Source organism: Acanthopagrus latus, chromosome 1, assembly GCF_904848185.1.
Source record: "Acanthopagrus latus isolate v.2019 chromosome 1, fAcaLat1.1, whole genome shotgun sequence".
Classification (NCBI taxonomy): domain Eukaryota; kingdom Metazoa; phylum Chordata; class Actinopteri; order Spariformes; family Sparidae; genus Acanthopagrus; species Acanthopagrus latus.
The window spans coordinates 17,823,085-17,964,956 of record NC_051039.1 but is presented as its reverse complement, the minus strand read 5'-3'; the positions used below and the strand labels follow the sequence as shown (position 1 = coordinate 17,964,956).

Below are 141,872 nucleotides of genomic sequence, written 5' to 3'. Positions count from 1 at the left end.
TGGACGTTTCACTGCCTTCCTCATTGAAATTGAAGAAAAACATGCTGACAACTGACAGCAACATATTATGAAACCAGTGTGGTTTTGTGGTGAGCTGCAGAGGAACCGTATGGCATGCTCTCAGCAGGCAGGTGCAGCACGCGCGGCAATAGTTGTATTTTTCACTCTGCGTTTCTTGTGTGGTGACAGTGCGGCACTTCGGGTCCACTCACTTTATATATCACCACGAAGGCGAGGAGGAGGAAGAGGAGGAGGATGGCCACGGCCGAGGACAAGGCGTACAGCAGAGAGGAGTAGCTGGAGCAGCTGCACTGACCTCCTGTCGAGAAACAGAGAGAGAACATTAGAGATAAGAAAAACAGCAGCCCCTGAGTAAACAACACTGACACCATTCAGCTTCCTCGCCGCACAGGGTTCCTGCCTCTGACTGATACATATGCATTCATAAAGTGCACAGCGAGAAATCGACACCGGAAAATAAAGGCAGTCCATGTTCGATGGCTGTTTTGAAGGCAGTTCAAGTATGACATTCAATGGGATTGCAAAAAAAAAAAAACAAAAACCACTGAGCTGAGCTGAACTTCCTTCCCATTTCTCGGATGCAGTTACAAAATACATTGATAGTATTTTGAGTGTTTTTATGATCATTCACTGTGGGATGAAAATGAGGATGAATGCTGATCACATATAGGCAGATCAACAGATCTACTAGACAACAGATTTCCATCTGGTCTGAGCCCAGAATAGATCCAATGAGCTGTTGGTGTGGTTCTTGATAAAGGGACAGGTCTGGTGATCTTTTCTCACCCTCTTTAATATAGTGAAAACTTTTTTGGTTGTTTTTTGTTTACATTTTTGTTGATTCCTCTTCTGTGTTTTGGTAGCTGGTATCTATGAGTGAGTACAATGTGATGCACATAAAGGGGATTGTTGGGCCTTTGTGGAGGTATGCACTCTACTGAGTGCCTGTTAATTTGTCTTGTACAACACTGGAGCTCTGTGACACAGAAATAAATCAGGCTTTAGCTAATAAATTTGCGACTGATCTTTTTTGTGTTGCCCTTATTAAAATTAATGTTAACAATATTTTGTTCTTTTGCAATTTCTTGCTTTCATTGCCATTTGGAGCACTTTTGAAAAAACACCTGTTTTTAAAAGTGCTTTTGCTATAAATAGATTATTATTAGCTTCACAGTTTAAACTTATTAGTGGGATAAATTCATTGTCAGCAGGACAGCAGCTTTCAGTATTTCTCTTTGTTCATATTATAGAATCACACATGTATTAGTCCAACTAAAATAGTCTTATAATAGCTTAACACATGACACCACAACAACCAAGCTGGTAAATTATGAGCCACTTTATGGCCAATACTAATTACTACATGCCGTTTAAATATGGAAAAAAACAGACATCCACATCTCATGTGGATGTCTAATTTTGTCTTGTGTTATAAGTTGTGCAACAAACACAAGAAAAAAGCAACAAGTGTGTTGCTGTTGTGACACTGATGGTGCTGACAGGAAGCTGATTCAGAGTAGGTGAGAACTGAAACACAGACCTACTTAGTTTAAATGATTAATTGCAAGGACCTAAAGAAAGAAAGAATTGTTACTGATATCATCAGCTGTGGTTGTCTTATTAGAAGGCCAACATCCTGAAGTGGCCTGATGTCAGGAAGAGGAAACACATGGCAGAGCAACAGTTAGCGTGACATAATAGCGGGTTAGTTGAAGGAACCTGGCCATCAGGTCCTGCCGTGACCCACCTTGCACAGAAACAAGGACCGCTTGTCTCCCTAGACGGGTGCTGCTGTCGGGCCGGCCCCGCAGGAGCAGCTGGCAGCTGTACAGGCCGCTGTCGTCCGGCTGCAGCTGCTGCAGGGTCAGGTTGTAGGTGATGCCACCGGGGCCGGGCGCAGAGGAGAGATGGACCTTCTCGACAGGAAACTGGGAGGAGGAGTGGGAGGGATGGCTGCTGCTGTGGTGACGCTTTGAGTGGTACAACACCTCCACAGCTGCCTGGCCCCTCTGCCGCTTCAGGCTCACCCCCTCCACAGCCAAGCCCTCCCCACCCGGGGGGAGACAGGGGAGCACGGCCGAGCCCCCAGCACACGTCTCTACCAGCCCCGGCAACCCAGGGGCATCTCCAGAGGGGAGAGGGGAGGAAACTTAGAATATGACCTGCGACATGCTTGTGCTGATGGATACAGTGAGATCATTCTGACCTCTATGACACTTATGAGGACACTTTTTTTTTTCCTCCATAAAAAGATGTAATATTACTTAACTTGTGTTTGTTTGTGGTGGCGGCAGTGTTGTATTCTTAGATCTAAAACCAGCTCAGTGTAACAAGGTGAGGTAATTCATGGCCAGGCTTTTTTTTTTTTTTTTTTTTTTTTTATCCCATGATCTCAATGCCGAAACAGAAAATCGCTGACCAGAATGAGTCACCCAGAACAAAATGATGATCAGTGTTTGAAATTATGGAAGACGAGCGGCTCCATATGTCAAGATCAGATGATCAGAGCAGCATTGTGTGTTGAATGTTGAGGTTTGGGGAACTGCTGAGAGACCATGACAACAGTCTCACCACAAAGAAAATTAGACTTTCATGCAAACGTTTTTTTTTTTGTTTTGTTTTTTTTTTTTTTTTTGATAAGACATCATTTATATATAGTATGTAGTTATTTATTTATTAGTTAGACTATTAGTAAGAGGAACTTCGGGGTGGCAGGGTTGTGAAATATCCTTCTTGCTGGTATATTTCCATCCTCCAGCATTATCTTTACTCTCACTTCTTGGCAGTCATTATTATTTACAACACCTATAAATATGCTGTATAAGACAGTGTTGCTTCGCGTGAGCACCAAACCCACTCTTTAAATGTCAACCCCCCTGCTGCGGTAACGCACGCGGATGTTTCAGCCCTCCCTTTCACCGTTACTGTGGGTGGGAGTTTTGGAAACTTCCTGTGAGTAACAAAAGAGATGAAACGTCTTTGGGATGAAATTAAAAAAAAAACACACAAAAACAAACAACTCACCAGCAGTCACGAGGAGGAAGAACTCAGTCTTTCCAGGCAGTCGTAAATCTTCGTGGCTCGGGTTGTCCACCACGAACTCGCAGTAGTAGCGGTCTGTGTCGCTGGCCCTCAGATCAGAGATGGTCACGTTCAGAGAGTGGCTGCTCGGGTCCCCGCTGACCCTGGTGCGGTTTTTGTCGTCGGCATTGAATACGTGGGCTTCGGTCTTGGTGTGCATGTACATCACCTTACCGTGATGCAACCAGCTGCGCATCAGGGACCAGCCGAAGGGCGGAGGCGCTCTCGGTTCGACCGCACAGGGCAGAACCACAGATTGGCCCTCCTGCCTCTCAAGGAACTGAATGTCACTGTAAACTGGATCAAAATAATAAAGACGCGTGTCAGAATACATCCAGTTTCAGTCCGGAGAGAGAAGTGAGTATGTGCTTTAGGATTTGTGCACATCAGTGGTGGAGAGTGCCGGAGAACATCTACACGAGTACTGTGGTCAGGCAGAACTTTTACGTACTTGAAGTTGTACTTCTCACAGTGATACTTCTACTACAATTCAGAGACAAAAATTGTACGGTACTTTTTACCCCACAATTGTCGGGCAACTTTTAGTTACTTGCAGGTTTAGTTTAATAATACAAAATGTAATAACCAAGACATTATTATGTAATACTACAATTAACATTGAATATTTAATTGATCCCTGAGGAAGCTACCCAGCACATAAATTATATGAAGTAGTTAAACTACCTTTAATGGCTTCAACATTAAAGCGATGAGCACAATCCTTCAGTAATCAAATAAAATAAATAGGAAATATGCGTTTCTGCATAGTGAGCACTTCACTTTGCTAGTGAGCAGTCTCTTATTTTGATGCCAGTGCTTATTATACTTTTACTTGAATACATATTTTAATGTCTGGCTTTTACTTGTAAGCGAGGATTTCTACACCGCAGTAATACTTCTTTGAGTACATGAATTCCCCCCCCCAAAAAAAAACCCAATTCCACAAACAAAACTGACAATTTTACAAATAGATTATAATCCAGAATGCAAACTATCATGTTAGATTCAACCTATGTGCAAAATATTACAACACAAAAGTAAAACAAATAAAACAAAAGCAAATTGTGAGATGTGCAGCCCGTATTTTCAGTCTCTGAGGAATTACCTTAAATATGTATGAGATTGATTGAACACCACCAAAACCTCTGCAAACGCTACAAACTGCAGCCTGAAACATGACCAGAGTTGAATTATTCTTACGGCCAGAAATGTCAAAATTCCGCGCACCCTTCAGCAGCAAATCAAACAGAGACAAAGGAACCAAATGATCAGAACTGAACTCACCACATCCATTGTGTGTGGCGAACAGAATCCACAGACAGGTCAGGTGCCGCATCCAAGTCATCTCTGTAGTACCGTCAGAAGACACACTAATTAAGATCCTGAGGGAAGTCAGTGGTGTCAATCATGACAGCACAGATGCAAGCTCTCAGGACCGGGTGTCAGATGTTTGGTTGCCTGTAAATGAAACCAAGAGGAACTCCGCGAAGCTCCACCCTTCAGACCTCAAGACGAACAGAAGAGGAAGCGCATGCCGAGGCAGCAACACGTATGATGGGCCAAGTTCATCCCACAGAAATGTATAATTAACAGAATTATGATGTGATTGCACAGATGAGACTGAACGTTCAGGATGGATCAGAATGAGGAAGCATCAACACTGGAGGAGGGAGAATGTGCATGGAGGGCCCCAGAGGTCCACACTTCAATGGGCTCCTCTCACGTTTCTTTAAACAATTCTATTTGCATCAATTGTCTTTTACATGGCGGAAAGAGAAACTTTCCACAGACAAAACTATATTAACATGTCCCAGAGGAAATGGCTCCCTCGACAGGATGTGTCTGCTTGTGATAATAATTTGCTCCAGTGGACAGACAACTCTGAGAGAGGCCTGCTGACTGAACCACAAGAGACAGTGTTATAGGCTTTACACTTACTTCACTGACTCAAATGTGAATCAACGCTTGACTGGTCTAACATGAGAACAACCTGATACAATAATAAAGTAAAAATTGAAAGAAAAAATACAATGAAATGTTATTAAACCTTTCACAGACTGCACGGACGAGAGGAATTATTGCGGCGTCTAATCTCTTTTTTTGAGTCATGTTTTGAGATGGACTAGAAAAAAAGTTCACCTATCCTCTTACACAGTCCTCTAATTTCAATGTTTTGTGATAAGGCATTTAAAAACTCCCCACGTCTTATTCGAGTATTGCAACTCGACCTAGAATAGAAACCTGTCTTGGGGAACGTGACACTTCACTTCTATAAGACAAAACTGTGGTTGCTGGACATCTGATAGTGTTGGATAAATCGGCAGGATGTCGCGGTTTTAATTCTTGACATTTTTGCCTCGCAGCCGAGAGGCTTCCTCATTTTCTGAGGTTTCCGAGGGCACCGGGCATTTTCATCTCATTCATTCGTTGGACTGCAGTGAAATGAGCAGTGGAAAGAAGTGATAAAAACAAATGAACAAACGGTGCAGAGAGCCACTGACCATGGCGGGGCTAATGATAGAGACACATCATGCTCATGTTCAGGTTCATACATTTATTTTGCATCATTACTACAAGACGTTTACATGCTTTAATGCTCATGAACCACGTGTTTTGTCATAGTACTGTCCGGGGCTGCTGCTGCACTGTACTCCCCCTCTGACTTCAAGCCTCTGTTGGGACCCGCAGAAGTCATTAACTGCGATTGGTCAGGTGACAGACCCCCCCTGACCAGATAGTCAAAACTCTTGTGCCTTCCTTGTTCTTCCTCTCTTCCTCTACGCCCTCTACTTCTTATCCCCAAGGGCTCCTCTCCATCTCCCCCCACGGGGCTGCCCGCCCTCAAGATCTCTTCTTCTGGGCCTAACAGCTGCAGAGAGCTGCAAGCTGCATGTGCAGCAGGCCCAAAGCACTCCTCCTCACTGCAGGGGCACCAGGTCCTGTTAGTATTCCAGATCAGTCAGCACCAGCAGCTGTGATGCAAAGCTTGCCAGCTAACTTCACAATATGAGGTACACCAAGCAAGTTAACACCAGGCTGCTATCTTCACAAAGGAAAGGAGAGGCCAGTTTCCTCCTCTGCCAACTTTCTGCCTTGGTGTCATTCTGGTGTTATTTTGATCTCAGGTCAGGTTATTGGTAGTTTGCTTTCCTAGACGACTAGTTTGACGTTAGTTGAATGCTGCTTCACACAGACTCAGGGTCTCTGCATGCAATTAACCATCCGCTCTAACCTGGTATCACGTCTCTCTCTTTCTCACACATACACACACACACACACACACACGCATAGAAAATGTTAGTCTGTTTTAATTCAATCTAATGTAAATTGAATCACATTATTCATCATAATAATTATCCATGATAATCAAAAAACTCCCTTTCATTGTTGCATAAACACTTCTTAACTGTGCCTCGTGTAATGTAAGGCCCGACACCTGTTTCAGCTCCGGTCTCTTTAAGAGAGGAGCTTTTATTTATTTACATATTTTCCAGACATAGTTTTAAAGAGCTAATCTGCACGATGAAGACTTTCACTTTTGATCAAAGTGCGTGCTCTATTGTCTCGCTCCTCTTCGGTGGAGTCAAGCCATGCTGATGATTTTGGTTTTATGTGTGCAGGTCTTTGAGGGATCCGTTTTCTGCCTCCATACTTCGACACCATTTCACACAATTAAGGTAAATTTGTAGGTTTGTCTGGGGTGTGACCAAGAGACGCTCCAGGGACTTAAATCTTAATACTGGTCCCACACTGGACTATGGTTTAGACAATACGGAAAAAGTTCAATGAAAAATCAAAATAAGTTAAAAAAATAAAATAAAATAAAATAAAATAAAATAAAATAAAATAAAAAAATAAAAATAGCCATTGCAGAGCTGTGACACAATTTCAACGCAGAAAAAGAAATGAATACAAGAGTGCAAATTGGCTTAAATTTACTGGATACACATGGTCCATCATTCTTCTACAAAAACCAAAGAGCCGAGGCTCAATTCTCGCCTTCGAGAAGTTCATTTTTATCAGTGACCAGCGGTTTGCACTGTGGTCCAAGTAACTCGTATCAACGTAAAAGATCAGTCTCAGTGTGACGCATGTCGTGCTATGAAAAGCTATTATTGTGTTGTGCTCCTCCAGCAACAAACCACAAGTAAAAAGTGTACAAGTGTTGTTGTTGATGTTTGCTGCCGCAGTTTGAGAGGCTGCAGCTCAAAGGGTCTCTTCTCCTGCAGCCACTTTATCACCCCCACCGATCAGCTCATCTTTAACTTGCCATTGTCTGCGAGTGCATTCAAAAGCCTTGATAACGCTCGTTGGTGGATTTAAACGCTGTGACACAAAGTGTTTAGGGGGGCTTCACACTACTTACGTAGTTTTTGGCCTAGTATTTCTCCCCTCACTGTTGCTTCAAAACCACGAAATCAGGTTGGTCTGACTAATTCTTGGAAGTGTTGACTAACAGTCCACCAGAAGTTTCCACTGCACTACTTTTTACACGAGAACAAGCATCGAATGGCTATGAACTTCTCGTCTGTGGTGAAGGTAATTATTACAACTTAAAACGTGTGTGCGATGTATTGAAAAATCTGTAGCTTATTAATTAAAAACAACACTAAATCAACTTTAGCGAATATTACAATAATCACATTGCAATTAAACACATTGTTTAAATATTTATGAAATGCTACTTAATTTCCAAGACAACCTAAATCTATATATTTATTTTTCGAGTCACTTATGAGTGAACACCGAGGGAAGCTGCAGCTGTCAATCATTTCATATTTCAGCCAGATGACTAAAGTTTCTCCACTGCTTTTTATTTGAATGTTGCCGTTTCTTAGAGAACAGGTTTTGAATAAAAGATGCTGCATTAAAAAAGCCATTGAATTTCTCCATTATTTACTCGAAGTCATTGTACAATTCAGGGCCAGGCCTCAGTGATTTAGAGTTTTACATCACCATTTTCTCCCTTCAGCACTCTATACAGGGCGCACAAAGACACTAGAATGAATAGTTGTGGATATGGGAAGTTTTTGCTACAGCCCTGAAACCATCACTGCTTTAATCAGCCTTCATTATCACATACTATAGTAAACTAGAATCACTCATTTTAAAACCGTGTATCCAACTCCACAGGGTTTGTCTGGCATTATTTCATTGGGAGCAGTGGGTCTGATGTTGATCAATGCGGTCTGTAATAACCGCATTGCGTCACTAGGTGGTGCGATACTTCCTGATTGCCCCCAACACATGGGAGGATCTTTGTGTGTACGAGCTTCAGAACGGGAGATTTCACGGTAAGTCTGAATCCAAAGAATGAAGAAAAACAAAAGGACAGGAAAATTATGCGATACATTTATTGGAAAAAAAAAACAAAAAAACAAAAACAAATTACAAATTGTGATGAGTCACATTTTCATTAAAACATCAAGTTACTTTGTAGATAACTGTTCTTCAATACCTATTCATGCAGAAATACACCTGGTCCAAAAACAAGAGTTTCATAATGACTTCAAAGGTGCCAGGGACAGAAATTTCCATAAATTCGACTGGAACATAGCTTTGCAAAAACAATATCTCTTTTCAGTGAAAGTAGATTAAATGATTATGATTAATGATTTAAAATCATTAATCATGATTAAAATGATTAGTCCATTTATAAAGTCTGACATATGTCGTGGACAAACAAGAAAATAGTTTCTGGAAATAGCTGGTTATTTTTTAGAAGTTCTGTGATAACCACAAATTAAATTATGTTTACCCCAGTCCTAACTGGGGTGCAGACAAAATCTTAAAACCTTGGCTTGTAAAACTAAACCACCTGCTAGATCAGTGGTTCCCAATCTGGACTGAGGATCCCAAAAAACATCTGAAGAGTCAAATAATGACTGCAAGTTAATAAAGAAAAACATATACTATAAGAGGACTGTTTAAATGTTTTGTTTAAATCCATTTTAATTTCAGCCCTACATGTAGACAAGCATCCAAAAACCATGTTTCATGTTCACACTGGGGCCGATGTATTTCTGTGAAAATGCTGCCACAGATATTAGTTGCTTCATTTTAAAAGGGGGGCACTGCGGAGATGTTAAAGGTGAGGACCAGTTACTCATGAGGACTACTGATGTGACTTTGAAAACAGTTGTGTAATATCTTCTCTTTATGGCTGTTTATATGAGATAAATTGATTGTCAGTTAGGCTTCAGACTTGACAATTTTGACAGGAAGTCTGAGTTATAGACTTGGGGTGGTAAGTTTGAAAGATTTCCTGAAGGCCCCCCCGAGACAAAAAGGTTGGGAACCACTGTGCTAGACACCACCAGAGAAAAGAGAACATTTTCTTTTCTCATTGGAGTGAACTGACCCTTTAACATAAGACTCTCAAACACACACCACCTTTAAGGCTGACTACTTACCATGTTAGTCCAATTCATACCAGACAGGACAATACTGTCAAAACATGTCACTTTAAGCATACACTTGTATAGTTTTTACACAACAGGTATGCAAGAGTTTTCCACCGTCTTTGTACATTTAATTAGTAATGAACTTTAACAAAAACAAAAACATCATGTAATACAAGGCCCAGCTTCCAGTTGTACAGGACAGACCCACACTATAATGAAGATCAGGTACTTACTGGGTTTAACTGACCTGTCATGCCAGCTGAGTGGGTTTTAAGGCTGATATGGATGGGCTACAGACAAAAACAAATACAAAGCAGTAAGTGATATGGGCAGAGGAAACACTTTAAGTATTTTCTTGCACCACCATGTTTTTGATCATCTTTGCATGAACAATCAGGTTTACTTTGACAGATCGCTTGCTGTACAGTGATCTCCAGCATAGTATTCAGTGGCCAATGATTACATAAAAAATTTGGAATAGGAAAGTGGGATAAAACACAAAACCACCCAGCAATACACACTAGCACTGCATTAAACATGAATTCATTCTTTAGCTGTAAATTTAAGTATCATTAAGCGATGTATCCTTGTGACCACTGTTCATTCCTGCTAAAGGAGATTTTCTTGTGTTTGCATTAGGTCATTAACATTTTGAAACTTTTTACTTTCTACATACTTATACAGGAATGGATGCACTAGCAACCCTGCTTTCTGTAAATCACGACAGTCATTTGCCACAAAACTGTTGGTGTCAGAATCCCATATTTTAAGATTTGACAGGGATAAATCGAAAATGAAAATGAACCACTAACCTTGTGGTCAAAAGAATTCAGCTAGTCAATCTTGAACAGCAACATTTAATGCAAAGCTACTGCACTGCTGGGTTTGTTGTCTTCTTTGTCCCCACTGTAGTGTATTATGGGGATATGACTATTAGAAATGACAAACACTAAAATTATAGCATTCATGCATGTTTCAGTATTGGTATGCATGTAGGGACAATAAAGTTAATGAATCCAGAGTGACGTTTAAATTCTCTTCCACTGCTCTGTAAGTGTATGGCAGTCTAACAACAAGTATCATAATTTATTCTGCAGTTATTTCCATCACTATCATGAAGTCACATGCAGTATTTTTAAACCAGAAGTTGGCCAAAATCATATTTCGGGCTGGTGGTACATAAGAACACAAAACTTTGTCATTTTACACTTTAATGTCCAGTCTATTATGAAGATAATGTAAGGTGAACTCTACAATAAATGGATGATGGCCAACTTGGTTTTTAAATACCTGATGAAGTTCTGTAGTTAAAAAGAGCCATAAGATGTCTAGAAATACAACACCAGTACAAACCTTCATGACTCACCTCCACGCACGTCAGGACAAACCAGCATTGGATTTCAAGATGAATTTTATTACAACAGATTCATAAAACATTACAAAGGATGCATACAGGTACCCTTCTGACCAGGAAATATTAAAAACAAACCTGAAATAAGAGTAAAGCTAGCGACTGACGAGTCATGAATTTGTAACACTACTTAGTTGGAATCATTTTCATCACTGAGACCCTCACCAACCAAGGTTGGGGACGCAAGTCCAACAGCACCTAAGCGTGCTGTGAGGGCCTCAATCAAACTATCAAAACAAAAAAAAATTACAAAATAAAATTAAACAAATGTTTACAAGAGAAACTTGCCTTTGTAAGGGGTTGGTACGTTCATGTAACTCCAGCAGCTTCAAAAGAAATATGAATCATTTTAACACACTTCACTTCTATTAACCTGAGTGAAACCTATGGGGAAAAAAATATGTCCTCACATGTAATCAAATAACAACAAAATAGCATTCAGGAACTTGTGTGGTGTTTGGCTGTTTTCCAATAAAGATGTTACATATAATGTCCACATGTTCTAACAAATAAAGTTGGTCTTCACCACCACTGGTCTGACTGCTCTTTGCTTGCAGCTAGGTTTGAATAAGCACAAGGATGAGAGAAAGGTGTTAACCCCAAACCTAATGTGGTGGCTGCTTTGCTGCTTCAGTAGCGTCCAGCTGGAGACATGACAGGCGGTCTCATGCCCATGGGAGGGCCTCCCTGGTAAGGGGGCACCATAGGAGGACCCTGCCCATATGGAGGCATCCCTCCAGGCATGTAGCCGGGCATGGCCTGAGGAGGAGCACCATACTGACCTGCAGAGAGAGCAGAATGTGTTGGTACTGTAATTCGAACAGATTTAACAGCTTATGTCACTTAAACTTTAATTAATTAACTTCAATGTGTAATTAAAATTCTATTGTGAAAAGACCAAAAAAGATTTTCAGTCTAGTGCAGTTTTTCCTAAAGTTTTTTTAGGGGTAGCTCAATGAGGGGCCAGGTGTTCAGGAAATTAATGATTCACATCTTTCATTCTGCAACACTGAGACAACCATCACATTAACTACACATAATGTCACATTCTCAAACATAAAGTTGAATAACTTAACAGTAAATATCAAAATAATGATATTACTTCTGTTCAATACGCTGAAATAATGTTTACTAATCCTAATCTTTACTAATCCTAATTCTATGAAAGGGTTCCATGTTTTTAAAACAATCTAGAGGCAAGACATACTGTTTATTTTTTACTCCTGACTGGGTCAGCATTACATGAGTTGATGATAAGTTAATGGTATAAAGATTCTGAAGCAGAGACAGGGGCAGTGATGCAATCATCCGTGTTTCTGAGTCACTTTCTTCCAAAACTGTTACATGTCTACCAACCTGCTGCCACCACTATTCCAAAACTTCACCTCTTTTACTTTCAGTTTTGGCCTGACACACTCAAGTGTCTTGTGTTCCTGCAGCCTGCAGTAAGCAGCTGCCCCTGTTGACTAACTCCTTGCTCCCTACATGGTGCATTCAGGGGCTGCGAGGAAATTACAACATTATAAGTTGATTCACATCCAACTCTAAAAATATTTTTTGCTGCACCTCTGTCATGTACTGATCTTAAGAGAATAGGTTTTTACTTTTTATTTACATAAATAGACAAAGAACCCAAGGTTTTAAAATAACCGTGAATTTGAAGAATCGTTACAAACCTACTGTAAATATATTGATTTCCAAACAAACACTTCCTTACCATGCATGGGATGCCTCATGCCAGGCTGCTGTGGTGGCATGCCTTGTTGTGGGGGCATTATGCTGCCCACGGCTGCGACCTGGGGAGCAGCCACATGGGCCTGACCCGGCCTGGGTAAGAGACGCTGGTAACGAGGCAACTGGGCCTTCATCTCCTCCTGTTGATGGGGACAACACACAAAGCAAAAACTCAGACTAAGGAAACACTGTTATGCCCCTTACAGCACAAAGATAAACACAAAAATATTAGGAACTGGGTTCCAATGTTGGCCTGCCCTGATTTCACACTGAGGATATTCAAGATCAGAATCATCCTTCAATATAACCTCAAAAGAGTAAGAATATACAATCTTCAATGCTCCATTTGACACTGTAAATATCTTATTTCATGATACCAATACCCAAAACCAGACTGGTGGTTATATATAGCACCAACTTATCCATTACTATATATGTACTATTATATGTATCAATCATTACTTACTGTGAAAAGGTCAAAATAGAAAGCTCAAGCAACTTACCAGTGAGATATCCTCATCAGGGTGGATCAACTTACTAGTTGCACTCGTGGTGGTGAGGGTGGCAGGCTTATTGGTCACTGTGGCTGGGGGTTTGGCCACAGTGCTGCTAGAGGGATTAGAAGAAGAAGTGGAAGAGGAAGAAGAGACAGAGGGCTGGGTGTAGGCTGGGAATGTTGGTTTGGGAGGGTCAGAGGAGGTGGCTATGCTGTTTGAAGCGGCAGCTCCTGAAGTGCTCTGCTGGGCCTGTGTAAAGACACAATACAGGTAAATACAGATATCCAAAAAGGTAAAAAAGTCAAGTCCAAACTGCTGCTGCTTATTTACCTTTCCAAGATACAAAAAAAAAAGAAAAAAAAAAAAAAAAAAGACACAGAAGCATCGATAGATAATACCTTTGTGAGAACCCGTATTTTAAGACTGTAAACCCACCCAACATTCAATTTAAATCATATAAAAATTACGTTTTATCTGGTCACTTGGAATATCACTCACTCTAAATGTGGAAACTTTATATAAATTTGACTTGTGAAGAATATTATGCCAGCAGATCAATGAAATCTTTAATTGGAGAACTAAATTACAAATTACAAAATTACAACACTATTCACAACTAGACCATTCAGGCATAAATTGTGCATGACACAATATAAACTAATTATCAGATAACAGGGCTCCAGACCAACACTGACCAATGTATGTATAACTTCACATGACCGACTGAGCTGGGGGTTTTCAGATGATGGTGTTCACTCTAGAGCCGTTACTTCACTGACACAGCCATACCGACGCTTTACCGTGAAGGTAGGTAAGCAGCCATGTTTTAATATGAGAGCTGATACATAAAGTGTTGAAACGCAAGCTGCATTGATTATTGCATTAAAAGCTTTTTTTATTTTTATATAGGCTACAGTATACTATTTTTCTCTCAAGGATATGCACATTGCCTGTAACAGGAGGATTCTGTGTTCATAGAAAGCCATATTTATTTGTGACAAAGTAAAGCCTTTTTTTTAATAAAATATTGGAGAAGGTAATTAATCTGTTGATTTTTTTATGATCATCACAAAAGTAGGAGGTAATTAGCAAACTGAGCAGCAAACTCAGATTTAGTTATCAGTATCATTTTTTTTTTAAATCATGCATCGAAATGTACACACAAAAAATGGTTGCATCGAGGTGCATCGATAATCGGTTTAGAATCAAATCTATGACTTTAGAATAGGAATTGAATCGTGAGGTGCCAAGAGATTCCCACCCCTACAAGAGATACAAGTATAACTAATCATCTGATTAGAATGAATTCATATTGTGGGATAAAAAAAACAATGTGTTTCACTCATTTCAAAGCATGATGAGTTGTCATTGCAGAATGCATGCGTCAGGAGGTTAGGAGGGGTGGATGATACAAAATAAGATGTAGATCCACTACTATGCCTCATTCTGTGTTAATTAAAGCACATGCACAGAAATAAAGCTCACAGACAAAAAAGTGTCAGTTATCGTCAGGGATAATTATCCTCTGACACCAACATCACAGCCAACGTGCTCTGAATCTTGAATTTAGATGCACAAGTAGGCCACCATGGCAAATATTGTATAAATCAGCCCAGTTTAAAACTTAATAATTTACAGGCAGATTAATAAGTGAAGCGACATGCAGCTGCCACAGTCCAAGTCAAAGTCCTGTCTGTGAGCATACTTGTGGCGTGTTAGGAAAGGGAGGCTGGGAGGAGACAGACTGAAGGTCTGCAGGTGGAGAGGAAACGGCTGTTGTGCTGCTATGAACACCAGAGCCCATCTGCAGCATGGTGGAGAGGAGATCACAGCGTTGTACAGCATGTAACATGTCCACATAATCTAGCCAAATTCAATCATGAGAACAGAACATACTACAGCAACAGCAACACTGATTAGAAAAACAGAATGGGGAGTTGAGGAAGAGGAACAACTGACTACAGAAAATGAGGAAATAGAAAATAAAAAGTGCTGTGTTCATGATAATGTACAATCTACCTTGAAAATGAGGGCAATGCCTCAGAAACATCTCTCTGAAATGTCTGTGTGTGTCTTGTTAGAGGGGTTACACTGTGCCCACCTGTGCTGCACTGGGGAAGAGAGGTTTAGTGATGGCAGGCTGGGCCGCTGGTGCGACCGGTCGACTCTGCATTGCTCCTGCTGCAGAGGCTGGGGCCATGTGGGGCATCCCTGGCCTTGGAGCCATGTGAGGTGGCATTCCTAAACAATCAACCAAACAGGTCATTAACCATTCTTACAGCATATTACGTTGAAAACATATATAGAATAAAATACAGTGAGAAATCTTGCATTTAACATACAAAAGATGACACATATTCAGCTACAATTTACAAATGTAAGTAGCGGGAGTTTTTTTTTTTTTTTTCATAATTTGTTAGGATACATACATTTCCAAGACAATGCTGTCAACCTGAGTGTAATAAATTTTAAATGTCTCCTGTGATATATACAACCAAAACTCACCTGGGGGTATACCAGGCATCCCTGGCATCATGGGAGGCATCATCCCACCCATTGGCATCATGCTGCAGAAGACAATAAGATCATTATGATTTACTGTCACTATAACTACAGTAAAATTATATCTAGTGTGTACCTCAAAATAAAGAAGATATATTGTGAACATATGAATAAAGAATCAAAAATTAACTTGAATCGAAAAGTATATCATTCAACAGTCAATGAGAGAGCGCTTACCCTGGTGGCATTCCATGCATGGCAGGAGGCATGCCATGCATCATGGGAGGGACCCCCGGCATCATAGGAGGCATTCCTGTAACAGAGATACAAAGGACATGTTCTGTTTACTTGAAGCTTAAATTGTATCAGTATCAACTGTCCTAAATGAAAATGATCAAATATCATTCAGCCCAGAGAGAACGATTCATTACCAGGCAACTGACCACACAGCAGAATACATGTGCACTAATCCCACAGCCTCTCCAGTGTTGTAGTGCTGTATGGAGGCAGTGTGTGCAGTGTTTTTATCAACAAGAAAAAAAAAAGAAGCAAAGGGTTTCTACCCATTTCCTGATACCAAAAGCAAGACATTGTCAGGGCCCCAACAAAAATGCCATGATCCATTTCATGACCTTTCATGGTTACAAACACTCGACAGCCAATAATGAACTCTGCACTTAAGCCGTATAATTAGGATGGAAGAGGGCAGAATTCAAAGTACAATGACCTTTCAAGTCCAAATATTTAATATTTAATCCTTTAAAATAATTGTTTAAAAAGGGCCTGAGCTTTTTCGCTAGATCTATATTTCAGCTTTGTCAACTTCAATAACTTGACTCCAGAGATCCTGATATTTGAAACACACAATTTAGGTCTGAAATAGATAAATTACAGATCAAAGGATCCGAGTATGCTTGCTGGTAATATGAAAATAGTGGGAGAGGTTTAAATTTGGCATTGTTATGAAGAAATTTAAGGATCAAAAAAGAAAAACTGACAAAATGCATCCAAAAATTAGACTACCTGGTTATCAGATGTGGGCCAGGTAATAGTTTTTTGGGTCACATTCAAGTCTCAAGCCCTGAAGCTTGAGTTCAGAATATGAAATTAGGTCTCAGGGCATCATAAATTATGCATGCCTTTCTCAACAATATATCCCTTGTTGAACCATTAACAGCCTTGCCACAGATATCCATGCCTCATTATTTCCAACATAAAAGGGTATCTGTGCAACACCCATTCCACGATAACCAGTCCACCTGTATCCTCCAACACTTACCTCCTACCTCTAGATGGAAATGATCAAAACACCCCAATAAAGTCCTGCCATAATGTTAAGTTCTTTCTGAGTGGCTGTTCTAACCAACCATAATTCCTCACCTTAAATATAAATTCTTTTAGGTCTGAGAGAATTCACCAGAGTCTGAATCATGGTGAACATATGAGTGTGATTTTTTTTTTTATTATCATTATTATTTTTTAATCAAGCTGAGTCACTAAAGCTGATTCCCAATTTCTGCCATTAATTCAGAGGTCCTTGCCTTGATATCCTCCAGGGTGCATCCCAGGAGCACCAGTCACAGGAGGCATCCCAAGCTGGGCCATTGGAGCAGCGTAGCCTGCCTGGGGCTGGACAACAGCAGCCTGCTGTGCTGATGGTCCTGCTTCATCATCGTCATCATCGTCTTCATCAGAATCGTCCTGATTGTTCTTTTTCTTTTGACTCTCTGTAAACAAGATGATAACGCTCATACCACAGGCTAATTGATGCGCTTAAACAAAATGTGAATTAAGAACAAGCGTCCACAAGAAAATACACCATACATATCAGTGTATACTATTATTCAATTAAATACCCTGTGATTTACTTTGCTCAACAACTCAATTTTAAGCACACAAAGATACAATCTTTGTCCTTTTTACCAACAGCTGTAAGAAAAAAGGCATTTCAGTGTACAAACCTTGTGATTTCTGTTCTAATGTTCGTCTCCTTTCCTGCATGTCTTTCTCTGGAATCCCCTCCATACCATAGATCTCCAACTCAATGTCTGTTCTTCCCGGAATGGCATTTGGTACACTGTCAATCGTCTCTTTGTGCACCTGAAACACATGCAAAGTGAGCTAGTGCCTATGGTCATAACACGGAGAGCACACGCATTTCCCTCCTTATAAAAAAGGACTAGTAATTGAACCTTCAGTGCCATAATGTTCCTGGACCAAAGGCACTTAAATGAAATGAAGCACAATAAAGGAAAATGTACCCACCTGCATGCAATGAATAGCCAAGCCTGGGCCAGTGTACAGTTTCTTGTGGCAAATATGACATTTAAAATGCTTTGCCTTCTGATGCTGAATCAGGATCTTTTCATCATCGAAGTCTCGATTACAGTACCTTGTGTAAGGAGTAAAGGAGCAAAGCACCAACAATGTACCATGCAACAACCAGTTCATCAAGGTAGAGCATCGCTTTAAAAACAAAAGGTGATCATTATTGCCTCAAAGGTAAAAACCTGCGTCTTTATTCACATCACGCATTTAAGGTCCGGCATTGCAAGTTGTTATGTAAGAACTCGAAAAACAAGGTATCAGAGTTACTGTCAGTGACGCTAAGATCGTAATTGTTTTCCTGTATCGTCAATGCATGGCTATCGGGTTAGCTAGCCATCACCGGAACGGAGCTTACATTAGCTTGACTTGTTTCCTTTTACCAATCCTGTGAACTAAACGAAATCAACTGCAGCATAAATGTACTCGACACACATGTTTCACATATATCAAATATAAACTGATTAAAATCCACCCGCAAAGTAGTGATATTAGCTTAAAATTACCAAATATTTAAGCTACCGTTAGCGACTAACGCTAGCTTACAATAAGATAACAGTACGGAGAGGCTAGCTGAGGCCCTCCTTTTGTCGCGCTAACGTTAGCCTCTAGCATTTCTACGTTGGTTGTTTTGTCATCCAGACAAAAGGATACCAGCACCATGGCTTCATCTGCTTCTTCTTTTTTCGTCCCATTTTTGAGGAATACTGAAAAAACAGGCGTTACAACGCAAAACACTATTCTTATTATCTGTTTGACAACAGCATGCTGTAGTCCAGTGACAACGCCGAAAATGGCGCTTAGCTGGAGGAAGTTGTGGTGGACACGGAAGTCTCGCGAGAACAGAAAATAAACGTCAACTCACGTCGCAGACACGCCCCTAGACTTAGAGCCAGGTGGATAAGTAGGATCTCAGTAGGTTGAGTTTCTAAGATATTGTATTTGATTTTAAAGGGCTTCTTACAGACTGCAAATGTTGTTGTTATGTGAGAGCCTGCCTTGTTTTACATCATATATTTAACATCATATGAGCACACACATGAATGGCAAAAAGTAACAATGAAATGTGTAATTGGATGAAGTTATAATGTGTGTTCATGGTAACCACAGTCAGGTTTGTGTTTGGTGCTTAATGCCTGCAATGTGGCTAGAGGCTCGATAGTCATGCCTGATTTTACTACAGACCTACCAAATGGCATGGCGTCAGGCATCTCAAACATGTCTTATGTTCAAGTCTAGTCTGCAGGTTGTTGTATCATCAGTCTCCTCTTGATGGAGACAATGTTGCAGAAATAAAACTGGGTCTCACGTGTTGGCGAAATAGAGACGTTTAGCATCCAATCTGTGATTTGACTAAGCATATGTATAAAATGGCACGTGTCATTGTCCTAAACAACTGAAGTAAATGTAGAATTGTTTTAGAATGTAAATACGCCCCCCCCCCAAAAAAAAAAAAACTGCACCCACGTCAAGGGTAACATTTCAATTTGAGACAGTACTGTGAAGATTTTGGCTTTAAAAAGGTGAAAATAATTTCTACTAATAGTTATAGTTTCTAGAGACTTGGAGCCATTTTATGGTTTCTTTTCAGTTATGTTTTTAAGTTTTGAAAACAAGTCTCCATTTACCTCTGCTGCAAAATAAAAAGGGCACTAGCTGCAGGCGGTGGAGCACCAGAACGTTGTCATACAGTTACAGTGCAACATTTCCAGTCCTTATCTAGCAAGTGGACCCTCTATAGCTCTGCATCACATGTTCTTGACGAGAAGGACACCATAGAGGGGGCACCAGTGGGATTAATTGTGACAACAACCTCCCCAATGTGGCAGAACTGAAGCATGTCATGTCAAGAGACTTTATATTTATTCATACTTTTAGAAAAACACGTTCAAAGTCACATATGTCATAACATGATAATGTTTGGTTGTCAGAATACTTTGGCCACATGGTATCATAATTGCCTATGCCGTATAAATACTGGAGACCACAGTACCAATTCCACTGTCACAGCAACATCTAGCTTGAAACATTAGTAATAATTATTCATCAGAGTATAACCTGTCAACTTGAGTCCCGCTCCTTGCTTCTACCTGAAAAGATGTGAAATGCATATTAAAACGGGGCCAAATTGTAACAAGTGCTGCTCTCAGCAGGCAGCTTAAATGCAGAGACACTACAAATGCATTCAGACAGACTTTCCTTCCCTGCAGCTCCACTTGTCTTCTCTCTCTCACCAAGGTGAATGATTACCTTTGAAATTGGAGATTTATGAAGGGGAAACACAACTGAGGCGACTTTCCTTGGCTGCCTAATGAATTTTTCATTGTACGCCTTCAAAATCGCTACTCTCCATATGGTTGTGTTGGCTAGACGGAGAAGACGTTCAGTGACAGCTTAAAGGGTCCCTCCTCTAAATGAATTATGGTTGACTCTTGTATGCTCGCACATTTCATTGATCACTTTGACGTCTGCTTTGGGTTTGGGGTTCGAAGCTAATCTGGTTTCAAGGCTTTGGACTGGTTTGGTTTGAGCACTCTACTTTGCACAATAGGGGTGATTCCTGGTCCTGAATCTGGAATAAAACTGTTTGTGTGTGTGTGTGCGTGCCTGTGAGCACATGTGACCTTGAAGTTTTGCAGGGCAACTACATTTAATTGCAGAGTTTGGGGGTTTTGAGCTGTTGGTAGGACAAAAGAAGCAGACGTCACTTTGGGCTCTGGGAAATCACGATGGGCTACATTTAACAATTACTTGAGAGACTTGCTGACAATGAAAATAATCAGTAGTTACAGCCTTAATTGTGATGTTAATGACACACTGCTATACTGTAAAAAAAACAAAAAACATTCTGTATAATTTACTGTAAAGTACCGGCAGCTATGGTTGCCAGAATTTTACTATAAAAAAGAAAGTTGAGAAATGTTTCATTTACACTCAATTACCATGGAAATATATATATATATATATATATATATATATATATATATATATATATATATATATATATATATATATATATATATATATATATATATATATATTGTAAACCTTTTTTTTCAGAAATTTGCTTTAAAAATTTGCAATATATATTCTGTAAATCTAATTGCAGTCTAATTCAGTGACAAACACAATACAACAAAGCTTATGTACATTTAGAGTCAAATTGTGTGTATTCTACTTATGAATGCAATAACAATTAAAATGAAGTACTGTTTCCTCATTAACGGTACTTCAGTGTATCCACAACAGTGACATAATTTGGTTTTGATGGTCTGTCAGCATTATTTTCTTAAAGTAATTCTTGAAAGTGTTCATGAGGACAAAAATCCAAAGATAGATCCAAAGAGAGCACGTTGTTTCTGTATAAAAACGGTTTAATGTACTCCAGTATGTACATATCAAATCTACAAAATATGCACAATGTTAAAATATTATCAGCGATTTACCCCTTACTCCTTTTGTGTCGTAGCCCTTATTATGTACAATCCCAGACCATTATTTAACTAATTTTTAAATAGGATACATACAGAATATAGCTAACATGTCACAATGCAGACCGACCAAACAATTTACACAACATACCAGTATCACCAAGTTAAAAAAAAAAGATAAATCAACAGCAAATGCATGTTAAAATATTAATCTGTATATAATTACATTATAATAATATTTGTGCGAAGCAGTTACCACTGTAACATGAGGTTAAAGTACAGTACAGTTTGAGACCTACAGCTCAGGGCTGGGGTCGTTCTCTGTCCGCTTCAATCAATTAACATTTTCATGTGTGACAAAAAACTAATGAGAGAGCATTGATTTTCTTCTCTGCCCCATTGCCTCCCGATGTGAGAGTGAAACGACCCCAGCCTGGATGTAGTCGAGGTCAGGCATGTGTGCTCTTCTACGTTTGGTAATGAGAAAAACGACTAGATCTTTTTACTGAGTGGCCCAGCTGTCTGCGTCTGTGAATGTTTTCACTCTCCTAAAACCAACTCTCCTTAATTCACCAATCAATAAATAAACTCCTTTTGCAATTTCTCATCCATTGCAAAAACTCTCTGAAAATGCCAAGAGGTGTCACAAAAAAATGACAGGATTTTGGCTGCATTTCTGGGGTTGTCCCGAAGGTGTCAGTGAGAGACTCTTTAGAGATCATGAAAACATCATGGTACATTCAGCCGACGCCTCACAGACAAAATTAGATTCATTTTTCCTACACAAAAAGCAATTCCTGTCAGGGGACGTGCTCTTTCCCTGGAGCGTGTCGCAATGTTTTGGCATCATTTCTGAAAGCTTAAAGTCTGAATGGCACTTCTGCTTCTTTTTTTTTTTATCTGTACACACAATGGTACAGTTGTCAAGTCAAAGACAAGACTTAGAGGTTCAAATAGAGCTGAACACAAATTAATCCTTCTCTGGGGAGGTGCCAAATGCTGAAGGCAACACTGAAAGGTAACCCACACTCTCCTTCAAAGGTAAATTCACAATAACTATTGAAGGTGGCTCCATGCTCTCTCTACATCCTGCTGTCTGCTCAGTCGAAACCTCTCAGGCGTTTGAGAACGATGGAAAAACACCAACTAAACCTAAATTCTCACATGACCTTACTCTTTATTTACTGCTTTTGAGGGTGCAGACAGATTACAGGATTTTCAGGAACCTTTCTCCGTCTGAAACAGAGTTTAAGTTTCTGTTCGTACTTCAGGGTTTCACTGCTGTCACCCTGCACAACAGGCAACTGTGCAGAAATAATACTTTCATCAGGCCGACGTCTCCGCGAGAAGGCACCGTTGGATTGAGGCGGCAGAGGCAGAGTAGGTTAAGCCATGTGGTTGTGTCAGATCCGAGGCTTCTCATTTGTCAACACAGTGTTGTCACAACAAATGTCCCACTGGCTGATACTCTTGAGACAAACGTCCAGCAGATATGTAGACAAAGAGCGGTTGGAGGTTGGCTCGCACGGTTAGCGGGAACAATCGTAAGGCTTAACCTGAAAAGGTAGCAGGCGGGCTGAGAAAGTTAAGATGAGAGCGACAGCGGGCGCTGCTGCATGTCAGTTTCCATCCTAGAAGGAAGAGGATGGTGACTGACAGTTCAGATCCCATCCAGCCAGGAGGTTAAGCATCTACCAATGGAGTAGTAGTCTATAGGGGATGCAGTGTCTTGACATGCGCCTCCGTAAGTCACGGCGGTGGTGGCAGTCGCACGTCCAGCAAGCTGTAGGCGAAGATGTTCCAAAAGACAGCGCAGAGCACAAACAAGGTGTAGACGCAGAAGAAGATCCAGAACAGCGACTGCTCCTGGAGCCGCTGCTCGTAGTTCTGCAGGACCACCACTCCCAGCGTCAGGCCGACCAGCACCCCTCCCAGGTGAGCTACAAAGCTGGGATTGGGGCACGGAGGGAAGGCCGGAGGGTAGAAGCGCAGCCACACCGCCCGACCAAACTCTACACTCACTGCGAGCAGACACAGAGAGGGAAAAACACAATATTAGCTATACATAAGTGTGTACTGACAATTACACAGTGGTTAACTAAAAAACGAGTGGTAATCTATTAACAATATAGACAACACAAAGTGTGAAAAGTGAAGAAGCAGAGAAAACTACAGACGTATACTATAGAGTTAGCCCCGGAAGCAAAAGGGCATGCTCATAAAGCAGATATACATCACACTACATTATGCAAGTGGAGAATGTATCACTTTCACGTAGACAGTAGAAGAGTTGCTTTTATTATGGTATCATCTTCAGGAAAAAGACTCCTGCACACTGTCCACTTCACTTGCCATTAAGTTTATTGACAACAATGTTTCGTTGCTTAGACCTTCATCAGGTTAGATAAGTCTTTTTCCTGATTTTGTCGGCCTTCTCCTACGCACCTGGTATTAAAACAGAGATGCCATCAAAAACATTTCTAAATAAAAGATTGAGGAGGACAATGTTTGAGTTCCTAAAAGTTTTTTTATGTTCTTCAGTTCTTTGTTTATTTGAGATCTGGAATTCCCAACTCAAAGCCATGTCTCTTCTGAACAATGGGGGTCAAGTGCAAACAAATCTTGTGGTCGAGATGCACCAGAGGACTGACCCACTCACCAGCAGAAAATAAAACAAAACATGGGAGGTTCCCACTAGGCCCTATGGTTGTGCTCAGTCTCATTACAGTATATGTAAGGAGCATATCACATTTTCCAACAAGTAACTTGACTTTGAGCCAAAAATAACTTCGTTTTTGTTTCAATCTTTAATCTTCCTTCCTCTGGAGGGAAGGGACATACAAAAAAGTCATCCTAGAGACAGCAATGATGATCTTCTTCTCCCCAAATATGTATCTACATAATCCCCTTCCCCTTTCTGTGCTGTTGGCCAGTCCTGCATTCCCTGGACTCCCACATTGGCTGCAAAGAGATTTGGTGATGTCACAAAGAAATTAGTAGGGGTGGACTTTGCCTCGTCACACTCTGCAGGTCTTCATGGTTAAAACTGTCTCTATATGCTGAAGCTGCACTGCCAGAGGGTTTAATAATGTTGCCTTTGGAGGAAAATCAGATCTCTCTAATGAGGGACCATATGAGATTAAACTCTGGTGACATGAACAACTCTTCTTAAGATGAGGTCAAAAATGAGTGTGGCATCTTTAGTGAGACTTACTGCAAACCAGAGCCATGGCCATCCGGAATAACTTAAACTGACACTTCATTCCCGACCAATTCTATAGAAAGAGAGAGGGAGAGGGAGAAGACATGAGGACATTTTCAAGTTCTGAAGACAGAGCACACAGTGCTAGAAGGTCACGTCCTCCTCAGACACACACACACACACACAAGTGCACACACGCTGACATAAAATGACATGAGATCTCACCCTCTGTCTCAATTCACGTCAATTTTGAAAAGCCCCCGGAGACACTCTGACCCGCAATCTGTTCTTGCTGTGTTAGATAATAAGATTTCAGCTGAGGAGGAGGAGGACAAACTCCTCAACTCTGACCCCGAGAATGTTGTGGAGGATCTGGCCGGGTGCACGATGAGTACCCTATTGCACGTAACAGAGGTTCACCTGAGTGCCTTCTGCCTCATATGTCTGTGGACGGGGCGTTCAGACCCAACAGAGCAGACGCAGATGTCAGAGTGCAGCGGGATGAGATTTCTTCACATGCTGTCACATAAACATGCGCACACACTTTCTGATCTTTGGGAGAAGGGAAAAACTGATGGTGATGGTGAGGAATGTGTGGCATCTGCAGATAGAGCAGCACCTGCTGGGCCCCCCAAAACAGGCTGCTTTGATGATGTGGCAGCGTCCTGCAGTGACAGGACGGCTGAGTGATGTGATAATCATCTGCACGCACATGCGCACACACAGACAAACTTACCATTACTACATTGGCCAGATGCGCTGAGACCAGAGCGTACACGCCACCAGATGACCCAACCACCGGTGCCGTCATATCAGTGACGGACACCGCCAGAGACCCTGTAGCGATGACAGAGAAACTTGTTATTGGTAAATAAACAAGTGCGGTATGCTTGTAGTATCAGATTAAGGCTTTCTGGCACAAATTCACCTACATCCAAGAGTGCATGGAGAAGTGAGTTCAGTCTTAGCAATAATGCTCTGTGGGTTCATCACTATGAGCACATTATACATACATGTCCTCACATGATATGTTTTTACTATCAAATGACAGATTATAGCTGCTTTACAGTGTTTGTAAAAAAAACAAAAAACAAAAAAAAAAACAGATTACATTTGTTTAGCCTGGCATTTGACCATTTTGGGGATAAATGGATAAATATACTTTATGCAAAGGTTCTCAAATGTGGTACAATTCTAAACAGTACAGTTCTTTGTTTATTTCAAATGTGTCTCGAGCTACAATCTTCGGTGTGAACTTCCACTATTCAGGAGAGAAATTTGAATATTTTTCCCTCAGAGGATCACGCTGGCAGACACTCTGTGACTAACTGGCTAATTTAAACTGTTTTTGTACAAACTGTGACCCCTTGTGCTCTGAAAACATCTATTCTGAATGGCATAAAGGCTGCTTCGCCTCTCGCTTTTTACTGCGAGTGTGTCATAAATACGCCTTCATGAATAGAGGCGTGTTTATACTGTACCAGTGCACACTGAGATTTGTACGTAAAACAAATGCATTCATACAAATCGGGGTGCCGCAAACAGCAAATTATTCTCTTTAGCACCTCGGCACCGATTCATCACGTGCACAATAGATTCAATCAAGCACTTCTATTTATTTCTATTCAAGCATTCAGAAGTTGAAACACGGGGTCATTCAGAGACCGAGCCCACCGAGGAAATGTGGTCAGACTGGGTGCCAGGGACAGGGTGGAAAAAAAGAAAAAAGGAGAAAGAGATATGCTCAGTTGAACTATTAAATCAAGCAAAGAAACTCTCTCCTTTTATTTTTCTCTCTCTCTCTCTCTCTCTCTCTCTCTCTCACACACACACACACACTCTATCCACTCTGTGTTTCTCAGTATATCTTTTCCTTCCCTTGTCTCCATGGCACTGACCTGTGTACATTATTGATGCTAAGTATATGAGACACAACTGCCCACGCTGCATACAGAAGGAGAGAGCATGAAGCTGCTGATGAATGGTCCATACTTCCCTCTTCCCTCAAAGTTCACACACCTTCCCTCCATCTCTCTCTCTCTCTCTCTAAAACACAAAGGCGCCGAATTTGCATATAAATGCATAAATGCATGCATACCTATACACTGTGCACATATTCATACACAGAATGCCTATGTTTCCTGATAATCCTACTTCTTGCAGTACTTTTGGAGCGAGGACCAACAATGGTTACTCAAGAAAATGAACTAAACAAGCAGGCCCATGAGCAGTCGATGCCATTCAGATATTTAAGCCTTTGTGAGATTTCTGCTTTAAAAAATGCTGCAGGCTAAGCTCGGCCCTCAAATAGCTGTAAAATCAACCGTCTAAGCTTAGGGCACATTTAGCCGACCTCGTAACTGTGCACATTAATGCCGCCGTGTGGTTTGGACGCTGCTCAGGAAACCATTCCACCCAGCAACATAAAGTCTCTCTCTCTCACAGCAGAGTATATCACACTAAAGGCACACGGTTTATAATTACAGGAGACAGAAAGCGCTCTGGATTTCACAGATATCAAATCACCATAAGGAGGGATGATAGGATAAGCCACGGCATCTCAATCACAGTGCTGTTTATGGCAGCGGGTACTGCATGAAGTGAAAGAAAGCATGCACAGACACAGTTTGAGACAATACATAGCCCCACATACAGTAAAATACACCATATAGATATGCAAACATGATACAATCACAATTGAATTCCCTTGAAGTCTGCGTCCTCACATTGCTTCATTGTTGTCAGCATGTTTAATAAGTTTTGCTTTTGTAAATGCATTTTTGTGCTGATATTTTGGGGGATTTGGGGATTTTTTGGGTTTGAAGAGTCAAGCTACACACTTCTTTGTAATAGGAAAATAGTCCAAAACCGAAACCAAACCAAACAGTTTGATTAAACCATTGAAAGAACTGCAGAAACTGACAACACTGAATATATAACAGGGGATAGTTTTTTGTGAAAACACACTATGCATCGTCCCGTTCATGAGCGAACTTCAGGGAATTCAGTTCCTGGGGTGCATAATAACACCAAGGCTCTTGTTTGCATTTTCACATTGACTGTATCTATATTTTATAAACCGTGGTGGTTTCAACACTATACCTATCAACCCAGGAATGAGTTTTTAAGGGTAACCTAAACAATTTTACACATTCAAGTGTGTTTAGAGGTCTTGTTGAGTACCAGAGAAGGCGGCATGTAATCTAATAATTTGACTCCAGAGAGTGATGTCACTCAGTTGCTAAATGACGCTGCGGGTCACCAGTTTTGGAAAGCAGTCCCCTGGTCTAGCATTGCACTCCTTAAACAAATCATCAAATTTGATACAACATAAACCAGAGATAACAATTTTTCAATTCCACACATTCCTTTTTCCAAAACCTGGTGCCTACCCAAAATGCAACAGATTTATCCGATTACATGAAGCTCCTTCTGGACCCACAAAAGGCTTTATACTACTTCTTTCACATTTGCAGTAGCACTCGTGTCAATATGTAAAACCGGTGGAGTTACCCTTTAAGAATGATGAAAATATTATGTCAGTGCAAAATGGTTTTAGTAAAAAAAAAAAATCTGATCTGACATTATTTGTGAATCAAATACACTAAATTGTTCACAGTGCATAGAACAGCTTGTGATGGATTTTGCTGTTCATCAAGAGTGGGGAATAATAACTCCAGTAATTTCTTTACAGAATTATAAAATCTATAAACTGCTGTGTGGTGTCTTTGTGTTTGGTAAGCCTTGACAACTGCACTGAAATTATCCCAATTCTCACGGATAACCCCAAGTGAGTCAGTGTGCCAGCTTCCAACCCCGCGTTTTCAAAGGAATATGTGACAGAAAGTGAAATGAAAGGACCTTTCAAAAGCCCAGCTCCAAATACGACTTTCCTTTTTGCCTAATGTGGGGCCTTCACAGGTGTGTGAACCCTTATGGCAGCACAGCGAGGTGGTGTAAGAGCAGCGTCTGACTCACCAGGTCATTAAACACTGCAGAGTAATCTAAGCAGCTTGTTGATTACACACACAACAAACACACAACCACACACTGGAATTAGCATACACGCCGTTTTTCCTCTCTATAACAGGCAAACAGTGGGGGGAGTTCCATTCAAAGATAATATTTTCTATCAAGCCTCTCAATTGATTATCATGTTTTAAAAAAGGAAAATGCACATAAACCTTAAAAATAATGAAAAAATTGTAGCAGCTTTTGTTCACTTGAATACATTTGAAATCATTTTGAATCTAACTGTGACCCTCAAAAATAAAATTAAGCTTTTCACTCCCGAGGTTACACGGCATCCTGCACTACTTCCTTCCTCTTCACACACAAGAGACCCTGGAACACCTGGTTCAGGACACTTCCACCTTTTGTAGTTCCTGTGTTTAGGCAGTGTGTCTGGGCAGGGTGACCTTCATCCCTTTAATTAACTTGCTTTAATAACATTATTGTGGTGGTTAGGGTTTGCATACTCAAAAACACAAATGCACACACAACACACACACACGCACACACATAGACACACACACATAGACACACACACATAGGCAAGGACACAGTCTCTTACAGTTCCTCGGCAGCAGGCCTCAGGAGGCCTGTAGTTTTTACAGTCCAAAGTGGCATCTCATTTATCTTGACTGTTCTCCCAAACTGGAGAGAACGAACAGGGGACATGACGGGGAATTATAATGCACATCAGCACCCATAATGAGACTGACTCTGTGGTATATGTGACTTTTTTTTTTTTTTTAACTTTCTCTCTGTTGTTTATTTTCTTGTCAGTTTTTTCTGTTGTCACACACATGTACCTTGCCTGTTGCCGCACCTGCATCATGCAGACCCCGTGCGTTATTGTGTCCATGAGTGAGTATTTGTGTGTTTACTTGCGAGTCCATTGTTACCATCAAAGTGTCAGCGTGTGTGTCGGCCCTAGAGGGTCATCGACCCCTCTCTGAGTCATTACTTGACCTCTGAACTCTGGCCTGACTCATGTAAAGTGCCAGCTGAGCCCCTCTCTGTTCACGATTGCATGAAGGGAAATGAGGCGGAAGGAGAAAGGAGAAAAAGAAGAAAAAATGAAAGGGGTTACAAAAAGAAAATAAAAGAAATAAGAAATAAACATTTAAGAAGGAGACCTTTGAAATGTCTGAGGGGTCTATCTTTTTTCCGAATGGCGTAAATGGCCTCTTGTGACATAACGAGGTTTGGTGCATCTAAAACCATATTCCATGTAAAAGATGTCCATTTAGTTTTCAGTTCAAAACAGTCTAAGTCTAAGTCTAAGTCTCAAAGTCTAATCTCCAAGTTAAATTCTGCTCCTTTTCTCAAATCAGGCCTACAGTACACATGTTTTCATAACGTAGCTTTTTATAGAAATAATCATTCATAAACCTGCTGCTTATGAAACACTGATACACAGTGAGAAGCAAATATCTGTTTTATCACATCCACCCACGTGTTGCTAAATATTGTGCGAATCGTGACTTTGGCTACAGTCCTTCTACTGCCAAAACATTTTTTAAAAAGGCCCGGTCAGACACAACAAACCCAAACATTACAACCAATTCAACAAGAACATGCCTCCTCTCTTCCGCCGGTGGTCGATATCTAATTAAAACAGCAGACGCGCTAGTGTGTGTGTGTGTGTACATAAGTGTGTGTGATTTATGGTGTGTTTCCTCCTCATTTCACTGTGAGGTTAACGCTACAGGCCACTGCAGCTGGTATCCCAAGGGTGTTTGTCACTGACCCCTATATGCACACACACACACACACACACACACACACACACACACACACACACACACACACACACACACACACACACACACACACCACACACACGGAGACTCAGAGATAGAAAGAGAATAAAGAGACATCATTTTCATGAATATTAAACAAAAATCGCACTGGCTGAAATTGAAACCCTGTGATCCTCTTGGCTTTTTCCTGACATTAGTAACCCACACATACACACGCTGACAAATAAACCGGATTACCATCATCATCATCACAAAAAACATTGCAAAAAGGTTGCAAGAGACGTGATGAATGCAAAAAAATATAATTTTAAGTACACGCCACATGCAATCACATTTGACATGCAAATGTTTGACCAATCACATGAAGCCCTAGCTATCCGTCAATTCAGGGGCAGCTATGAGGTTAGCTTTCATGATGGCTGAGGAAGAAGAGAAGAGCTAATATAGGCACTTTTTTATCCATTGCAACTTATATTTTAGACTTTTCTGTAGTATCTGTAGTACTTCTTACTTTTACTAGATAATAACACACATTTCTGTATACTTCCAGGCTTGTTATCATAGTTTTAATGCATTTGAGGGGAATTACTGATACATTTATGATGCTTTCAAAAATCAACCTTCTTTCTGGTGTAATTATGAACAGCTCGGAGAAATATCTCCAATTATCATCTCAAAAAGTAGCCCAATAATTCCACTCCAGTTATCTCGTAGCTAAAAAAAAAGAAAAAAAAAAGTCACTTCTGGGCACAAAAAACAGTGATTGGTTTGGGAAATCAACAGTGGGAGTGGAAGGCTTTGTTAGTAAGAACTGATTCAGTGAACAGAAACAGAGGTCATGATCATGCACGCACACACACAAACACACACACACACACACAAACACACACACACACACCCCGACAGAAATGCAGACTTACTGTCTCAGCTAAACAGGGCTGAACACTGAAACTGCACCAGTGCCCGAGGTTGATAGGGAAGCAGGAAGGGAGCGGTGACATTTTGTTCAAAGCTGCGTGTCTGCTTTTTCTTTCTCATTTGTAGCTCACGCTCTCCCACAACTCCACTCCTCTCCTCTCCACTCCTCTGCTCTGCTCTCCTCTCCCATCTCCATGTTTCTCATATCCTGCCCCCTCCTCTCCAAACCCTCTCAGACTTATTAACACTTATGAATTCATCTCCCCTCCTCTGTCTCTTCTTGCTCTTCATCCCTTCCTCACACATTTATTAGTGTGTGTGTGTGTGTGTGTGTGTGTGTGTGTGTGTGTGTGTGTGTGTGTGTGTGTGTGTGTGTGTGTGTGTGTGTGTGTGTGTGAGCTCCATTTGAGATAACTCTCTCTGCTCTGGCCTATTGTACATGACCGCAGGGGGATGCACAGGGGCTTTGATGGGGCACTGACAACCCCCTACATCCCACCACGTCTGGTAGGAAACAAAAACACAAGGCCATCTGTCCTCGACAGCCCACACACACAGACGTACGCTACAGTTCCTCATTGACCAGTATCCTCCAACACACAGGCTGTAACCTGATAGGCTGTTGAACGAACGAAAAACACGCAACAAGCAGTTTGGAACAATGATGGAGTTTGTGTGTAGATGGGACGGAGGGAAATGTACGCAGTGAATGGAGAACGATTAAGATTGTAATTGTTGTGTGTGTGTGTGTGTGTGTGTGTGTGTGTGTGTGTGTGTGTGTGTGTGTGTGTGTGTGTGTGTGTGTTTGTGTGCCCCACCTGCCAGCACACCACACACATAGACCAGTCCGATCCGCAGGGCTCCGTGGACCATTTCTAGAGGGACCCCCACCAGCAGCTGCATGGCCATGTTCAGGCTCAGGTGTTCAATCCTGTAAAAAAAAATAAACACACACACACACACACACACACACAGTCAGAATGAGTCTAATGAATCATAGAGGTGCAGCTGAGGTAACTGAATGCTGATTGTTATTCTTTTCTTGTACACTCCTGAAATATAGTGACGTAAATTCAATCTAGCAAACAAGTGCACTCAGTTTTTAATGTCTTTGAAATGCACTGTTAATTTATTTGTCTTATTTGTTTGTATTTCTTTGCTCCTGTACAGTTTGATTTCCTTGTCTGTATGGTGCTTTGTAAATAAACTTGCCTTGCCTTACAAATGTACCTCGCTGAAGTGAAAAGTACACAGAGAGTATATTCATCACTGTGCTTCAAAAAAATTAGCTATGTGTCCGTCCAGCAGCGTTGTCCCAGTTAATTTCTGAATAGACCACAAAACATGCAGTGAATTTTTTACATTGGAACAACTTTTTACTACAGAAAGAGTCCTTATGAAAACTCTTGACATGTTCAATGGATTATTCAGAGAAAGTTCAGGTAAGACATGCTGCTTTTGAAATCTTTAAATGCCATTTTTCTAAGGTTGGAATCCCTACCACTGTAGGAGGTGGCAGAAAACTGACATTTCAAAACCTGGAAAAGTGTCATGGTCTGTGATTAATAATTATCTTCATGATTGATAAATTTATTGATGTCCACAAAAATAGTAAAAATCAAGCAGTTTTTTAAAGCCCAATGTGACATCTTTAAATGACAATCCCAAAGATCTTAAAGGTCCAGTGTGCAGGATTCAGTGGTACCCCTCTCCTGTGGTGTTCTGGGAATAGATTTATAAAGCACTGCATAGTGAACACAAAGATGGCGCCTACTCAGCCCGATGAGAGTTGCTCGCCTGGCACACAGATTCAGATAAATCAATTTACAGAGCCTCAAGGAACATTTTACAAATGTAAACCTCCATGGATAAAAAAAATCACAATAGAAAGAGTCTATTGTGTCTAATGGAACTTATCTGCCATCTGCAGTGTCCTGCCAACAGTTTTACAGACTTAATTTTCCCCATAGAGCACCTGAAAATAAATTCTGAGCCGCAGGGGATATCTTTGGCTGAAAGTACCACGAGTGGCCACTGGGCAAACTTGGAAGCAAGGCATTTAATTTAATCAAAGCACATTTAATTAAAATGTTCTTGTAATCTCAGCTTGTCATGCTTTAAAAAAAAAACATTTCCATGCATATTCTGTGAAACCTCTGACCAGACAAACACAGACACAGAGAAGTCTGCACAGTTCCCCACTGAGGTTTGATTTCTGAGCGAATATTCACTCTAGTTTGGGTTTTTGAGATTTGGAAAGGATCAGAGTTACTGAGCTGTTGGCGGGATTACATGGTTCATTTATGTGTTTGCGTGCGAGGCGACACAATTCCAAACACTGAAGAAAAAAAAAAAACCTAGACACACCTTTGAATCTAGACTTTGAATCTGAACCTTTGAATCTGAATTGAGACCTTTGAATGCTGAACATGATATTTAGATTTTTATGCAAACTTGCAATCACAAGCAGCTTGAAAATAATTCATTTCCATGCCAATATTTCACACGACATGCTTCCTTTCACCCCCGTGGGTGTGGTGTCAGATGATTGACAGGTAACAAGCTCAATTCTGGCACCGTACAATGATGAAACAAAAACTGTGACAAAATCAAACCATGCTGTGCAAAAACAGCCACAAGCTATACTGACTGTGCACAACCATGACTGAAGAAAAAACAAAAAAGACACCAAGGTGATCGGCACAATTTAACAAATAGTCAGATAATTTGACATGTTCCTGTCCATGATGGTCATGTGTTGCTGTTTTAAAAGTCATAATACTGAGATCAGTCACTGAATGGGCAGTGTGTGTTTTTTAAAATAGCACATCATCACCTAAGACCATATTAGTATGCCTGCTCACACACAAACACACACACACACAAACTGGAACATCTGCTCCTTCATCAAACCACACTGTTGTGGCCATCAACAGATAATCATCAACACACTCCAGTGCACTTAAACATTACATGTGAACACTAATAGAGGCACACACACACACACAGAAATGTAATCACACAAGCACACAAAGAGACATACTGCACGCTAAAAGAACTGCAAATGGACCCAAATCCACTCACAGCATGTGTTTCACTGTGATGGCTACAAGCAAGGGATAGCTGGGTCACACATATGCACAACCAAACACACACACACACACACAAACACACCCTGACTGTGCCCTTCACGGCTAGAAAGTCCTTCCAGCCAAACCTCAGTCAGCAGCAGCACAGACACATTCAGATGTCACAGCAGAATCCAAAAGGACAGCGAGCTGCTATGATCCGGCCCCTCAGCCTCCTCTCTCCCTCTCTCTCATAATCTTGATCATTGACTCTCCATCACTCTCCCCTTCTGTTTTCACTCCCTGTCCTAATTACACTGTCATTACTGTTTCACATTAGCTGAAAGGGAGTCGACAGTACGAAGAAAAGAGACAAAGAGATGACTCTCCCTTTTTTTTCTCCCTATCGACAGTTTGGCAGACTGCACGGTTGAATTGCTGTGTGTGTTTCCTGTCTGCGCATTCTAGGGAAAAAGAAAAAAGAAAAAAAGAAAAACTCAACATCAAACAGATTCTTCATCCTAGAAATGAATGTAAACAATCCCCGAACAAGCAAGCACTCACACACACACACACACACACACACCCAACACAGACATGAAAACAAACAAGACAAGGCCGATAATCTATTTAGTTTGAAACAACACAGCCGCCTCAACCACAATGCCGACACAGAGGATCGTTCCAGTGATCACAGAGACAATGGGGGATATTGATTGGCTGGGAGAGGCCCGTCCAAACGCAGAAGGACAACTCCACTCCAAATAACAGCCGCTATCTATCCCTATACTGCTAATAGGGCTATGAGTGATGGGCTGCACCGTCAGGCAGACCTGTGGAAACCCATGAGAGGTCCTTTTGTGTCCAGATGACCCTGGTTCTTTTTTTTTTTTTTTATCACTCCTTCAACTACAACAGCTTCACAATTAATTCATTTTTTTTTTTTGCGCAATTCAATCTCAGAACTCTGTGAAACCTCTTCACCCCTTTTAGCTGCAACAAAGTGAGGAACAGATTGTGTGATGCTTTCGTGAGAAGAAAGAAAACGAGTCACAAATCGAATAGAGTTTCATAAAAGACACAAGAGAGGAAAAGGGCTCAGTGCGCTGACACTTGCACGGCACAGACTCGGTACTCTGACATTATCGTTTATTACTGGACGACAAACCTCTGCATGATGATGAGGAGTGGACAAAAGCAGCACAAACACAACCGGAAATAAAGCTCTCTTTTTTGGCTGCAAAATGTTTTAAGTCATGGTTTAATCTTGCAGGAAGCTAATCTTACTAAAGTTGTCACAGCTACTACAGATACACTGCACATAAGGAGAAAGGGGGAGGGAGGGAGGGAGGGAGGGAAAGAAGGAAGGAGGGAGGCAGGGAGGGAGGGAGGGAGGGAGGGAGGGAGAGACGAGTGAGTCTGCAATGCCCTGTGCTGAGGGATGTTTTGGGGCCAATATTTACACTCTGTTTTGGTGTTGAGAATTGGGAAGGATCAGTCCTACTGAGCTGCTGATGGGATTACATGGTTTGTAGCTGCTGGTGTGTGAGAGAGAGGGAGCAAGGGGGGAGCGAAAGGGGGAGAGTGTGCGAAGGAGAAGTGAAACATGGAATCAGTGGTATCAGTCAGTCACAAGAGCGTTGCAGAAGACAGCGTCACTGTAAATGATTAGAAGCTGTATTGTCTGCACTGGTGGATCAGTGGCTCAACGTGCCCACAGTGTCATACTTTTAATTCCTGTCCCTGACTTTTGTTAAAGGTCATTCCATCCTAGCGTTAGTAAGTTTCGGCATTGATCTGGAAAGACAAGAATTTGTCCTCCAAAACCAAGAAAAAATGACTTTAATTAGGTCAAATGTGTGACCAAACAGCTTTATAATGAAGCAGTGTTGTGCTGCAGAGATGCCCTGGCCAATGAATCTTATTCTCCAGATGTAAGATCACAGGTTTATTTGGTACAGGCCACAATAAATGTCACATCATGAGGATTATAATAGCTTTTTTAGAGAAAATAACATGGACAAGACACATTTCGGCCTTGGACAAAGTATTTTCTATTCTGATCTCTTCTATTCTGTTACAAGATACCTGTTGGACTTTTTCATGGCTCTACAGAACTTGTAGAAAGGTGCAGATTGAAAGTATCTCTTTTCCTTAAAAGTGTTACCATGATTGTGAATGTAGCATTTGACAAAGTCTGTCGGGTCATAATGTGTAACAATCCTGATGGTTGGTTCCAGCCACTAAACAAGGTTGGTCGTCTTTGGTATCAAATGGGTTTTTATCCCGTGTTTTGTCAGCAACAAGATTAGTTGTCAGTTTGTGGACGAAAAAACATAAAAATGGATTAGTTCTACAGTATGCTCCCAGAATACCGTACTGCCCTGAGGACCTCCCAACACTTAACGTTGCTCTTGCTACCTAGCGTTAGTCACGTTAACGATAGCTAGCTAGCATTAGTTAGTGACATTAATGCTTGCTGGCTGATTCTAGTGACGTTAACTAAGGCGACAAACTAGCAACTACTTGAGGGGCAGACAATTTGAACAACAGCGATGTTGTATAATGAATGCAATGGTAGGGGGAGCTATCACATTTTGTTGCTGAATGTTATCAACACTACCTTTGCATAAAAAAAAACAATAACATCATGAAACATTGTTAAGCATTTCACTTCGGATGTTAGAAGAAGGGGGCGCTTTAATAGTTGTACGAGCCACTTTGCGGTGTCACAGGTATGAAGTTCCGTGCTCGCCACTTCGATGATTTACATAAACATCATCTTCTTGTATGATTTCGAGTACAGAGACGTTGAGAAATGCGTCTCCATGTGCCTTCGAATGACGTCTCTCCCAGTGGCTCTGGTATCAGCATGAGCAAATGGGCTGAGGCGGTTAAGCCAGCCAGCACATAACGACCGCCGTTCTTCTGTGCCATGAAGCAGTAATCACATATTTATACTCCCTGAATTATTGAAAGTCGTTTTTGATCAGCGATGCAAATTTCTGAAAAGTTGCAGTCTGTGTGCCGAGATCACAAGAAACCCTTCACAAAATATACAAAATCTGCTGGACTTAGATCACCAAGTGCACTTATCTTAAAACGTGTAGCCGGTACTGAATGTGAGGCTGCTCCCAGAAACAGCAGCGACCAGTCAAAGTTAATGAGATTCCCTCCTCGTGACTGAGTCTATTCTAGTTTGACTGGGACCATCAGATTCAGGCTCAGGACTGACGGGGCCTACTGGGACTCAGGAGCATTAACAGGTATATGCACTTATAGAATCACACTAATTAAAACATTTCCACGTAAAATCAGATGCACTGGCAGCTCGGATTCATTCCCACAGCCTCTTCCCCTGATGGTCCAGCATAATCAGTGCATGTTAAACATCTCACCTCTCTCGTTTTATCACTCCGTTCGTCCCTTCGAGTTCATCTTTTAACCACACACTGCCATCACCACCGGCACCTCCAGGTCCTCCTAATTAAATCATCATTTTATTAGTTCTCACTATCGCCTGAGACTACATTTACCCACAAGGGTAATTATACCTGGATGACCTGGCCTGAACCGATCATAAGATAGGAGGAGAGGAGAGGAGAGGAGAGGAGAGGAGAGGAGGATAAAGATCTATAATGCTTAGTTTTATCAAATTATCTGTCAATATTTCGTGGCTTCTTCGAGCAGAGGAGCGTTATGATAGAGACAAACGTTCCCCACGCTCAGCTAGGACAGCAGCAGTGCAGTAAATGCACATTACGTCAATAATTTAATAATAGTAATTGCTTTTTCACGATCTAACTTTAGGTGTCCCACACAATTATTTGTCACTTGTTTGTTTTGTCGATTCATGAACTGCATCCAAGACTCATTATTAGCGACTCACGATGCCTCATTTGCCCATCACCTCTTGCTTATCTGCGTTTGTCCTTCACGACTGAGGAGGATTTAATTGCCCTCAGTTGTTGTGTTTCAGTGAAAGTTAATTTGACGGTGAGTTTTAGTTAATGAAATCGTTATGTAACAAGCTCTGACTAAGACGATTTTTTAAAAATGTCAAACCACCCAAACCACCCAAGGCATCACAGCTATGTAGCGCCTCTGGCTCACAAGACCGATGTGAGCAAAATGTGGAGGAGGAGTTCAGGTAGTGCAAAATGTGTCACTGAGGCATTTCCAGCATCTGAACGCGTGATTGTGTCCAGCGCGGCCTCATGCTCATGATTAGAAATCCAATAGCAAGATGTAAACTCACCCGGTGTGCATGAAGATGTAGCTGAGGTACCTCCAGGACTGGGCTCGCAGCTGGGGGTGGTAAGGTAAGGGGCTCTTTAGGAAGGACGGGCTGGACACCTGCAGGACTAAGCGGTCCAGTTGGAATCCATAGTACATGAACACAGCTACCTAGGAGAGCAAATACAGAATAAGTGGTTTCAGGTATAATTGCTTTATTTTACACACCAGTGAAATGATGCTCAGCATCATGAATCAAAGCAAATTGTTCAGGTAATTAGATGAACGTTGAGCACAAACTTTAAACTTGATTTCTTTACTCATCCTCAGAGTTATCAGGCGAATTACATGATCTCTGAAAGAAGAAAAACTGAACAATCAATAGACATCATTAACTTTCTAGGAGCAGATGAAAGTAATTTGTCTTATCTTAACATAGATAAACCTCACTGGTAAAACTTAATTTATGCACTAAATAACTCGAATCACCATTACTGCAGAGCATTGCAGTCTAACAAAATAAGATTTTTTTGTTACTTTTCTTATTACATATTTAACGGTGTTCGGTTCTGTGGCACAACCTTGAGGCCTAATGAAAGTGCTGAGAGTAAGGTTTGTCAAAGTAGCATCGCAGTGTTCATTTTGATTAATTAATCATAGACGAGAAAGATAAGAAATGCATCAATATTTCAAAACCTGAATTGTTTCCTTCAATATCTAAATCAGCTAGGTGCCTAGGTGTTTTTTTATACTGCACTACAACCTGCTGCACCTGTTGCAAACGTTAACGCAGTCATCTTCACACCCAGAATCATCAAAACATGTTTCTATACTGCTGTAAGTGGTCAAAACCTTCACAGCATACCCCAAGAGACACAGAGTGGTCTGACACTCCCAAACAATTTACCTCAGCGATGGTGATAGCCAGGATGAGCCAGGGCGGAGGACAGTAGGTGTAGCTGTCAAAGTACCACTTGCGGTCGACCTCCCGGGGCAGCGTCTCATAGGCGACGTGTCGGACCAGCCGCTGGGACAGCCCCAAGCCTACCTCATCTCTGAGACTGCAGCCTTTCAGCTGCCTGCTGCCCTGCAGAATGGCCCTCCGGAAACTGTTGGAGCGCTTATTACTCATCTGGAGAAGAAAAAAAGATGGAGTGTTGAGAGATACTTCGGGGAATTCTACTGCTTTATTATCACCAGATGTAGCAGGTTCTGACATTAACGACCATCATGTTTACATGCTAGATATTTGTTTAATCTAACATGTGAACACGTACAGGCCACACACACACCAATCCATCTCAGTCCAGTAGACTGAAAGACCCTCCCACCTTGTCATTGCAACCGCATGCCTGTATCATCACCCAGCAACCACCAAATACTTTCTCAACATCCTTCCTCTCTATAAACAGTTAATTTCCAAACATTTATGCAGCCTATAGTGTTTGTTAACATGAAACTCTATGCTACATACTGTCAAAACTTTTTTCTCTTTATTTTTCACTTCACCTTATGTATTTCCTATATCTCTGAAACACAAAAAATATCAATACATGACAAAGCGTGAAACAACTTTAATGTAAAATAACATGAAAAAACTGTAACCATAAAATTTCAATATCTTTACTAAAAAGTTTATAGTACAATTAACATTTCACATGCAATAAAAAAAAAACTAAATTTCTTTTTAAACTATCAAAAATATAAATAAATATAAATAAAACAAACTAAAAACAGAACACCTCCACAATTTTTAAGCCTGATTATTTGTGGTAATTTCATGTTTCTATGTGAAAATATCCTTAATTGAATGTTCAAATGCCAGAAAATAAACATCATCTAATTCAAGCTAAAAGCTGTATTTTAGTCACAAAAAATGACTGTGCTTTACGAGAGACTTATTTTATTTTATGGTGTTTTTAGCATCCCCTGCTGCTAGATTATTATAGTTTTTTTTAAAGGTTGTTTCTAGTTGACTGTATATAATTATGTACGCAAACTGATTACATACCTTGCTCTATATGTTGATATGTTCTATTTTACTCTATGTTATATTGCTGAACTACACTATAGTGGGTAGGTAGTCAACAGTACAATAAAGCATAGCATAATATATTATTTTATACTATACTACATGTTGATTTATCATATTCTTTGTCAAATTGATCTATCAGCTCTAATTGGTACAAGCACTACTACAGTGACTGTTAACACAGACTCACTGACTCTGCTGCTATGAATCACAGAACCGTCAGATAAATACACCCCTGATTACTTAATTTTCACTTTCTCCATTCATCTGTCCGTCCTCACTGAGGGTTTATCATATTCTGCATTTGTTCATTTTCTATGGGCGGGTGGGGACCTCACATGACGTTCATCATTCAGAACCTTTCAGTGATGGAAGATCCCATCAGTCAGCATCATTTTTTTTAAACCTGACAAAATGACTTTTCTGCTCTCATTTCAAAAGCACTGTCATCTTTTTTTTTTTTTTTTGATTTAGTGGCATCGTTTTCATCTCACAGGTGTCACATTTTTCAAATAGTGGCCTTCTCTTATCAAATTTCTTCACACGCTCAGAGAGTGAAGTCGAAAAACACACATGCACGCATTTTTTTTTTTTTTTAACTGAACGTACATCCGCAAGCTTGACATGCATCATGTGTTGTGAGTGGATGTGAGGAATGTTTTCACTATCCTTCATGGCACTTTGGTGGACCACGAGGATGACATCAGTTATAGTTCATTCGTGAGTGAGTGAGTGACAGAAACATGTCCTTGACTGTTAGATGAAGAAATAATGAGGGCACATGCAGTCACTCCTCACCACAAAGCAACACTCAACAGAGATTAGAAAGAAGCCAAATTCAGAATTCAGAATTCGTCCTCAAGAGTTAACTCAGCTGTGTGCCTAAATCACTGCTGTCTCCGAGCTTTGTGCCCTTTATTACACTGGCTGTGTCCTTTTTAAGATTCACCAAGACGACGCGACGACTCCTGTCTCACTTCTCCCCCACAGTCTTATTACCTCTCTCTCCCTTCGGCCAGTCTGTCTCCCCCCTTCCTCTCCTTCTCACTCTGCTCTGTTTATGTCACTCTCCATAACTCTCAGTTCTGCTCCCGTGTTTGTGTCTCCAGGATTGCAGATGTGTCACTTAGTGCACGTTATTTTAGGGCAATCAGGGTGAGCGATATGGTTTTCTAATTGGCTGTTGGTGACAAAAGTAAAAGGAAAGGTGGATGGATATGACTACTGCAACCTCAAAAGCTGCTCCAGAGTGTTCCCTGTGTTTTGAAGCTGTGAGTGATGTTTATTCAAACACAAAAACAAAGCAATCAGGGAAAGAAGGAACATTTTTCGCTCAAAGATAGCAGACATATCATATCATCTGTGAACGGCTTGCAAACAATGGTTGGTATCATAATTCACTTCAAATGTAGCGAGGAGGAGGAATACCGATTTAGAAAACTTGAATATCGATGAAATCTCTGTATGAACAGTCGGCCGATTAGATGCCCCATTTAATGAGACTTTTGGTGTCCCTGCATGTATCATCGTTCAGAGATAAACTTCAGGAAAAGCCAATTATTTTGGCCTTGGTGTTGGGCACAGAGAGCTGTGGGAAAATGATTACAGGTTACCATGGCCACTTCCAGACCGCACACACCCGTGCACGCACGCACGCACGCACGCACACACACACACGCACACACACACACACAAACATGGACCTCCCCTAGGCAACCCTGCTCCATAAAGACAGTCAATTCTTCGTGTGAAGTGACTGCAATTCCTTTCCTCTTTGTACGACACAAAAGAAAGAATGACGTTCTGTCTGTTTACCCACCGGCGAGAGGAGTGGGGGGGTAAAGGGGATAAATAGGTGCTCAGTCAGCGAGAGACAATTTCACAGTTTGATCAGTGGAAACGCAGGCAGAGAAGAGGGATGGTGAGAGGGACTGATGGAAGAAGGAGGTATGGAGAAGGCTGGTAAAAACTCAGGAGGAGCAGAAGTCTATCTTTAGCCACAGAAATACACTACGTAGTGAAAGCCCTGAGCACTACACCCATATGTCATTGCTGAAAATCTCATTCCAAATCCATGGTCATTATCCTGCTGCTCTAACAGGCCCGATTCTTCACAGACGCTTTCCACACCAACAACAACAACAACAGCAGCCAGCCCTGTGTTAAAAACAGAAGGGGCTGCTGACACTGAAACAGACACAAACAAGTCCAGTTTTGGTAACAGGACCATGAGTTACAATCATTTTGCCTTTTGTCACAACAATCAGCAGGTAAACATTAGAAATATTGCTAACTACAAGACAAATATGTATATGGCCAGCGCAGCTTTTTGCAGGATGACGCTGTTTTCATGCTGTGGCATGAAAGTAGGGCCAGGCGACATGACTTTAAAATGATATCGCAATATATTTCGAAGGTATATTGTGATACCTGATAAATGGTATTTCAAAAAATGCACTTTCTAAATGCTACTGGGTGGCAAAATCAAATACCACAACATTTTTGCAAGTATTGCAACACAAACACAATGAGATTTTTGATCAATAATCATCAGTTATCAGTCATCAGGAACCTGAGCATAGTGACTAAGTGAGTAAAGGCAAATATACAGTAAGTAAGGCAAGTTCAGAGAGTAATGCGCCACATTTATGCCATATCATGATATCCAAAACATAAGATGATATATAGTCTCATGAAATAAAATATCATTATATTGTCCAGTTCTAGGTGAAAGCTGAAGCAGGGGTTTGTTAGTTTGTTAGCCAGAAAACAGTTTATAAAGACTTCACTTAGTGTTTGAGTGCAGCTGCTATTTTTGCAAAGTCTAATTGTAAACTGAAGATGAAAAACTAAAGTGTTAGCCCAAACCATGAAAACCAGGAGGTGCATCCACATAAAGTCAGTGTATCGCAAGCAAAATAAAACTGGATCGCCACAGACAACCCATAGCAGGACATCTATGAGTGCATCTGCAGGAACTTGCACAAATCCATCACGATCATTCCAACAATTTCAACCCACCGGAGGGGAAAACAAAGCGGTTCAGCCTCCTCCACAGATATTTTAGGAAGTATAAACTTATTACTGAGCCCTTTTCTACCAAGGACAGTTGCAGCGTGATGTATTTGAGAGAGACGGATGGAGAGAAGTAAGACGGAGAAAGGCACCGATAAGGAAGAAGCAGTGGGGAAAAGGCCGACAGCTTGTGACGCACAGGAGGACAGACGGAGGGAGAAGGTAGAGAGTGAGAGAAGACGGGGGGAGGAAGAGGTTAAGAGAGGGAGATAACTATGATTTGAACACTGACTGTGACGGAGCAATGAGCAGGCAATTACTGACAATCACATTGATGGAAGAACTGCGGTGCAAAAGGAGAGATGGTGCGACAAATAAACCCCCACAGTTTGTCTCTGTCTGTCCTCCTCTAATTCTATGCTTCACTTTTATTCCTTTTGTTCTTCCTTTTGTGTAAGCAGACGGGTTGTAGAGACAGAAATGGACCAGCCAGCCAATTAACTTGCTGGAAGAATTATGACACTTGAGTTCCTTTTAACCCATTGATCTTTATCTCACGCACTATTAATGGCTGCGCTTGGAAAGTCCATTGCGTTGTGTTTACATACCTGACATTCTCCTCCATACTCGTATCACGTTCAAGTGTGGGTTCACATGTACAAAAAGCTTTATAAAAGACCCTCAGCCTTGAATAACTAGCTCCTGACATCACACTTCTACTTTGAGAGCCTGAACTTCAGCATAACCTTTAACTAAAAGTAGTGTTCATTGTAGGGTTTAAACAACTTTCTTCGACAATCATTTTCATTCTGTTGAATTTTCGATTCATTTATTTACTCGCTGGTTTGAAATAGAAAAAGGAAGGAGTAACAAATGCCTACAACACTTTCAAAGAGCTCAAAGGTGATGTCTTCAAATCACCTGGTTTGTCCAACAAACTCTTCAAGAAGCTGACAATATTCAATACACGCTGATTTTAAAAAGGGAAAAGCAGCACATCCTCACATTTCAGAGGCTTGTTTGGTGTTACTACTCCCTGGCTGCACCAATTAAATGAAGATCATAGAAGCTGTCAGCGCTCTTTCTGCTGATCGACAGATTAATCAAATAGTCTTTTCTGCACATAATCATGAATATGTGTCCCTTTATGTGTTGATAAATGTATAATTATCTTAGTCTAGAGTAGGGATAGACCAACTATTGGTCTGGCTGATCATCAGGGTTGATATTCAGCACTTTTCAGATCGGTCAACACTGGAAAATCTAAATCTGCCAAGTAGTCAGCAACTAAAGTTATCAGTTGGCCTAAATGTAGTGGGGTAGAAGTAGCAGTGAAAAAAACCCTAACATTTTGACTTGGTGTATGGTATATTGGTTGAAAATATCAATTATTGGTCTCCTCAATTTCTAATAACTGGTATCATACTACTGCATGTACGGTGGGAGGAGAGACATTACTGACCAAACATTCACAACACATAGAGAGCTACTGAACACTTATTTATGACAGAAAAGACAGAAAAGCGGCTGAAGCAAGCAACTGTTTGGCATTTCTTCTTGACAGATGAATGACTCATCAATTAATGCAATCTAAACCAATTGTTTGAGCACTTATTCATGCACTGCACGGCATATTACCATAATCATGAATACATGTCACTCCCTCCCTCCCTGTATTCCCCTCTGTGTTCAGCTCCTGTTGTTCTGCTGCAGCTTCTATGAATGTATTAACCATTGAGAGGGTGAGCACAATAGCGACTAAGAAAAGAGAAAAAAAAGTGACTGTACACAAACAGATGCCGGCACCCCATTCCTCTCTGTCCCACTTCCACTCGCATGCCGTGACCCACAGCCTGTCACATGACGTGAATGCACCAACTGGAGAGCAACGGTGAAAAGCCCTTTTGACATTTTTCCAGGCTTCCTACAGGCCTCATTCCTCAGCCACTGTATCAGACAATAAACAGCTCTGAGGAACAAGAGAGAAAGGGAGAGATGGACACGCTCACACTCACAGACAACAATGAATTCCCTACAGACACACACACACACACACACACACACACACACACACACACACACACACACACATACTCCTTCCCACAGCCACCCAGTAGTTATGGTGCACCACACAACTACTCCCACTCCAAGACCACTCCACACTGTCCTGGGTCAGCAGTTCGGCCTCCCGCGGGGAACAACAAGCGAGACGGCGTAAAACAGAAAATGAGAAGGTTGTGAGGCAGCGTGCACAGCTGGAGATGCTTGAGTGAGACCTCGGACGATCAGCGGCAGGCCGCGGTTTGAAGGTGAAACTGAAAGTGGGGCAAGGTGAGCGTTAAGAGGGGAATTTATCACCAGACTCAGAGTCATTTCCTATTAGGAGGACTCTCCACCTTGTAGCTGAGCCATGATACGGGGGTGTTTGGGGCTGGATATAAAAGTCTGAAGTCCAAATGAAGTCACACGTCTTTGGCGTCAAACTCAAAGTTGAGTTGCAAGTCTTTTGTTATTCTGTCCATGTAAATATGAAGTCATCAATGTCTCGTGCCTCATTCGACTCAAACCCACACCTCATGTGACTTTCACTACCTGCATGTGTGGCAGTACTGGACGTATCAACTGCTACTTGAATGTAAATCTAAACATTTATATAAAGACAAATTACAGATTTAGAGGTGCCCATCAAGTGCTGAACACTGATGTCAACAAGCCTATAAAATGTAAACACATCTCACCAGGTTGACAAAGTCTTGGTAGCAGATCTTTCCGTCGGCGTTGCCATCAGCGAGGGCCAGTAGGACCTCCAGTTTGTGCGGGTCAAGCTCAGAGCCGTGGGTCGCCAGAAGGTCCCTGAACCGCTCCGTACTGATGAAGCCCGAATTCTCTGGGTCGTACTGCAAATGAACACACAAAGAGGATGCAAAAATGAGTAAGCTAACAAACTGTAAGAACGTGGAAGTGAACAGGGACACAAACATATCTCTGCTTGAAACAGCCCAAAGCTGGTCGACAGCAGACTACAGGCGCAACACATACGCAGAGTATCAAATAAGCAGCTGATGCAAATAAACATGTTAGAATTTCACCCGCGGTCAGTATCCACCAGTGCATAATTTTCTGCGCTGCCAAACATCAAATGCTCAAAAAACCCACGAGTGGTGGTTTGGTCATAGTTTGAGCATCTGGCTAAAGAGCCCTAATTGCTCCAAAATGGCCCAACTGTTGAGAGGCGGCAGTAACTCTTAACAGCTTTTGATTTCACTTTGAAATGACACTGAGTGCTGCGTTTAACCACAGGCTGTTCTTTTTTCTTTTCTTTTTTTTTTTCACAGCCAGAACAGAGGAGGCATTCAAATCCATCTGAAATACACAAGATATTCTGTCACAGACGAAAGAAGTCTTAAAAAGCCGGAATTCAAAAAGAGCGGGGACTTTTCTTGGGAGCTTGAGTGCGAGTAGAGTGCTGCACTTTTCTCCAGCTTTGAGAGGCCTGACATCTCAATCCCACACAATCTTTTCTTTGCTTTGCACTTAGCAGCTCGGCGCCTCGAATCCTAAGCGACAATTTAGACCGAAACTGTCACCAAATAAACATACGTACTGTTTGTGATTCATGTTGTGAACTGTATCCAAGAGCCTTAGAAAGCTGTAAAGGAGACACATTGATTGCCCAGAAGTGAGCAAAGACACTTATTATAGTCTATTTTGTTTCTAAGCAGTAGACTGCCAGTAATTCTGCCTGGATTTCCTAAAAAATCAAGCTGCTCTTGATCCCCTAAAAGAACCATGGAGGAGAAAAGGGGCAACGGCCGTGCGACAGCATTTGTCTGTTCAACTGACTTCAAACTTGCCTCGAATATAAGACAGTGTTTGATCTGAAGGTTGTTTGTGGATGCAGGCGGAACACATTTGCTGCCTCTCTGTATAAGTGTAAGTGTGTGTGTGTGTGTTTGCATGTCTGCAAATGTAACCAAGTCTGCGTGCATAAACACAGCACATTCATGCATAAAGATGTGACATTCAGACATTATGAGCCGCCTGCCAAATTCCAACACCCCTGAACCAGAAATAGTGACTGCGTGCACATGCATGCGTGTGCATGTCTGTGTGTGTGTATGTGAGTGTGTGTTTGCCATATGCCAGTGTTGGCAGACGCTGAGCAAAGCCCGGCTGGCAGCAGGTGCTCTGTGCTCCGACAGGGAGAGGAGGTTTTGGCTCTCCCTCCGTGTTGTTTTTCTTCATATCACCTAACAATGATGAGGTTCTTTACATTTCTGGGCCGTGGAAGATACAGCTGTCACTCAACGTCGTCTCTGAGATCTGGCTGTGATAGTGTACACTCACACGTGGCGAAAAAAGAACAAATATTTCAAGTAGTGATCTTTCCCAAAATGCGATGACAAGACAATCTCCAATATCACACTGTGGTTGATAACGCTGTGTGTGTTGCAAGCACGCTGATGCAATAGCAGACGCTGTTAAATCATAAAATCATACGAGGAGATATGGCAGAGAATAGCTGGCCAGATTGGACGATAACACGCTCAGAAGAGGTGGACGTGCTTCCATTAACACCTCCATCACTCCTGTCACTGGAGCAGACAGTGAGGAAAAACCTTCAGAGTGCAACAAGGCACGATGGGAGGCGGGATACAGGGATCATGACGACGTTTGTGACACACTGAGAACTCCTAATGTGTTTAATGGAGGGCAACATGTAAGAATCCGCTCAGAAATCTGTGATTTGGCAGATTTTTCTCCTCTCGAAAGTCTTCACGACAAACAGTTTGGTTTATAACTGGGTCTGAGAGTGAAAGTAAGATTATAAGTTCTAAAAATTGTCATTACTTTTAATATGAATTCGTCGATAGATATTATTTCATAGATACACACGTGGTTCAGACCTGTTGCGTGTTAAACCTCTGTCTCTGGTGTAATGATGTCACTCACAAATGTGTCACTTGGATATTTGAAAACCCTTGTCTGCAATACTGTTTGCCAATTAACATTGCCTTATAGCTGTCACTTGCATCTACACAAACAAGAGAACGCGGTTTATCCAATGCGGGAGGTGCGACAGTCAGGTGTGATGTGAGTAACATCCTATTTTAGTGCAACCAGACGCAGATGCATTCATGTGCATTCTGGAGGGTTTGGATCAGAAGTGTACACGCTTACCGGAAGTGAGTGATTCAGTAATGACAACCACACTGAACGTGTGCCATCTGCAGCACGGCATCTGACAGAAGAACAGGAGGAGGAGGGAGGTGTAATTCATAAACTGGAGAATATTCTGAAGACTCTTTTCCCCAAAAGCAAACAAACAAGAGCTTGCAGTCCTTAATATTGTAAAAAGGTGCACCGCTGAATCCAACATACACACCCTTAACTAGTTCCCTATGCATGACACGCCAAATCATCTCTCACAAACGCACGCACACACACACTTGATGCATACAAATGTAAACTCTACCTCACAGAAATGAACCAACCTTCTCCTGCAGGTAATCAGCCAGTTTCTGCCGACGACATTTTCTCACGATGAAGTCACGTCACCACCTCTCTCACCACTTCACTCACCAGTGTGTGTGTGAGCAAAGCAGTATGTTACGTGTGTGTGTCCTTGTCATATTGTTTGTCCCAGACTGTGCAAGGGTTTTTTTGTTTTTTTTTCCTAACCAGGACTAAAGGATTACAGTCCAATCCAAGGCCCTCAATACACACATCCCCCATCTTTTGCCCCCAAACACACACACACACACACACACACACACACACCCCTAAAACCCCAGTCTGCCTCCTCTCACCCTCCTCGCCCCGCCCCCTCACCCTACATTCATGCCCCTCTCCTTCACTCTCTCCCCTCACTCCCTCCTCTCTAGGAAAGCTTCCTCTCCCACAGAAGAAAAAAAATAAATAAATACTTCAATAAATTTGCCTGTTATCTCTTCCACTGTCACTCCCAGGCACAGGCAGCCACACATTATTTTCCTCACACGCTCAAACACTCTCTCAGTCGTCTCCGCGACACCGCAGGCTTCATAGTTGAGTGAGCACTCTCTGAAGTCAACAGGCTGACTGCTGGGGGTGGAGCACAAGATGGACATGCACACACTCAACAATGAGGCCTCCGATGGCAATTTCATGCAAGGTTTACCCAGTCCGCTCAATCCAATTAGTGATCATTTCCTTCTGAAAGCCAGAGGTCCATGCAGAGAAGAAGGCACTATAAAGACACTATATGATGCAAGAATGAGTCTTCATCAAGGACCAACATGCCCATGACTTGGGGAAAATATCAGTTTGGGGCTGTAACCAACTATCATCTTCATTATCCATTAATCTGACACTTTTCTTTTGCTTTATTTTTATAATTTGTGATTGAAAAATGTCAGTCATAAGTTTGTTTTGTCTGATATTGAGACACTCACATAGATCTTCAATGTATTCTAAAAGAAGACTAGGGGGAAAAAAAAGGAATTCATTTCATTTACAGTTATTTTTACTTAAAAGCACAATATGTAATTTCCGCCACTAGGCGTCTCTTTATCAAAACTGAACAAAAGACATTTGCAGAGTGTTGTTTCCCGCGAGCTGGGCTCTGGAGGAAAAAAAATACCCAAAGTCACATCAGCTTCTGCTCTGAGAGATTACTTTTAAACAGTTGGGATTAAAAATTGTCTGGTGTTTATGTCATGTTACTGTGACGCTGACTGCTGACTGGAGCTGGAGGGGAAATGTACAACGCAAACAACATTACAGAGAGAAGAGGGGAAAGACAAGACAGAACTGGAGTCTCTGATGAGGGCTGAATTTAGTGAGCGTTGAATGAATTTAACTACTCAATCGCACACCCTCAATGTGACCACTTGCCTGCCATTTTACAGCTAATGCACACTAAAGTAATCCGGCTGTTTTGGGGCAAGTAACCACTTTCATGACATTTTATCCTGCAATCAGAGTTGCTTCACTGTTGATGTAAACACCATCAAACAAACTACCACCGCTGATGAAAATCTATCTAATGAGACTCACAAATGTTCACAGCGGGGTAATGTGTTTTAGTATTGTTCGTGTTAACCTTCAGTCTTGTTTGACTTCCCGAACCTGGACATATTGACAAGAGACCAAATGAAATGCACCATTAGCTTGAGTAAATATGGATTTTTCTGAGTTTGGATATGATGGAAAAAAATCAAGATTATGTTAGTATGCAACTAAAAAAAATCTATGACAAAATCAGAGTAATTTTTAGACATCTTCTCTGGAAAGCTCAGTTCTTCTTCTTTATCTGCCTTATTTTATGCAGAGCAAAACTAATACTGCATGAACACATGGATGAGGGGAGGATTGTGGGTAATGCAGCAGTTACATATCGTTAAGTATTTAGCTTGTACAGCTGGGAACATTAACCAGATTGTGAATTTGACTGAACTTTCGCCCCCTCACATTTTTTTATTTTTTTTAACTAGGTTATTGTCTCTGTTCTCTAAAGCTTGTTTTGTAAGCAGCAAAGGGAGCAAATCCCTCAGATTAAAATAGGCATTCACACACACACACACACACACACACACACACACACACACACACAAACAGATCCTGGTGCAGAAATAATACCACAAAACATTCACAGCCAATGAGCTTTCATACTCAGGAAGGTTGGTGTCAGTGGAGAGGAGAAAAACAGCAGAGGGAGGGAGGGGAGCAGGGAGAAACGGAGGATTGGTCTGCGCCGTGGCGAGGGTGGGGGGGAGCGAGTGGGGGGCAGGTCGGACACAATGCGAGGCTTTTTGTCATCTGCCTTATTTTCATAACGCTGAATATTAAGGAACCAGAGGGTAAGCAGTTTGTGAGGGTCACGGAGTTTAATTCAAATAAAAGTATTCATGCAAGTTTGCAAAGAGAGCCTGAAGAAATGAACCGGCCATGGTTAATATAAAATATACTAACATGTACTCAAACAACCTAAAATTTGATTATATTTAGCCTGCAGGGTGACAAACTGAGCCATGACAGGACCTTTGAAAAAAGTAAGCAGACATCATATTTTGTGACCTTTAAAACTGTCTTGTTTTATATGCACTGTAAAATATGTGGGAAATACTATCCGAGCTCTTCTCACTTACTCTCACTGCTGTTGTACATTTCAGTTTTGACAAAAGGTCGAGATTGTGCAAGGGTGTAAATCACATTTTTTGAAATTGTTTAAATTATGGAGCCACTTTTTAATTTGTTTCGCTTACTATTTTTACATTATAAAACAAGTCCCCATCTACTTTATTTGTCTACAACAATGCTGTTTTGCTGTGACATGCTTTTTTTTGCAGAAATGTCTCATGTGTCTCATACAAAACTTCTACCTGACTTTCCATCAGCCTGGGGTGAGTCCTTTGGTTCACTTCTTAAGTCATTAACTCGATTTCCCAACAAATCTATTTAAAAAGTGAGACAAAGAGAAATGCCTAGCAGGGGGTCTTTTAAGACTTCGTGAGCACCTTCACTGTTGACTCTCAGCCCCAACTGACCTCTGACAATTTCAGTGACCTCTGACTTTCGACCAAGGCTGGTATGGGTCACTGTCCAGGAGCTCAGAGCTGCCGATGAGCTGTTGTCTCGTACAGTGAACACAGCACGAATAAAGGAAGGAAGCATGCACCATGAATGAAGAGGCTTACTTAAGAGAAAGAGTGAGTGACTCAGTCCTTTACTGGTCTATGAGCACCAGACTGGTGGTCACTCTCAAATCCTCTTACACACACGTCACAAATGCCAAACTTGTGCTAATTAGCTGATGTAATGAATGCTGGTAAGAACACTGCAGAAGAATCACTTAGCAGTAGGACAACATTTACATGCATAACTTCCATTGGAGATCAGTGAATACATCAACACATTTCTCCTTTGTATCTGTCCAATATAACTTCTCAAACATGACTATCCTTTTTTGGGTCCAAAGGATGCAATATCTAAATATAGCTACATTGCCGAAGCTAAATTTGTGTCTAATTTATGCTGCATAGGCAGAAAATGGATTCCAAAAAACCTTTGATAACTGCAACATCAGACAGGGCGCACCCTGGGAGCTCTGCAGGCTAACAGCCCACACTGTACCAAGTAATCAAAAATGCTGGCTTTGAATTGGCGTAAAGACTTCTGGCATTAGTCATCCTGTCCCTTCTCTATGTAGTAAAGAAACCGACAGGGCAGGAAACCGTATATAATGTCATCCAATTTTACAAAGGAACATAATGTGGCCACACGGGCTCATGCAGTAACAGGCATGAAGCAGTCATTCACCAGCGTAACATGTGTGGCTTGTCTCATGGGGATATCAGCAAGCGGGGCTTGTTATACTACCTCAACAGGTGGAAATACAGTCTGAAAGTATAAAGTCTTACATTTCCTGAAATGACAGCAAACTTGTGCTGGTGGACAAGAACTTGAAGCAATAAACACACTCCATGGCCGCTGCCTGAGGCGTCACACTTTTCAAAAATAACATCCTTCAGGCTGAGGCTGTGTAGCAGGCATGACCACGGTTAATCAGCATGGCAACACGCGTGACGGGACTCACTGAGGGTGTAATAACATGTCACCTCAGCAACAGGCCCTCCTATAGCTCTTGAGTTACTCTGTGGCCATCGTGACAGAGATACAGAGTGTCAGAAATAGGCGACCTTTAAAAGAGACATATTCACATTCATTGTCAGGTTAGTAATATTGTTTTGGGTTACTACTGGAAGGGGTTTGCATGTGTTAATGCTCAAAAAATGTTTTCTTATGCTGTCCAGCGCAGCAGCTCTGTATTCTCCCTCTTAGCTCCTGTCTCTTTAAGCCGCACCCCCTCCTGAATACACAGCCTCCTCTGATTAGTCAGCTTTCACACGCCTGACTCCGCGCCATTAGCAACACCTGAACAGCTGTTTTAAATCAGTTCTTACGTGCCAAACTATATAAAACACTGCAGTTAACCAAAAAAAATGTAAATGCAAAATAGCTCCTTTAGGATGCAGGAGACTCAAACTGTGATGGAAGAGCAACCAGGAGCAATTTGGAACGATTCAACTTGCAGACTGTAGGCGCCGGCGATTGAACATCCGATCCTGTGATTGGTAGACGACCCGCCCCACCTCCTGAGCCACAGCTGCAGTATCTGTCACTATGTAGAAAACAACCTTACATTATCGATGTTGCCAAATTGTATGTCTGGAAAAAGAGCTCTGACTTTAAAGTATGATTCTGCACAGCTGTGCCCATCTCAAATATTTACTGTATGTTATATGCTGTTATTTGGGGTATTAAGCCCAGAAATATATGACTCCATTATTGAGTCTCTGTATATTATTACTGTTTTCTTCTCATTAAATAACTGCTGTGGCAAAACCGGCCAGCGTACAGCCTGTCCAGCAGTGTAATTACTCAGAATCCGCACACACAGGCAGACAGTGTGCAGCTCTGAGTTGTTGCTATCATAAGCACTGTGCAGTAAAACACAGTCTCTGTACCTGCTTGATCCACAGACCCACGGACAAAGCGAGATATTGATCTATCTTTTAAACTTTCACTTCATCCCTGTAGCCTCTAATCTCAGGGGTAGTGACTTTATGAGTTTATAGTGTACAGCACCACACATAAAATCTGTTATATTGTATGAAGGCAGACCAGCCAGGACAGACCAATTACCAGCAGCTGACATTATAACAGCTCATTTGATGAGGGTCCTACTCTCCTAATGGCTTTACTCTCTTTTCCCCCGGTCATAAGGGTTCCCATGCTGGACCACAGGAGATTGGTGCTGATACATTTTTAAAGTGGCCAGATGAAACCAAAATGTTGAGCTAAAAAATCTGAAGATACTGTATTTATGAAAACAAGCAATACTGTCACTACATATATATTTGTTCTCCAGACTGATCATATTATACATACAGTATATGAAACACTAATATCACCCGAGAGTAATCCTATACAAACGGGACTTTAGAGTCTTGGATAGGGCAGGAAAAGGAAACAGTGGCTGGCAAAAAGGAACGTGCTAGTTAACCCTTTAATCAACCAATCACCTTTCATTCAATAACTATAAGGTTCAGGTACACTCAGCACCATACCTGCAGAGTTTTGTCTGTGCGTTCAGCCACGGAAACCTCAAAAATGTCTTCTTATCCACATTATTCCTCACACCCATGATACCTTGTGCCTATTATTGTCCAAGTCACAGAAGCTGCATTTTCCATAGTAACATCTTGTTTGATTTAGATTAGTGAATTTGTTGGGTGAATACTACTAACAGGTTATCATATTGCTTAACTGACTTAGCTAACATATTTATAGCCTTGGAAGTGCTGTAGGTTATTATAATACTTATGCTAGTTCTGCAGAGTACTGGAAGTGTCATCCGTAAACGTTTTCCCTGTTTTCTCTCCAGGAAACTTTAAGATACATGGCTGCTTCAGCGGATATGTGATACTAAACCATGTGCCGTATATTGAGCCGTCAAGCACCATTCAACAGTATCTGATTTTAACGTTCATTTGAAATAGACCTTTTTAAAAGCAAACAATTTGGCTTCTTATTGCAGAAGAAGAGCAAGTGCAATTATACCAAACCAGTGTTTGGGTACTGCATGCTGCCCAGTGCCTGGGCCACAGCTTACTGGGACATTTAGGTCTTGTCTAGATTTATAAACGCTGCTGCTGTCACAACCTGACTGTACCACCAGCATGGCTCCCAATAGACCTCACATGTGCACTATGTCATAAAGAACCTATTCATCTGTTTTTTGCACTGGACAATTTCTCATACCCAAATGTATTATTTATTCAACAACACACTGCCGCACTGTGAACAGTGTATTACAAATACACTGTTCACAGTGTAAACCATTGTGGCTGCTGTGATGAAGAAATTTCCCTGTTTGCAGGCCAAATAAAGGAAACTCTGATTCTGTTTCTGAATATAAGGATATTTTTCAAAAACAAAAATCAGCCTCTATATTTTGACCTCAGGGAACCACAGAAAAATGTGTTTAATGAAAATGCCAACTAAAGCGGAGACTTCTAGAAACTCTGTGTATTATTGTGAACATGCACAACGGATCACAAGTGAAATTATGATGCCATCACCTTAATTAAAGACTATTGCTGCTTTTGTGTAATGAGGATTCCTCTGAACAACAACATTAATTGTGAGCAACCAGTCTGTCTACGATTGGCTCGCACTGTTCGGTCATGTGCCAGAAAGGTACTTAAAAACTGAAGGCAAAGAAATAGGTATCAAATGACTGTAAAAAAACAAAAAAATAAATAAATTATTGTTTGTATTTTTTAAATAACCACAACCGAAGGAAAATGATTTCACTGGGCATGATCACAATGTTTTTTGCTAGTATTTGATACATGTAGACTTTATCGCCACGTAGAGGCCCTGTTTGAGAATTCAAGAGTTGTTTTTGTGTTCTGTCAAGTGTGGAGATATTCCGTGCAGTGAAGGTCGTGAGGACAAAATATGGAACTGTTGAACTGAGTCATACTAAATGAAATTTGTTTTCACCTGTGCCTGAAGCAAAAGTCTATAAAGACCTACTTTATGCACAAAGTACACCCAACCAGGTGTTTTCGCTTGATTTGACCACCACTCAGGACTGTGGGATCATGTTGAGACTGCACTTAATTGACAGCCAATCATGCTCTTGTTTCATTTTGGTCATGGGAGACATCAGCAAAATTCTATACGTACATGCCTGATTTAATACAGTTTTCTGTGTGTGTGTGTATGCAGATGTCAGCATTATAGATTGTAGATATTCACACACACACATGAAAAGCTCTCATATGCAGCTTCTCTGTTTCTCGGTGCTTCCTGAACACAATGCCTCAGTATTCCCTTGATATGGAGCAATTAGCAGTTCTAATAAAAAGCCAGCCTGTTGGAGTGGGAGAAGCTCGTTAGTCTCTCCGCTAATTACACCGGAGCACCAGGGAGGACAGACAAGAACCAGGGGCAGCTAATTCACTGGCCATCACTCACACACGCTTAGCAGGCAGAGTGGCAACACACCCAGACACACACACACACACACACACACACACATACACACCCACCTCCTCATGTTAATCAGACTTTTCAGATCATGCCCTTGACACCAGGGGTCTTTACCTGTGTGATATCCTCCATGTCTCTATCTCTCTCTCACACACACACACTCTCTTTCTCTTTTGTGTCATTATCTGACACAGCTGAAAGAGTACTTTATCATTGCCACTGGCCGACGTAAGCTGGGAGACGCTCTGTGGTGTTTTGGGATTATCATCATACCCCGTGGCGTGGCCCAGACTCCGTCTCATTCCGGAGACTAGTTCAGGCTGAGAAGAGTCGACAGCTTGGCAGCGGGCGGGGGCTCTGAATGGGAGGGGCGGGGGCAGTGACGGAGAGGTGAAAAGTCAAACATTCAAAGTGACAGCTGACATCACCCAGAAGGCCACAGTCAAGACTGCGGGGCAATCGGACGTCATGGATAGAAATCCTCTGGTCAGGCGGAGAGTAGTTACATAAGGTTACATTTCAGTTGGTCAACCACACTGAAATCTCTCAATATATATCAAATGGATTAACAGACATTCATGGTCCTTAGAGGATGACTTCTAATGGCTTTATGTCTAGCACTGCTGCAAGATGATCCATATATTTTCAGATTTTTCATCTAGAACGACCAGAGGGTCAAAGTTTAGCACCAGCAGCGGTGTCGCAGCACGCCTCACCTCTGTGTGAATACAGCAGCAGCAGTCAGATTTTAATTCTAACATTAGGAGAATAGGGAGCTGGCTAATGAGACGATAGCGTGGGATTTTGCCAAAGCGAAAAACAAAGGCAACTATTCTTCTCTTCACTAAACATTCATGTTTTGTTTGTTGGATGCATTTTTGGTGAATGATTGCAGCAAGTGACCACATTGCATTTCCTGTGACTAACCTACTTCAAAGTCAACTTGCACTTTGGCGGTTAAATGCTTTTAATGTAAAGCTACACCTGTAGGAAATGTTTGTTTTGTGTTAGCAGTTAGCAAGCAGGGCTCTACATACACTGAGCATCTTTTCTTGTATGAAGCCAGACATATCAGTAAACACACCACCGTTGTTACAAGATTATTAGCTGGTGGGATCATTTTGACACCTACCAACCTGACTAGATGGTATACTCTCTGTCTTTCATGGTGCCCAGAGGATATATCATAACAATATTTGGTGACCCTTTACGTTTTCCTCCTAGCACCACCGTGAGGTTGACATTTGTGATTTTCTGAAACTTTTCATTAACTATTGGTTGGATTGACAATTACGTTCCCCTCAGGATGAATTGTAACAACTTAGGTGACACCTTAACTCTTCCTATAATGCTGTTATCAGGTCAAAGTATTTTTTTATATAACACGGTTTATGACCACATACGTAACATTCAATAAATCAATTAATCACACTTTATGTCTATAACACTTCCTTCCTGCAGCAAAGTGCTTCTCACAAATGCTCCGCAACTGCACAGTAAAGTATATGACAGCCCCTGGCCCTCCTGGTCCCCAAGCAGTTCCCACAAAGCTCCTAGGAAATGTCCAAACCAGATCTGATTATGTATTACAGCAGGGTAAAAACTTTAGACACACCCCAAAGCCCCACAAGAACCACCCATACACCAAAAACTACTACAGAGCCCCTACTCCACTCAACATTCCTGTCAACTTCAGCTGTGCTTTGTATTTAGTGATATCTAGCAAATCTTAGCCTGCTAACAAAGATGCTGGACACTGTACACAGAAGCAGTCAGCTTGTTAGCCTGCTGACATTAGCATCAAACACAAGGATGTACACCCACACAGAGCCACTGACATGTCTGTGGACCACTGTATACTCCATTCCAGCTGCACACAGGGAATACTGTTTGCCTTAGTTTCTGGGGAGCATGTATATGCCAGACTCTAACCATGGAAACTGAAGAAGAAAAATGGCAAAGACACTGCATTGCGTTGCATTGTGTAGATTAAAACAGAAAAGAAGTCACAAACAGCAAAGGTTTAATCTGCTGAGAGAAAACTGAGAACTGGGCTTCGTCTGTCCCACTCCTTACCAGATGGTAGCTGTAATGCACAATTATTGCTGTTTGCCAGTCAACAGGGTTTTCAAATTTATTTGCCCAAGTGCGCACACGCTTAGCCCTCTAAAGAACACCTTGTGTTCAGTACAGATCGTTCTTTTTATTAGGAGCAAACTGTAGAAACTGAAATGAATGTGAAGCCTTACACATGCACACACAAATGAACACATAATCCGACACAGCGATGAGTGCAGTTTGTACAAATAAGGTGCTGTGCTCACAGAGGTCGATCTGACATGACTCTAATCACCACAGTCTGGGTCTGACCTGACAGCTCCCATTTAGGACAGGCACTGATGCTGACGGGGTACCAGTCAGTAGCCAGTGGGTTGCTTCATTGTTCTCTGACAGAGAGAGAATTCAGCGTTACCCAGACAATAGCAGCAGTATTCAGAGGAGGAGATGGAGAAGATGCAGAAATGCTGCAGCATCTAATTGTACCAACTAAGGAGGAAAATTGTTGTTCTATTGGTAATCTGTCTTTGTGTATTTTCCGTCAGTTAAATCTCAGAGGATAACACCCGCACTGACAGGAAACAATGAGCTCAAGTTGACTCGTGTGCCACTGATACCAGATGACTCTCTTCAATCCGGCCATTGCTCAGAATTTCATCCGCCTTTTCAATTTCATCATCATCAAAGCGTTCAAAATGAACTCTGCCAGCATCTCAGCTGGGAACGAAACTCCCTCCTGGGATGAACACTGATAGGTAGATCCAACACGCCCTCCCACTGGTGTCACTTGACAGCTGAGCGACACAGTGACAGCAAAGTAGGGCCGGATGCAGATGGAAAGGATGCGATGAGCTGCAGAGGGTTCACACCATTAATTACCCAGACATCACCTCTCCCGTCGCGGAGGATTCTGCAGGAAAAGGTCAGCCGTCTGGCTTGCATAAAGACCAGCTCGCCATGCATGTCACGGCCCCCGGCCAGTGCTCTGCCCACGTCACGCTTGCAAGACATGACTAATGCCTCAGCAAGACTCCTAATAGCCCCCAAAATGCCACAGCAGTGCCTGTTAACACGGCCATAAACAACACCTACACTTGGAGGCTAAGGCCAAGGCCACTGATGAGTGAGGAAAGAGAGAGAAGGGAGGACTGGAGGGAGAGAAGTGGTGGAGTCGGCAGAAAAAGCATGAGTAGGAGTAAATAGCATGAAAGGAAAAGGGGGTAAAGGATCAAAAGCATTATTGAAAAGATGAGTTTCAAACAGACACCTTTTTAGGAGAGGTGAACAGTGTGGTTAGTATATAAATATCAGTCTTTGAAATCTTTGGACCAGAAACTGCTATTCAACACTGGCTATCTGAGTCTTTATGCTCTCTTGATTATGTTACACTTGTCGATGATGTGATAATATAGCATAATGATGTAATCTGCAGTATGTGTGTTAAAGGAGACCTATTACACTTTTTTGTTTGCTTCCTTTTCCTTCACACAAACATCAATAGTCCCACCTTTAATTCTGCGACTTCTTGACATCACTACGTCACCATGTTGCAGGCGAAATTTGCTGTATAAATTAAGCAACCTGGAAGCTGAAAACATGACAGAGCCGACTAGAGATATATTGAGCGTTGCTGGCTCAGGCGTATGTGAGCTGACCAATTAGAGCAGACTGGGTATTTGTGAAGAGGGCCTTGAAAATTAAAACAGGAGCTAAAACAAAGCGTTTCATATGAGGGGGGAGTACAGTGCTAGTGAATGAGAAAAACTGATGATGTGTTTCTAGCATCAAAGCATGTAACTATATTCTAATAGTAAAAGTAAAAGTAGTATGAAAAGTATGAATCTGAATATGCACATAATACATTTCCTTTAACAGCATTTAAAAACAATTTTAAAATATACTCCTCGACTTGTTCTGGAAATAAATCAGCTTAGCTTGCAGGCCAGAAATAAACCACAGTTGCTGGCAGCTGGCAGGTGAAATTACTGCCTTTGATGGGATAACCTTCAGCTGGGCACAAACCAAGTCAATTAAGCAACAATCTGACATAGCATACATCAGCAAGATCAACAAGCTGAGAGAGGGCCCCGCTTGTCCCAGCACAGCACTCCATTATAACCCACTTTCATTAAACAGCAAACTCCTCCACAGCTTCTCACCCGCTCCCCTTTTCTTTCCCCTCGTTACTCATGTTTGAATACGAGCAGTGTTTTCCCCCGGGAAACTCCGGTGAAAGACTGAGGGGGCAAGTGTTGCGCAGGCTGCACACTTGAACTTGTTATTTCCCTGGCTTATTGTGCGAGGAGATGATTATTGGAGGACAGGGAGCAGAACGAATCCGCTGTGCTTTGAAGTGTGAGAGACACGGGAAGAGGAAGTGAGAAGAAAAGATGGGGACTGATCATGAGCAGGTGATGATTATGAAGTGTTGTTTGTCATGTTTAAATAGAAAGGCTGGGAAGGAAGGGGAAGTGGTACAATAGCAGGTGTTCTGCATGACAGATATACGGTTATACATATAATTGAGGTGCAATGCATGGTACAAGTCTTTCTTCCAAGCAGTCTGGAAGTCCAGCTGTTTGATAAATCCCGAAAAAGCTTACGTTCAAATTCATCCCCAGGGACTAGATATTAAAAACAATCTCGGCATTAAGTCTTAGCAGACCTACATTTCAGGTTCAAGCCTTAAACACTGGAGTGACATCAAGGTTGGAATGTGACACCCACCGCCAGCCAACAATGCTGGGTAAATAGATGTAGCATAACAGCAGGATTTGCGACATTCCATGAAACAGATTGAACCTCCGGTCTGCTTGTCTCACTCGGAAAACTAAACAAGGAGACACAGACGAACAACGCGGCAGGCAGTGCATCACTGGGGTTGAGGAGGAGACACAGGCCAAAGAAGCCAAGGTACATCCTTTTTCTTTAATAGCTGGTGGTGATTGGTGAGTTTACAAGGAAACAGGCCAGACAATGCTGGTATGATTTTGTTTCATCACAAATCATACCTATGTGTAATTTCTATTTTTAGCCTGACTCATGTTGGGAAAAGTATGTGAATGCACGTTGGAAAGCTTGGAGAAATAGGAATCTAATCCGCCTCCTCCCTGCAGCGAGGCTTAAGTTCTCTCAGCAGAGCAGCTGCTCCTACCTGGACATGCAAGACACACCGAGTTGGCGTCCCAGTATCGGGCCCAAAAATTTAATTTTTCAAGTGCATGGCATTACTTGTGGAGCTATATTCACTCAGATAAGTCTTATCAGCAGCTACAGACAAAACTGACTGGCAGGCCCTGACGGCTACAGTGTGTGTCTCCTCACTCTTCTTCTACTTTCTTTTCCTTGTCCTTTCTTCTCATCTCTCTTCTTTCATTTCCATTCGCCCCTCTCCCCACCACTCTCCTGTCCTCTGTGATGGGAAACGCACGAAGATTGCCACAGGTAATTGCTTTCTCTCACATGCAGTCTAATGTACTCTATCTGCTCCCATTCCTTTTCCTCTCTCCTGTTTTCTTCACCAAAAAAAGAGATAACCCTGACTTCACGCAGAACCGTATTCAGGGACCGAAATGAATCTTCAGATCATGCATCTGTTGCACTGTTCTGCTTTTCTGTGTAAAGAACAAATCTAGCTTTCTTTTCATTTCAGCCCTGTGGTGTAAAACACACAATAGCAAATGATGCTGAAAGAATTTAATTCTGTTGGAACCAAACTTAGATGATAAAAATACAGATTTCAGAATTCCATATAACTCTGTCCAACAGCCACATTTTGGTACACTTTGGTTCCCAAATTATATTTTATAGGTGAGTCACCTAAATTGCCCATTGGATGGATTTCAGACAGACCTGAATTGGTTTTCTATCACACAGAAATCTGTTGCACGGTGGCTGTGGGGATGACTGACGTTTTAGTCTGTCTGGGATAATCAACGGAGCGCTGGGTCACCTGTCTTGCTTGACAGATTAGAAGCCCGCATTCATCACACACACACACACACACACACACACACACACACACACACACACACACACACACACACACACACACACACACACTCGTCTGAGGCCATCACAAATTAGCATGGGCCGTCACCGTTTCCTTGCCAACTGGCTTGTAACCAGGCAACGTTGGTCGGTGTGAAGATGTCTTCAGTGGGTACATGTGCATGTACACACCCACATAGAATGGGGTCTGACTTGTGGATAGTATTACTTTAAATCCCTGGATATGTGACCCCTGCTGGACCTGACGCATATAAAACACACACACACACTATATACCAAGATTGAAGCAGCTTCACACTCATTTCATCTGCAAATTCTGATCCCCCGAAGGCACATTTCTTTCAGACCTCAGGAGCCGTTTCACATCGCTGTTCACCATCAAGTACATAAACACTCTTAAGTTCTTTAGACCGAAGAAGGAAATCGTAACTGAACAAGGTGCTTTTATCAAGGTTAATCCTTCAGGGCACAATGGTGTCAGTGGAAGAATCCACTTTAGATCTTATAAATGAAACCTTGGATCAGCTAGATCAGAAACATAGATCTCAGAGTCATCATTGTAGTCCGTCTGCGCACGGCAGGCGATTTAACCAAGATAGTGATCATTGTCTCGTTCCCTCAAAGCTTTCAGGGATATCAAAGCTGCTATTTGACGGCTCTGTCCACTTTATTTCAGGTGCATGCTGTGGTTTTTTTCTTTATCGCGGACACTTTTGAAAGGTGTCTGAAGAGCTGATATGTCATGCAATTTGTGTTCAGCGGGTCTCTGCAAGGCTCATGTTATATTAGTTTCTGCTGAAGGTGTGAAATGTGCAACCTTTCTTTTCCCGGCAAACCAGCCTGCCCGTTGTTATGAACAGTACTGCCGCCCTCCTCATCTTGCCTGACTAATTAAGGTGGAATGAAAAAAAAAATGCCTTAAGCAAACTCTTTTTAGAGAAAGCATCAGAGAACCTTTTCCCATATCACCACAAAGACCTAAGGACTGGTACCACCTTACAAATTAAATGTTTCTAGGCAGCGCGCTATCAATGCGCTTGATCAAACAGCAGCATGTTCACTGACATCTTTACTAATTCCCAATGTATCGCAGCAGCTCGCTCCGCAGACAGCCACTGAGATCTATTACCCATCACTACAGGAGAGGACTGCACGCCCACTCCCCATCCCTGTTCTCTGTCTCAGCCCTGAGCATTCATTAACACGCACACTTCATTGCACTGTTACTGCACACAGCCATTCCCCTTTTGCAAACTCGGTCCCTACAGTTTAAAACAGTATTCCCCTGCAGGTTTCGTGCTATCCCAAGCAGAGAAGCACTTGAGACTCTGCAGAAAAAAGAAAGGTGCAATCAGAAAATCATCAGGGCTTTCATTGGACAGATGCTGCCGTATCAGGCATAGGAAGACTGTCGGTTCTGGATTCTAGCACCGCAAGCTGTTGGCTTCATGGAGGCAAAAGGCGACAGTCGCAGTGACTTGAGATAAGCCTGTATTTTTGCCTTCTGTGTGAACAGGTCAAGTCAACATGTAATCCGTCCAGGTCTGACACTGCTCAGCATTGGGGGAAAAAAAGGTGGCCAGAGCAGATTATTTTACCGTTACTGTAGGAGTACTATAAACCTGCAGGTATGTCAAGCTTTCACTACCATGAATCATGATCAAATAAAGGTAAAAAGAAAAGAGCCACACCATATAGAGTACACATTTTTCATATTAATTGAGTGAAAACTTAACAGTCTATTCATAAGGATAAAAATGTCTGCAGTTAACGTTTCTTTCTTTCGTTTTTTTTTTTAAGTATTTTTTTGGCCTTTATATGGCTTTATTGACAGAACAGTTCAAGAGACAACAGGAAACAAGATGAGAGAGAGTGACAGACAGGAATTGGCCCCGGGCTGGGACTCGAATCCGGGGCAGCAGAAATGCAAGAAATATTATTTTGTAAGAGTTTTTTGTCTTGGCTGAGATGAAAAGTTGCAGAGTAATCATGGCGTACATGAAGCTTGTGACTTCCTGCAGTCCACCAGATTACTTGACCACAATCATGCAGTCACCCAGAGTAGAAAACAGAAAAGTATACACGTCATTTGTCCCTGTTTTGTCATATAATCAAAGTATAGCAGTGGACTCACTGACTTCTTTAAGGTGTACAAAGGCTTTACTCTATTGGCTATGCAGTGGGTCGCTGTTTTCCCAGTTAAACAATTTTTCACACATTGAGTTATTCATTTCACATACAGAGGACTTGTCCGGTAACGCTGGGTAAAGCATTCATTTTGGGGCCTCAGTGCAGTTGGTTTCTCAAAAGAGAATCTCAATTTAGAACCAGACATCTAAGAGTAAATAAGGGGACAAAACTGAGAAAAACATGTGTTTTGGAAATTCTGTACGGACGCAGTTTGAGTTTGTGTGACAGGAGCCGAGATGGAGCAAGACAGACGGGTTGATAGTTTAAAGGGGTTGGGAGAGACAGACTAAATGAGTGGGAGAGCTGTACTGCCCCCAGGGTGTCTACAGAAGCAGAGGGGATTGCTGCAGACAGTCGAACGGCCCTCAGCAGGCTCTCAAGCATGTGTTCAAATAAACACTTTACCCCCTGTCACTACTCGTGAAAGCTTTCACACTGGAGAGAAGCATGTGTGAAGACAATGAAAAACACAAACAGAAACACGCTCAAACAGGACTCAAGACGGAGGACATGCCAGCCCCCATGAGGAAGGGAAAGCCGGCTATTAATGTCACTCTCACTGAGACACAAATCTGAGCCCTGTTTGCCGAGAAATAAACAAAAGTCAAAAGTCCTTGTTAAACACACACATACACACACACAACGCTGAGGTGGAGTATCTGTGTCACTCAAGCATAGGGCAGAGGCAGGTCAGCGCGGAGACAAAGATGGAGATTGGTGACCTTTTCCCCTCAAACCTCCCATTTACAACGAGGTGAGAACCTCTCATTACCGCCGGGCCAAACCCTCCATCAAACATCCCTTCACTGCCTGACACATTCAGCAGCTCTTCGCAGCATAAGAAGGGGAACAAAAAAGACGGGAGAAACATTTGTTTAAGGAGCCGTCCCCGGGCTGCCTTCCTCTCCCATTCAGCCCCTTCTTCTGCTCCAGGCCTGCCCTGAGGTCAACCCCCCGCCACAACGCCATCAAAACCCTGCACCACTGATGGCAGCGGTTCCATTCACCCTCGAGATTTATGATCTCTAATAGCTGGCGAATGGACCGGAGGCTTGGGATGCCCCGAGGGGAGGCCCCCCGACTTATTTCCCTCAAATCTCAAGAAGAAAAGGAATTAAAAAAGGGAGAGCTGAGTGAGGCTGGGGGTGAGGAGGAGGGAGCAGGAGGGACTGTCGGAAACATTTTCAAGGTTGCCATCTGGGTCGGGTGGGAGCCTTCAAATTGTCTGTCAATCTTTAACAACAGCCCCTCCCCTACCAGAAGGACAAGGCTCTGGGGTTGAAAAGGACATATTATAGCAGTGTGAGGGACAAACGCCTTCTGCCGCCACCAACATTTCACCTCCTGGGCTGTTTGGGGGCAATTCTGCAAGTAAGAACTTTTACTAATCGGTTACAATCAGGCGGTCAGTCAGTCAGCTGTCTACTGGTCCTTGGCGGTGGCAGAAAACCCCACTTAGGCACCCTCTACATCATAATCCTATTCCCATAATCCTCAGAGGTCAGCGAGCGAGAAACAGTCCAGCTCTCTCTATGACCAACTCCACTTTCCTTTTTAAGGCGAGACAGGAGTTCTTCACTACTGGGTTTGGAGAAGAAACTTCCAGAAAAGGCATGAAATCATCAGAAATAAATCACAAGTTTCTGTTTCTATACCTGATTTTTTAATGAATAATTCAGCATTTTTGAGAGACACGCTCACTTACTTTCTCGCAGAGTTAGACGAGAAAATTGCTACCACTGTCGTATCTACATGCTAAATATGTAGATACCAGCGGCTGGATAGTTTTAGTTAAGCATACAGACTGCCAACAGGTGGAATCTGCAAGTTTAGATCTGTACTGAGGTAACAAAACTCTGTAAGGCGCTGTGCCATGCTCCGATGCCTCATTATTCAGAATCCCAGATAGTCTGAAAAATGTCCAAAAGGAATCCAAAGCCCATTCATCGGACATCCTGATATTGGTATATATCATATAACAATATATGCCATACTATTTACTTAACTTTACTACTTCTTTTAGCCCAAATTTTGATCTTTTCATAAATCTAATGAAGACGAAGTGTTGGTGCCTTAACATTGTGGAGCGCACCATTACAATTACCTTGATACTTTCAAGTATTGAAAAATGTCTTGTCATCTGATACAGGCAGGTAAAATGGAGCCCCCCATGTGTGTGTGTACTGTTTTGTTGAAACAGATTTCATAAATCGTTCAGAAAATGCTATTGAAGTCCAGGTATCAGTATCGGTTCCAGTGTCAAAAAATGTTTTAACGCTACCCAGCCCTACTTTTTACAGCAAAGGTCACCTAAATAGATTACCACGGCCACCTGGATTTTGTCCTGTCCAACACATCCAAAATAGCGAGAAAGCTACAAGGAGAGTGTGAATTTGTAGTACATTGGGCATTCAGAGCAGTGGGCTTTTTTTGGGATAACAGGTATTCGGACGAGTGGGCTTTCAGTCCGGTGGGACATTTCTGGGACAATTGGGGTTTCGTATTAATGGTCTGTCAGAACAATGGGCAGTTCCCAGTTGTCGCTTTCTCTCGGCTGGGGGCAGTGAGTTCCTTGTGGTGATGACAAGACTCCAGGAAGTCTCGGAAACAGACTTGTGTCTTCAGAAAGTTCCAAAGAAAAGACCGCTCAAGAGGCAGAGGACGTGAAATTGCTTGCTACTTCTTCCATCCTTCTCTGTGTGATTAATTGGAGCAGAGTCTCTGAGCCGATATCTTTACAACTCACAGGACGAAGAGACTCAAAATAATGAGATCTGCAGTGACAGCCAATATAATGAAATGAACTGTGGACCCTGGTGCCACTGTTTGGACAAAAAATACCAGACCGACAGACAGAAAACAAAAAGAGCTGATTCATTAGTACGCAGGCAAACACAAACACACATACCCCTAACTGCTATAGACCTTTACTACAGAATCACCACTTCAGTGCCAAACATAAAAAGATATGGAATTGTACCCACATTAATCACAGTTACGTGCACCCAATTAAAAAAAAGCAAGGATTATTTAGGGAAAGCCCTGCTGAAGGAGTGACAAATAGAAAAGGGATCTTTATTCCACCTGTAATGGGACCGTAAGTTATCACAACCATGGCAGCTGTTCCCCTGAAGGAGATAATTCTTATCATAATGACACCGTCAGTGCCGGATTCCTGACAGGCACCCTGATGAGCCGCTATATCTGCAACTGTGGCTGCGGTAAACACAGCGTCAAAGATAAGACTCCCCCCTGCCCCCCCGCCATGTCTGCTCCTGAAACTCTGAGAAGATTTCTATTAGACACAGCAACACTGTCAGGTTGATAATGTTGTCACTGGACAGGACGGCCTAGAGGCTCTCCATGGCCCTGTTTTCACACTTTGCACTAACATGCAGTTCGGGTAATCCAATTCCAAGCAGACAGCTGTAAATACATGCGAGACTGCACACAAAATCCTTCAAGGACACACTGGGATGTGATCATTAAAGCCACATTAGGAGGCACCATGATCACATAAAAACACAGAATTAGGGACAGACTGACACACCGACAACCTTCCAGAGTTACTCTTGTAAAAGGAGGATAGATTCCTTCATCTGCAGTTCTCGCACCAAGCTATCCTAACAGGTACCATCAGTATTTAAGACAGTAGGGCAACAGCGAAAGCACATCAACTGGGAATTCAACAGCTAGTGGGGAGGTTCTCGAAAAAAAAAAAAACAACAACAAAAAAACACAATTTGGTGCAATAAAATCATTTTTTTCAGCCCAATGGCACAAAATGATAATCACAGCTCTCCAAGGGTCTGAGGTACGTGCTGTGCAAGTGAAGTGGCATTAATGCTGCCCAGAATCTCCTGTGGCTCTGAGAGCATCTGAGCTTTCCTGACTCATTTTCAGACAAAGTTGAGCACAGACGCAGATGCAAAACCTGCCTCAAAAGGTCTCCAACAGCACATTTGAAACAATATTTAGAAATTTGGTATTTTCATCCTCATTGCGAATTGCACATGCACGATAAACTCGCAGCATGACAACATTAGACCTGGATGGATGTGGATGAGGATGGGGCCCTGGACACAAAAGCAATGCATCATTCAGCATTTGGCCGATCAGTTGAAGCCCAAGCTCGCACTTCAATATTTTTTATTTATTGCGAGTCAAATCAAACAACAATTAAACAGTTATCCCACATTGCAGTTTTTCTCTAATGTTATGTAGGTCTACTTTGAAGCAGAGATGCCCCAGCCCTACCGATCCATGTCACATACGGTTAGCATTTTAAAGTTTTGGCTCCACTTACTAGACCATTGACTCTGTTTTTAGTACCAAAGCAATCTTTGACCTCATTTAAATTTACGTGAAAAATGATTAAAATGGGAGTGACTTGGTAGCGGAGTGGTCAGTGCACATACCACACGGCCACCTGTCCCCCGCAGCATCACCAGTTCAATTCCAGTCATACCACTGTGTCTCCTCCATTTCCTGTCTGTCTCAGCTGTCTAGTCCAGGCAAAAAATTGCCCAAAAGTATATAACCAATTTTTAAAAATAATAATTAAAACAAGTTCCCCACACTGAGGTAGACAGATTTAAAAATGGGGGAATAAAAGAACACTTCTATCCGATCCAGATTCATTATTGGCAGATACTACAGAAAAAGTTAAATCGGTGCATTGTTACTTCGAAGGTGAGATGTCTGGCCCTCAGTTTTCATTTTCAATACCCTGACACCCAATTTACATGAATTTCCACCTTCTCAGCCATGAAATTAGCAAGTGTCACAGGATATTCCGGCTAAACCCAAAAGGCCTGTGATGATATACTTCAGTGATTTACTACCTCTTCACTCACGTAATCTCTGCACAAAGACATTTCTGTATCATATCTAAAGACAACAGAGATTAATCTCTTATTGTGATCAAAACAACAGACAGAATAATCCGTCTATAAAAAGACATGCATGATGTCAGCCATGAATATGCTGAAGACAAAAGGAATCACAGAATATTCATGGTACACGCAACTACATATCATTGTCAGTGGAACAGACTCCATTTGTGACCTTATTTGATTTATCTATTTTGGCATAAACAGCACATCTGGCCAAGTGTTTTTAACTGAATGTTGTAAAGTCCAATCTCTCTACCTCCTCATGAAAACACACCAGTAGTCACAAACAAAACTGCTACAAAGCCAGACTCACAGGATCACATTAGGAAGTAAAAGGCTATACTTTTTGGTCTCTGTGTGTGTGTGTGTGTGTGTGTGTGTGTGAGTGTGTCTGTGTCTGTGTGTTTGTGTGTGTGTTGTATGGTTTCTCCTTGTCACACTTCGCCACTTCAGCACTTCGGCCCTGCTGGCAGGCTTTGGCAGCGATGCCCTGTAAGACGACACGGAGGGGACAGGACAGGGAACGGAGATCTGGGTGAAAGCTAAGCACTGTCGCTCACCTTGGGCATCTGCTGAGCCTGCTGGGCTGGGCCGCACCAGGTTGCCATGACAACAGCGAAACAGCCAGGGGCATCAGAGAATGCTTTTATTTGTCAGGCCAAAACCCCTGCGTACCTAACCTTTGTCCTACAAAACTCGGCAGGTCAAGCTGAAAAGGCACAAATGATATTTGCAGTGCATGTCCTGAAATAATAGTAATCGAATTATCACCTAAATCAACTCAGTATTTTATAAGTGTTAGGCACAATCAATATATGGACATAACCGGTGTGATCACAGCACAGATCCTTCAATTCAGGTCGGGGGACGACAGAGGACGGGTGTCAGCCCAGGATGGACCACCATTAACTTTTGGTTAAAGTCCCCACAAGATGGAGGGTGGACTGTTATTTGCTCCAAGATATTTAGATGTTTTTTCGGTGAAGACATTCAGGTAGGGAGGGCCGAGGGTATTGATTGGCATTTATTGTGGCCAAAAGCATCAGGAGGAGAATAGCAAAGGGAGCCGACTTTGTCCTATCGGGCCACCAGGAACTTCCGGCGAACACAGCGATGTGAATGATGAGAGAGCTGGTGCAAGGCCGAAGGCAGCATCCGAGACTGATGGCTGCCAATTTGGGAATATAGTGCCGAGGTGATTTTCTGCCCGAGGTATGCACTCCATAGCATGCAATTCTAGTCACTACTTCACTGTCAGTATCTTACAATTTTAGTTGTAAAGTTCCATTTTTATTCTTATATTTTGGAATATTTGAATTGTACTCTTGACATATCTGGTGTTTCTGTTGTGTGTTTACCGAGGCTCTTGTAGTCGCTAAGTGAAAAGAAAAAAGCCACTTTGAATATATATACAGGTTTTCTGTCTGTTTATCACTGCAGCTTGTACTTACTTACACTAAAATAAGTGCACTTGAACATCACATGAAATGATGTTACTTTAAATCACTTTCAGCTGATTATTCACACAGACGTGACTATACTCTGTGAATATAAACAGTGCCGTTCCTGCTCCCTTTCTTTAGGCGCTCTGATCTTGAAACTGGGACATCCACAGAGTCAGTGCGATGCCACCCTTGTGCTTAATTTATTTGGGCAATCTTGCGGTGCTTGTCAAAAAAGAGGAGTCTGATGCAGGGCTGCGGAGAGAAAGACTGCTGTCGGAGATGTTAATGTGTTTATTACAGTCTATCACAGAGGGAAAGCCGACTGGGACCCCACCCACTTCATGACAAGCGGAAACTGTTTTTATTCCTGTACGTGAGGTGTCAAGTAAGCAGACACTGCTTTGCTGGTTGCGGGGGAAAACTCAAAGCCTCTTGGAAGTCGTCATGTAAACACAAACCAGAGAAGGGAGGGCTGCAGGAGGAGAATAAGCATTGGGGTTGTGTCTGATGTCAGATTTTGTTATTAAAAAAATGACAACAAATGCTCCAAAAACAAAGAAAGTTCTGAGAAAATGAGAAGGGTGACTCCAGAGAGAGCAGTGGCTGTGAACCGCAACCTCAGTGCTCTGACTACAGGTTTAGCGTGGGCGCGTATGAAGCAGCGAAAAATGCCATTACCTTTGAATTATGAGTGTCTCACATTATCTCGTCTGCACCGCGGCCTGCCATGACTTCAGTGCAGATTCTCTAGGGAGAGGAGGAGAAGGCGGCATAAACAGGGAGATGCTGCCGAGGCGGTTTGTTTGAGCAGCGCTTCGCGGACAGCTGCGCACATAGCGAGACAAAGTGATCTGAGAGCCGGCGAACGATTTAGAGTTCAAATCCCAAAAGAAAAAAAAAAAAGTGTAGCTGGCATCATAAATCCAGCACGCAGGCGTAAACATCTGCGCTGGCGGTTGTCAGCTTTTGTTTGTGGTGGTCGTCAATGTTGCCATCTGTCTCGGGACAGACTAAACTTTTCTTCCAAATGTAGAACAGAGGGGAAAGAAAGAGTTGGCTGAGTCGTACGCTCGCCGTGGAACATTCCCTAATGGGCAGCGCCTGACTGAAGAGGCAGAAGTCAGTTAACTCGAGCACACGCGCGCACAAACACGTGTTCACAGCAAACACAGGGTTACTGTACCTGTGTCAAGAGTGCACCTGCCAGGCTTCACCGTGGGGTCCGTACAGTCTAAGGCACAGGAATGTGTCCCAAACTATGCATGTTTCTTGGAGATCTTACTCGGTGGACATTCCTGTGGCGTCTCTAACCTCTGTGACAAAGAACAGACATTTTCCATTTTCCACAGGTCCCCAGATCCTCTGAGCTGCACGAGAAAGGGGAAGGCCTACAAGTCTATCTCACTCACACACACACACACACACACACACACACAAGCCTCCAGGTGTTCGTGTGATGGGTCAGGGCCAGCACATCACTCAGTCAACAGCTCCGTAACTATAACCTGTGGGGAGGTATTACAGTTTCAGCCATCAGGAATGAATGGACCTGCACAGTGTCTTTGATCCCCGCAGGATCAGTGATAGACTGAAATAGGACACTAGAAGTTGGTTGATTGATAAGTGACTTGACTTGACTTCAGACACGATGACTCAAATGACTTCTACTTTCAGTTTAGTTTAATGGTTTGATGGGATGGAAATATGTTTTTGATTTAGAACGAATTAAGAGGTTGGATATCGACTGAATTAGGTCATTACAACCTGAGAGGGATTTACCCAAAATTGATCCACACCAAATTTCAGTGCCCGAGAGCGCATTTAGGTGAGTGTAATGAAGACGATTGTGACTGGATTTACAGACAAACACAGAGAGAGCTTGACACTACATCACCCCTGCAGCGAGTCTGGATAATGGTGAGCAGAAAGCAGCTGCGAGGAAGGGGGGGGCTTTTTTTTTTAGAACTTGTTACAGAGAATATTTCTAATGTGAAATGCACTGCTGACGACAGCAACACGTCTAACCTGAGGACCCACCTGGTCTAACAAAAAACACATCTGAAAGGTGAAGACTTCAGTGTTAGATAGCAAGAAAGCCAAGTTCCCTGCAGCAGCCGCAGCAGATGTTAGCACACCACGAACTTGAGGCCTCTGTGGACGACGAAACAAATGAGGCACTGACAATTGCCTCATCTTTATGTAATTAAATTGGCAACAGGCAATTCTCTTGTTTTAACACATCATTAAGATGTGAATGTTGATTGCAATGCGTAATGGCAGTGTAACAAAAGTAACAAAAGTCTGCGGTTAAGACTGGTTCCTGATAAACTTAACACTATGTTATTTTGTCTGACACTGGGCAAGAAATCTCCCGGGAAAAATAAGGAAGGCTGAGTGCCGATCCAGTCGGGCAGGCAGCCGGTCACTATTTCTATCAGCTTTCACATCAATTCAATTCAAATCAATCAAATGTATTTATCCAGCCTAAAATCACAATCACAGTCTCAGTGAGATTTACAATCTGTACAGTGTTTGAAAAATGTCTGTCCTGTGTTGTTGCTACTCTGAGGAAAAAGGAAACAATCCGGTTGTCTTTGTGACAGCAGTGGCAACAATAATACCACATGGAAATGCTTGAATTCCACTTGAATTAACTAACTGGTGGTGATACTGGAAAGAGATGGCCTTCAGTCGCTGTCTTGATTGACATTAGCAAAGCACTTCTATTCATGTCAGCCAACACTCTGAAATACTGGGACATATTTATTACAACTGAAATTACAATTTTCATAATAAGAGAGTGAAATACTGAAAAGGTACCGTTGCCAGCATACTGTGTCGGTCAAAATGTGGATGGTATACATCCCCAGTGTGGGTGGGCTCAACAAATCCTGTTCACAACCTCTTTGACACAGACAAAAACATTAAAGGTGCACCATGCAACAGCAACAGAGCTCTCGATACAAAGTATAGCTGTGTGCAAGAGCTAAGGCCAATTTAATCCTAATTCTCTTCAATTTGAGGAAAAACTTGGTCTGGGACCTTGGTTGGTACTATTGTTCGGCCCAGATTATCTGGCAATGTGAGGCCTTTACGGATCAAGTCTTAAACCTACCGAACAAGAGTTTCTAGACATACTAAAGAGTCATATGTTTACATTCGTACGCGTGAGCATTACAGAAAAAACAGGCATTGAGTATATTTTGAGCTTTGGTGAGGTGGGATGAAAAAGAGCCAACTGCCCGTATCGAGGTCCTACAGTTGAAGAATATAGGTTCAAAAAAGTAACATAGTGCCTTCTTTAAGGCAACAAATTAGTTTAACTGTTCGACTGAAGCATAACAATACTCAACAAGCAAGCTCAATGAAAAACACACCATGCTTAATCAAACCTTAATGTGATGTTTTTGCGCTCATCTCCTTCAGTTCGTCTGCTGCTATGATAAAATTTATGAAAACAAGTGCTGTACACAGAGCTACTGAAAAACTGTATATGGGGCTAATGAAAAGAGGTGAGATGAAAGCATCGACTGATACCCTGCCCTCTTCACATCGGCAGCGTCGCCCACTTAACTCTGATGAGAAATCCAACTTCAGAACAAAAAGATGAGAGACAGAGTGACGTGAGAGGGAGATGAAAAAGAAAAGGTAGAAAGCAAATAAATCAGGGCTAATATGTAATGTGCGCGGGAGGCCCATCCAAACACACACTGACACTGGTCCTCAAAGGCAGCAACCACACACACACACACACACACACACACACATTCTCAGCGGGGGTCATGGGCTGTCACGCGACTGCCCTCCCTTGACCTCTAGTAATGGATTTACATTTTTAGGTCTGGTGGGTACAAATATACTGTACGGAGGGACACACACGCACAAAGCAGATGGAGGTTGCTAGATCACTGAGCCGCTCAACCATCAAAAGAGACACTTCGATTTCATGACACCGCTGCCATGAGTCGGCACACTGTAGCCAATTACGGGTAAACTGGCACATCTTCTTTCTCCCATTTACAGATCGACAGGCAGCTATTTTTACCTCGGCATAAAAGCAGGGACTGTTTTCACACTCTGCCAACTGGAAATGTGTCTTTCATTAAGGAAATCTATTTAGAGCCGAGCAGGGGGAGAGGCAGAGAAGCAGGGAAAGATGAGCTCTGATTAAATCTTTCAATGAAAATGTTTTGAGGCTCTGTCTGTTATTTCATCAGCACGCAGCCCGGGAGCTTTTTTAATAGGATGGGGCGGGGCAGGCAGTCTGCCGCTACTTTTTTTTTTTTTACGATCCCCAATCGAGACGACACAGTTCAGCATCACCGCAGAACTGTCTGTCGTTGGGTTACCTCCAAGACTCAGCCGGTGTCAATCACCGCAGCAGTGTCAGATGAGCAGGTCAGCAGACTGTGACCTCGCCATCTGCGTATCTGTCAATGGCAGTTAGGTTTGTAAGCACATCAGTTGTATAGATGTATAGATAACGCGACCCAGGAATCTACACAGTATAGAGGAAAAAAACAAGGGAAGAGTCCAACTGACATTGAACTATTAATTTTTGAGAGGAAAAAGGTGCAAAAAGTGTGTTAACAGGGAATATTTTCCTAAAATTTCATAATCCATAAAAAGCAGGGCTCGAGACTCTTCACACTGGTTGGTTGACTCTTGGAAATTAGAAAGAGGTGACCAAATAAAATGCAGCAGTACCTCATAAAAGTAGGCCTTACAAAGTTCTCTGCAGTGTTGGAAAGAATAATGTAACAACTCAACAAACTATATAACAAAGGTGCAGTCGTTTCATGTAGAGATGTTAGATATCATATCTTTAACAGCTGCATATAGTATAACTGTTCATTATCATCAGTAATTGCAGTGACCACTGCTATGATCTCAGTGTCTAAACCTCCATTTGCTTACAGTGTAGCTAAAACTGACAGGGCGTGGCGAGACATGCTACCCCTGCATGCACTGGTAGACGCAGCTGAGGGCTCCCAGTTGGCTTATCCATTAAGTGCCAGTTACCTGGGTGGTGGTCCATTCATCTGAAGAGCACTTAAAAGAAAGGAGAGCGACACTGAGAAAGGTGCCAGCTGTGCCATGCGATGAGGCGAGACGGCACTGCCAGACAAAGCTACTTTAAATAATGACCCTTCTTTTCTCTCATGGCCACTGAATGTCTAACTAACAAGCTCATTGAAAGGCACGACAGAAACTCTGGGGAACACGAGTCCCACCGGGAACAGGTGGCTTCCCCATCATTGAATTCCTGCTTGTTTTAATTAATGACACTAGCTGGGCTATTCAAACAACAGACATCACTGTCATTAAGTTAAGAAGTGATGGGTTGATCATCATTCACGCTCCGCGTGGCTGTTACAGTGTTTTTAGTACAAAAGTATGGGCTCAGTAAGTCCCTCTGGCTAGACAACATTCCTGAAAGATCTAAAAGACTTTTATTTGTGCGGTTACAGTGAGCGGTTTGGAGATCATAACTTGTATTCAGAGGCTTTTCTATGCCACCAAGCAAGAAATTAAGGGGGGGAAACACTTCCATGGAAAGTATGCAGCCATGTGAAAGAGTTTATCACTAAGCTCCTGCAGGCGTGTGCCTGGGGCATTTCAACATGCCGTTGGGAGTAGCCTGTCAACACAATGGCAACTGTGGGCACGGATAGTGGTTTCTCTCACCCACAGACAAAAAGACCAGAATCAAAGAAATGACGCTGTTCAGTGATAGCTGAAGTGGTCTAGTCTTCGATCCATTCCTGCCGAGAGGCCGCAGCGAGGAGCCATTTAAGTGTACAAAAAAAAACATGTTTCTATCGGACAGTTGATGCGCTCCATCTACTTTACATTCTGCCAGGTTTCCAGAATGTACACCTGGGGACTTCCAATCTCAGGTTTTACAAGCACTAGGATGTTTCCAGTCCCCTGAAATTAAGACTTGTGTGTCTGTGCTGTAGGTGTTGCGCTTTAGAGTCCACATATTACAAAATCGCTCCCTGTGCTACAGACAGAAAGCTTTTACACAGCACGAGAAATGTAAAACATTTCATTTTCAGCTCCTTCAGACACAAGGAAATTCATCTGATGTGCCTTCCCAGGAGTAGAAAAAACATACGTGTTTGTTCTCTTTGGGGTGCCATCTAAACAGGCATAATATGGTTTATCAGATAAATCCTGGACCCAAACTCCGGTTCATCCTCAAATCCCCCGAAAGCCTTGAAAAAAAAGTGACAGTGGTGAGTGTGCATATCAGTCAGCACAGGACAGAGACTTCAGAACAAGCTCTCTGTCTTCTTTTGGATGATGCACATTGTGTGTAATCAGGCTACTGTGGCCGCAGTCTTTGCAGATTGGTGTATGTGTGTCTGGAGGACAGATAGAGGCTGGGACACTTTGAATGTAAGAGAAAGAGTGCAGTGCAGCTGCCATCCGCCTAACAGCATCTTTCTCTGCTTCATTACACGTCGCCTCTGTCTGTGTTCAGTCCTCATGTTTGTTTCAGGCGATGGACAAACACGAATCAAGGCATTCTAGGTTCTTCCTGCACGCAGAGGAGTAAAGCACTTATACAGCAACAAAATCCTCTCCGGGGACACGGGGGAGAGAGGGGCGAGGGGAACGGCGAACTGAGCGACGCAGCACTTTGATTCCCGCCCCTGATGGTAAGAGACCTAGAAAGTGATAGCTGTATCAACTGAGTTAACATGGGAGGCGGTAAAAATGATATGATGGGGAAGGCGCAAACTGCTTTAAAGACTCCGACGGTAAGTAGCTCAGACAAAAAAAAAATTAGACGAGGGAGAGAATATGATCCTGTCTTTTCTCTGCTGTGTAAACATCCCTGATGGGAAGGGCAGAAATGACTGTGCTCTGCATTTGACAAGGCAGAGATGCCAGAATTGATTACCACAAGAGATGCATCATCGTCTTCATCTCTAGACATCTTATTTTGTCAATGAGTTACACTCAATGGGACATTCTACCTAATCGAATAAATTATACCCACTGATTCAATTGTGTTTTGTGGGAAGTTCTGAGGAGGGTAAGCTGTTCTCGCTCTCCGGGTGCTTGAAGACTGAGTGGAGGGCAGTGGATATGGCATCATCTGAGGATCTGTTGGGCCTGAAAGCTAAATAACACACTCAGTCGTAGTGTGTATCTTTAGGTATATAAAAGCCCAGACGTTGCTGTGTTTTCAAGCAGACTTTGTCTTTTGTCTCTCATGCAGGGACCCAGCGCCAGACTGGTTTAAAATCCTTGTTTTTCTTGTCTTTATTGGCCCATCATTTCTCTTCCTTGGTCGCTTACCAGAAGCTGGGGGTCTCCAAGGTCAGCCCCTTGACAAATGGAGCAAGTCTTTGTCAGGAGGAAGAAGGGGAAGTAGGATAAAAGAGTGAAAGGACATTTGTTGCGACCAGACCGGGCAGCGACCTCACCATTTGGACAAACAGAACCCATTTTGAGACCAACGTCCACTTGAGGACATTCAAAGCTTTTCCGCATGCATAAAGACAGTGGATTGGGAGGCCCACTTAATACTGGTCCATAGAATATGCTTCATCACTAATACATACACACAGACACACACCCACACACCCCAGCGAGCCTTTCGCAAACCGTAATCCCAGGGGACCTCAGTCTCTCCCTGAAAGAGTGAGCCTGACACGAGCCTCTGGCTCAGCCCCTAAATACATCGCTGCTCACCCCCTGCACACACGCACACACACACACACACACACACACACACACACACACACACACACACAGACATGCACACACACACACACTTCTAAACGCACAGCCACTACTCTGTGGGGATGCCGCAGCACCTGCCCACCCTGGGGCCCCCCTGCTTGTGTGTGTGTGTGTGCGTGTGTGTGTGTGTGCGTGTGCGTGTGTGTGTGCGTGTGTGTGCGTGTGTTTGTATGAGAGCAGGGGCCCGTTTGCCGTCTGTCAGTCCAACCGGCTGCTTGCATGATCAGCCAGTCTGTGTTTCTCTTCTCCTGGGGTTTCTTGGCTATATCAATGTTGTGTGTGTCACTCTGTGTGTGTGTGTGTGTGTGTGGGTGTGTGCGTGTGTGTGTGCACGGTTGCATGTGTTTCTTACAAGCGCGGGCTGACTGATAGATCAATGCAGCTAGGATTATGTATCACCCTAATTGCATTATCAGGGTCAATGTCAGCGGGCGACACGCCCACAGCCACAGTGTGCCCACACTCCTCGGCGAGAGTTTGTCTGGACAAAGCCGCGGCCTGGTTACATGTTATGCGACGATTGTCACCCAGCAGGGAAAGGATTTAAAGCTGCACCAGGCAAGATTTTGATCTAAAAATACATTTATCTAATCTATCTGGAGCTGAAAGAGAGAAGACTTTGCCATCTCCACCAGCTGAGACCTGGTAGTTTCACCTCATTTGGCCAAATAAAAATCTGGAGCAGGGTATGTTTTGGAAGCAAATTTGATAAATCAGTGATTACAAAAAAAAAACTACAGACATCGGGGAGTGACCATTTGGGAAACAGCTTCGTTTGACAGCTTGGAATATTTGGGGATGCTTTAAGCAGCGCGGATCAGCGGGGATGGCAAACATAAGCAACTTGTGTGAAGTTAAACATCATGACACGAGATTCATAAGCGTGGAAGTTAACATTTTTCTCACAGATGCCTCTCGCTACCAATGTGCAAGACTTCCCAGTGCAGCTTTAAGTCACATCCATTTTAGTGATAAAGCAGGTGTTACGGCACAATTGCGATGTCAAGGTCATGATACATGGACAAAATTTGTCAAAATCACGCCAATCGAAGGTGACTCACGGGTATGCATTACGCTAAGGCGCTAATTATTGACCTTTGTCACATTAAAAGTAACTTTATCTGGTTTCCCTGTTCCCAGTGATGCATATGGTGCCACAGTGCATTGCAACTCATCCAAAATCTTCCCCATATTTCATGACCTTTACGTGGGACGATGCAGCGTCTAATCTGCTCAGCACATCTGTGTCACTTCAGTCCGATAAACAGAGATTATGTCAGAGGTCACCTGCAGTTCACACACACACACAAGAACCTTTGAGACAAAACTGCTCCACGATGAGTGAGACATGCAAGATAGTACATGAACGGTGAGACATTCAAGCCACTGTGTGTTGCACTTACATACCTTGTCAAACAGAGACTTCCATTGCTGAGACAAGGAGAGAGAGAAAAAGAAAAGCAAGTGAAGGAGTGAGCGAGAGGAGGAAGATGAAGATGAAGAGGAAGAAGAAGGTGGACACTCAAAAAACAGATCAGAAAACAGGTGCCGGAGCGGAGAAGAGCACCTGTCTCGGGACAAGAGGAGAGTTTCTTTCGATCTCCAGGCAGCATTTGCCTTAATTGCTGCTCTCACATGCTGTTATTATCTGATCATTGCGGTCAATGAGCCGCAGCAAAAGATAATAAGGTAGAAAAGTGTGGATCATTATGTGTGAGGGGTCTCTTAAAGTAGGTTGAGGCACCCAACCCAACATGGAGCAAGAGTGGTGTGTGTGTGTGTGCGGATATTCCTAGAAAGGATGCTGTGTTGTACTGTGATACTCAGGATTTTTAAACCTCCTCTGGTTTCACTGTAAAACTTCTGAGTTATGTCATAATTTAGATTCAAGGCTCATCCTGATAGCCTGCCTCGTAAACTCAGAAGCACTGCCTGGATTTCCTCCAGAGCAAAGGGGGGATGAAGCTGCGTAATTGTAAAAATAAATACAAAAAAAAAAAATGTGGAAAGGTGAGACAGTGTGTTCATGTGGGCACTTTGTAATTGTGTGGAGACTCACGTCCTCCGGGGCCACGGGGAGCACGTCGGTGCTCTCTAAAACCTCGATCTCCTCGCCCTCCGCGTTGGCCGCCACCGCCGGGGAGGAGTTGACCGGCGTCTCCCGGGTTCCGCCCGTCATCCTCGGGCTGCCCTTCTCCATACAGCCGCGGAGAGCAGCGCCTCTGTCCTCAGGAACGACTCCTCATACTTTACAATCCAATTTCGCTCCCCGTGTGCGTCAGCAGCGGCGGCGGGCAGGGGAGCTGCGCATCGCGCCTCGCTTCGGGTGCCTCTCTTGAAATAAGTCCAGGTGAAATGACACAGAGGTGCGCGCGCTCTCCGGTTAATTCCAGCTCCGCGTCCGCGACAAATCTTCATCCGCGGTGGGAAAAGTTGATCTGCTGATAGTTCGGTGACACTTCTGGGCTCTGGAGTCCGTCTTGCGATGTCACATGTCACATATCGTTGGCAGTCGGCAGAGGTTCAAATCTCGCCACGAACAGAGGCAGAGGTCCAAGTTAGTGAGGCGTGGGTGCGCACGTTTGCGGAGCGAGTGTTCCCACTTTGAGAGATGCGACGCAGCGGCGGCGGCGGCAGCAGCAGCAGAGGAGCATCTGAAAGAAATAATGACATCATCAAACACTGACAACAACGTGAAAAAACGGGACGCAGATGACAAACCGGGCTGGATGACGCACGGGTCTCATATGGCTGGGGCAGCCGGTGAAAGTCGACCCCTAACAGCGTGGGCACAGTCACATGGCAGACTCCCAGGGAGAAAGAGAGAAGTCCGGGGAAGTGTGTTTTTTGTAGGTGCGTCATGATACCTGGCACTGCGCGGCACGGCACGCTGCTCTCTGTCGGTCAGCGGCCCAGCTCGCGGGGGGTGGACAGCCGTCTGCTCCTCTCCTCGCAGCGTGTCCGACGGGAAGCCTCAAAAAGGGGGGGTTGGGAGGACACAGACCGCCTCCGTGGGGATGGTTGATCAGCTCCAGGAGTCACCAGGACTCTACTCCAGCCGCATGCGTCCCTCCACACCAGAGAGAGAGGGAGGGCGGGGGCGGGGGCGGAGAGAGGGGAGGCAGGGGAGGGAAGAATTGGCCGGCGGTGAGCAGGGATCACCGGCCACTCCCGCTCAGGGGCTTCGAGGAACTCCGAGCCCTGTCTGAACAGCTGGCTGTCACTGATAAGTGGCCCAGAGGTGCTCGGTCCTTGGCTCACTTGTGCATGATGCTGAAACAATCAACAATAGGTTAGTCAGCCTATATGGTAAATTACTACACCAGTCTAATATTCGACAACGCGAGCCTGTCAGGTACCACTTTAAAGGACGTGTTAGGCCGAAAATGAAAATTCAGTCATTAATAAGTACTCAGCCTCAGACCAATGAAGAGCTGCAGTATGCAAATTATTTCTGGAGCTTCACAGCGAAACAGCGTCACAGCGCTCCCCCCAAACAACTGAAGCAAATGGGGGCTTGTTTCAAAAAATAAATAACCCAACAAAAAAAGAATATAGAATGGCTCCCAACTGCCTAAAACCCTTTAAAAATCCAAAATCTTCACTGCAGCCACTCAGCTAAAAGAAGGCCTGAGGTATGACCAGTGAAGGATTGGTAATGCCAGAGGGGCCAGGCACTCATGGGCCCTTTGGGCCAGCTGACCAATCAGAGACCAGCATGATTGTTGCAGCCATTCGGCCCCTTAAGTGTAAACTGCGTCCCCAAGATAATTTCTCTTGACCCCCTTTCAAGCATCAATAATGTTCTTAGGCTAAGTGATAGACACATTTCTCCAATTCCTTCACATCTACCAGAACAGTAATCTGATCAGTACTTATACCATGCCCGAGTGTCTATATCACAGTCATGGTTACCCTCTACAGTCTACAGTCAAAAACCGTTACATCAGTCTGCATTGTTTTATAGCAAAATGTCTTATTCAGATGTTCAAAAACATGCATGGTTTGAAATAAAAACAAATCTGGGAATTCTGGGTATTTCAAGACTGAATTGAGTAGACCGCGTCTGCGTCTGCGTCTGCGTCTGCGTCTGCGTCTGCGTCTGCGTAGTTGTTGGAAGTCGGAGATTGGAAGTTGGAAGTTGGAAGTTGACTGAGATGAAGCTAGCAAAAAGAATGAATCATGGCTTCAAGTGACACAAGTGGAGAGCGGAGAAAAAAAGAGAAATCTCAGAGGGCACTGTTGGCTGACGGTGAAAAATGCTGCAAACTGACTGATTTGTTTTTAAAATCAAGTGCAGCTTCAGCTAGCACTCGCGCTAATACTGCTAGCACTAATGTTAGCGACACAGCTGAGCCAGCACACCAGGGAGAAAGACAGGACCGTGAGGAATATGAGCGAGAGAAAGAACAGAGTTTTTCCACTCTGAAATTCATCAAGGATTGCCTAAGGACCTGATTGTCACGTAATAATTTGGAAGTTCTAATGCTGATGATATTTCATTCTAAATGATCCATTTCCATTTTGCTCATACTTGTCACTCAAACACTGGAAACAGCTGTCAATGTGTTGTTGAAACACTGAGTGATCTAATGAAGAACAAAACTCTTTAGTGTCCATGTTGCTCCCACATTCTGACTTGACGCACACGAACACACCAAAGTTGGAGGAACTTCCCAGCTCAGGTAGTGGGACCATCCGAGGAGCACGTGAGTGCAGATTACACCCCATGAGCTCTATGGAGCCAATTAGTAATTTTTTTGTGTGCTTGTTTGGGTTTTTTTCTTTGTCCCCCATCTACTTCAGTTGTTTAGCAGAATGCTGCAAGGCGGTTTGTCTTTGAAGGTCCAGAAATGTTTTGTGCACTATGAAACTTTGGCATGAGGGTGAGAAGATACTGTCTGAATTTTAATTCATTTAATTTAATTCTCATTAAATGGAAGTAAGGTGGTCTTCATAACAAACAAAAGAGAGAAAAAATAAAACAAAAGAAGGTATGAAGGAGGATAAACAACAGTCAATTTTGTCACTTGACAATCCCAAAGTTGTTCCTGTTAATGGCTTATAACTGATCTAAAACACATTAATAACAGATCTTTAACCGAGGACATTAGACAACTCACTAAAGGGTGACTTGCAAGAAAGTTGTGACTGGGAGGAGAAAATAGTTTGCTGGTTCAGCTACAGTTATCAGTCATAAAGTGATGAACAGAAGATGTCAAACAAATATTCATTGGTCAGACCTTAATGTACACTGAAGTTCTACAGGTTTGTATTTTATTTAAATAGTCCAACTCCAACACCATCTTGCTATCAAATGGCCAAAATGTTTCAAAGCGTTCAAATACGAAAAACAGTAGATGTGTTTTCATGTTTAATGTTTTGCTCTCTCTTCACACAGTCTTTTCTCATCTCAACATTATCTACCAGATGCATAAAGTCTTCAATTGCTCCCTTTAAAGGCTCAGAGAGAAGGGAGTGTCCTAGGTTGTAAATTCCAGGTTGTTTTAGGGATATACCCCCCCCCCCCACCACCACCACCACCACCAGTCTGCTGCTACTATCACCCAAATAGTGGGGGCCCCATTTCAGACAAACACCTACCTATTAACCCGAGAGACATCAAACAAGCCTAATAGCTGGGTGGAAGCCATTTATGAGGAGAGATTATGTGATGGCGGCGTGGTCGGCAGTGTGTAGCATGATCAGTATCTTCCAGTGAATCTCCCCCAAGTACAGTATTCAGCTGGTATTTTTAACCTTAAGGGTCTTTTCTTGACTCCTACACAGCAGTGCTGGGTTAAAGTTGGAGTCTGTTACAGTGTTTTAAAAAGACCTGGGAGCCTTTATGTCCCCGTGGTCAGAGATCTTCAAACCGTGGCCAAATGGTTTGGTTCCATATTGTTATGTTGTCATTTTTGGATGGGATATGAGTTTTCAAACTTACTGTAGCCCACCTAGAATTCAGACTTTAGCAAATATTAACTGGCTAAACATTATTCACTTTTATCTCTCACATACTGATGATCATTTAAACATAACTTCAGACAAAATCAGTACATCGGGGACACTTTAGGGAGTGAATTGCTGATCTGTAGCACATTCATTAATAGAGTATAAGGACTTCGAGGCATGAAGCTGTTGGGATTTGCATAACAGATGCGATGTTTATCAGATTTGCGTACATTTATAATGTAACCAGAATCTACTAATCTACTATCGAGGGCTCAGTCCTTAACTCAAGGACATAAAACTATGCGGTGTGACAGCAGAAACAGCTGTGGAGGAAGATAAAGAATTATAGCACTACACGCCCCTGAAGTTTTTACAAGTGGCAAAGCATTTTTATCAGCGTTTGACATTTTGGTCCCCTAATGATAAAATGAACTGGGCTGAATAAATCAATTTATGAATTAACCTTGTGCCAGTCTCCTGAAGACCAATCAAACTCTATCGTTTATATTATCGAAGGAGTGAGAGGAATTACTGTCTCGTTTAGTTACAGCCACCAATGGGGAATTTCCTATTAATTTGACAAAATCTGCTTTGACGTGACCGCTTTCGCAAGTCACGTGCTATAACGCAAGAGCTGTAACGTGAGAGGCAGATGATACAGGGGATGTGGTGATGAGGGAGGAGAGCGTGAACAAAAAGGAAAAGGGAGACTGCAGGAGAGAGACAAGACATACAGGAGGAAAACACCTGCTCTGTGGGAGAACTTCACTCATGTATAAATTAACAGCTGGGGAGTGTTTTTGTCATTTGACAGCTCTCAGAGCTGTTTGCTGGCACCAACTGTTCTCTAAGACAGTGGTCCCCCAGTCTTTTTGCCTCACACAGGCTAACCACAGCCCCTTACTGATGAACTTCAGCAGCCTACCCTTCATCAACACCATCACAGATGTTCCCAGCGTAGTCATTTGGAATCAGTATAATATGGATGTTACAAAATGATAATTAAAGTGTTCCTTGATTTAAGTGTACATTTTTAAACCAAGTTTTCAGCCAGTTGTGTCAGGTTTGCATTCATGCAACTAGCTACACGTGGAGAGGGTCAAACCTTACAACTTTTCAACTCAGAGGGCCAAAACTGAAATGTAATGACAAGCAATGGGCCAAAAGCAAACACCTAACGTACTGTTAGGATGTAAAATTGTACTATGATCCTAATTGACTGGCTTCTTACACAAATTGTCAAATCTGCCAAATCTGTTATTTATTCAAGTTTTGTTGCAGGTGTACGTGAGTTGACGCTGTAGGTTAATTTTCCCCAAGTATCATCTTCTAATTTTCCAAAATCCGCAGTGGATGTGCTGGTCAGGTCATATGAACTCCACATAAGTTTATAGCAGGTTGTGTGACACTGATCAGGAGTTTACTGTAGACCTAGCCATCAACAGCGACCAGAAGCTAAAAGACTAAACGAGATGAAACAAATGAAGAACAGATGCCATAATTTTTTTACTTTTCCACAGGGAATCCACTGTGATTCTTCTTTTTGGAGCAATGCTGCCCTCTTGTGTCTTGACACTTGGCAGTGGTGTGTTGTGGGATTGCGTAGCAATCATGGAATATTATTTAAATTAACAAGTAATGAAAAGCTTATTGATGAGCTATATCTGTTCTTTGAACAAATTCATTTCATAATAGAGAAGAAATTCTATACCATAAATAATAATAAAATAAAAAACAATATGGGAAACCCCCCCCCAAAAAACATGTACAGAATAGTTGGATAACAAGACATAGAGGCTATAATGCCTGGATATGAATACAGGGTTTGAGACTGAGATTTTGGGTTGCACTTTTGTGTGCCTGATAAGATAACATGCTTCCATACAATCTGAACATTCTCTTTATATAACCAACCATCTTTTCGGAAGTGGACAAAATGAAAGTTTATCATGTGGTGGGGGATCAAAGACTAGTAGAGAAGCTGTTATGGCAGCACATACATAACAAAGTTAATTTTCAAAAATGAAAAATGCAATATGTTTAAAACACAAACATGTCACCGATCATTGCCTGAGTCCTCTGTTGATAATACTACTTGGAAATCGAGTAACGGCAAAATCTTCAAAACTCTGGGTGGACCGAAAGAATAAATTCCATCACACCAAACGTAATAGACATATTTATTTATTGTAAACTTTTGGAAAGGCAGGGATGAATGAATACATCAAACTGAGCCTTGTGACAAGCAGTTGCAATTGCATGGAAATAAACATCTGGGGCCACAGTATTGCATCTTGTGATCAGGAGAGCTGACTGGGAATCACAACAACAGTCAAATGAACATCAAAAACTGCTATGACTCAAGAGTCAACTATCCATTGTTCAGCACTCCTGTCATTAAACTTGACTATATCCCTTTTCACTATTGGGGACATGGTACTGTAATTCCTTTATATTCATTCAGTCATAAAACACTGGAATGTGGCCAGAAATTCTGAAGCATGCAAACACAAAATGTACCAGGTGGTCTTACATGTGTTGATTTTCAATATCTGAGCACACAAGCACACACATACATACATACATACATGCATGCATGCACACACCCACATGAGCAGACCAGCATTGGAAGACGTGAGAGAAAGCAGCAGACCTGTCTACACATCCACTGATCAAACACTGACCAGCTCAGATGTACAAACATTAAAAAAAAGAAAGTGTGCGTCCAAAGCTTTGGCCTTGAAAGGCAAACCAATTTCCATCCGTGTGAATGATCGACTCTGATGTTTGTACGAGTTCATGACCAGGCTGTTAAACTGATACTTTTGCATTTAGCGTTTTGAGGATGAATCCGACATGGCCCTTTTGGACGAAGACAAACAAATGTACAGTCTACTATATTATATACATTATTTACAGATTGTTTGGCCTAATAAAAGCATTAACGCTGTAGCACACCTCACATATCATAATCCCGATATCAGCTGACATCAAGTTGTTCATCTCAATCCCCAAGCAACCAAAAAATAGCTGTATATATATATATTTATATATGTGACTCACTTATATGTTCCCACAGCTCCTTGGCAGCTTTCCCTCATTTTCAATATAAATATAGATTTATTACTTTGCAAATACTTGCAGACAAACAGAAGAAGCAAATTAGCAATTCTGGTACAAAATTAAATTTTTTTTATCTTTTATCCTCTAAGACAAGAAATTTACAGTGGAATGAAAATTAGTGCTTGCTAAAGAAAGATTTTACCGTTTTCACCCCACACAAACAAACAAATGTATATTTTTTACAGCTGGGACCCATTAAACTACAAAACCATGATGGGATTGGAGACATTTTTCATTTACTATACATAACTGGGAAAGCTGTGACTGGTCAAAGTAGCTCTACATGTACCATGGATGTAAAGAGAGTTAGACCCAGCGTGCCCAAAGATCACCGTGGTTTGAGCAGCACTCTGTACATGGCGAAGCCCAGTACTGCAAACACTGTGGCCCCGACACTTGCTCTGAGCCAGAAGGTGGAGCTCTTCAGGTCGGCTTGGCTCACATGTCTGTAAAACAGAAAGAAGAGATGACTACAGAGAGTGATGGGAGGGACACATACAATCAAACCGTTTCTCTTACACTGATGTCTTTCAAAGTTTGAAACAAACATGACGATGGACGTGTCTGCGGTGAGAGATGTCGCTAAGACGGATGATGTGAAAATAAGTAACATACACATAAAGATGGAGTGGATGAACTGAAGGCAGAAAAGGGATGGAGCCTTCAAATGTAGAGAAGCTGAGGCAAGACGGTGAAACAGATGAGGGACATGCAGGATTATATTGATGACTTGAGACAATGAGGCCAGAAATAAGCTACAACATCTCTGTTAGATGAGACAGCTGAGTCATAGTGACATGAGCACAAAAGGCAACAACAAGGAAGTTTGTACTGACCTAATGACAATGACAATAAGCTCAAAATAGTGCAAAGTATATGCTTTCAAATATAGTACAGGAAGCTAACAAGCAATGCCAAAGAACGACGAAAAAATGAAGATACAAGAATGGTTTGTAAAGAAAAAGGACACATTTAAAGGACTGACAGCATGAAACAACAGGAAAAAAGAAGTGTAGCATGAAATTATGAAACATCAAATAAAAAGTAATTTTTTATGATATAAAACATACATTTGCAACAAAAAAATGGAAAAAAAAATATATGGGACAAGCTTGGGGTGACGATGGTGACAAATCTGAGAGGTAATCAGAGGTTGAGAGGCTTGTAGAAAGGTAAAAAAGAAAAAGAAAAAAGAACCTTCGGAGTACAACAGCGTAGAGTTTGGCCCTGACCGTCTGCAGCAGCTCAGAGTTGAGGAAGTTCTGACACAAGCAGAAGGTGCATCGGTTACAAGTGCACATGCAGCGCAACCGGGCGTGGCTGAGGAGAGATACAGGGAAGACAAACACCAACACACACCGTTTACATAGAGAAACACTTCTGAAGAACAGAGGCAAGATAAGAGTCAAAAGAAGCCACCACCATGAAATGAATAGTTTGTGCTTCATCACCTGAGAGTGAGAACCCATGACACACAACGAAAACTGTTTTTTGCAACAGTAAACATTACTTTTGACGATGAAACTGTTTGGAAGAGGGAATCAAGAACACCCTTAAAAGGTTACGTTGACTGGATTATTCTTACAACAGTATTCAGAGGAGAACTCAAAATAAAAAGTTGACACATCCTCCCGATGTTCTCCCACAGAAGGATGTAACAAATATTTGCCTGTACTCGATAACATCATTTGAGAGTTATTTAAATTCTGAATCCCAGAGTAGGAGTTGTAATTATGTATAATGCTGTGTGTAATTATGGACAGTAACTGTGTGATGTGCAGAGAGGCACTGTGTGTGGTGAGATGAGTGACTGCAGTGTGAGCCTCTGGGAAAGATCAACATTACTGCTCTGCAGGGAAACTCATTTACCCACGGTGCAAAACACTGTGACATCAGCCTGAGAGCAACATGCATTCAAGTGGATAAATGTAGACTGAAGGGCATCAAGCCTGATGCTGACACTTGCTGAGAGGAGGGACAACCCCACAGGGAGCGGGTTTATCCTGAGCCACAGAATGCTGTGACAGAAATGACACACACTACAGTGTTGTAATGAAACTGCAAATTAAAAGAAAGTATGGACTGCAAAAAAATCCAAATCCCATTTTACAGCATACAGGAAACACAGAGAACCAAAACTTTAAATTGAAAATCATACAATCTATATAACAGCAGCAAACAAGCACTCAGTGACTGAGCTACTTCATCACGTCAGGCCACAGGGAGAACAAAGCACAGATCAGATGATCCACAGCTGATGATTCACAAGAGTTGTTAGTCTGCTCAATTCTCCACAGATCGGGGAAACTGTAGAACAAAGCTGCAGTTTGTGAACTAAAAAATGTCCCATATCCAAATGACCACAAGGGTAACTAAAAGGCAGAGACATTGTGTAGTCTTTTGAAGGAAAAAACTGAGTGAGTATAATGCAATAGAGCTCAACAGCACAACAAACTAAATCCTGGAAAATCATCACAGAGTCGAATCAACATACCCCTGAAACATTCTCAACTATGAGTGAAAATTATGACCTTCCTGGAGGATTTATTGCAGGACTGTTTTGCATATGTTACAGGATCTCATCATTTTAATATTCTGGATTGACTGTTTTACACTTGGCTATATTGTAAATGAGGTCTCTAACTCAATGTATTTCTGTGCTGAATGAATGAGTTACACTATATTACTAGTAATACAATGCAGGTTTTTTATCATTTTAGTATTTTGACTTTTTATTCATCTTAATTTTTAATCAACATTTTTATCTCAGCTTCCCATTTTTGTTTCTTGATGTCCCAGATCTTTTGTCTGTTTGTCTATGTTTTCACACTCGTCCACATTTTAAACTGGGTCTAAATGTATTTATGTGCTGAATGAATGCATTACACAGCATTACCTGGTGCAAGACTGTTGCAAGTATGAAAAATCCTGTTCAGGTGTCTCTGTACTTACGGGTACATGGCCATAGTGGTAAGTTTGGTGTAGATGTCTCTGCTGGGTGCTGCTGCAGTGTTACAGGTAAAGGACTGAGGAGGAGGCATCTTGTGCTTCCTGCAAAACTCCAGGGGACTGCAGCCATACACCTGTTTGACCTCTGGCAGATCTGACTTGGCTGCTATCATCATGCATGGAGTCTTGCTGTCCATGAAGTATTGCTGAGACGGGGAAAGACAGTGAAGATGAATAATGTTGGTTAATGCTCTAAAAAATTGAACATTTGTGTTTCAATGCAATGTGAGCCATACACACAGTTGTACCTTGAAGACTTTGGCGCAGTATTCAAAGGAGTAAGGGTTGCTGACATCATAGACCAGGCAGACAATGTCGCAGGTGAGATCAGCATCGGACAGGTAGTCAAAGTCGGGAAACACTTCATGAAGCTGAGGAGAGGAGAGGAGATATTACCTACCATAATACCTATAAACATAAATGACATGAAATATAATATTTTATTTATATATATATATATATATATATATATATATATATATATATATATATATATATATATATATATATATATATATATATATATATATATATATATATATATATATATATATAGAGAGAGAGAGAGAGAGAGAGAGAGAGAGAGAGAGAGAGAGAGAGAGAGAGAGAGAGAGAGAGAGAGAGAGAGATATAGATATAGATATAGATATATATATATATATATATATATATATATATATATATATATATATATATATATATATATATATATATATATATATATATATATATATAGATAGATAGATAGATAGATAGATAGATAGATAGATAGATAGAGAGAGAGAGAGAGAGAGAGAGAGAGAGAGAAGAAAAGAATGATATGTAACATAAAAAAACATCATATTACTTAATTAGTCAAAAATCCTAGGAAGTCAAGTAACATTACTTTGATACTCACAAGAAGATATTTCTCCTGGCCGTAAACATAAGTTGTGCTGATGGCATAGTAGGATTTGTGTTCCTCTTTAATTGTTTTTTGGCGCTGAGAGGAGAAGAAACAAATGTATGAATTGTAAAAGCAGAATACGATATGAATCCCATATAAAGCAAGAATGAGATTTCTGACCTAGAATACCATAAAGGAATATTTTAATATATATATATATATAATGCAATGTTTGGTTATTGCAGTGCCTCTCAGGGCAATGACTCGTGATACAGTAAAACCAACATTTGGAAGATAAGTATCAGGTCAAACTATGCATCAAAATGCGTCATTTCCATTTACCATGAGGTTACTACCCAGGAAGGCCTGGAGGAAGCCACTCTTGCCACTGCCAATGTCTCCAAAGACATTACAGCGGAAGACGCTGCGCTGGGTCTGCTTCTTCTGCAGGTCAATCTTCTTAGCTCTGGTCACTGCAGGGGGGGAAACCACACACGGGCATCAGAGGATCAGTTAAGTCTGCTGCTGTACACAACACATGGTCTGCAGTCAGTCAGCTACACAGATTGAACTGTTGCATCATCGCTGTTATGACAGCGCTGATTCACTGCTGTGATTATCAATGGCATGACAGTGAGTTTCAGGTACTAAATAACACTCAAGGTTTTACCAATAGAATGTACGAATGTATATGAAAACTTAATTATGACTTTTATATAAATCTATGGCCTATTTTAATATAAATATGGAGAAAAAAATCAAAATCCTATTCACCTGTAATTCCTGCTGCGTGAGATTCCTGCTCAGCAATAATTGAGTAACCAAGGTAACCCAAATACTCCAGGCATCGCTGGACATCCAAATATGTTGTTAACCTTCAAGAGAAGTAAATTGAAGGTAAAACAGATTAAGTGGGAGATTCATTAAACATAGAAACCAACCTGCCTGAGAAATCCTTTTCTTTTTCTTTTTTTTTTAATACCCACTCAAACAGGGACATACTTATACACTGGTCGAAGTTGAAACAACTTTTAAAAGTAGTTCATTATAAACTAGCATATTTTACTGAAAAAAATCAAGACTCATTTGTTCAGACTTCACCCTGATCCCGCATAGCAGGAACACAACAAACCAAGTAATTACAAGCTGTTCTTAGCCATTTTCCAAAAGAATATTTAATGATGAAAGTAACATAATGCCTGCATGAATATTAAAACTTTCACTAAAAGAAGTTTTAAGAAAATAAAGATAATCCTTCTTGGGAAAATATCCAGTCCAACTATTAACTAACAACTATCCAACTAAAGCTATATTCCGCCAGAATTGTGGCACTGTGTTTTTTGAAAGGACTCAAATGTGGTTGCAAAACTAGTGGCGACTTACGTCCACTGGGAGAGATACCCCTGGTAGGTGATCCATCCCTGTTCATTTGTGCAAACTGTGTTATTGACATCTGGACCCCAGGGCATGTAGGGGAAAACATCAAACAGATCCGCCAGTTCCTCTGGTGACAAGGCACAGTCACGGTCCTGATCGACACAAACGTTTGTTATTATTGAGGATGGTAAACGACCCTGAAATAAGTTAAATGGCGCTCAAAGCCAAAACCAGTTTAGATGGGATTTAAACGATGAATGTAAAAGAAGTGTCCATGCTCAGTGCACAGCAGTTTGCCATTTCTACATGAGAAAACAAACATGACTGGTGCACACATTCACAGTAGGACACTAATCACGACGACAGTGAGCAGATCATGGCTCTAGCTGCTGCTTTCACTCTTTGACAGTCTTCCTAACCTCGCCGCTTATCCTACTGTCAATCCCTCCTCTGTGATAAGAAGTCAAATAATGCCTCAGCAGGTGGTCACTGTTGGCTGTGGCAGGGTATTTTTGTGTTGTGCGTTGCTACATGCTGAGCAGCTTCTAGTAAGTGGCTCCACAGGGCAGAGGCCAAGGTAAATACAGAGCCGGATTGTACCTTGTCATGTTTGTCGAAGACGCTCTGGAGGAAGAGGTAGGCATTATGGTTGAGCTCTGTGGTGCAGTCTGGAGGAATTTTCAACCTAGAGAGAGTGAATTATTGCAAAGTTAATGTTATAATCAACAACCCCGAGCAGAATACAAGATAAACATTAATAAAATTATAACAATCAATCCTTCCCTGCCAATGTTCTTAGGTCAACTACTTAATCTAGCATCCTAGAGTCCTAAAACTCAGAAAAAATGAGAATTTTTGAACTTCCTTTTCATTTGTCTCCGAGACAATCCATTTTCTTGTTTTGTTTTGTTTGTTTTTTGGTTAGATGCCTGAAGTAAGATAACAGAGTGAACAAGTGATTTTCAAGTTTTGTTCTACAACATAAAATGTCAGTAAATACTCCACTAGTGAAACTTGAAACTTTTATATGTCCTTTAAAAGCAGGTTGAAAACAAGTGGTTAAATGAGACGTTCTCAAGGACAATCAGTGTCAACAAAGAGCCTCATCTACTCACTAGTCTGCATTTACATGCAAACTATTCTGACTAAAGCTTTCCAACAGTGAAGTGTGAATAATAAAGTGTAGCAGGAAGCTTTGAGGTGGTGATTTTGAAGTCATGCAACCATGGTGTAATTGGTTTATTCTTCTGGTGATCACATTAAAATTTCAAAAACCGGAAACGATTAACCTGCTGTATAAGCAAGATGTATAGAAGTATAAGCATAGTCAAATGCTAATAAATTCATAATAAAGTATGCATTGATCAAAAAAGCTTAGCAAAGGTTCAAAATGACATAAACGTTAAGTTAGTTAAACTCAATAAATGTGGCTGTAGTGCCGTTATATACAACTTAAACTCAAGCACTTAATTTCAAGAGCGTATCAACACTGAAAGATTGATCAGAACAAATACAGGCAGAGCTACACCCTCACACGATGGAGTTGTGTTTAAATATTTAAGACTGAGACTCACGGAGGGAAGAGGTAGTCCTGATTTAACTCCAGGTCATCATCATATCCAAACCTCCTCAGCACAGTCCATGTGGTTTCATGGCGGCCTCGCTGGATGAACAGGGTGTGGAGAAACAGGAAGCCTGGAGAAAAAATATCGCATAACAAACAAACAAAGCGGTCATATTTGTGTACATGCAAATCTCTGTCACATTATTCCTGAGGAGGGGGCCAGTCCATCCACCACTACCTTTCAAAGAGAGTCCGTTGTCACACACTCCATCGGCCAAATTCTTCCTCACCACGTTTTTTACATCCTCCAACGCCTGAGGCTCCAGAGGGGTGTTGAAGCACGTCCGCTGTGAGACGAGGGACAAAAACATTGAAGGAGGTCCTGTGCCAAATGCTACCCTAAACCAATTGCAAACATTGTCAGCTATGACCGTCATCAGTTTACCTGGAAGAAGTTGAGCTCATTATCGTTGAGGATCCCATCATTGTCTAAGTCTGACACTTTGAAGATTCGAGTCAGGGCTTTGACACAAAGTGACTTCATCTGGGAATCAGAGAGGCAAACCAAAACTCGCTTCAAAAAAATGAATTTGTAACCCAAAAGTGACACAAGACAGTGAAGCTCAGACAGAGAAATGGGACAAACGAAGGAATAACAAGCTGTGATGGATAACAAAAACAGTGACACAGAATTCTTAGTATATTTTAAAGTATACTCTTACAGCTTTCTTCTCTGGGCAGTAGAGAGGACCTGTGGGGTGCAACACTGCCTTTTGGGCATAATAGAACAGCTCTGAGATGTTCTTCAGGTTCTTTGCTGAACACTATAAACAACAAAAAAAGGAAGTTCAGTTTTACACACATGTATAATGTTTGTCAACACTACAGTGCCGCTCTCTAACAGACTGCATACAGCCTTGTAGGATATAAAAACCTTAATGCCTTTAAAGTGTGACACTGACAAAGTAGGGCCATCCTTGTTTACATTCCTGCCTGTTTGTGTGAGTGTGTGTGCGTGCATGCATACACTCTATAGGTGTGTGTGTGTGTGTGTGTGTGTGTGTGTGTGTGTGTGTCTGTGTGTGTGTACAAGCCAAGTCATGCCCAGACAGGGTATTAACACACAGGATCTGTCTGAGCGACTTGCCTGGTCTAATTAACAGGTCTGAAGAAAGACAAGTGCCACACTGTTGGTGATAGTAGTCGGAGTTAAAGAGCAACACATGGCGAGGACAACGGGTTAATGTATATGATAACATGGCAGCAATCAATGAAATTGTGCAAAAAGCAGAAAAGTACAGAGTTATGTATGAAATGTATGTATAGAGAAATATAAATATCAGTGAGGAACACATGTGAATACTCTCAGATGACACTAAGACATATACAGCGTATGCAGCAAATACCTGTAGAAACACTTTGCATGAGTGGCACATGTTCAGTTTGGTTGATAGTGAGGATCATAAAAATGTAAGAGCAAAGGTTTTAAAGGCCTTTACATATAGGAGTCACTGTACATGATACAAAAAAATACAGGAAGACCAAATAAAATACAGATAATTTGGGCCATTTACACTGTCGTCATATAAAAACCATTCAATGTTTTACATCGACTTAAGTGTTCTAAATTGACAGATAAAACCCCTTAAAAAGCTGCAGACAGACAAAAATATGTCTAAAAAATGCCTGTCAACCTAAAAACAACACTGTTCCTGTTGACAGTTGTCACCAAACAGTTACTATTGACCTGCTCTCATGTTCCTTCCCTTCTTTATGTTGTGTTTAATGAGTTGACAACAGAAGAAGATATTGATTTCCATTTGTGGATATGTCCCTATTGACACTGTGTGCTGACCTACACGCGTGTGTGAGCATTGCCGCTGCATTACTTGAATGTGGAAGTACCGTTTAGGCAAATGAACTCAGAATGGACTGCCTCACCTCAACACAGGTCTCTATCTCACTGTATTGGTTCATAATGGGCAGAATGGTCTCCATGCTGCTGTGCTCCACCAGGTCCGACTTGTTCCCCACCAGGATCAGAGGAACCCTGGATGGAAAAAAGCACAAACACGGCACTGTATGAACACTAATAAATAACATAATATTCAAATGATGTTACGCAAGTATACACATTATATCAAAAGAGTACTTCCTTTTTCAGTCTTTGTGCATTTTCCCCTAAAAGAAGCAGGGATTCAGAGAGCAAATCTCCCACCATAAAAAGAGAATGAGGCTGAATCTGCTCATGTGAAATGCTTCTCCTTCACCAAGCATCGGTGAGACATTTTCCACCCAGTGACTATGGGTCATCACCTCAATCACTAGGAGAAAAATCCAATGCCCGGACTCTTGCTACAGCAAATAGTCGTTTACAGACTTTGCAAGGAGTTGTGACCTTGTGGAAACAGGCATCCCATATTTCACTGTCCAAAACTGAGCTGACAAAGTAAACTCCCATCTATTTTTACACAATTTCATACCTGCTGTCCTTGTCTGTGTTCTCATTGATGAGGGGGATCCAGTGGCTGATCACCTATGGAAAACAAAGGTAGGAAAAATAAAGAAAATGTTACATCATATAAATATATGTGACTGCTACGTAAACACATTATGAAAATGCCAGCAGCACAGGCAACTCACCTTTTCTATGGACTTCTTGTTGTTAACTGCGTAAACAATGCAAATCACATTTGCCTAAGAGAGAGAGAGACACCGACACAGACATCCATTAGGCTTCTACCTGAGCTCAGCACTTCTCTCACAGTTAACAGAAAGGCTTGACACCCCGACTGACCTTGGAGATCTCCTGGAACAACTGCTCATCTGTCTGCTCTGCCTCTGTAGGAGAAAGATAATCGTTCTCCAGTTAAAACCAGGAAAGTGTTCTCCTTGTTTCAACATTTTTGTAAAGAAAGAAGCAGGCACAGGCTTTACGTACCTGAGTAATCCACAATGTGTGTGGGAACTCTCTCTGGTGTGACATCTGCAGGTATAGTGATTTCCTCAGCTCGGTAGGGAACCTGGGACGAATGCAACTTGGCTATCACTTACATGTTGACAGCTTGAATAGTACAGTCAAATCAATGGTGTCACATTCCACACAGGTGAGTTTTAACATCTGACATGGTAATCATTTATCCGTACCACATCTGGGAACTCCTCGCTGACCAGGGACATGATGAGAGACGTCTTCCCCACTTTGGCTGTTGAGGGAGGAAAAGATTACAATTATTTCTCATTACAATTAGCCTAATATTTTGTCATGTATTATAATACATGACAAAGAAAAGCAGCACATCCTTACGATTAAGAAACTGGAATCAGCAAATGTTTGACAATTTTGCTTAAAAATGTTGCTGATCCATTTGCTTTCAATCGATTAATCGACTAATCGTTGCAGCTCTGGTTTTCACGTTACCGGTCTTCATCGCTAAGACAGAAGCCTTCAATAAACTCCAAACTTCATTCCTTAGTGTTCTGTTAATAACTTGATAAACAACTCTATTCTCAAAACAACAGGTTTCCTGTTGAGGGACAAACAAACAAATAAATAAATAAAATCCTCTGTCCCTCTGGAGTTCACCTTGCTAAATCCCATGATATTCCAGGAATTCAATGAGCACAGAAAAAGACAGAGATCATGGTATCTATTTTTAGCTATGTATATCTGCAAGACCGCCATGAGTTCAGTGATCTGTTTAGGAAAACATGGGGCACTCAGCTTGCACAGTCTAATCTTCCTATAAATGCACGAACATGCATTAAAACAGTGGTAGCCTGTCTATGTGCAGCATGCACCGTGATGTCTGACTATGAGTTGGATGACGGGATGAGAAAAGATCTACCTACAGTTTTAAACATCTTTTAAACATCTACCTACAGTTTTTTGCATCTTAAACGAGCACAGACACCATCATCATGAGAGCCCGGTGTGGTTGTCAGCATCACATGCCCAGCTGGTAGCATCAGTGCACGGTGAGCACTGAGGGCTGACGCTGCAGGCAGCATTCACTGCCCACCAACACAATGTAGCTTAAATGACAGCTTTACTTACGCTCCCCCACAAGTAATATCCTCACGTCCTTGCGCATCCTGTCCGGCGTCGACAAACTCGGTAAACTGGTACGTGTGAAACATCTATGCTCCCGTCTGGATGAAGGATACAGCCAGCCAGCTCTCCTCGGCCTGGCTCGCCTGCTAACGGCTACGTTCGCATTTCGCCTCCGGCTTACGCTGGTTCAGAACAGCCGGTGCGCCGTAAAATGTCAGTACAAACCTTCAACACACGGGTCTCTAACGAGCTGTTTGTACTATATTCCACTTGTCAGGTTCAGAAAGTCACGCAGTCCTGCTGCTGCTGCGGCGTCCAGCCTGCTAATCCTCACACTAACTTGATTGTTACGACAGCATTAACGGGCGCTAGCAAGCGTGCTCTCCGCCACGCCCCTCTGATTCGGCTGACAGGGCGAGCAAAGATCGTATATTGTGAAAGAGCTCACGTTGGATGAAAAGCTGCCTGCGTACCGTAGTATTCTTGTTGAGGGCATGCTCGGGCTTTTTTTTAAAAGGAAGAAATATAATGAAAACCCCCGACTGAAAATACAGTTTCTATTATTTTTATTTTTATAGTATTTATTCACTATTTAGAAAAGAGCAACATCACACATTGAAAACACTGAGCTACAAAACAGCATTCATGTATTTTCTTAAGTCAAAAATATTTAAGTGTCATCTACCGACGTACTTTACATATAAAAAAAAAATAAATACAAGTACTATTTAGGCTGTAGAATGGCCCATGTCATTGCAATGCTGCCTCTTATCTGATTATTAAACTATTATAACATTGCTAATTTTAAATACCATCCCTCATATACTGTTTGTTCCTGTCACATACATGGAGTAAAAAATAGCCTTCAGTATTTCCCTTCAAAATGTGGTGGAGTAGAAATAGAAAATAGCTCAAAATAGAAAATACTACAGTCTAAGTACATAAAAGTTGTAGTTAAATGCACTGCTTAATAACTGAATCTAAATTTGCGGGTGAACTCATCCTTTTAGAAAATGTACTTTCCACCACTGAAGACAGACTAACAGCAGCTATTTAGATACAGTGCAGCCTACATATATTTGTTATACAATATATATCGCATGTGTTTTAAGCACACATTTATTTAAAGATGTTCACCATGTAAACACAATATAAGTTGAAATGATTAAGACCTAAAAAAAAGGGTTGACATTTAGTATTAGATGTTACCTTATGGACCTGATTTTTCAGTTCATGGTGTAATTTACAGTAACAAATAAGAAAATTGAATTACAACAAACTAATTGTGTCATGGTTAACGCAGAGTCCCATCTGGGTGTGGTGGACCTGGAGTATCCACTTGGCTTGGTTGGCCTGGTTATCACAATAACATGACAAAATACAGGCACCTCAGCAATGGCTGATATCATTCTCAGTGGTCTCCTGTGATGCATCGCTACCTTTGTTCCTGTTTTGGAACATAACTCTGGAATTTCAGGAATCATTTGTGTTGTATATTTATTACACTTATGAAGAGAACTATACAGACAGCTAAAAATGAAACAGCGTGTGAGAGAGATGAACATTATCTTTTGAAAATGTGCAAAACATCTGCAATAACAAAGTTACCACAAATAAGGCAAATTATACATGCATACTAGTCTAGTCCTTTCAATAAATACAATATTTGGTTGCAAAAAAAATGTTTTATGTAACATCACAACAATCAGTTCATGATATTCCGCTTCTCCAAGGTGATATATTATAATTACGGAAACTGTAGTCTGTGCAAAGTGAGAGCTGATCATTTGTCAGCAATGTCGAAGCGGTCCACTGACAGGTTCAGGACGTCCTTTGGAAGTAAGCCTTTCAGTCTTATATGTCCCAAAAAGGATAGTTATTACATCCAGCAGGTAGATCCTTTCCAGTCATTTCCCCCGTCCCAGGTTGGCTTCGTCTACAGTATATCAAAGAAAAAGTGCGTATTCACATATGGACTTTGTGTTCATACTATCTGATAAACACGGGAAGCTGTGCAGTATTATATCAGGTATATAATAACACTGTCTTACTAGAGTAGTCCTCTGGGGTCATGGCTTGAGAGATGACCTTTGTAATGGCCTCCAACCACTCCCTCTGCTCCTGCTCCTGCTCACACATGAACACAAACTGCCTGCCTGGAGTCTGCAGCGTGATGCCACAGTGCCACCGGCCTCCCCTCGTGCTCCGGCCGCTAATCTCTGAGACAGAGTAGCTGTGGCTCTCTGTGCCGATGAAGACGGCGCCCAACTCTGTGGCGTCCTGACAGTGAAAACAAAGGGAAAGCATGACTTTAATTAACTGCAAACCGATGGTGTCGCACTAGGCCAGTATCTGCATTTGATTCAAACCTGGAAATGCTGTCTACTTATAAAATAATGCAATGTCTTTCATTGTATTTGTCATATGTGTCTTTTTTTTGTAAATGTTCCTATGCTTTTATTTTCTTAGTCTTTACACACCCTTCACGCACACACACTCTAGGCACAGTGGCATTGCGTGTTAATTACCAGTGGAGATTTGAAATATAGAAGCTTTCTGTTCCCTGAGCACAGTGTGAACCACCTCTTCTTGAATGGCTCCCGTTGCTGAAAACACACAAGTACATGAAAAAACACACACAGACAACAGGACATATAGACCCAGAAAGAGAAAGAAAGTGAAGGAAAAAATGAATTTGACGGATACAACTAAAGTAAACAAATGCAATAAATTCAGATTCTTGACAGACCGTGGGGCCAGTTTTCTCCATGTAGCCCTCCTTCAGGCAATGTCTTGTTATCTGAGGTATTAACTGTGCAAAGACAGACAATTGGGACTGTTAACTGAGCAAAAGAACAGAAAAAAATTTAATACAAAGGGCAAATCCACCAATTTTTACACTTTAAAGTGTGTTTAATGGGGAAAAAGTAGAGTAAAGCCTCTTGTGGCTCCAGAAGAAGCCACATTTAATCTGACAAATTGCTTCCACTGATGTCACTCAGTGCTTAAGTTGCATTGTGGGTAATGTAGGCACCAGATTTTGAAAAGGGAAAAAGAATCCGTGGAGTAAAAAGGGTTTATCTGTGGTCCTGCCATATTAGAGGACAATGTTAGATGAGTGGGCTGCCTTTCTGAAAAACCTGGAACCTACATTACCCACAATGCAACATTGCCACTGAGTGAAATCACTTGAGGTAATTTATCAGATTACATGAAGCGTCCTCTGGACCCACAAAAGGCTTTATTCAACCTTTATCATGTATTCTGTAGTACTCCCAAAAACCTGTTACCACACGTTCATGTGTAAAAGTGGTGGAGATACCTGTGACTCTGTAACTCTGTGACAATCCATCTGAGATTTATATAGTTTAAAAAGTTGTCTCACGTCATTAACATGAAGAGTGGGATGTTTCTTCTGCAGGTATGCCAAGCGTGTTGCCCGGATAGCATTGAACAAGGATACAATTACCTGTGAAGCATTAGATACAAAAGAGCACGTCAGCAACACATAAACTGCAACCATGCAAGTAAACCAAATCATCTTTCTCAGCTCTATCACAAAGTTTAGGAGCAGAAGGTCAAAGACAGATGTTGCAGGTTTTGCATGCCACATTTGCCAAGTGAAGACACGTTTGTATCAAAGAGTAGAGCACAAACGCAGCAGCACTCGAGCTCACCTGTCCATTCTCATGATACACAAACAGATTCCTCATGCGCTCGTCGTGCAGGTAGGAGATCTGCAGGCCGTGAGCATGGCCGATCTTCTCTGGCTGGAAAACTGCATTCAGGTCCTTCATGGAGATGACCGCTTTGGGGACCTTGGACTTTGAGGAAGCATTTGAAGGGATTATAGCTGGTCTGTGCTCATTTAACACTGCAGAGTAAATGATGAACAGGCAAAAGAGCTACTGACATCCTCTTTGATGAAGTATCTGAGGGTGAAGTCTTTGCGGGACAGCAGGAAAACCCTCTTAAGAAACTGCTTGTTGTCTTTGCCCTTCTTCCATAGTGTCGACTCAAACACGTCTGTGTTGGTGGCATCAAATGAATAAAAGAGATGAGGAGAAACTAAACTGTATCTTAAGCACGGAAATGAATGCAAAGTTCTGAATATTTTGCTGACAGGAAGAATATGACAAGGATAAATACCAGAACTATAGACTTGCTGACAGTGGCTGTTTTCTCCTGTGAATTCTCTTCTTTCATACTTTGCACGGATCCACTGGTCCTTAAGAACACTAAAAGCAAAACAAAGCACTTGTTACACTTTCCTCATGGATAAAACACGAATGGTTAAGTAAATGCCAGCGACTGAAAACATATGGACCTGTCACTGATGAATGAGTGTGATTCATACTGTCTGACGCACCTCCACCTCTGCACCCGGCGGTTTATTGTCTGTTCCTCTTTCTAAACCTCTCCGCTCCCATTCACTAAATAGAGCGTTGGTTGATTCTACATTTTCACCATGAATGTGTTTGCGGTCACTCACTTGCAGTCTTTTTGTTGCGGCCGGTAAAAGAAGGCAGGGACGTACTTCTCATAAATGGCTCTGGCTGCAGAATTTCCCATCTTCTGCATGAACTGCACACAATCACAGTTAGAATTCATTACCTTCTGTTTTCATTCGTAGGTCCCTGTTTCGCAGAGCGGACCTACCCATCACATCCCACATGAGACTATTAACAAAACGTGTTTTCTCTGTGACATACTTATACAATATGTAATAAGGCCACATTCCTCTCGAGACACTTCTAAAAAATAAAGAATAAGAACAATAACAATTTAAAAAAGGGAAAAGAGAAAAATGCAGACAAAAATATATACACCGTGTAAAAGAAAATGTTGAGAAAAGTCATCATTTCAGGACAGCTGGCTTCACAATTCTTTTTTTTTTCTTTTTCTTTTTTTTTTTTTTTACATCAAACTCAAAATACATACAACTTCTTAACTTTTAAATTTAACCAATAAAGGGTTATGCCACACTAAAATCTTTTGTTAGGTTATTAACTTAAGTTTGTGCTTCAGAAAAACAGGGAACTTTGAGTTTCAGGAACAAACAAACAAAACAAATATTGCTCACATCGTTGTTGAACAAGATTTGTCAGTATTTGGATGCTTAGAAATGAAAAGTTGCGATTAAAAATATGAAATCATTATTTACTTTAAAGGCGCAATATGTAAAAAAGTTAAATTCATACAGCAGCATGTAACCACAGCACTAATTGCTGCTTATAGTAGCTCCTGTTAGCTAATTAGCTCTGTTAGCCGTGCGGCTAGCTGTCTGGACAGTGACCTCAGAGTCACAGGGCATTCACCTCTAGCACAGGAGCTTTAGAAAGAGGTTAGCTTGTTAGCATGTTAGCTTCAGTAGATATCTCTTCTACATATTAATAGTAATCATGATCTCAACACTGTTATTTCTTAACATTCTCTAGATTATTGTAGTTCATATTTTTAGGGTTTTCAAATAAAAGTATAGATTTTTTTGTTTTGTTTCCGAAACTCAAATATTTAAGTTTTTTCTAAAGTAGAAAAACTGTTTATGTCAACAAAAGATTATAGGTTGAAAAAAAAAATGTTGGAGTTGGAATTTTTCAAATTTTCAAAATACAAAAACGCAAGGTAAACAAAAAAAAATATCAAAAACTGTTTTAAGCTGTCCATATAAAATGAATACAAACTACAAGCACATGCTATACCTCTACAAGTGAATCCTCCCAGCGATCCAGACGAATGGATTTCACTTTGCTGACAGCAGGCAGGTTGCGATGCATCCCTGAGCAGTTCAGGCACACAAAGACACCGAGAGTGTAGGAGGCCCAGTCAGGTTCTGTGAGAATATAACAACATCTACACTGTAAGAAGGAACTAAATACGCTATGAGCTTCAGTGTATATGCAGCAACGACACACCACAACACAATAAACTGGGGTTGACAGTCACAGTTTCTAGTGCATTAACAATCTGCGTGTAAATTGAACTCTAATTTAAGCATTAGATTTCTTGCTCATCTTTCGCTCTCACACAATGAACTTTATGCGCTGTTGTCGTCAGTGATGGTGGCGGACTGGTAGAGGAGGAACAGTGAGGTCATGCTGCAGAATATAGCAGCAGCCACTTCCCCCTTATGAAAGTTGATTATGAAACGTGACTTGGTTCTAAAACAATACTGATAAAAAAAAGAATAATAAAAGTTATGTTAACAAACAGCACCACATGGCCTCATGGTACAGGTTATTGTTTACCATTCTTTAAACTTTAATAAAGAAAACATGTTAATTCTCACAGACATCAGGTACAATGGTCTTTGACAAAACATGCGTTGTTGTAAACCAATCAGAGAGATGTATGTGTCATTTCAAAATGAACATATTGTGGCTATGAAGCTTTGTCAGCGTACTCACCTGGAGCTCCACAGTCAGCACACAAGTTGTTACCTGACTGTCGCACCAAATCTAGCAGGATTTTGTTGTTTCTCTCGAGACTAGCCATAAGTGAAGGTAGTTTGCCTCAGTCAGACTAACAGTAGAGTCCCAAAAGAAGAGCTACTGGGTATAAACTCCATGTTGATTCTCCCCATTGAATGGCACACAGAGCTCAGTAGCAGGTGAAAAACATATTTCTTCTCACTGGCCAGCCGCCCAGCATTTCCTCTTACCAGCACAGCATCATGAAGTTTATTGTTCTGCACACAAACGCAGAGGTCCAGGAATAACAGAGAAAGGAAGTGAAACAGACGTCACCGTATAACAGAGTGATTGACCGTACATATAGCTCATAGAACTGGTTTTAGTCTAGTGTTATCATGCTCGGGGAGCTACATGAGCTATATGTCTGAGATGAAGTGTTGATCAGCTCAGAACTTTTTGCAGTTAATTCACAAACAAGGTAGATATGACAGAATCATTTCTTTATTATAATAGATAAATAAGTATTGAATCATTAAGCACTAAAATGTAACTATTACGACTCACATAATACAATGTACTGTACTTTTACCTCTTTACATGAACACAGATTCTGAAGCTGTGGAAAAAACTGTTTTGTAGCATGAAAGGTGCAATCAGTAGATCCCACTGAAATGAGGTGGGGGGGGAGAATATAGTGTCATAAAATAGAAATACTCAAATGAAGTTCGTCAAAGCTGCACTCGTGACTTGTGTACAAGTCTTGAGAAAATATACCTGGTTACATTCCACTTCAATGAGCGGTGTTCCTAATATTTATACCCTCACTGATGGTAATGAGTTACGTAAACACAAGAAAATATATACTGAAGTAGCTCAGTAATTCACACACCATATGAATGCGTGCAATGACTCTGCCCTACAGTAGGTGGCAATATACACATTTAAAGTCGGCTCGCAGGTCGCCAGCAAACACAAAGTAGAAGGAGAAGCACTCCGGAACCACTCGTAGTTGTGTTGTTGTGCCACGCCGGTCGGTTGAAAACCGACGGACCACAACGAAAGGGCAAAGTTTTTCAGCCTGTATGATGTTGTAACCAAAACGATAGTTAATTTATTTCTAATAAAACGATGATGTGGTTCGCCAGGCGCTTTCTATCATCGGTGGTTTATAGAAGTAGGTGTTCGTTGGCTGTCTTGTACTCACCTTTTGTAAAGAAAAAAAAAATGCATTCGCCGACTAAGCTAGCAAGCTAATTTAACTAAGCTAACGTTACTTTTAAATGCTATGTTTAGCTGTTAGTGGTTGTATTACTATTCACGTCTGTTTTACACATCATAAGTCAATCCAGGCAGCCTGACATATCATGGTGTCAACATTAACGCACACCTGGTCCCTCTGCTCACGTGTTGTGGACTTGCAGTAGTTCTGACTGAATGTCTAAACATCACCTCCCTCCTGTGCGTCCTCTGCAGGTCAGTATTCGGGTCAGCCTGGATTATTCCTTCGCCCTCAGCACTGCTCCCTCCCCGAGCTGGAGCTGCGGTATCTCCAGTGCACATGCTGCTGGCGGAGTCGGGTTCCCGTCGCCGGCTTTGAGACCCTGGACGCCGTCCTCACCTCCACCTCCGCGCCCTGCAAAGAGGACAACAGACCGCTGGATGAGTTCTACACCTCCGCGCAACGGGATGTCATCCTCCAGCTGCTCAACAACGCCGCGCCATCGGAGCTGGCCGGCGTCAAGCTCCTGAGAGGCCGCAAGTCGCTCAACATTGTGGAGTACAGGACTAAAAACGGACCTTTTAAAACACTGGAGAGTGTGGTGAACGTCCCGCTGCTGAAGCACAAAAGTGCTGTCACGGTCTTCAACTCCATCCTCAACCCGGTGAAGATGGTGAAAAAAGGGAGGATTCAGCTGGCCAGGTTTATCAGGCCAGAGGTCGACAGGTCCTGGTTGGAGGTGAGATGCTGATCATGTGTTAATTGGTCAGAACTACCACATTTTCACACACCTATATGAGTTTTAAACATGAATCTAAGTGGGATGGCCAGGGAGAGACTGTCTTTATCTTAAAGATTTAGGTTGCAATTCTCAGTGTGCACAAGCATCCACCTTGCATGAGGATGATGGAGAGGCCTGATCAGCCTCACACTGCTGCTCTGCTCTGTCATATGTAGGTTATACAAGGCTTGTATTACAGTGATCTGGCTCTTCTAAGGTGATCGAAGAAGTAATTTTTATGGTTTAGTATTGCAGTTCTAGAAAGTAGCAGGACTCGAAACAAATCAAAAACAGGATGGCTGAACACACGCCTTAGACAGGAAGCAGTATCAGCCCTGTGCCATCAGTGTATGAAAGGGTGTTAAGTACTTTGAATGGTCAGTTTGCGCAAGTCCACTTAACGTATTTGACAAAGCTCATCTTGAACCACATAGACATGTTTTCAAATGATGTGTTGATTCCCTGCAACTAATACATTGGCATGTAAAATCTATGGAGAAGAAGACAGTCCTGTTTGATAATTCATACTGGCCTCTCATTGCATTAGCTGCAGAGTTAGTCTCACTTCACTTGTCAAACTATAAAATGTAAAAATGATAATTCACAATGAACCCCTGTCTTGCTTTTATATGTGTTTGTTCAGGATGCCAGCTCCATTGTGTCACTAGTATGTGGGACTAATAAAATCGCCTGGACCCATGTGAACCGTGGGATGACAGTCCTGGACTGGCAACAGCTGGAATGTCCAAATTTCTTGAAGGGAACATACATGGCCTCTACCTATTTGAGTGATGTGAGTATGACTGTCGGAGTCCATGTCGTTACTGAAATCTTACACAGTGACCAGTTGACTATAGAAGCTGTAAAATGGCAGTTGTCCTTGTGTTTTAACTTAACACATGGATTGAAGTCACAGCAAGGAATTTGAACCAAGAGAACAATGTGTATTCTTCTTTTCTGCCCTCAGGTCTCGACAGTTGTGTCATATCTCCCATCAGCTGACTTCTACATAATAGAGAAGTCATCCATCTCAGTCCAGAATACGACTCTGTTCCCTGTCATGGCCCACTTGAGGACTGTGGAGGCCATGCTGTTCGCTCTGCTGGAGCCCAGAAACCCCCCACCCAAGGCCAACATTCCTCCTAGGTAGGGAAAAAGGGAATTAATGATAATTATGAAATGCACCAAAATACTGTACAACAAACATCTTCATTCATCGGGAAATTTTCTTGGCCTTTGACCCTCTTTCTGTCAACTGTCTCAAAGTAAGTGAAGGTTCACAGACTAACTTCCCTCCTCCATTTCTTCCTTCCTTTGCAGAGTTTTGAACATGATGCGTAGCGCTGTGGGACGTCACTTTGGACTCATGGTGGGCGAGTCTCGGACCAGCGGGGCACAGACGGTCTGTAAGCTGATGACTGAGTCTGTGACACAGAAGATCCCCAGGATAAATGTTCCTCCTGACCTACTGGTGAAGTACAGGAATTCATTTAAAATGGGCAGAGGAGGAGAGGAACTGTGTGACGCCCTGCTTCAGGCAGTTGCTTTTTATGAGCTGCTCAGTGAATCTTCCAGTTAGCCACCGCAGGGGCCAACCTCTTGCCCCAACTGTGCACGACATCCTCTACAACAGACCTCCTGAGTGGCTTCCTGAGCCCTTTTGGACTTTTAGCAAACGTTTACCTCTTTGAACAGATTTGATGGCGGTTGATTTAAGTTAGGGATGCACCGATTGTGAAACTGTGGGCCACTATGACAATGTCCTTGGCTGTCGTTTATTTTGTTGTTATTTATTCCCTGTTTTTTGCCTATGAACAATGAAATCTTCATTATAAAAATATCAATAGTTTTGAATTCCTAACAACGTTACTTTGAAAGAGCAAAGTCATTCACACATACGTACCAAGCAACTTTTAGCTTGACCTTTGTTAGCCTTCTACCCATTAAGATTAAGAAATTTCAGCACTTACATAGCCTTAAAAAAAAAAAAAACTAAAAAAAAAACACTGAAGGCAGAGGTTTCCAAAGCCAGCATCCCACGAATGTGCCAGTGAAAAATTAATGTGACACAACAGTTTCACATCGGCCGGTGCTATCTGTGTTATCGTATTTCCCTAAGTAGGAAAAAAGGTAAAGAGTGGCCGATAAAATGGTGCAACCCTTATTTAAAGTATTGTCTATTCTAATTGTTACATAAAACACTCTTTTTTCACATTACATTTTTTTGGGGTTAGTTAGCGTGAGAGTTGCTTGGTTATGTCCGTTTGTTTCTGTTGATGATGTCTGATATGGGCACTTTCATAAAGTAATAACAGGTAATCTGCCAGGATTTTCAATCCTGTTGCTTTGGGTTAAAAAGGTTTTATGAAATAAAAGAAACATAATTAAAAAGAATATAGAATATTTTATTTACTTTTCATGGTTGCAAGTACATGTAAACAAAACATGATTTCTCATCTGAATTGAATTAAATTCATTTGACAGTATGATGTTGGAGGTAGTAGTCAGGTAACATTGATTCACAGTTAAATAAATACTGACTGCTAATGGAAGTGAGGCTCCTCAGTTTTCCAGATTTTTCTTTAGGAGAAATCTTCTGCCAGGAGATGAATGGTCTTCTTTGAGAGACCCAGCTGTGTGCCGCTGAGGTAGTTCAGACACCTAATGAGGGAGATAAATCATTAGATTTTAGTCAAAGTTTTAGTACAAATGTTAAGTGTTAGTTGGATGTAAAATGTCAGATTAGGGTTTAACAATTCATCAGACAAACATTCATTCAAATTGAAGAGTTAAATGATAGGTTAGATCAGAGTGTATGAAAAAAATAACAAAGAAAGCAGATACAAGTTACATTGAAGATCCATCTACCATAACTGTCACACTGACTAACCTGATGTGACTGTTTTCATTAATTAAAAACAATGCCATCATTCTAAACAACATCAGTTATCCTCCTGAAGTGAAAGTGAATATAAATCTGTACTCTGTCCGTCTCACCCGACTGGCTCCTCTTTCTGCCGCTGTGCTCTCTGCAGGCGACAGATGTAGCGGAGGACCGGCATGTAGTCCACACTGACAGCTCGCCTGTTGCCCAGCAGGTGAAAGGATTTACTGCAGAGCACCGTCCTGCTCAGCTCATACCGCCTCTGGGACACTCTGCAGCAGAAAAAAAAACAATCTTTGTTTTCTGCTTCATAATGACGTACACAACGTCATGAGCTTTGGCTGCCTTTTGTAGATTCCAGAAAAATAAAGTTGGCTATTGAGGTTTTCGGATCCAATTTTAAATCATATTCAAGTATTAATTTATTTGAAAAAAAGGAGAACACGCAAAATCTGACATCTAAAGCTTATGATTGGACAGCTGAAATATGTGACACAAAACTCCCTCACTTATTGAACAGAATGAATACAGTTAATGATCTGATTCTGAATGAGAGGATCAGCAGGAGAGCATGCTCACCTTGGTGCACACAGAGGTGGAAAACTAAAGCTGAGGCTTTTGGAAGATGCAGGTAACACAAGTCTCTCCACCAGCCTCCCCAACCTCGTGTCTCCCAGTCCCTGTCTGTATTTTTGGCCTTCAGTCCACGCCTCAAAAACTCTCCACAGGTACCTGTGAAACCCCAGGCCCTCCACAGCAGCCTGAATATCCAACAGCCTCTCCTGGCTCCAACCTCTGCCCTCCTCCTCCTCCTCACTCATCTCATCCAACAGACCGTCCTTTATCTCAACACCTGTCCAGATAAACGCCTCAGGTGTGCGTGAGCCTGGAACAAGCAGCGCTGCAACCGGCACTGTGGCATCGAGGTATGACATGAGGTCAAAGTAGTCGCTCAGTGATTCCAAACAATCAGATTCCACTTTGGCTGTGTTTTGTTCAGTCCTGTCTCTCAAACTAGCGCCCTTTGAACAAGCCCTCTTTGACAGTGATGATGTTCTTTGAGGAGTTTCTGTCACACTGGAAGACAATGTGATGTCACACTGCGTGATATATCTCCTTCTGCTAAGCCTGGAGATATTCCGAACAGATTTGCTGTCAGTGTCGGACGCCTTCAGACTCACATTTCCATCCAGCTGCTGGATGTGAGGATCGCATGCCAACTCACTGTGCAGCTCAGAACATGTCCCCTTGTCAAGGAGGTGAACTGAAGTTTCCGTGATGGGTAGAAGGAGCTCCAGGTTGCAGTACAAAAGAGGCACACCTCGTCTCCAGCTCTCAGCTAGCAGCCTCAGGAGCTCCATCATGTCTGTTTCACACCACAACTGACACTGGAGAATTGAAGAGAGAAAATATTTACAGACTAAACTAATTTTCCTCAGTAAAATCATAGAGTTCATCTTTACTAGATGAGTCGTTTCAATACTCACCTTTAGAAGGTTCAGCACTTGGTTTTGGGTCAAAGGTTGCAAACCCAGCATGCTAGCAGTACAGCCTGTGTCACACTGAGGAAGCTTGGAGTCTAAATCATCTCCTTTTTTTCTAACATCCAAACCTAGGTAGGAAAATTGAAAAAAATCCTGCAAATCTGTATTGATATGAACTTCATCTGTGAGGGTGTTTGACATTTTTAAGCCACTTACGCTGAACACCAACCAGCTCCTTAGTCAAACCCCCACTGTGAGATGCCCGTCCTCCACCACTGTGCACCCAGAGCTGCAGCTGCAGCAGGCAGCGTCTGACGTCACCTCTGGACAGTCTGAGGAGGCCGCTGACGTCTTCCAACTCCAGTCGCACATTCTCAGCCAATGCCACCAGCTGCAGGTAGCTGCAGACATTCACCTTGGAAATAGATGGACTGGGTCATTCTTTGCTTGTATCCACAGCAAGCAGTTTGTATAATTCACGAATGTACAAGACAAACGTGTGCATTTCACAGCCAGGGGTTAGGTTCAGTTACTTTGAAATGTAATCTTATCTGAAAACTTTTGGATTACTTCAAAATCAGACACTGAAAAAAATTGCACCGAATACTGAAAGAAAAATCGATGCAACCACAAAAAATGTGGTCCATAAATACTACTGTTCTCTCTTTAAACATCTGGAAATGTTTTCCATGCAAATATAGTGCATTTTGCATTTTTTTGTAATTCTAAAAATGTAATCCTGATTACATGTAATCCATTACTACCCAACCATGTTCACAATGAAGTCCTGCAGTGGTGTAGAGACAGAAACTTACAGCTGATGGGGTTTTGAAAATGATCTCCACCAAGCTGCAGCTGAATCTCTCTCGGAACGTGGGGTCTGAGGAAGACATTAAATTTGCATCAGAGCTTGTCCATGGATCAATTCTTCTGTAAATGTAATGCGTGTGTGCGTTTACCATTGGTGGTCAGAACGACCGGCCTTTTAGTGGTTGTCATGAAAGTCTTGATGGCAGAGAGGAAACCAACATCGGCATCGAATATGACATCAACCTGTGGGAGCAGACAATTTGCAAAAGGATCATCCCAGACTAAACTTGGGTCTCGAGTGGTCTCATATCCATAAAATTACACGTCTCAGAGACTGTCGCTCCCGAATGGTTTACCTCTTCAAACAGAATGAGTGATGTGGCTGTCTTTTTGTTCTGTGCCCCTGTTTGATCAGAGGCTGGTGAGGGGCTGCCCGGTGTCTTGAAGTCTGGTTTTTCAGACAGGCTGCCGACGAGTAAGTGATCTGCTTTGGCCTTCATCCTAAAGTAGTTGGCCAAAGTATTTGTGGCTGGATTAGCTTTTAGTTTGCGGCTGGAGCGACCAAAGCTCTGGGCTGCTCTCTTTTTTGAGGTAGAAGTGACATTTTTTGGAGGCACTGTTTTCCCTGTTAAAGAAAATATTACAAAAGCCTTTAAAATGTGTTGATATGACACTGAAACCTTCTGTAACGGTCTACAGATATTTAAACACTACACAAGCCTGACAATTTACTTTTTCTCAAATAATTTTTTTTGCATTTTCAGAAGACAGTCTTTGCTGCAAGCTTATCTAAGTACACAAGTGATATACTTGAACAATGTCCCACCAGATAAACTCTCAGGTTTCAGAGTGGAGCTGTAGTGGTTGAAGTAAGTAGGTTTCAGTGGGTCCCTCCCCGACATCTCCACAAGGTGGGACTGTGTAGCCTCTTTCAGCTGTGACACAATATGGCAACCGCTGCGCTGTGAGGAGCAGTTCACCTCAAATACCTTTTTAAAAAGGAAAAGAAAATGTAAAGCATAATTTCTCTAATTCAAGTATGACATGCAGATGATTATTTCCCCTGAAAATACTCTCTTAGTTAATCTGTGATTCCCAACCCCTAATGTGAGTTACATATTTCTGTGTAGGGCTGAACAAGTTTGAGTTTCTTTTGGTAAAGGTAACTAACCTACCTACAAGTCATATTCTCCAGATCTAAGGGAACATGCTTGTTTGGCACACAACCCACTCAGAATCATTTGTATATTTCTTTTTCTGTAAAATTCAAATGCAAATGTGTACATTCCCACTTAAAGCATGACTCACATCACTCATCATGTCTGTCAATATAACTGCATTATATATATGTATATTCTTTCTTTATATCATTCAGCTCCATTTCTATTTCTGTGTATAACAAAAATCATGCATCCTCAAAACGCCACCATCTTGCTTGGCGAAAGACACCAAAAGAGGGCTGCAGATCAAGGAGTGAATAACAAAGCGGACCATCAAGAATCATGATGGTCCCGGGTAAACTAGATATACGTCACGTACATATGTCATGTGTGCATGGGCCACTCAATTACTCAAAGCATACAGGCATAGGTCACATTTTCAAGGGGTTAGTTGCGCAGACACTGATGCGTGGAATGCTTTCTGTTTCTTAGCTTTTAATAACTGTTTCTAAAGCATTTCATTTCCAGCAGGCACATGATCGTTTCCAACATTCTAGGTTAGGGTCCTATGAAGTATGAAATGTGGTGGTAGATTTTGTAATCCTTCAACCTTTTTTCACAAATGTTATATTCTTTTGAGGCCTGTTACACACTTCTCACTGGAGAGCTACTACAACACTGTCAGATGCAGATAATCAGCCTTTAGCAGCATGGATTCAAAAATGCTTGTCCAGTTTGAATCCAACCTTGAAGCCGAGCTCCTGACAGCAGGCGTACACGGCGGCTGTCTTTCCCACGCCTGGCGGTCCTGTAATCAGCATGGCGTTACACAATGTCTCCTCTCGGTCGTCCTCTGTCCCAGCCTCACCTTGGAAGTCGCCACAGTCCCATGAGTCTGCACGGGAGGACAGTTAAACAACCGAAAGCCCCACACATGGAGAATTCGGTGAAATCCTGAGTTGTTCAAATAAAACTTCAGTCACACGGATACCCCAAAAAAATAAGCAGCCAAACTTACAAATTTAAAACCCACATTAAAAATCTGACTCTTGGCTGAGATTAAAGTGAGACAAATTCCAACTCATACCGTTGCTGTTTTCTTCTCGTTTCCTTTCATCCGGTTTTCTCTTCTCGTCACGGTCGGCTCTTAGTTTCCATTGCTTCAACCATCTGAAATCCACGGAAAGAAAACAAAAGATTTTGCACACACTGATTTTTAAGTCCAAGGTATCATTGAGACGGTAAGGGAGCTCATTATTCAAAGCTCACTTCTGTAGTTTATTCACGGAGGCAGAGTTGCCGATGATTTCACTTGAATGCTGAGGGCTGTATTTGTCTGTCCAGAGAACATCCTCAACGCTGGAATCTAGTCAAAAGAAACAGGATCAAACCTTTAATCCTGCAATTCAGATGCAATAAAACACGTCATACACATATTTACCTCTTTGGAGACTACTGGAAGTGCTGAGTGGCTGGCTGTGATGCTCTGTGTCCTTTATCGCTTCAGACTTTGGCTCAGAGTTGATCACCAGGCCTGCTGGGATCCCACTCTGCTGTCTCAGTCTGTAGGAGCGACTGAGCTTGTTGCTTCTCGGCTGCTTCCTGGCCTGTGGGACAGTACTCCCCTGGACACCCTGTGCTGACATGTGGCAGTGACCCATGGCAGCAACACCCTCAGTGGTGATAAGACCAGACCTCAGGCGCTTGGGCTCGCACTCAGAGCTTTCATTCTCCCGCTTCCTCTTCTCTTTGAGGTGGTTCTGTGGGGAGCTTATGTTCAGGGAGTGTTCTGCTTAAGAAAAGAGAGAGAGCTACAACTAGTCAGTGCCACCAAGTTTTGTTTTTGTTTTGTTTTTTTTTTCTGAGTAAGTTAACAACACACTGCTGCTCAATCTCACCTGAATCCTGCAGATTTGATTTCTTCAGCAAAGTGCTGAACACCGTTGGGACAGGAAATGCAGGGTTAGCTGTTCGGATTTCCTCCAGGCAGCTGTGCAGAGCTGATGGCGACCACTTTGTGCCCGTCAGGTGAGAGGGCCGACTTCTCACCTGTTGCACACCCTCACTCTGAGGAGGGAGCATTGATGTCCGCAGCGTCTCTGCAGACTGATGCGGCCTCCCATCACCGCTGTGTTTACTCTTCCTGTGCTGAGTTGTACGTAAGAAAATTGGTGCGGTTTTAACGCCTTTTGCGCATGAAGTCTGCTCCTGACGCGGGCTGACCTTTATGCAGGTGGAGGAGATACCTCGAGCAGCAACAACTGACCGGTGTCTGTCAGCTGGAGGTTGCAGGGTTGAATCTGAGTCCACCGTTACCGCCTCGGCGGCTCTCGGCTGCTCTTTACTTGGACACAGAGCATCTTTACAAACCCTGCTCCGTTTGAGTTTGTTAAGCATCGTCAAGAACTTCAAATTTAAAGACTTTCCGGAGGCGATTCGGCTTTGGCGCTCGGCAGTCACGCATGATGCGTCAGGTAACGTCCGTTTGTGCGACGTCAGCTTGAGCAAAAAAGCGTCAGTTCTCCGTCATGTCTGACACCGAGCGAGCGAGCGAGCTAGCTAACTGGGTGTGTTTTAGCTAGCTCGCTGGAAAAAAAAACGTGTAACAGGTTAAACATTTCATATAAACACACCGAAGCTGAGCACCGTGACGGTTTGTGTGCTGCGTCGTAAAAAAAAAAAAAGCGGATCGTGACGTGACGTTTAAAACGAGCGCGAGGTTTGGTGTGGCCGAAGATCGTATGTGTTACAGGCAGCTCACACGGAGGCTCTCCTGCAGTTTAGCGAGTGAACCGAACTGATTGAAACATGAATTCATATGAGTCGAGGCTACACGTTACATAAGCTCGTGTATATATATATATATATATATATATATATATATATATATATATATATATACCCTAACCCTATATATATATATATATATATGTCGGCGGCCTAGATTAAAATATCATACAACTTTTTGAAAACTTTTTTTTAACCTCTCCCAGGATAACGTGCCCTCGGCTGCTACCGTTCGTGTCAACTGTTGTAACTGTATTACTTCATCTTATAAATAATTTAATTCATATATTCAAACAGCTGGTCCAAATCATTTAATTCATATATTCAAACAGCTGGTATCGATCCGATCACGTCAGTATGACAACGTGCTAACAACACCAGTCACTTCTGGTTGACTTTCAGTTGATTTGCATATGAAAAAAGCAAGCTTGTGTATTTCTGCTGTCATTTTCATTTTGTATTTGTCCTTTGCCAAACTGTAGCCACAGAAAATTAGCCTTTCTCGTTGATTTCAAAACATAGATATACAACATTTATATATTTTTCACAAAGATTGATTGTTTGTCCGATTTTCCTTCTTTTATGTGCATACAGTGATTTAACAAGTGACCGATTATCGGTTCCACACCTGCACTCAAATGACTTCCTGCTAAATGTATTCTATGCAATTCATAAACAAACAAACAAACAAACAAATAAATATTTTACTACATTTATTTGCTCCAAGAAGCTAAGCCCAAAAGAGCCTTCATGGGTGTAGAGTTACAGTTTGTATGCAATTCCCGTCTTTATTTGAGCATTTATTCTTAGTTATGTCTGTAGGTGTCATGTTGCCAGGGGCTTAAATTGGGATTTGTGTCCTTTGAGAAGAACACTGCTTACTTGGAAGATTCATAATGGTGATGCCACCTTAAATGTGAGTTAAACAAGGTGTGTGTCAATGCTTGCTTTTAGTAAAAATGTATTAATGTGTCAGAGAGGACATGGCAGGCAAAAAAATAAATAAATTAAATCTGAGAATACTTAGTATGGGCTAGAACTACATCAACTCTAAAATGTTTTGGTACCAAATCTTTTTGGTTCCTTTGTTTGGTACATACTAGGAAGATGATAATAAGATGGAAACTGTGCTATATTGCCACATATACAGTGTGGACTTTATATTAAAACAATATTTTCTGACACCTTTGGGGAGTGGGAGATCCTCAGAAGGGGAAAATTTGGAAACAGAAATTAAGGAGACTCTGAAATGCAGAATAGATTAGCAGGTTTCTTCCCCTGCAGAAAACAGACAGATTAGAGTCCACATTATTTTTCTCTGAAGACACTTGATGCATCTGGGAAATTTGCAGTATATGCAGTCTGGATGTCTCTGGTGAATACCAAGAGAAACGACAGATTAACCAAAACTCTATTTAGCATGTCATTTGTATTCCACGTCTCCTCCTGTGAACATTCATTATGAGAACACGTCTGATCGTGAAGGCTCATTAGGACTGGACCTAAGCCATGGTGATGCACCCTTACATCTTATTTACATCATCATATGCAATACTGACTTCCTGAAACCTCAGCAAAATCCAAGTTCTCTGAAGCATTTTTTATGAAGTTATTTCAGTGCCAATGTGAAACAGCTACCGTGAGCTTGTCCACTCTCTACCTTGAACCAGCAGTTGACAAAATAGTCTCAATTCAAGGTTCACTCCCTAAATCTCAAGTACACTCCTCAAGCTCAATCAGGTGATGAAGACAGTCTGATGTGTTCAAAAGCTCCAGAGGAAGTTAGCAAATTTCGGTCGTATGACAAGAGGCAATCTGTTTCGCTAATCTTGATTCTGTCTCTACAAAGTACTGTAAGACAACGTGAGGCTGACCATTTGGGGCCAGAATTGTTAAACCATGAAAACATTGCACACACAAATGAGGTCAAATGTATTTTATTTCTTTAAATATAAAAATCCCCTTAGCCAGAGTGTACAGTTCACAATTTTTAAATGGGGTGTTTTGACAGTCATGGTGATTATGTCTCCCTTTTTCCAAATGAATACAGAAACCCTCCACAAATGCTGGAAAGGGGTGAAAATAGATTGTAAAATTTGGTTGTCCACACGGGAAGTCTGATGAAATAATGAATGAATGGTGATGATCACCAATTTATGTGTACACTACAAAACAGAACTACTACTGCCTTAAAAAAAAAAAAACTTGTCATGGAATGAAAACTGAAAGGAAATTATGTAAGTAAAAAATACAGAACTAAGAAAGACTGATGGAAATATTCCCCTTTGGCATAAACTGCACCTAACAGGATAGACAACTGACTTGAACCTGAAAACCAAACCTCCAATAAACAGCATATTGCTTTAAGTGACAGACTGCAATCTGTTAATTATTGGATTCATGATGGGGTACAGCTTAACATTTGATGTGATCACATGTATATGCATTTCAGTCAGCTATTAATACTCACAACCCATGTAAAAAAACAAAACAAAAACATGATGTTCAAAAAACTGTTGAATTTCATGTGTTGAATGTTTTGCACTCAACACAATACATGAAGTGATGCGCTGCTGGTTGTTTCAGTAAATCTTAGGAAAAAAAGTGGAATAAATCAGTCGTGCCGAGTTCCCTGGCTTTCCTTGAGCTATGATCAATGCAGGCCAAAAGGCTTAGGGGTGATGAAGTGGATGTTTTGAATTTATTCTCTTCAAAAGGATCTAAAGGCTTTACAATAAAACGCTATTGTCATGGCAAAATCTACCAGCAAAACCCACGATCCATTGTGGGGTCCTATCACAAGCTTCATATACTCTAGACATGGGCTCCAAGTGTAGATTTTTAACCGTATGACCCTTCAAATTAAATGTCATTCACAACAGTGAAATCAAACCCACTAAAGTTTGTCCACTGATGACAGCGGAAAAGCTGCATTTAACATTTGGCGCAGCATGAATTGAAAAAAAAAAAAACGGAAAAAAAAGACAATTCAAGGTAAGCTTTCTAAATACAAAAACACCAAGTGCTAAAATAATCAGCTAAAAAGGATAAGTTCTCAACAAGGTTATTGTGTATGTGTACAAATCATCAAGAGTGACAATGTTACCAGTACAGTTTTAACTGTAGTCTTGATACAGTTGTCTTGAACAAGGACATACCAAAGACAGTCGTGCCACATCAGAAGACTCTCAGTTTGTTCACACTCTCACCCCCCCAAAGACAGATACTTTAGTGGTACCTACAAAATGCATATTGAGTTGGCTCAACTTGCATCATCCAGTCCTCAAACTCCTGGGTTGTGTAGATGTGGGTGATTCACTTGTATATTGTTCATATTTGGTTCAATTCTCAAGTTCCATAAACTTGTTTACCTTGTATACTGGTCTGCTTCAGGTCAGATCCTCCAGTGACCACTTCTGCCACCTATCTAAGCACCAAAGGGTTGGTAAAGTTCATTGCAGAAGAAAAAATAACAACCCAAAAATAAAATTAAAAAAAAGATGACAATCATTGTTCCATCCATCCATCAATCCAGCATCAGTCTGTTAGTGCGCTTTTTGTCCTCTTGCCCTGTTTACCCCCAGTGGAGGTGACGGCGGTGCCGTTGCAGGCTCCTGTTGATACCAGAATCTGGTCCGGCTGTTCCTCCTCTGCGTCCGGGAGCTCCTCTTGGATCTGTCGCAGACGGGCCATGGCGCGGTCGATGGTGGCCGTGCTCACCAGGTTGAAGTCGTGCATGCTGACTAGATGCAGGAGGAAGTTGCGGCAAAGGTTACGGCGGATTATGTGGGCACCACGGTTCTCAGCGAAGAGCATGATGGCCTGATTCATCTGGTTGTCTGCTATGAAACTGCAGGGGAAATGGAGAGGAGCTAAGATTCGACTGTACGTATGAGATATAAGAAGTGAATCTCTAAATGCTCTGGATTTAATTTAAATCCATTGCCCTCTTGTTTATAACAATTGGGCAATAACATTTTCCAGAGCAAAATCATTTCCTTCATAGTGTAGGAAATAGACTTATCAAAACTAAGTAAATATACACATTACACAACAATGATATTTTTGCTTGAAGATAAAGAAATGCCCACCACGCCGCAGTAGTTACCATTGAACGTACCCATGCTTCATCACGTGCAGGTTCCACAGCTTCATCACTTCCTTCTCTCCCTCATTGACATCTGTGAACTCATCCAGTTGCTGAAAGTATAAGAAAAACAGACAAAATTAAATGTGTTGATTTCCCTTTGTAACATTTACTATGATTATGATACATCATCAACACTTTTGGTAAAACCCCTCAACACTTAACAGTAGCCAATTATATATTTATGAGAAAAGCTCCAACAATGGCACTTAGCTGTGTAATGTATTTCCTGCTTCAATACTTGCATGGTTTGTTTTGACAGCAATGTAACAATTTCAATGTTAATCACTTAATTTTAGGCATTTTTCTCTCAGTCCTGACGGCGATGTGATAGAAATAACGGCAAGTAATGTAATCAGCTTCAGGAAATCAATACTGAAGTGATAAAAATATAAGAGCAGGCGGAAGATGTGTTCTATGTTGGCAACTGTTTATGCTCTGAGCACCTTTAAGTTATTTATGGGCAGCAGGGCTGACCCAAATGCTTTGAGTCTTTGTTGCCATGGTAATTCGGCACCAAAATCAGTACTCCGAAGACTCATTTCAGTGGCTTTCCTCTCATTTTAAGACCTCAGAAAACACACAACCACTCGTATTCCAGAAGATTCTGAGACTTTGATTGTGCTTGTTTACAGGCCTCAGTCAAAGTTACCACAAGTCTTCCTTTGATTGATTTCATTGCTGGGTTTGTGCTCTTTCCATTAGCGGAGTGACACTGTTCTTTGAAAAGTTCATGTCCATCTGAATCTATGATGGTTAATAACTACCCAAGATGCTGAGAAAGGAGCGCTCCACTCAATCTCACGTATGGATCTTGGCAAAGCTTTATGATATAAGCTTAAGTATACATTTGGTCACAAGGTCACCTGCATTATTGATCCAGTCAAACTTCCAAGATGTCTTTTTGCATATTGAAAAGATACAAAGCAGACCTTTAAGTTTTCCTTGTCCTAACACTGCAAACTCAAAATTGAGATAATCACAACAGACTTCAATCATTGCCTCTAAAGTTAGTTTCAACAAAACTAAATGAAGGAACTGCGGCTGACAGCCTACTTAAGTCCAGTGTAGGATTGACTGATTGGCCAAACCATTTCCTGCAGAGATGCACGCCCGGCAATGACCAGCGGATCGGTCAATCAATTTCCGATGTATCCAATCCTGTGCCACTCATATTTACACACAATAATCCCGGCCCCTCCTGACCTCCAGCATGTGTCAAAGGTTCTTTAAATACTTCAGCATGATGGCTGCATGGTTGCTTTTCCTGAATGCAGGTAGCAATGCCACTCTGTAGACGTTTTTCCAATGGGGTATAGCAGAGTGTTTGTTTTGCCCTATGATGCAGTTCATATATTGACAGAAATAAGGCACAACCTAAGGTTATCCAATGAATGTACACTGGCTAGCAGGATGCCTGGTGGAGGAGATGTAGAGCTGTTGAGAGAGATGCAGAGATGGTCTTGCTTGTCTGTGTGGTCAGGTCTGTAGCTGGTGTTTATCCCCTTGACCTTTTTCTAGACATTAACATTATAATACCTTTACCACTCATGTAGCAGAGCTGGCAGGTGGAGCATTTGCAAAGAGGTGACTTGAACATTCCCCTATATTGATGAGTTACTCATAATCATGTTATCATATGTAATACTAATATTTGCAAAACTACAATAGGTAAAATATCTGGTCTGAATTAAAAGCAAGTGGTTCATCTTAATTGAACAGTGAAGCCAGACACTTGAGGTCACAATGAGTAATGGCTTCTCACCGTTGCAGTCTTCTCTCTGAGCCATTCTGGATCCCTTTCATCCTCACTGTCCAAATCCATTTCCTGGGGCCGCAGAGGCATGCAGCTGTCACTGTGGAAGTACAAGCGGTTGTGTCCGCTGACATAGGTCCTCTGCTGCTCCAACTCTCCATCCTCAGTTTCCAGGAATTCGGACAAACTTGGTTTGGTCCTCTTAGGCCTAATGGAAGGGGGAGAGAAAACAAATTCTGCATGTACACTATGTACAATGGAAATCTTTTATTATTTGTTAGAAATTAGCTCCCTTCATTTTATACATGCCATTTTTCTGATATGTTCTCATATTAGCCACAAGTATTTTCAGAACCTTACACAAACTCCAAAATAAGGCCGTCTGGCTGAATAGATAAAATATGATATATAATAAATAATAAAGATAATGATAATCATGATCCTCATTATCCAAGTTTGGAGTAAAAATGCCATTATTCTGTTGTCTGGTTAAAGTGTTCCCAGCAAGTGTTCACAGGTGCCTTTGAATCTGAACACTGCTTTTGAAGTGAGGTCATAGGTTTACCTGCAAACCAGTATGTGAGTTACAGCTGTCCTCTTGACTGGGCCATTGCGACTGAAAGCAAAGCCAGGTTGGCTGTGGATGTCTTGAGGGTTGCCAACATATGAGCCGTCATAGCACTCATTGATGGACACGTCTATCCTTGCTCCTTTGGGGTGAGGCTGCAGGTTAAAAAAAAAAAAAAAAAAGTAAAGAAATTACTGAAACCTCTAGACGGAACCGTTTCAGCAAAAACACAGAGAGCCTGGTGTTTATTCTGATCAAGGGGGACCTGGCACAATCGGTCAGGGTTACAAGTGTGATGTTTCAAGCTTGTTCAAACATTATGCTTTGGATAAAGGTACATATTCAGACAAACAGAGGGTGCTCTATGCTAGGAGCGCCGAAAGAGAGCGCAGAGATGGAGAAAGATGAAGAATATGAAAAAAGCATGTGGAAAAAGACAAGTTTCCCTAGAACACTTGTTAAACAGTCATTTTGGACTGAAACTCCTCAAAAGTCGAACGTTTTACCATATTCATCTCTGCATAGTGCCAGTATCCAAGTGGCATTTTCCAACATAATATTTCATGCACAAACAAACATACTGAGAGAACAGTCAAGGTCATTCTGTTGATGTGTGTGTCTTAGAAAAAAAAAGGCATAGTTCCCTACATGGCACGTCACTCCCTCAACCATACAACGTCATCGCTCCAATGCACAGACAGAATGTAGTGCCAGAGGAAATGGCTGTTTAAAAGGCAACATCAATATTTTTGCATGGCCTAACCCAGGTGTAGCAGTTTTAATGTCACGACAAGGCAACAGTGTTTGCTTATTCTTCTTCTCCTTCAACATATACTGGTCGTCACAAACCAACTTTAAAAATTGGTGCATACATCCACCTGTACTGTATCAGAGTGTGCAGATGTTGCGCCAGTTAGGTCTGTGAAAGAAATCTGGCTTCGTATCAGCTTTATTTATGAGCTATAGTTACAAAAAAAAAAAACACACACTTTCTGAATGGTGCTGAGTAAAATATAGCTTTACATGCAGACTGGAGCTCCAGCCGTGTCTTCAGTTATTTCATAACTGTAGAAAGCTTGAAATCAGGTGGTTTCTAAAAGACATGTGACTGTCAACCACACAGCTAAAGATGAACTATTCCTTACCACATAGTTGAAGATGAAGCGGGAGTGGGAGAGTTTGAGGTGTTTGAGCAGGCTGTAGAGTTTGCTGCAGTTCAGGGTACACCAGGGACAATGAAGATCGTCTCTCGCCTCAGTTTGCTGCCGTGTGTTGTTGTTGTACAAGAACTGAACAAGGACAGATCGCATTAAATACAAGCTAAACCAGAGAAGGTCAACCCTACTAAAGATATAAATGGGTGATTTTAACAGTACAGCATAAGAGTTACCATCACATTTTGGCATGCAAAACTTGAATCAAGTGTCAAGACAGGGATGTCCCGATCAGGTTTTTTTTTTCCCCCCGATCCCGATCCGAGTCCTTTAATATTTAGTAAATGCCGATACTTAACTAATATTTTCCTGGACAGCCAGCTGAAGTGGGAAGTGAGAAAGATGCAGCCTGTTGTCATGTAAAATGACGTGGACGGTTTGCTTGTCTGTTCAGCATCTCCTCAGTTGTCTGTTTTACATGCTCTGCACAAAACTAGTGTGCATACCGACACGTCGTAACTTTAAAGTGGAGTCAATGTAACGTAATGCCGAGATCGTACAGCATACCAGGTGTCCAAAAACTCCATGTGACGAAGAAAACCCTGATCCTCGACCATGGAGATGAGCTGGTTATCCACAATGATTAAATTACAATCACTCTAATTTTCTAATCATACCAAATGTGTAGTATTAAATGCAGCTCTTTTGTTACCCCCTCGCAAAACAGTCGTAATCCAGATGTTTAATGTTGTCGATGGACTTTCTTATCCAAGTTATTTCCACACTGCAGACAATTTATCCACAGGTTTGCCAGAGTAATAGTAAGTGTGCGTCTGTGTTCTGCCACAAATTGTGCTCGGACGTAAAAAAAAACAAACAAAAAACATTAAAAATTGCGACCCCTGATCAGCGGAAAAATGCCCATATCAGCCCCCATCCCGGATTGGATCGGGACATCCCTAGCAAAACAGTCAATTTACGCTATGTTCAACATCTCTAAATGTGTCAGTTGCTCCAAACATTTTTGAAAAATAACAGAACTCAAAAACATTTTGCTTCTCAGCCACCTCACCAACATTTTCTTGATAACCAGTGTCCCAGGCCCAGTTGTGTGATTTCTTACTGTCGTGTGGTGTACCTGATAAAATATACGTAGCTTCTGCCGCGGCTCACATGGGACCTGCTCTTTCCTCGTCTGAATGTCTGTGCTGACTGACTCTTTCACTGCTGACGGGAACAGATGGACAGGTTATTTCTTGGAGAATCACCAAATCATGACTTTGACTTCATACATTCAACATGTAATTGAGAAAAATGTTGAAGTTGCAATGTTTCCAAAAAAGTCAAGACCTGAAAAAGACTGTTTTTAAAGCCCCTTTCAGACAAGGAATAGACAAAATCGCTTGCTTCATCTACCTGTTGAAATGGCTTTTTGCCATTCAGCCATGGGTCCCTTATGAAAATGTTGCATTACGGTTCTGTGCAAAATGGGAACATTGGAGCAGCAATGTTTGTGCAATATTTGGTATACAAGAGAGACAAAAAGCCCCTCTGCTTCCTTCCAAAACAGTTGGAGGGAATAATAGTGTTTACAGCTCTCTTGTGGATTGCATCAGGATTGGATTTTTAAAAACGTAATTAATGTCTTGCTGTGGCTTAATTAATGACCATCATGCATCATGAGTGCTGAAGGGAGGCTCAGCCCCATTCCTCACTCTCCTAAGCAAACTGTAGACACCATAATACATTTTTCATAAATGTCCTGATTTATAAACATCTAGAATCTGCTGCCCATTTCACACAGCCTGAATGAGGTAAATAATTGCTCACGTAATTCCCATTTGCTCAGATTCGGTATGCAAGCATTTTGCTGGAGGATATTCATATGCACACAATTTATGACTTCTTCAGAAACAAGCGTTATTCAATGAGTAAAATGTTAAGCTGCCAGTACATTCATGGAGTGAAGTACATGTCTGAAAGGGACTTAACAGTTATGACTCACAGAGTGCATTTTGCCAGTTTCAGCTACAAATAGACCATCCCACACCAACATCACAGTGGGTGAAAAAAAAAAAAAATAATAAATCCAAAACCATGGCCCATTCAGCTTGGATGAGAGATGATGGTCAGCTTTTTGTTCAGAGTCCTTTTGGAACACTTTTACATTACTTTCAGTAAAGGAGAAGGTGGAATTGTAAACTGTTTATGTCCCCTCCGACCCCTCATCTATGAGTTATTTCTGCCCACTGTTCTTGAATGTACTACAATATTGATACAAATCTTCTATAATGCAGCATATTTTTTTAAATCAACTTCAAATTAGAACAAAATTTCAAGAAAACCTGTTGCCGTTCTGTACTTACCCATGAGTGCAGCTCGGTGGTTGCTGGTCCTAGTCTCCATGGGGCCAGAGCTGTCGGAGTTGCGGGTAGAAAGGGGTTTGGCCACGGGGGCTGTGGACTTTCCACTAGCATCACCTGTCCAACGCAGCATGAACTGCAATGTGGGTCCCTGAGAAAACGTCTCAAATGGTGGCAGTCTCTGCGGGACAGTGATAAAGAGTGATGGTCAGTGGGATGATGATGTGAAGGAGGTTAGGTTTAGAGCCTGTATGACTAGTCAGTTAATTGGTCACAATAAAATCAATTGCCAATCATTTTGAAAATAAATTAATTGAGTAAATTATTCAAGCAGAAATGTCAAACATTTCCTGGTTCCAGCTACTTGAATGTAAGGATTTGCTGATTTCTTTGTCATTTAAGACAGTAAATGAAGAGTCTTTTGGCTCTGGGAAACTGTGATGAGCAATGACTGTGTTGATAATGACTTGTAGTTGAAGCCCTAGTTAGGATTACACACCATCCCCCCCTCCCATACCTTTCCATCAAGAATAGTTTCCCATGTAGCCCGCTTCTTGCTAACAGGGCTGTCCTCCATCCCTTGCATTGACACTTCATACTCCCCATCTAGCAGCTGCAATCTCCTGCAGAAAACAAGTCAAAAGCAAAGATTTAGTGTAGGTGGAGTCAAAAGGCGAAAAATGATTTCACAACCTCAATGATAAGATCTTACCTATTCTTGTCAAAGACAGTCATCTGTGCAACATAGGTTTCTGTGGTCTCCCCCTCGTCTCTGTGGGACGAACTTCTCTTTTTTCTACTAGGGGTATCTGTTACATCTTCACGTGAAAAAATGAAAAAACAGAGTGAGAAATCTCATAACCAGCCCCTTACAGTTGCATCAACACTAATTTTTGGATGATTTGCCAAGAGAAAAACTGGCTCCTGGCAAATGGACACTTGCTGAGCTATCAGCCTCCCTATTCTGATCTCATAACAATATGCTCTGTTCAATCATTCGTCCCAAAATAAAAAACTGTATGTGGACAAAAAAAGAACACAAAGAGCTTTAAGGTGGATTTCCTACCGATGTTCTCGTTGGCCTCTCCATTAACCAGACCATTAGTATCCCTCCTCCCTGTGCGTGACACCCTGAACAGGAGTGAATAGGACTTGACCATGTGGCTGTTGCTGGGCTCAAACTCATTGCTGGAGACAAGTAAGGAAGGGTAGGAGCCAGGCTTGGTTTGGTTAGTGTCAGGATTCAAAGGCACCTGCTTTTTACCTGTAGGCACTTGCTTAATCGGGCAGCTGACATCCTGAAACAAAAAAGAAGTACCAACATTTAATCAACAAACACAATCACTATAAATGATAAGTCTGGCTCATTCATCTTTTACTTTACCTTGCGTTTTTTATGGCAGACTTTGACAAGTAGCACCTCTAAGGACACAGAATTTTGTTCATTTTCTGAATTCTGAGATGGCTTTTCTGTGTGTCAAAAACAAAAAGAGTTGAGTGTCATTTTTTTCTGCCCATTTTGTGACACACAACAAAACATTCAAGTGAAGGACACCACATTACTTTGTCTACGTTGACTCCTCCAGTCACTAGTCTGGGTGCGTGTGTGTTTGCAAGTATTTTCTGGGCAAACCGCTTGCTTCAAGTCAGATCTTTTAATGAGTGTTTACATGCACACTTGTATCCTATTTGAGTCTTACTTTGCTTTAATCTCACTCTGAACACGATATTTACATGGAACAAACAAAATGGTTGTTAATATCACAGTTTATGCAATTCTAAGTTTCTGATCATATGTATGCAGTCATATCTGGATTTCTCAGCAACCATGTTCTGTACTGAAAAAGAATGCCCTGGATAAGGTGTTTTACACAGCACAGTAACAAAATTTAGAAAATTTAGGTTTCCCATTAAAGATACTAGTGTGCATATAATTGCACTCAGTGACAACTATAATTGTTGTAATGCTTGATGCCAGCAGGTATACAAGTTTTTAAAATATCTATATGCAGCCCACTTTCCAAGTCTTTGTGAACATCTAAATACAATAAACACAAATAAAAGTACCTAGTAAAGAATAAAATCTGCTTACCATCCTTATGGAAGAACCCAGTGAAGGTTAACTGTAGATGCGAAGACAAACTAAAGCAGCAAGAGAAAAATTCACATGTGAAATAAGGTCACATCAAGAACTCTGACTGTTTCTATGAATGGTGAGAAAATGTGTCAATACAGTTTCAATGGTATTTTGTTTCCTAAAAATTACCCAGCAACAAAAAGACACATCATCGCTAGTAGAGCTGTGTTACCTTGGAGAATCCTGCTCTCCCTTCATCTTCTCCACTGTCTGCAACATATCATCCACTTTGAACGCTTTCCTGGGAGGAGGGATTCAAACATGCACAAGTTAAAAATGAATTAAACCTGTGACAGAACACGAATTATTGTTTATATTAAAAACATTACAGGTATTTGACATCCCTGATCATATATCATAGCTGTGAACACCTCATCAGATTTCATACCTTCTGGCATTTGTTCGACCATTTCTGTGAGACATGAAGGTGAGCGTCCTGTGCAAAAATATGGGCTGAAAACAAGGGAAAATATAATTAAAACACTCATTTTGAGTAGGCCAGTATGTGTATGTATGTGTAGTAAGTTGCTCACTGCAATCAAGTTCCTTGTGCGGAGAAATCTGTATATCTGAGTTGGTTCTGTAAATGGAGACAAGTGTTATAGTGATGATTAATATGGACACGTTTGGAAAGTGTGTTTGCTCACTCAATTTTACCATATCAGTAACTGGTAAATCCATCCAATGTATTGCCAACACATGGCAAAAGAGGGGTTGTTAACTAGTGTTGTCTGGTTTGACAATGCATCCAGAGCAGACAATGAATAACACGTGTGTTTTTTATTCGTTTTAATCCGATAACTGCCACTTAAATGCAGTGATCGTGAGAGAAGTTTAGATCCAAACCAAAATCAGTGGCTCCTCCATTGGAATACCAGTTAAGCTATGGAGGCCTGTCAGCCCAAAGGCAAATACTGAAAACAAAATAAGTCACGTTATAAAGTTTATATCTGGTGGCTAAATGTTGATTAAAAGAACGAGAAAGTTCTCCTCGTGTTTACTAAAACAGACAAGCCGCGGTACAAAGTGTCGAGTGGTGAAATCTCACTTTCAAAGGCCTGTAGGAACAGCTCATGGTCGGCCTGAATCTGTTCCATCTTCGGCTTCTTCACAGAGTTCATCATCGCTGATGAGGCGGGGTACACGGCGCCGTTAGCTTTACAACTCGCCCCACTCATAATATGACCTGAGTTCTGCGTGTGAGACGACAACACATGGTAACCCACAAATTATTACAGCACACACGGTGGCAATACAACATGTTAGCTTAGCCAGTGGGCAAATACTCGCGTTAGCAGTCGAGCTGGCTAGCTCGGCTAAAAGCACAATGCTACCATGTTAGTTGGCTTGGTATTTCAGCGCAGTATTCAGACTACGACAAACGAAAACCCCAAAATCGGCATGCGGTAGATATAGCGCACATATAAAGGCTACCCACCCTGGCCGATGGCATTAATTTGTTAGCCTCGCTGCCTCCAGCACAAGCCTGGCAGACTCAACAGCAGAAACCCATGAAGATGAAGCGGAGGCGACGAGACGCTGGCTAGTTAGCTAGCACTGCTAGCATGGTTTACTAGAAAACAACCCGTCGTACGCCGGAGGTCTCTTCGCATTCAGCTGTCACAAATTTCGTTTAAAGTTGGAGAAGGTGGGAGTATTTTCAACCAAATTCTCTATTATCTAGCTGTAATTTATTGTCGGTGTGGTTTCCTTCAATTTGTACTGAACAACAGAGTATTAGGCAGTTGTCAGCCAATGGGAGACGGAGTAAGAGAATTCAGCGCTGTGATTGGCTGCTGACCTCCGGAGATGACATACAACCCGCTCTCGCTTTCTGCGATTTTGCGGGAAATCGAGTTTATCAGCGAAAACATCAGGACGATCTTGCAGCTCCAACCCTCTGTTTACTGTAAATCCCGTTAAGCATGACCCCAGTGTCCTTTCTCTCATTATATGTTGTTAGAGGAGATTAGTCCATGGATCAAACGACAAAACTGGTACTTTGATCTGTAATAAATCAACAATACACAAAGAAGAGCGGAAAGTCGGGACTTTTTAGTTCTAACTTATCTTCTATTCTATTACTCGTAGGACTTCTTATGCTTCAAGAACAAGTACTCACTGATGAATAAACATTAACTTTTTTATGGTATACACAGCACGCCAGCGAATACAATAATAATAATAATAATAATAATAATAATAATAATAATAATAATAATAATACATACATACATACATACATACATACATACATACATACATAAAATGTTGTAGTATTATTGAATATCTATAAAATAATAGAGTCATAATAATAGAGTTTTGGTATTCGCTGCGTCGTATTCGTATTTTAAACAATCATTGAAACAACTTTACAACAACATTGTGTATGCATACTGTACATACAACGGTGTAGTTCAGTTAAGTAGAATGGGGATTATAGCAAAATACTTTAATGATGATCAAGAGGAAAAACTATATTTCAATTCAGTGAAGGAAGTTAATTATGAGGTTAAGAGACCCTATTTTTCCACGTTAAAGAAGCGGAGGTATTTCGAAGTTTATATCAAATTAGGGCCTACTTCGCACTGAAAAATAACTTATGTGGATATGGATCACTTTCTAATTAATTTCTCAAATAGTTTTCTAAACTCTATTACAGTTTCCTATAGTTTCTATATTCATTTTTGTATTTGACCAAAAAACGTGATATTTCATGCCATTATACAACAGTGAAGTCGACCCGTCAGCCCTCCAACAGGTTATTTGGACAGTAAATCAGTAAATCACTGCATGAACCTGTTTGAATTTGGCTTGGCGTAACACGCTCTGATGCGCGTTTCCCGACGGAAGCATTTTGCAGACGGAACCGGAAGAGCGACCGTATCACAACTTCCACACATGTGTGGAGGAGAGTTTCTGCTCCTTTGCCGACAGTCTCATGGTTAACGTCGACTCGAAAGTTGACATCGATATCTGTAATATCACAGAAATAACAGGCGCATCTGAGCCGGTAACGACTGCGTGGACAAGATGGCGGAGATCGTTCAGCAGCGGATAGAGGACCGAATCCCTGAGCTGGAGCAGCTGGAGAGAGTGGGACTGTTCACCAAGAAGGAAGTCAGGTAAGACAACATGTAACCTACCAGCAGTTTCCAGATGCCTTCATTCAGAGGAGCAACGCATCAGTACACATTTTATCATTGCAGTATATTAGAGTTTGTAATAATGCAGTATTTGTGGGTCTTAAAGAAAAATAAACCCTCAAATAAATGGCACCGTTTTCCCAAAACTGTACATCAAAGTATTGATTCTATGAATTGAATGCTTCTCTGTAAGATACAACCGAGTAAAATTCCAGATCTTGTGTGGTAAAGAAAAATGAATACTGTAGCTGCTCCACAGGTGCTGGATGGCAGTGGTGGAATGTAACTAAGTAACACAAGTACAAGTACCATAGATCAAAAGTGAGGTACTTATACATTACCTGAATATTTTCTTTTCATGCCCCTTCCTACTTCCCCAAGTGTGATCTCCACTATAGACATTTGAAAGCATGAGACATGCATGTAGAGTATTTTTAAAATGTGGTTTTCTATTTAGAAATTAAAATGTAGGGTACAGCTGAAACAGTTAGCTCGCTGTCAGAAAATTAATTGCCAACTATTTTGATCATGTAAGTCAATTTTTCATGCAAAACAGCTCAATCTTGTAGGTTCATGAATGTGAAGACTTGCGATTGTTTCAATTAATTACTCTAACTCATTGAGAAAATAGCTGTTGCATTTATACTTACAGTGTGGTATCCGAACTTTTAGTTAAGCTAAGGGTTTTAATACTTATTCAACCACTGCTGAACAGTCTATACCCAAATCTATAGAACCTATGAATACATTTTCAGATCCACAGCTTCGACTTTCTAATTCATGTACAGCTGGCTAGTTTAGTTTTTGGTTCTCAGATTAACAAATGTGTTTTTTTTACTCACCCATTTAGATCCATAATTAAGAGAGCGACCGCCCTGGAATACAAGCTCCACAGGTTGATTGTGAACAAAGAGGACTTTGTTGCATACGTTCAGGTAGAGTGCAGCAATCTTGTTAATGTTTACTTCCGTTTTTTAATGTGTTTAAAACACTAATGTCAAAATGTTGTTTTAATTACAGTATGAAATCAACATTTTGGAGCTGATCAAGAAGAGGAGAGTGGTAAGTCAGACATTGTTTTATGTGTTGTGAGTGGTGAACTGCGCAGGCCAGCAGCTTGAGTGTCTTTCACTTGACTGAGGTCATTTAACTGCCCATCGTTCTTTTGCAGCACATACATTACCACTTCAAAATCGAGGAGATTGAGTTCCCCATCATCCACAGAATAAACAGCGTCTTCAGAAGAGCGACAAAAAAGTGGAAGGTACTGCACTGAAGCATGTCTACTCTATTTAGTTGTGTATCAATGAAATCATTGCAATTTTTACCCATCATGCCAATGTCCTCTTTTCCCACAGGATGATGTGCAGCTGTGGCTCTCACATGTTGCTTTCTGTAAGAAATGGGTATGTAACGATGTTGTCATGAGCTTTGAGTACAACTCGGGTCAAACACATTGTCTTTATGAGCGCCTAATGATCCTCTTCTTCTTTTACTCATCAGGCCACCAAAGGCCAGATCAGCAAGGTGTTCTCAGCCATGCTTGCTATACATCCTGACAAGCCAGGTACAGAAGACTTTTGCTTTTCATTTGTTGTCAATCCCGTTTAAACTCACCACCTTCAACGCAATAATCCCAACCTCAGGGGTGGAAAAAGTATATGCTCAGGCAAACAAGGAAGAGGTTGTTGTCACATACAAAAACAAGTTGATCGTAACTCTATACTCCCTCATCTGTAGCCCTGTGGATCATGGCTGCCAAGAGTGAGCTGGAGGATAGAAGTTCCTCTGAAAGTGCCCGACACTTGTTTCTGAGGGCGCTGCGCTTCCACCCAAACAACAAGAAAGTCTACCAGGAGGTAAAACAAGCAAAATATATCTTTATATTTAACCATGACATTATCTTGCATTTTTAGACAGTGAAACTCAATGCCAAGATTCCTATGTTTGCATGATTGAAATGCACTGAAAGGGGTTTTGAAAGAGTCGGGAATTTTCCAACACTTCTGTGTTAGTACTTCCGTATGGAGCTGCTGCATTGTGAGAAGCTGAGGAAGCAGAAGGCAGAGCTGGAGAAGGCTGAGATGGACCTGGTGAGTGTTGAAAACAAACTGTGGGAAACACATGTTTAAAAGCACTCACTTTTGATTCAGTGCTTGAATACCTGTTCTTCACTCCTTCCAGGGTGAATATGAGTTTTCTCTAGAGATCCTGAGTGCTAAACTGGCCGAGGTTGTGTACAAAGACGCTACAGGCAAAATCAAAGGTGGGCTTTTTTATAGATTTGATTTTCAGTTCTGTGCAAAAACATGAATATGAGAGAAAGTGGTAACATAACCTGCAGTTTTCTCCTCTTTTCTTTTTGACTTTTAATGTTACAAATGGGTATCTTTCACTCATAAAATCTATCCCAGTTTATATGATAATAGTTAAATTTATATTGTCTGTTTGTATTTTGAGTAAAGCTAGTTTGCAACAATGATGCCCTGGCTTAGGTTAGCGACCGGGCATCAACTTTTGTTTGCCAAAATTGAACATTTTAAGGTAATTTAACCTTTTGTGTTCCTGATTTTTTGTCCGACAGAAGCAGAGTTCGTCATCTCGCTCTTGAACATAGCAGCTATCTTTGACTTCACCAAAGAACTCCAGGACCTCATCCTGCAAGAGTGAGACCCCAGCTGATTTCTCTTTCACTCTGTCTCAACCACAGCCAGGGTTCTTTAACTCAAACTTCTTACCTTCTCCCCTCCTCATTGTTTGCAGCTTACAGGCCAACTACACAGAAGACAGCCTGACGTGGGATTTCATGGCTAAGAGGGAGCTGGAGGCTCCATCGGCAGGGGAGGAGCTGCAGACAGCCAAAGGCCGGGCCTCCGATATCAACCGGCGAGAGGAGCGCTGCTGCCAGGTCTACGAGGAGGGAGTCAAGAGCCTTAACACGGGTAGGAGCTCGTACAAACACAGAGAGAAGAGACGTGGTAGTTGGGCCTTGTTTGAAATCTGAGGAGTAGTCATAATTATCATTTTATCACTGTGTCCTGTGGATTTTATAAAGTGTGAAAACAACTTAGAGAGTTTAAAACAACAAAAGCCTTTAATTACAGTTGAGGTTTTGCCACTTTGCACAGTCACATTTATTCCCGCTGCACTAGAATAAAACACAGAATTATTTTTACAAAATGAAAGACAAATATTTCTTTACAGTGTAGTGGTACCTGTATTACTCAACAAGAATGACTTTATTTTACTTAATAAATCCCTTCCCGTAGTCATTTTGCACATATGTTGTTAAATTTGAAGCAAGCCCTGTTTTGCCAAACTCACGTCAAAATATCTTATCTAGATATGCTAAAAAGTTCTGTTAACGTGTTGAAATTAGCTTTACGTTTGGATTTTAATGCACTGGTTGCATACTGCCCGACAACATTATGTGTCAGAAATCAGAAACCATCGCTGTGCTTGTGTGCTTTGCGCTCCAGAGCCCATGTGGACTTGCTATGCGGGCTTCTGCTTGGAGAGGCTGAAGAGGAAGACTAACGTCCAAGAGCTGAAGGAAAAGGTATCAGAGTATCCATTCAGTCTGCAATGAACATATTGGACTCTGCTTCTATGACAGTACCTTTTGAGAGCACAGAAGAATGTCAGTGGCTTCAGTGTGTTTGGAGGTGGGTGTGTTTAATCGGTAAATCCTGACACGGCTTTCTGTGTTTGTTTATGGCAGAGGCAGGAGAGGCTGCTGGGAGTGCTGCAACGCGCCCACGACTCCTCTCTGCTGAGGGAGGATTATTATAAGAACTGGGTAAGATAATGGCTTCATTAAATGTGTTACCAGAGACATAGGGGCCCTTAAGCCGCGATGATTCAGTCTCCTTTCATTTGAATAATGACTCGTCAAATGTCTGTTCACACAGAAAGCATGTTTAATACGTTTGTTTGGATTAAGTGAGGACCGCACCAGTCAGAGTCTGATGGTGCAAAAAACACAAATGTCTTTGAAAGCTCGTCAGTTTCAGTCGTCTTCATCAGAAACGACAACTATGTGGCACTCAAAACACACACACACACACAAAAGAGGATGTCCTGGTGGTTTAAAGCTCATGCCGTGCAGCCAAAGACCCCTTCAGAGCTTCTGTTTCCTTCCACACCTCCTGTTGTTCTCTGGTGTTTACTATCCAATTGAGAGGACATAAATCCATAAAATAACACAGACTTGACACCATCTTGCATCCAAAATCACATTTTACCAAAACTCCTCTTAGAAAACAACTTATTTGTGAATCAGTGTAGCAGTTATGTACATTCACACAGTTTTGTCACTATTGATATGCAGTGAAATGAACTTAGTCAGGCGACAAATACTAACTTTCAGTTCCTCTCATCACCTTTAATGGTAAAATACGACACAACACTTCCCTGCTTAACACCTCAATTTAAGTGAATTTGCCGCAGGAGGACTCCACTTTCTCAGTCAGTAATAGTCAAACATTTATCATAAAATCCACAAAAAATGTGGGAGATTTTCCCTCTAACTTTTAATTTAGTGTGGTCACAACTGTAGATGGAGTACCTGGGTTGATCTGCAGTGGCTCGTTGTGGTGTCACTGGTGATTGGTCAATATGAATAGTGTTGATAAGTCCCTATGTGGGTGTTAATTTATTCATTCCTATGTTATGTTTTTAGTTACCTAGAGGTGCGGCTAAAATAACAAAATAAAAAGCAGAAATCTTCTTGATTTCTTCCTCTCTGACTTTCTAATAAAGTTGCAGATCCTGCTCTCATCCGGGGATGCTGAGGGAGCGGCCAGCGTTGCCATGGTTGCCACGCAGCGCTACAGCCAGTCGGTGTCAATGTGGAGCCTGAGTCTGCAAACGCTCATGCAGCTGGGGAGCGGAGAAGTGGGCAGGCTATTCCAGGAGGCTCTCATGCACATCAATCCCAAGGTGCGCAGAGCCCACACACACTCTGACTCTACATCATTTGTTTGGTCACTTTCGCTGCTTAAACCGACACCACATCAGTCATTCTCCTAAGATCCAAGTATAATTGTTCTCCTTGGAGGTCGACACACACACGTGCCACCAGCACTGCTGTAGAAGTGGGCCATCTCCTTGGCCCAATTAGTCTCTATTCCATTACTGTATATTAAGTTCCTCAGATTGCTTCCTCCACCCCTTTCTCTATCACGAGGAGAACTGAAGACATGTTTAAAAAAATTAATATTGCAATGATTATTGTTGTACATCATTTGTGTGATTGTTAGTTATTTGAGGCCAGAGTCATGTTTGAGCTTAATTTAACATGAAGGTTAAATGAGTAGGATTAAATGCTGAACCCTACACTCTTGACAGATTTACAGGCTTTGGACAGAGAATGAACTAATCCTTAAAAAAATCCCCTGCAGCACCTCAGATATTCGAGGATATCCATAATGTTTTTGTTTTTTTTTCCTGATTATTAAGCTAGCACCAATGAGTAAAACAGTCTGAACACAAGACTCACATTTTCTCCTCACTTATCGTCTCCCAGACTCCCTCTCTTTCACATCGCTGGCAGTACATGACAGTGTAATGCTGTCTGACTTCGAATGCCTTCACTCAGCCGCAGGCCCTTTTTATAGGAGTGAGCAGAATAGCTGGTTATTGTTGTGGTGTGCGTTTCACAAGACTGTTTCCCTGAGAACTAGCTGTGTGAGGAGGATTACTAAACTGCTGCTGATTAGGCGAGTCCTTTCTCTCAAAACAAACACCCTAAGTGTTGGGAAACGGTGTAAACCCCCAGGGGGTTGCGTCTGGTATGCCGAGCTATAAAATGTTTCCTCACTGTATGTCACAGAAGAATAGATAATTTGAGAAACAAAATGTTGATGTTTTCTTTTCATTGTGCACTCATGCCCTTTCTGAAGGCATATTGAGCTGTCAAGGCTGGAGCAAGGCGATTAGACATTCAGATGTTGTACTAGCTGCTGACTCATTACCCATTTTTGAAATCTCTGCATGTAATGGGGAAACAGAAGCCTAATCAGCAAGCGTAAAACTAAAGGTAGATGAAGATATTGTATGACTTTGAAAATGCTGGAGGAAGATCTCTGTTTCAAAATACTACATTATAAGTTAAAGTCATGCATTCAAAAATCCTACTAAAGCAAAAGCACAACAGCATCGTCAGCTGAATGCATGTGAAGCCGGCGACCGATATTTTTGTTACTAATCATGCGTCAGTGTGTACGCAGCGTTTTTCTTTTGAAGCTGCTCCAAATAGCAGCTACGATGCTTAGATGAGGGCTTGAATGAGCTAAATCAGAGGGGGAACAAGGTGCTGCAGCACTGAGGAAACAGTTTTTTGAGCAATAAAGCATGTAAACCTACTCTGCTAGTAACCCAAAAAACCTTTTCTGCAGTTGACCACTCACAGGGGAGTCAACTTCATTGTCAACAGGGATTTGGACAGTTAAACTTAAGAAGTGTTAATCTAAATTTTGTAATGGAGTAGAAGTATACAATCTTATAACCTGAATAAAGAAGAATTACCTCAAAATTTGACTTTTTATTCCATCTCGTGTTCTCCACGTTAACACGGTCCTGGTTAGAGATCAACTAAATCTTCTCCGTTACTTTTTCACAGGAGAGTCTTCCACTTTGGCAGCTGCAGGTCCAGTGGAGCGTCGCCAACCAGAGTCCTGACGAGACCGAAGCTGTCTTCAAGGTAGTCCACCTGAATCCATGTCCAGCTCCAGACAGCGTCGACAGTTCTGGAGTTCTTTGTGACAGCTGACAGAAAGCGCTGCTCGCTGTCAACATTCAGCACATAATGAGAAGCCTGTGTACATTACTTGGCAGGAAAAGCAGTTCAGTCTCTACCCATGCGGAAGATCTTACGAAAGGAAACGTATATAAACGAATGGCTCCATAAAATAAAATAATCTATGCAGTGATCTGTGTAATCTATGTAGAGAACTGTGTGCAGGCGCTGTTCTCGATGGCACCTGTGGATTAAAAACTTAAAAATGTAGCACAAAAGATTCAGAGCCCCTCACGTCGGCACAGTGTTTTGTCCTCCAAAATGAGAACGGCTCGCAGACAGTTTTGTTTTCTCGTTTGTTCCCAGAGAGGCCTGCTGTCTGCAGTCCCGGCTGTTGCCATGGAGATGAAAGAGAGCTACCTGGACTGGTCGTACTCCGCCGGAGGCTACAAGAAAGCTAGGAAGACCTTTACAAGGTGAAATCAAATAACTTTGATCTCCTTGTTAATTGAACTGAAGAATCACACAAAAATGATAAAACATTTAATTGGTCCCAAATCATTGTGACCCAGTGTCAAAATGCGGTCTTGAGAATTTAAGTGTGTCTCGTTGATTTTAAGCTTCGGGTTTATTCTTCTGTAGCTTACAGGAAAACCGTCCCCTGTCCAAGGCCTTTTTCAACACCATGATTGAGATCGAGAAGCAGCAAGTACGTATGGCAGCTGCACTGTAAATCACATGTGAAGACTGCACCTGTAATCGGAAATATTTAGGCTTCAAGTCAGATTTTGAATGACATAGCTTGTTACTGATGCGATAACAACACTGTTTACTCTCCAGGAGACTCCAAAGATGAACTATTTGAGAGACTACTATGAAAGGGCCCTGCAGGAGTTCGGCACATCCGATGACGGTGAGCAGAGTTTAAGTTCTCCAAAAAAAGGGAAAATGATGTCATTAGGTACTCACCCTCACGCTGATCGAAAGTCAGGTTAAGAAACATTTCTGGAGCTTCACGGCTGAGGAACATTGGCAGCATTCTCACAAAGCAACTGAAGTAGATGGAGACTTAATGAAACATCAAATAACTCGAGTAGCAGATTTTTGGGTGAACCTGTGCTTTAAAGAAACAAGAGTCAAAGGGAAAAGTAGTGTTCGTTATTATTAATATTTATTCCTGTTATTCAAGTATCAAAGACTTAATTATAGGTTACCAACTAACAAAACAACAAAACATATTATGGATAAGCTCAGATCTGTTATGAAGAATGTCAATCGAAGGCTGGATCTCACACTCACTACCAGTCTGGTTTCTAGGCCAAATAAAGAAGATATCAAAGGTTAAAGAACCCTTGTTGAGTGTCATGTCATTTAATTTAATTTCATGCACGTCCTTGCACACCTCCCAGCTGTAATTCTAAGCTGTCTCCTCCGTTTCCCTGCAGATCTGTGGCTGCAGTACATCCGGGAGGAGCTGGGACCCCTCGGACAGCCGGAGAACTGCGGCAAGATCCACTGGAGAGCCATGAAGTTCCTGGAGGGGGAGAGTGTGGAGAGGTTCACCTCCAAATATACTCTCCTGCAAACCGGACACTTATGAGTAGACCGAGTCGCTTCAGTTAAAGGCCTTTCAGTTCAACCAGTGTGTTCGGCGACTGTGGAGACGCTTGTCAGCTGAAGAAGCAGCACGATTTCGGAGAAGTTGCTCCTCTTGCTGCCGTGTCCATCCATGAATTGTTTCAATGCCTTCAACTTAGAAAGCTGGTGTTGTTTGCTTCCCAGCAGGAGAAAAGGCCCGTCGATTCTTCTTCAGACAGTTCCAATGTCCTTGAGGAGAAATGTTTCTGGCGACTGTTTACAACCTGTACCTACTAAACTCTTTCATTTATAGTGGTTTGTGCTGCGTTGCTTATGTTGGGAGACATTCAGTATTCTAAGTCTTGTCCAGTTCACACATTTATTTGGCTTTTATTTGAGAAAAGACAAACTTTGATGCGGTTAAACTGATATTAAAACAGTCTTTCAGGTTCTCTGCTGTGGTCCGTCTGAGACAGTGACATAACAGATGTACACAGATAAACACGCACTCTTGTCTAATCTCAGAACTCATACCACAACAGGTTCCTATAAACATACATTTAAGTTTAAAAACAAGCTTCATCCTCTATAAATTCTCACTTCACACATAGATCCAGTGTTTGAAGTCAGTGTTACCTACTCATTTAAATTCCCAACAAAATCTCAACAAAATTCCACCTTTTAAAAAAATTTAAATATGAAGCAGCAGTAGTACTATGGGGATAATTGCACATGTATGACAGCAAAAAAGAAAACTCCATAAACATTGTCAACATTTACAGTCTTTAAGGACACTTGTTTTATACATTTATGAGGTATAACAAAACATAAATGCAAGAAGAAGCATTATGGAAGTGGTCCATGATGTGGCTCTTAAAATTAATAATCCAGATAACACACACGTGGACCTGTAACACTGTATCAAAAAGGATTTAACAATGTCTTCTTTCCGACACACAAAAATGGAAAGGTTTTATGTGTTACCAGCTTACGTAAAAGATCTCTACCCATTTAAACGTAAGAGGTCCATGGAGCCAGTTCTAGGGGAGTATCGAATAAACACGTTTGCAGAAATTACACTCTCTGAGATATTTTAAGTACCTCTGTGCTCTCCAGTCATCTTCGTCACAGCCTCTAGTTTCCGGCTAAGTAGCTTCTCCTGATATCTTAGTCAGGCTTTTGGGAAATGAGTGCAAACAATAAGAACACGACAAGAGTAAAAACGATGCGCTTTAAGGCAGAAGTTGTCATGGCGCGTTATTGTTTCCAATAATGATCCCTTTAGAACATGAGTGTCAAAGCAACGCCCAGAGACATATCGTCAGCTGAGGTCTATGTAAATGTTGGTGTAAAATGTTCTCTTTTTTTGTACATTCTGGTTTGCTGATGGATGAATTTACAATTCAAAAACACTGCAAATTGGCCAGTTGTTCGCTGCTGATATAACGGAGCATCTGTGCTGACATTGGGTATTTTTATCTGTCAGACGGTTTAAGTGAGCTGAGGACGTCTCTTAGTAAACAGCTCCAGGCTGCAAAGCTCGTAATGAGCTGCTGAGTCACAATAACTCATGATGCTCTAAATGCTTGTGGAGGCTGTTTTAAAGGATCAGTGTGTAGGATTCAGGGGCAGAAATGGAATAGAATATTCATAGTCTTGTTTTTCTTAGTCCTAATCACCTGAAACTAAGAATTGCTGTGTTTGTTACATTATTTTGAGACTTTTTTTT

The 141,872-nt window shown here is 41.8% G+C and overlaps 9 protein-coding genes across 24 annotated transcripts in view; 2 read left to right on the top strand and 7 right to left on the bottom strand.

Moving 5' to 3' along the window:
• cd7al (cd7 antigen-like) overlaps nt 1-4,571 on the bottom strand; it is a 5,727-nt gene extending 1,156 nt beyond the window's left edge. Inside the window, exons 1-4 of the mRNA XM_037115861.1 lie at nt 4,387-4,571; nt 3,046-3,399; nt 1,769-2,146; nt 213-319 (exon numbers count right to left, since the gene is read on the bottom strand). Coding sequence (XP_036971756.1) covers nt 213-319; nt 1,769-2,146; nt 3,046-3,399; nt 4,387-4,447 — 900 coding nt within the window. The 5' untranslated portion in view covers nt 4,448-4,571. The remainder of the gene's footprint in view (nt 1-212; nt 320-1,768; nt 2,147-3,045; nt 3,400-4,386) is intronic.
• Nucleotides 4,572-10,899: 6,328 nt separating this feature from the next.
• Nucleotides 10,900-18,812, bottom strand: znf207b (zinc finger protein 207, b). 3 transcript variants are annotated; one of them, XM_037105157.1, is made up of 11 exons: nt 18,630-18,812; nt 17,916-18,042; nt 17,612-17,750; nt 17,192-17,377; nt 15,888-15,963; nt 15,654-15,715; nt 15,250-15,389; nt 14,854-14,952; nt 13,155-13,397; nt 12,635-12,791; nt 10,900-11,699 (listed from the first exon to the last, which is right to left on the bottom strand). In XM_037105157.1, exons 1-11 carry the CDS (start codon nt 18,668-18,670, stop codon nt 11,548-11,550), a joined length of 1,422 nt encoding a protein of 473 aa, XP_036961052.1. In that variant the 5' UTR covers nt 18,671-18,812; the 3' UTR covers nt 10,900-11,547. The 3 variants fall into 3 exon arrangements, with proteins under 3 accessions (XP_036961052.1, XP_036961036.1, XP_036961045.1); XM_037105141.1 differs by lacking the exon at nt 14,854-14,952 and having other exon boundaries at nt 13,190-13,397; nt 18,630-18,810; XM_037105150.1 differs by lacking the exon at nt 14,854-14,952 and having other exon boundaries at nt 18,630-18,670.
• A 2,443-nt stretch (nt 18,813-21,255) lies between these two features.
• Nucleotides 21,256-82,096, bottom strand: rhbdl3 (rhomboid, veinlet-like 3 (Drosophila)). Of its 2 annotated transcripts, XM_037098775.1 has the most exons (10): nt 81,917-82,096; nt 81,109-81,703; nt 80,457-80,480; nt 46,384-46,542; nt 39,506-39,730; nt 38,621-38,769; nt 32,113-32,225; nt 25,345-25,445; nt 24,621-24,681; nt 21,256-23,427 (listed from the first exon to the last, which is right to left on the bottom strand). In XM_037098775.1, exons 2-10 carry the CDS (start codon nt 81,247-81,249, stop codon nt 23,156-23,158), a joined length of 1,245 nt encoding a protein of 414 aa, XP_036954670.1. In that variant the 5' UTR covers nt 81,250-81,703; nt 81,917-82,096; the 3' UTR covers nt 21,256-23,155. The 2 variants fall into 2 exon arrangements, with proteins under 2 accessions (XP_036954670.1, XP_036954749.1); XM_037098854.1 differs by lacking the exon at nt 80,457-80,480 and having other exon boundaries at nt 23,156-23,427.
• Nucleotides 82,097-87,172: 5,076 nt separating this feature from the next.
• Nucleotides 87,173-99,417, bottom strand: rhot1b (ras homolog family member T1). Of its 3 annotated transcripts, none has more exons than XM_037101310.1 (20): nt 99,021-99,417; nt 98,111-98,169; nt 97,905-97,986; nt 97,761-97,804; nt 97,607-97,660; nt 97,447-97,499; nt 96,905-97,013; nt 95,686-95,787; nt 95,409-95,507; nt 95,202-95,310; nt 94,974-95,094; nt 94,000-94,084; nt 93,406-93,551; nt 92,797-92,897; nt 92,365-92,495; nt 92,035-92,118; nt 91,385-91,507; nt 91,080-91,282; nt 89,325-89,447; nt 87,173-88,573 (listed from the first exon to the last, which is right to left on the bottom strand). In XM_037101310.1, exons 1-20 carry the CDS (start codon nt 99,055-99,057, stop codon nt 88,456-88,458), a joined length of 1,983 nt encoding a protein of 660 aa, XP_036957205.1. In that variant the 5' UTR covers nt 99,058-99,417; the 3' UTR covers nt 87,173-88,455. The 3 variants fall into 3 exon arrangements, with proteins under 3 accessions (XP_036957205.1, XP_036957195.1, XP_036957215.1); XM_037101300.1 differs by having other exon boundaries at nt 89,360-89,447; XM_037101320.1 differs by lacking the exon at nt 89,325-89,447 and having other exon boundaries at nt 99,021-99,416.
• Nucleotides 99,418-99,741: 324 nt separating this feature from the next.
• Nucleotides 99,742-107,014, bottom strand: LOC119021215 (arf-GAP with dual PH domain-containing protein 2-like). Of its 8 annotated transcripts, none has more exons than XM_037101348.1 (12): nt 106,635-106,895; nt 105,425-105,705; nt 104,720-104,850; nt 103,510-103,601; nt 103,167-103,255; nt 102,931-103,043; nt 102,695-102,841; nt 102,403-102,486; nt 101,767-101,829; nt 101,546-101,623; nt 101,069-101,297; nt 99,742-100,953 (listed from the first exon to the last, which is right to left on the bottom strand). In XM_037101348.1, the coding sequence occupies exons 2-12, from the start codon at nt 105,510-105,512 to the stop codon at nt 100,925-100,927; spliced, it is 1,143 nt and encodes a 380-aa protein (XP_036957243.1). In that variant the 5' UTR covers nt 105,513-105,705; nt 106,635-106,895; the 3' UTR covers nt 99,742-100,924. The 8 variants fall into 8 exon arrangements, with proteins under 8 accessions (XP_036957243.1, XP_036957253.1, XP_036957261.1 ...); XM_037101366.1 differs by having other exon boundaries at nt 99,744-100,953; nt 105,045-105,705; XM_037101376.1 differs by having other exon boundaries at nt 99,744-100,953; nt 104,720-105,189.
• tefm (transcription elongation factor, mitochondrial) lies at nt 106,413-109,422 on the top strand. The gene is made up of 5 exons (XM_037101424.1): nt 106,413-106,604; nt 106,904-107,388; nt 108,074-108,223; nt 108,398-108,576; nt 108,751-109,422. The coding sequence occupies exons 1-5, from the start codon at nt 106,559-106,561 to the stop codon at nt 109,007-109,009; spliced, it is 1,119 nt and encodes a 372-aa protein (XP_036957319.1). The 5' UTR covers nt 106,413-106,558; the 3' UTR covers nt 109,010-109,422.
• Nucleotides 109,423-109,814: 392 nt separating this feature from the next.
• On the bottom strand, nt 109,815-116,466 carry atad5b (ATPase family AAA domain containing 5b). Of its 2 annotated transcripts, none has more exons than XM_037101249.1 (14): nt 115,667-116,466; nt 115,210-115,560; nt 115,038-115,134; nt 114,856-114,938; nt 114,515-114,663; nt 113,435-113,597; nt 112,965-113,233; nt 112,758-112,851; nt 112,614-112,678; nt 112,015-112,213; nt 111,802-111,926; nt 110,894-111,702; nt 110,428-110,586; nt 109,815-110,091 (listed from the first exon to the last, which is right to left on the bottom strand). In XM_037101249.1, the coding sequence occupies exons 1-14, from the start codon at nt 116,163-116,165 to the stop codon at nt 110,013-110,015; spliced, it is 3,141 nt and encodes a 1,046-aa protein (XP_036957144.1). In that variant the 5' UTR covers nt 116,166-116,466; the 3' UTR covers nt 109,815-110,012. The 2 variants fall into 2 exon arrangements, with proteins under 2 accessions (XP_036957144.1, XP_036957150.1); XM_037101255.1 differs by having other exon boundaries at nt 115,210-115,557; nt 115,667-116,465.
• Nucleotides 116,467-118,476: 2,010 nt separating this feature from the next.
• On the bottom strand, nt 118,477-130,328 carry suz12b (SUZ12 polycomb repressive complex 2 subunit b). 3 transcript variants are annotated; one of them, XM_037101269.1, is made up of 17 exons: nt 130,119-130,328; nt 129,729-129,873; nt 129,214-129,260; nt 129,069-129,133; nt 128,853-128,921; nt 128,636-128,685; nt 127,928-128,013; nt 127,610-127,841; nt 127,256-127,361; nt 127,061-127,166; nt 126,547-126,724; nt 125,319-125,407; nt 124,172-124,315; nt 123,024-123,181; nt 122,468-122,666; nt 120,664-120,755; nt 118,477-120,405 (listed from the first exon to the last, which is right to left on the bottom strand). In XM_037101269.1, exons 1-17 carry the CDS (start codon nt 130,131-130,133, stop codon nt 120,093-120,095), a joined length of 2,094 nt encoding a protein of 697 aa, XP_036957164.1. In that variant the 5' UTR covers nt 130,134-130,328; the 3' UTR covers nt 118,477-120,092. The 3 variants fall into 3 exon arrangements, with proteins under 3 accessions (XP_036957164.1, XP_036957182.1, XP_036957174.1); XM_037101287.1 differs by having other exon boundaries at nt 120,676-120,755; XM_037101279.1 differs by having other exon boundaries at nt 125,319-125,404.
• utp6 (UTP6 small subunit processome component) lies at nt 129,758-140,592 on the top strand. The gene is made up of 20 exons (XM_037101335.1): nt 129,758-129,897; nt 131,671-131,805; nt 132,677-132,761; nt 132,847-132,888; nt 132,998-133,090; nt 133,185-133,232; nt 133,330-133,393; nt 133,567-133,685; nt 133,842-133,919; nt 134,011-134,092; nt 134,411-134,492; nt 134,590-134,768; nt 135,306-135,385; nt 135,548-135,625; nt 136,588-136,767; nt 138,449-138,529; nt 138,932-139,041; nt 139,208-139,274; nt 139,406-139,478; nt 140,011-140,592. The coding sequence occupies exons 2-20, from the start codon at nt 131,714-131,716 to the stop codon at nt 140,163-140,165; spliced, it is 1,788 nt and encodes a 595-aa protein (XP_036957230.1). The 5' UTR covers nt 129,758-129,897; nt 131,671-131,713; the 3' UTR covers nt 140,166-140,592.
• Nucleotides 140,593-141,872: the final 1,280 nt, after the last annotated feature.

What these genes read in the sequence shown, in the direction of transcription:
- rhot1b (XM_037101300.1), bottom strand. Translation starts at nt 99,057, where the DNA reads ATGCGCAAGGACGTGAGGATATTACTTGTGGGGGAGC. An exon ending in ATGAGCTCAACTTCTTCCAG is followed by an intron (nt 95,311 to 95,408) that starts GTAAACTGATGA and finishes CTCGTCTCACAG; the next exon opens with CGGACGTGCTTCAACACCCC. An exon ending in ACTGCGCCAAAGTCTTCAAG is followed by an intron (nt 91,283 to 91,384) that starts GTACAACTGTGT and finishes TCCCCGTCTCAG; the next exon opens with CAATACTTCATGGACAGCAA.
- znf207b (XM_037105157.1), bottom strand. Translation starts at nt 18,670, where the DNA reads ATGGGACGAAAAAAGAAGAAGCAGATGAAGCCATGGTGCTG. An exon ending in CAGATGAAGCCATGGTGCTG is followed by an intron (nt 18,043 to 18,629) that starts GTATCCTTTTGT and finishes TCCTTACACAAG; the next exon opens with GTACTGTAATCGAGACTTCG. An exon ending in CTGATGAGGATATCTCACTG is followed by an intron (nt 12,792 to 13,154) that starts GTAAGTTGCTTG and finishes CCCCATCAACAG; the next exon opens with GAGGAGATGAAGGCCCAGTT.
- rhbdl3 (XM_037098775.1), bottom strand. Translation starts at nt 81,249, where the DNA reads ATGGAGAAGGGCAGCCCGAGGATGACGGGCGGAACCCGGGAGACGCCG. An exon ending in GGAAGTCTCTGTTTGACAAG is followed by an intron (nt 46,543 to 80,456) that starts GTATGTAAGTGC and finishes GTTCATTTGCAG; the next exon opens with TACGACCCAGAGAATTCGGG. An exon ending in ATCTGGCCAATGTAGTAATG is followed by an intron (nt 24,682 to 25,344) that starts GTAAGTTTGTCT and finishes CTCTTTCTATAG; the next exon opens with AATTGGTCGGGAATGAAGTG.
- LOC119021215 (XM_037101348.1), bottom strand. Translation starts at nt 105,512, where the DNA reads ATGGCTAGTCTCGAGAGAAACAACAAAATCCTGCTAGATTTGGTGCGA. An exon ending in GGGAGGATTCACTTGTAGAG is followed by an intron (nt 103,602 to 104,719) that starts GTATAGCATGTG and finishes GATTGTGTGCAG; the next exon opens with TTCATGCAGAAGATGGGAAA. An exon ending in CCGCAACAAAAAGACTGCAA is followed by an intron (nt 103,256 to 103,509) that starts GTGAGTGACCGC and finishes TTTTGCTTTTAG; the next exon opens with TGTTCTTAAGGACCAGTGGA.
- utp6 (XM_037101335.1), top strand. Translation starts at nt 131,714, where the DNA reads ATGGCGGAGATCGTTCAGCAGCGGATAGAGGACCGAATCCCTGAGCTG. An exon ending in TTCACCAAGAAGGAAGTCAG is followed by an intron (nt 131,806 to 132,676) that starts GTAAGACAACAT and finishes TCACCCATTTAG; the next exon opens with ATCCATAATTAAGAGAGCGA. An exon ending in ACTTTGTTGCATACGTTCAG is followed by an intron (nt 132,762 to 132,846) that starts GTAGAGTGCAGC and finishes TTTTAATTACAG; the next exon opens with TATGAAATCAACATTTTGGA.
- tefm (XM_037101424.1), top strand. Translation starts at nt 106,559, where the DNA reads ATGATGTGGTTCGCCAGGCGCTTTCTATCATCGGTGGTTTATAGAA. An exon ending in ATCATCGGTGGTTTATAGAA is followed by an intron (nt 106,605 to 106,903) that starts GTAGGTGTTCGT and finishes CGTCCTCTGCAG; the next exon opens with GTCAGTATTCGGGTCAGCCT. An exon ending in TCGACAGGTCCTGGTTGGAG is followed by an intron (nt 107,389 to 108,073) that starts GTGAGATGCTGA and finishes GTGTTTGTTCAG; the next exon opens with GATGCCAGCTCCATTGTGTC.
- suz12b (XM_037101269.1), bottom strand. An exon ending in GCACAAGGAACTTGATTGCA is followed by an intron (nt 129,134 to 129,213) that starts GTGAGCAACTTA and finishes CCTTGTTTTCAG; the next exon opens with CCCATATTTTTGCACAGGAC. An exon ending in AGAGGCCAACGAGAACATCG is followed by an intron (nt 127,362 to 127,609) that starts GTAGGAAATCCA and finishes TTTCACGTGAAG; the next exon opens with ATGTAACAGATACCCCTAGT.
- atad5b (XM_037101249.1), bottom strand. Translation starts at nt 116,165, where the DNA reads ATGCTTAACAAACTCAAACGGAGCAGGGTTTGTAAAGATGCTCTGTGT. An exon ending in GTCAGGAGCTCGGCTTCAAG is followed by an intron (nt 113,598 to 114,514) that starts GTTGGATTCAAA and finishes CTTTTTAAAAAG; the next exon opens with GTATTTGAGGTGAACTGCTC. An exon ending in CACTCATTCTGTTTGAAGAG is followed by an intron (nt 112,852 to 112,964) that starts GTAAACCATTCG and finishes CTGCTCCCACAG; the next exon opens with GTTGATGTCATATTCGATGC.